General features: G+C 38.0%; 1 protein-coding gene across 1 annotated transcript; it reads left to right on the top strand.

Annotated features, from left to right (window-relative positions):
• The first annotated feature begins 62,549 nt into the window (after positions 1-62,549).
• Positions 62,550-115,113, top strand: LOC133775794 (tubulin alpha chain-like). The gene is given in 3 exon segments (XM_062214288.1): positions 62,550-62,637; positions 63,873-63,974; positions 114,590-115,113. Coding segments are annotated over 3 exon segments (714 nt in total).
• Positions 115,114-144,179: the final 29,066 nt, after the last annotated feature.

Genomic DNA, 144,179 nt, shown 5'->3' with positions numbered 1-144,179 from the left:
TATTCAAGTGGATTCCTTGCTGATATCAGGAGGTGTTATAACATATTAGAGTTATATCTTCTTGGCATATGCTAAAGAAGAGTATTGACTAGAATGTGTATTACAAACTTGATGCAAAGGACTGATCAAAATGATTTGAGTATTATCTTAAATTTGAGGACATAATCTTCTTAGTAAATGCAATGTAATAAAAAGCAAAAAAAAAACTAAAAGAAAAAAAAGTGTCTATTTTTGCTTTCATGCTGATGCTGACAGTTGACTTGTGTGTCTTTGGTGGTACATTTGATGGCTCAGATTCTGGGTGTGTTGTCTTTTATTAGTTCTATGACTTCAATCAAGTTCATTAAAGCTGTATGCCTCAGTTTCTTTATGGTATGGGCTATATATGGGTCACATAACATGAGGCATAAAAATAACTTTTTATATGATAGTAGTGAGGGTTAATTAATACATTCAAATCTTTGGGACCTTTGCCTATCACATATTAAGTAATAATAGTTATGATGAAGAATATGTCAAATTATCAATATTTCAAGTTGTCAAAAACTGTTGTTGTATATTAGATGAACATCACCTTGTATCAGTAGAATATTGATGATGATGATGACGATAACAAAGCCTTTTACTTTGTGATTTCTACTACCAAACATTGTTGAAACATGTGTGACATTGAATTTTCTCATAATTATACCCCAAGACAGGGACTTGGTGCAACTGTCTTATTTCAGAGTTGATCAGGAAACACAGTGTTAGTTAAGAGAAAATAATGCAGGATCTAGAAAAAGGGGAATAATGTGTTAATGTGCAGTTACCTCTCTAAGATCAATCATGCTTGGAATCCTCTGAGAAGTTGACATATATCAAAATTGTTCCTTATACGCACCCATAATTGGAAGACTGGGGCATTTGTGCAGTGACATTTATTCAGTCGTGGTTTTCAGGTTACCTCTGAAAGCTTCATATTTCTCTGAATTTCTTCAATGCAAGAGATCAAAATATGAGATTATCTTTAAAAGGGATAAAAATAGCTCATGTAACATTGAGAAAATGAAATATCGTATCGAAGATTAGTTATATAAACAGCTTCTTGAAACTACAGCAATTCCAAATGAGCACTTTGACAATCACTTTGCCCCTGAAGCAGCACCACATAGACGTTCTCTGGAGTGTATACTCAGAAAATGTTAAGTACTACTATTGATGGAGAAGAGAACAAATAAAAGATGGTCCTTCAATAACAACATCATACTTTTTTCTTGAACTGAGAAAGGGCCACATAATCTTTGATCTCCAATAGATATTTGTCTGAAATTCTTTGAAAGGACTGTAGAATCTGGTGTTTCCTGGCATCTCAGATGGGTGCCAGTTCTAGTCCATGCTGCTCAGCATCCCATCCAGCACCCTAGTAATGTTCCTGGAAAAGCAGTGGAAATTGATCTATGAGCTTGAGCTCCTGCTACCCATGTGGGAGACCTGGATGGAATTCCAGACTTCTGGCATCGGTCTGGCCTAGCCCCAGTTATGGCAGCCATTTGGGTTGTGAACCAGCAGATGGAAGAGCTTTTTCTGTGTCATTCCCTCTCTCTGTACTCCATTTTTCAAATGAATAAAATGAGCAAACAAATATTAAAAAAAAAAAAAAAAGATTGGCCACTTTTATTTGGCCTCATCCATGCTTGTGTTTTCTTTTTCTTATCTTGGCTAATAGATGATTTCTCCACAATGTTGCAGTGGGTTCGTTTCTGAGAAGAGCAGCGTGGTGGGGGCAAGAGGCGCGGAGTCAACACACAGACCCCGGGAGTCCGGTGAGAACAGGCTTGAGGCGAGCAGCCTGCAGACTCGTTTATTACAGTTGGTACAACAGCTTATATAGCCAAGACCAGCCAATCTGGTCAAGGGGCGGTCCATACCCCAACCAATCACAGCCTGTTGCCGGCAGTTTCTACAGCCATCCAATCACAGCCTGTCGCCAGGCAGTTTCAAATCCATCCAATCACAGCCTGTCGCCAGGCAGTTTCCAGAGCCATCCAATCACAGCCTGTTGCTAGGCAGTTTCAAAGCCATTCTTGACTAACTGACGCTCGCTTGCCAGTGGCCACCTTGGCATGGCCTTCTCATTCCACTACAGATGATTAGTTATTTTGAATGGACAAATGAAGTTTCTGTAAAGCTGTCACAAAACACACCAAACACTGGAGTAAGGGAAAGGGTTTATTGGGGGAAAACCAACAGACTGGAGGGAAGGGGTGAAGAAGGAAAAGAGCGAGATGGAGAATGTAAGAGAGATCAATAGAGTGAATGAGAGAGAGAGAGAGAGAGCGAGCGCGCGTGCAAGCAGAAGAGGGCCACCTGGCTTCCAGCAATGAAGTTGGGGTCTAGAGCCTACGATGGTGTTGGCTTGCGGATCAATCCTGCAATAGATAAGACTGTGCCATCTTACTAACACTTCCACTGTGTTACTGCAGATCTTAGCCAGTACCCAGAATGTTAAATTTAAATCGGAGAGAAAACAAAAATGGGCCCATCCTAAAACTACACGAAGGCATAAGTACATAGAAACAGTATATCACATTCATTAGGTGCTTTATATAGATCAAGATACTTTACATTTATTTTCTAATTTTATCATGTCAGTCTGTGGTAAGTTTTTCTGGTTTGTAGATTCAATATTTGAGAATTAAATAGGATAAGTAATGTGCTCAATTTTTCACAACTAGAACATGTCAAAACTGGATTTGAAATTTTATCTATTACCTTTCAGAAATCTAAGCATTTTATGTAATATTTTATGTTGCCCTTTAGGAAAGAAAGGGAAAAGGAGAGCAAGAAAGAAAACAAGGAAGGAGGAAAACGAAGGAAGGGAGGGAGGGAGGAAGGAAGGAGAGAAGGAAGAAAAGACAGAGGGAAGGGTAGATTAGAGAATTATACTGAACAAGCCTAGGAATCTAAATAATGTGTGAGTTATTTATGTGAGTTACCTTATGTGAGTTACCATTAGCCTCTGTATTGAAGTTTTTTTTTAGCATATGAACTAGAAAGATTGCAGAAGAAATCATGCAGAAATGAGAACAGTTTCTGAAACACTGTTTTGACATTATTTAGTTTAGAAAATTTGTGATTTGTGTATCTCTGGGATAGACTATTACTTCTACATTTCATCCAATTTAAATTGGAATTACATGGCCAGCTATTTAGGCAAGGATCATGGCAATGAAGACAAAAAATAAGCAATTCAACCAAGAAATTAAAAGAAGTCATTTCAGATTTTTATCCTTGAACAGTTCAGCTTTATGATTATTTGGATAAAAATCTGGACAAAAAAGAGAAAAAGTTCCAAGTGTCCAGTTCTTTACTGGCATCTAAAAGTGCTTGTTCCATACTGCTTCTTGGCATATAGTGATTTATTGTTTTAATTTTCAACACAAATTTTAGGGCTATAGGAGACTCTTCAGCACAACCTGCATTTGCCATTTGTTTCCTCCAAACCTCATTATAGCTTGAGGATATTTACTTTATCAGAGAGACAAAGCAAGGCCAATGTTTTTCAGAGTAGATAACAGCTTTAAATGTCTTTGTATCTTCAGTACTCCATGACAAGTGTACCTGTCCACTAAGTGAGATAATTTGAAGAACTTAAAATACTTACTTTTTAGAAAATTTTCAGAATTAGAAAACGGATCCTTGTAAGTTCTGCATATATTTTCACATAATCATGTGGTTATCAGGTTCCCTTCAGCATGAAGATCAGATATTAGGAAAAGTTTTCTACTCTCTTTTAGAATCATTTGTTCTTTAAAACTACTATATGAATTTTTAATTGAGGCACTTAGGGGTAAAAAAAGAGAGTGGCAGAGAAATAGACAAATATACAAGTAAAGATATTAAGATGGCTGTGTGAAGATAGCCTTGCTTCCTTCCTTAAAAAGCACAAATTGCTTTATAGAGATGAATTCATTCATTAAGAAGAAACATGATGAAAAATCTCTCGGGACCTGGTATTTACCTGGAATGCCAGCGTGCCACATCAGAGTGCCAAGGCTTATGTCCTGGATCCATTTCTGATTCTCATTTACTGATGGTGCACACTCTGAGGGGCAGCAGGTAATGCTCCAGTGGTTGGATCCTTGCCACTCACATGGAGACCTGGATTGATTGAGTTTCTAGTTTCCAGCTTTGGCTTGGCCTAGCCCTGGCCACTGTAGGAATTTGGTGACTGAACCAGCAAGTGGGATTTCCCTTCCTATCTTTCAGTCTCTCAAGTTAATAAGCATTAAGTTATTAAAAATTTCCCCAAATTTTAGCATTCTCTCCCTCAATATTACTCAAAATGATTGCTTTGGATAGAGTATCTGAATTGCTAAGTTCTTAGTAATTAAGTAATCCATTTATATTTATTCATTTCATAAACATCTGGTTAGGTGCCTATGAGAGACCAGAGAATGACTGCAAAATACAATCATAGTCCTGTAAGGCAGAAAAAATGAACTATTCTGTTATGTATAAAATGGATTTAGAAAAGTCATGAAACTTTCTTAAAAGCATATATTGAGGGAACAAGAGAGCAAGTTCAGATGTTTCCTTTTTATGTTTACTTCTCTAACTCATTTTATCTGTATGACAACAGAAGCTAAGGAGGTCACCTGTGGTGATAACGATGCCTTGAGTGAATCTGTTGGGTTCTGCTGATAGATCTTAGGCACTTTGTTTTTCCTGGTCTCAATACTATTCATAAAAGAACTTGATAGCAGTGGAATTCTTAGACAATGATTAACAGTTACTACCTGTACAGTATTGTGGAAATCTTACTGTGGTGGGTTAAGGGCACAAACGTAGAAAAAGCAATAAGTATTAAAAAGTGAATATATCTTAAATGAATTATTCAATATTTGTTCTACTGTTAGAACACATGACTAAAAATGACAGTAAAAACCAAGTGTTTGGTGGTATTGAAGAGAAGGGCTATGGTTACCATTTAACACGTGCTAAGGTATTAGAGTGTTCTCAAGAATTAACTATACCTGAAATGACTTCTTAAGGGATTTTTTCAAAAGGTGTACATGGAGACTAAAGGGAATAAAAAACATTCTAAATATCTTCTTATGTGCCTCTGGAGAAAATTCAAAGCAGTGTAAAACAATGACAACAATTAGCCGATGAACCAGGTCTCCTTGTGAGCTTAATGCTTTAATCACTTTCTTAGGTGAAATTTTTAATGTTCTTTGAAAACACATTACCAAGATAGGTAATAGGAAAAGTTCAATCATATAAAGCATTAAGTACAGTGCATTTGCATTACCCTGTTTTCATCCAAGAATAGTAGCATATTAAAAAAAATCATGCCAGTATTTAAAAAGAATGCATATTAATTTCAGAAATGAAATGCTTTGAAAACAAAATCACAATTAATTAAAACTTGTACTTCACACATTAATTTATTTGAGGAAAAGCTTTTCAGAGAGAATGTACTTTGGAGTAGAAAGACATAAAATGTTAATAATAATAACATGGACTAAGCAAATAACTGCTGGATCAATAACTAAAATGAATGATGTATTGTTTGCCTCGTGGAGAAAATTTTTATTTCATGTACTCCCATTGGACTATTTTTTCTTTTGTTGACTGTGCTTCTAGGGTCTAATATAAAAATTCCTTGCCCATGTTGTATTATGTAGTTTTCTGCTTGTTGTATTCCAGTAGTTTTATAGCTTTAGGTTTTGTGTTTAAGCATTTAATCCCTTTTGAGTTAGATTTTATATATAGTGTGAGATAAGGATCCAATTTTATTTCATTGCATATGTATATTCAGGTTTCCTGAAACCATTTATTTAAGATTTTGTCCCTTTCCCATTATACATTGTTGGCACTGTTATCAAAAGCCAACTGAACATATTGGTCAGTGGTTACTACCTCTTTTTATGCCAGTCTCTGTTTTAATTATTATCATCCTGTAGTGTAGTATGAAATCAGGTAGTATGATGCCTCCAGCTTTGTTCTTTTTGGTCATGATTCCCTTGGCTTTTCAGGTTTTTTGTGATTCCATGTAAATTTGTTTTTCATGTCTATAATGATTTTGGAATTTTGATAGGAATTGCATTGAATCTGTAGGTCATTCTGAATAGCATACACTTTTTTTTTTTTCAAATTTATTTGGCAGATAGTTAGATAGTGAGAAAGAGAGACAGAAAGAAAGGTCTTCCTTCCATTGGTTCACCCCCCAAATGGCTGCTACGGCCGGTGCTGCGCGGATCCAAAGCCAGGAGCCACGTGTCTCTTCCTGGTCTCCCACACGGGTGCAGGCGCCTAAGCACTTGGGCCATCTTCTGCTGCCTTCCCAGGCCACATCAGAGAGCTGGACTGGAAGAGGAGCAACCAGGACTAGAACCCAGTGCCCATAGGGGATGTCGGCGCCACAGGCAGCGGATTAACCAAGTGAGCCACGGCACCAGCCCTGAGAGGCATACACTTTTTAACAATATTAATTTGTCTAATCCATGAACACAGAAGGTCTTTCCATTTGTTTATATCTATCTCAGTTTATTTTATTAATATTTTAAAGCATTTGAAATACTGGTTTTTCACCTCCTTAGAGACAACCTATATATTGGGATAAAATATTTATGAACCATGTATCTGGCAGTGGATAGTGTCTAAACACCACCAACTCTATAGAAGGAATAGATAGTCTGAGAAATAAGCAAAAGTTGTGGATAGACATTTCTCAAAACAAGACATATTAATGGCTAATGGTGCCATGAAAAACTGACCAACATTAGCAATGATCCCATAATACTGTTTATGTGATTTATTAAAAAAAATGGAAAATTGGTTTGCTAAATAGATGTCTCTACACGTCCATATTTATTGCAGCACTATTCACAATATCCAAATAGGGAAATCAGCCTAAGTGTCCATCAACAGGTGATGGATAAAGAAAGTGTGGTAAATAAACACAAAGAAATACTATGCAGTCTTTTAAAAGTGTAGAAACTTGCAACAAAGTGTATGGAATTGGAGAACATTATGTAATAAGCCAAACACAGAAAGACAAACCTCATGTTCTCAATTATATGTGGAACCTAAAACAATTGAACTTGAAGAAGCAAAAAGTAGAAGGTTGATATACAGAGAACAGAAAATGATAAGGAATACAAAATCTGAGTGAATAGGAATACATTTGATTTTTTCAGATCTAGTAAACACGGTGATTATGGTTAGTAACTGAGTACTGAATATTTCAATATCACTGAGAGTAAATCTCAAATATTCTCATCACAAAAATGTCAAGTATATGAAGTTATGGCTAGGTTAATTAGCTTGATTTAATCATCACATGTTATAATAAAAGATCATAGCATCATTTTATGCCCCAGTAATACATACAATTCTGATTTGTAAACATCCAATAAAAGAGAAATGATTTCAAACAGGAAAAAAATAAAGACTAAGTTGCAGGGTGTTTATAGAAGTGATCAAACCTGGGCTCTGGAGACAGAGTGTCTTGATTTAGCCAGATATAAGGTGTATAACTTTAAGCAAGTTACTAAATCTTTATGCCTTATTGCATCATCTGCAAAATAAGAAATGAAAGCATGGGATTCATACAGTGCCACTTTGATGCTTAGAAAACTGAGCCTAAAACGAGTCTTTATTTTTTATTTTTTGACAGGCAGAGTGGACAGTGAGAGAGACAGGGAGAAAGGTCTTCCTTTTCCGTTGGGTCACCCTCCAATGGCCTCCGCAGCCAGCGCGCTTTGGCCAGTGCATCGCGCTGATCGCCAGGTGCTTCTCCAGGTCTTCCATGCGGGTGCAGGGCCCAAGGACCTGGGCCATCCTCCACTGCCTTCCCAGGCCACAGCAGAGAGCTGGACTGGAAGAGGGGCAACCAGGACAGAATCTGGCGTCCCGACTGGGACTAGAACCGATGTGCCGGCACCGCAGGCGGAGGATTAGCCTACTGAGCTGCGATGCTGGCCCTAAAACAAGTCTTATATAAGAGACTGGTTGCTGCTGTTATTATTATTATTATTATTTTTAATTTGACAGAGTTAGTGAGAGAGAGAGACAGAGAAAAAGGTCTTCCTTCTGTTAGTTCATCCCCCAAATGGCTGCCACGACCTGCGCTTCGCCAGTCTGAAGCCAGGTGCTTCCTCCTGGTCTCCCACACGGGTGCAGGCGCTCAAGCACTTGAGCCATTCTCCACTGCCTTCCCGGGCCACAGCAGAGAGCTGGACTGGACAAGGAGCAGCTGGTACTAGAACCCGGCACCCATATGGCATGCTGGCGCCGCAGGTGGGGGGTTAGCCAAGTGAGCCACGGTGCCGGCCGCGCTGTTATTTTTTAAGACATTTGTTGTTGGTGGGCAGCCAAGACAGATGCTGGAAGAGCATTAGGGAATGGGAAAGCAAATGTGATAACCAGAGCTAAAATCAGTAGTAATTTTAATGAGTCAGATTAAATTTTCCTGAAAAAAAGATTTTGAAAGAAAGCTAAAAGCTTCTAACAAGGCAAAAATATATTTATAATATAGAGATGGGCATGAAAGTTTAACTCCCTATTGACTTTAATGAAATGTTATGTTTATGATACAAAAATAATTGTTGGCATTTTATTTTCAAGTCCATTTTTATATTTCTAAAAATAGAAGGTTTCTCAGACAATTGTTTTCAGAACCTCACTCCAAATAATTCAAAAGAGTGTTGTTTCCTCCTTCCTAAATAAAAATATCTGATACAAAATTTTTACTTTTTAAAAAGTGTTCACCAGGTATGGAAAGAAAGAGAAATGAAAGGGGAATGAAAGAGTGACTTCATACCAAATGACTGAATTTGCACACAATAGAAACATTTTCCCAAAACTCTGCGAAGAGATTGAAAGTGGATCCAGAATAGCAGACTGCAAATAGTTTCATTTAACAAGGAACTGGGTAAAATAAACACTCAGGTTATCAATCAAAGAGGCACAGAAGTATTGGTTAGGAAAGCTAACGAAATTTTGCTCATAATGAAACTTAACAAGGTAATTAACATGAAATTAAAAATAACTATCTGAACAAGAACGGTGGCCTTTACCATTTCTGAAAGTTAAATAAAGAGGTGTTTAAGCACTTGATTTGAAATTTCATTTTGGTTTTTGCATGACCTTTGTTGGAGATGTTTGAAATAGCATCCATTGAAAAGGGCATCTTAAATGAGAACAGCATTGAAGTATAAGAGAGGAGGAAAGCATAGGAAATATGTAAATTCACAGCTAAAAATACAATGTTGTAGTACCTTTTGGTGCGAATCAGCAAGCGCAACTGGTACCCACAGTTCTGGGTAAGTTTTGGCTTCTTCTTTTTTTTTTTTTTTTTTCTTTTCCCACCTCTGCATTCATCTTTTTATGAGTCTTCAAAAGCTTCATGAATAAGGTGTGTTACACACAGTTTTAAAAATATTTGCACCCAAACAAGTGCATACTATCTCGTTACAACATGTCTGGACAAAGTTTTAGGCACTAAAGACACATCAGTTTGAAAAGAGTTCCTTTTGAAGCAACATAAATTGTACCAAAATTGAGGCAAGAACAAACATCAAATTGATGGTGAAGCTTGGTGGAAGAATGCTGAAATTGTTGAAGCATTATGAACTGTTCCTGGGAACAGTGATCCCAAGGAGTCCGATTTACAAATGGATAACTTATTCTAAGAAGGGATGAAATGCTGTGGAAAATGAAGCCCTTAGTGGTACACCATCCACATCAGTTTTTGAGGAAAAAATTATTCTATTTATGTCCTTATTGAAGAGAACCAACAATTAACAGCAGAAACAAGTACACCATAGACATCTCAACTTACACAATCGTGACTGCAAAATAAAAGTTGAGGAAACTTTGCTCTGAGGATGCCAAAACTGTTGTGCCTAGATCAGCTGCAGACAAGAACAGAATTTTAATGGAAATTTTCAAGTGGGATAAAGACCCTAGGGCATTTATTTAAACAAATTGAACAAGAAATGAAACATGTACAATCCTCAAGACAAAGCACAATGAAAGCACTGGTAGAAGTTGGTGAAAGTAGTCCTGTCAAAACGTAAGCAGATCAATCAACAGCAAAGTCATGACAATGTTTTTAGGGATGCATGAGGAATTTTGCCTGTGGAGTATAGAGGGCCAGAGTGATAACAATTGCTTATTAGGAGAGTATGTGAGAAAGTTAGTCAAAGTTAGCAGAAAGCTCAAGAGACGTGACCAGAGTCTCTCCCCATAAAATAATGCTGTTGCTCATTTTTCTCATCAAAACAGGCAGTTTGGTGAGAATTTGAGTGGGAAATCATGAAGCACCCACTTCCTAGCCTTATTTAGCTACTTCTGACTTTTGTTTTATAATCTTAAACTCTTTAAAAGGTACTCATTTTTTCAGTTACCACAAGTAATGTAAAAGATTACTCTGATGAGGTTAAATTCCCAGGACCCTAATTTCTCTGGGAGTAGACTAAATAGCTGATATCAGCACTTACCGAAGAGTTTTGAATATGACCAAATGTATGTTGAGAAATAAAGTTTTATCTTTTAATTTCATTTTTTTTTTAAAACATTGTGAATTCTCCACACAAGGGTGTGGACTGTCTGGCCCATAAGTCATGTAAGACCCTCAAGAGCATTTGGTCTGGCCCTGGCAAGGGAACCACAGGTGAGACTCGAAATTCAATAAATCGTTGGTAGGCTATTTTTTAAGTTGATCATTTTGTATGGCCCATAAGTGATGTTAAAAATATTCAGATATGGCCTTTGGTAGGAAATAAGTTTCCTATCCCTGGTAGGGAGTTATATATTAATACTGCTTCTGGAAATTTTTTTGTGTAGTTTCAAGTGAGTATAGTAGAAACTTGTTTACTATTTGTTTCAAAAACAATTTTGGAAAACATATTTAAAAATTTATGGCCAGTATTCTTAAAAAAGTCACCTGCTGTATTATAGATGAGATATATTAATATCTCCAAGGTAAAAGAGGGGTTAATTAAAGTTCCTGGGAAATAGTGGGAAAAGTGTTTTTTGATAAAATAACAACAAAAATTTTTAAATTATCATATACATACACCTTAACCAGATCCATGAAGTATATACATAGGAGAGTACTTCAAAAAGATTATGGAAAGTTAAATTTAAAGATAAGTTTATTTTACTACAAATATATTTTGACATTCTTGGATATATGGCCTCTTAAAAATGTCCGTGGGAAAATACGTATTATGAAAAAAGTATATGTAGATTACAAATTTTTTTGACAAAAATACATCTTTTAATTCAGTTTTCATGAAGATGCTAAAGAAAAAGATATTCAAATTTATTTACTGAAAAGATATCTTGTGGACATCTCAATCTTCAAGTATTTGACATTCTGGACATTTCATGTTGGTGTTACGGAATAAGATATACATGATAGTGTATATTGAATTGGTTCAAATGTTTATAAGAGTTAATATTGATTCAGTACTTATTATGTACTAAGTGCCATTCTAAGAACTTTATTGACTAACAATTTATTGATTAAAACTAAAACATCTATCAGTTAGCTTGTGAAATAAATGCTAATGCCATCTTCACCTTGTAGAACTTGAAGTCCAGAGAATTTTAGGTTATAACCCTATGAGAAGCCAGGGAATATTGAGGCATTGATCATAACTACCAAGCTTCTGTAACTCTGCAAGTATATTATGGGCTGAAATATTTTTCTCAAACATGGCAACCACATAATAAAAATGAAAATACAATGCAGTACTTCTTGTCACTAAACTAGACAATAACTATCTATTGAGTAACTATAATTCATACAGAAAAAATATTGAGATATGTGAGGGATTATCTTCTAATTATTATTAAAAGGATGCTATGCAATGTTGCTATTATGAAATATGGGTGTTTTGAACAATTCTTAGAAAGACATTTTATTTCTGCTTTAGCCAATGCAAAAAGTATTTATATTAAGTGTATATTTTTTATATTCTGTTTTATTGCCCCAGGATTATAGTCTAATCCAGAGAAATTTTGGCAAAAATTTTGGCAAAAATTTTGTCATTTTAATGATAAACCTCAGACAGTTTTCTTAGGGACCTACATAAACTTTAATTGAGTAAGGTAATAACTAGTTCTTTGTAATTTTTCAGTTCTGCCTTCTTTTTGCTTTGTTTTTGTTGTGATTCCAAGTCAGTATATGCAGTGATTGAACGTGTGTGCTGGGAACATATGTGAGCTTGGGCATTTTCCTAACTGTGTTATGGCTCAATTTCCTTTTCTCTGAAATGAGCACATGAGCATGTTCTCATGAAGTCATAGGAAGGATTTAATGACCTAGTATTTATAAAGCACAGTTACTGGCCTATAGGAGTCTTTAATAAACCACCATTACAAATTACTTCCATCATTTTCTCATTCTTTGCCTTCATTTTGTAATAGACACATGTGATATCTCAGATATCTCTCTTTGGAGACTATCTGTAGCCTTGGAATTCTCCAGGCTTTGCCTTTTTCAGTCCTTATACTGACACATTTAATATCCAGCACTTAATGAGCACCAGCACTAGGCTGGTGCTCAAAGTGTCCTCTCATCTTTACTGTGTTTAACTTACTAGTTAAAATATGATTTAGAATAGAAAAATATATCAAGATTCTTGTAATATAAATAAGATGCCCCCTGTTTCTCCATATGTTTGTTTTTCTGGGAGACAGTGGCAAGCTAAACAAAACATTGTTGTGTAAAGGATAAATTTACTAAACCGTCTTTCTGGTCTGTTGATAAAATATGTAAATTTTATATTAATGTGTTAATATGTAAATTATAGACTTCCCTGTTTTGTCTGTATTGATAGTTTGTTAAATAATATTTATTTATTTGAAAGTGAGAGTTAAATAGAAGGAGAAGACAGAGAGCTTCCATGTTGCAGATGGCTGCAGCAGCCAAGACTGACCAATCTCAAGCCAGGAGCTTCCTCCAAGTCACTTCCTCAAATGGGTAGTGGGGGTAACAGAAAACAAACAAACAAAGCAATTGGGCCATCTTCTGCTGCTTGTTCCAGACTATTAGCAGGGAGCTGAATCAGAAGTGGAACATCTGGAACTCAAAGTGGCACCCGTATGGGATGCAGGAGTTACAGGCAGTGGCTACACAATAACATTGGCTCTGTATTGACAATTTTATGGACTTCTAAATTTCCTCGCATTAAATCTTTGTTTCCTCAATCGCACTTAACAAAACATAGGTACGAAGTATTTGAAAACTCAGATTTTTGATTGATTTAATTGAAGGCAACCACAGCAATTATTAAATATGGGAGATTTTGGCACATGTATTTGGCACATAGATGAGCCGCATCACTTATGCTACACTTTATTTCAGATAAACACATACAGGCAGGGTGGTTTGAGAGAAGGCTCTGTATGTTGGACAAGCTTTTTTTTTAAAATTAAGGAAATATAAATTAAATTACTGGAACATGGAATTTAAACCGGTGTTCTTGATTGCACATCAAGCTGGATATAAACCCATGTTGGAATTGTAGAATTGAGACCAATTACTGAACATTTCTACTTTCTTAAACTCAAGCATAAAATTAGAATCTATAAAAGAAAAAGTTTCTTTTCTTTTCATCCAGAAACCTTTTACTTTAGGTATACAAACTTCAAGCATATCATAAATAGAACTTTAGGAACATGGTGATTCTTCCCACTCTTTATGTTTTACTTTTGACAACTATATTATTTCCTCAATTAATATGTGATGTTCCACTTGTAATCAGCTGACAGTTTCAACTTGTGTTCCAGACACCATTATCAAAGATTTCTCATTTCCATATCAAATATTTGAATTTGAGATTAATACCTGACTCTTTTCTTTCCTGTTTGTGAAGAAGGATGGGCATGGAAGAATGCAGGTGACCAGGGACAGGACAAAGGAATCAAAACAAATTCTCATTTCCAAAATAAATTAATTTCCAACTTGTGAATAATACAGAGAACAATACAATGTAAGAACTAAACATTACTAATTATCACAGAATCCCAGATAGCTACCAGGTCCCTTCCTGTCCCTTGTGATTGTGAAAGTTGATGACACCAAGATGAAATTGTTCTGTACTCCTACAAAAGTAAAGTTAGGAAAAAGGAAGGAGGAGGGCTCAGGCATGTCTGCCTGAGATGAGTACTTTCTCACAGACTTTCTAAAGGCCCAGAAGAAATTTCTTCTTGTTCCACACACACCCCGTGCTTTGTGTGTCTTGCATATGTGCACAGAATTCTGTAACAAGTTTGACTCTAATAATCTTTTAGGTGTTCACAATTCAGACTATCACACTTCCATCAATGAACTGATGCCAACACCTACTGTGAGTCTCCAAGATGTATAAATTGCTGTTTACCTCAGCCTCTGCAATTCCCAAATGTAGATCGTTATTCTTTCGATCATGTCTCTTGTTGTTATTTAGGTTGTCAAGAAATGAATATTGATGCCTGAAGTTTCCCACAATTTGTTGCTTTTGGGTGTCCAAAGGTCTTAAAATATTTCAATTTGCACATGTGAATATGCCAAACATTCACAATGACTGCAGGTATCTGAAGTCAAAGACTATGCTTGATCCTTCTGTATTCTCTGTCCTCTCCCATTTCAAAGAAAGTAGCAAGTATTTAAGTTGCTCTAATGATAATATCCAAGTTAAAGGCCTATTGTCCTGTGCGCAGTAATTTAATCAACATTCTTTAAATCAAATTGAGTTAATTTTTAGAGAAACTTTATTATTTGAAGAAACAATTTAATAAATTTAATTATAAATTGTCAATATATTAAGTCAGATTTATAAGATAAATACATTCTGGAGCTCTTCTGTACAGCATAGAGTTTGTCATTGACAGTACTGTGTTTTACATTTGAAAATTTGCCAAGAGGCTAGATCTTATGTTAAGTATCCACATAATAAAATAAAAACAAGGTAAACAAGCAAAACCAAAGAGGATAGGAAGGGACTTTCAGACATTATGGATAAGTCTGTATTGGTGACTGTGGTGTTTTCAAAGGTGTATACTTATCTCTAAACACATACAGTTGAACTGATTAAATAACTGCATCTTTTTGTCTGCTGATCATACCTTAATAAAGCATTTTAAAAATCATCCATGTTTTTGTAATGTCATCAGTGACAAAGGAGTGATATAGGAGAGGCAAACTCGAATTTGAATTCAGTATTTGTATTTAACAAGTATTTTGAATTATTTACAGAAACAGCATGTTTCTAAAATTTTGATTTTTTTTTTTTTGACAGGCAGAGTTAGTGAGTGAGAGAGGGACAGAGAGAAAGGTCTTCTTCCATTGGTTCACCCCCCAAATGGCCGTCACAGCTGGCACACTGCGCAGATCCAAAGCCAGGAGCCAGGTGCTTCCTCCTGGTCTCTCATTCAGGTGCAGGGCCCAAGCATTTGGGCCATCCTCCACTGCCTTCCCGGGCCACAACAGAAAGCTGGCCTGGAAGAGGGGCAACCAGGACAGAACCGGCACCCCGACCGGGACTAGAATCCGGTGTGCTGGTGCAGCAGGCAGAGGATTAGCCTAGTGAGCCGAAGCACCGTCCTTAAATTTTGATTTAATCATCTCATTAGGTAATTAGAATTAAGTTCTCATGAGTTTTAGTGTATAAGGAGATAAGAAAGAGAAGAAAAAAAAAATAGTAACTGAAACTTAAGGTACCTGGAAAGCTCTGAAACTTTCATAGCTTGGAAGGCAGCTAAACCTGCTTCTGATCTAACACTAAAGATAAACAGCCAATCTTGTTACACTGCATGTCTGCTACTTTGAATTATCTTCTGACATCAACAGATTGTATATCTTTGTTTTTATGCAGGGCAGTATGAGCAGAAAACTGAGAGGCAGGTGGTCTTGTGATCAGGATGTTAGTGACAACATAGGTCATGTTCTCTGCTCCCATCCTGACTTGTTTATTTTAGAAAATAATCATTTTAGTTAAAAGGGAGAAAAATATATATAATATGACACCTATTAACTTCATTTATATAAGAGTTAAAGTACAGTAACCACTGGACTGCAGATTATCTTGTGTTGGCCAGGATGCAAAGGGGAAAGGTGCCTGCTGAGGCTGTCTGCCTCAATACAGTGATGTACTTTGAGTTTACTTTTACATTTTTAAACTCTGTTCTTGTCACTTTAGATAAGAATGTCTTGAACCCACCATCTGCATGTTGTCGGCAATAACTGCTTCAATAAATTCAATAAAATGTCACACTGGTATATTTCTGACTCTGCCAGTAACCAAAATAAGTTATTTTTCCCCTTGAATATGTTTCTGTTTCTCCAATGGTGAAATATATGAGCTTGCTTCTTGCTAGCTGAGAATGATTTTTTGAGTGTGGAACATTCTGCAAAAGGTCAGAGGGAGGATTTAAGTAAAAAATGTATCTAGTTTGAATTTCAGAAGTTTAGACAGGAGCATATTTTAATTGGATCAGATAGGTTACTGTACAAGTAAATCCACTTCATGCCCTTCATTGACATGCTGATATAGTGACTTGTGTAGTTTAACAGTGAGAGAGTATCATGAACAGGTGAACTTTAAAATTATCCCAGAATAAAGCTGAAAGTTTTTTATGTGGTTGCTGATTTTATAGCCAATGTCTATATTTCTTCTTTTTCATCTTCTTCTGCTTCTTCATCTCAAAATTGAGAATATTTGTTAAAGTGAAAGCACTTAACAAAAAAGAAACCCTAATTTGGGAGAATTTGTCATATAGTGACATGCATAGGATCTATTGCATTTATGATTTCATGTTTTCTTCTTGTCTTCCATTGTGGGAATTTATTGATTTGAGTTTTACCGGTGCTATATGTATATGTTACCTTACATGGCGATAGGGATTTTTGTAGATGTGAAAAGTTAAAGACCTTGAAAGAGGGCATGGGTGGTTATCCTGTATTATCTGACTGAACCCAACAAAAGGATCATCTGGATCCTTACAGGGGAAAAAGGGAGGAAGATGACTCAAAGAAGGGTATAACAACAAATCCGGAGCTCAGTTGGGGTAATATGATCCCTGGAGGAGAGCCAGGAGCATGTGGGCAGCTTCTGGAAGCTCAGAAGGAACAGGAATGGTTTCTTCCCCAGAGGCTCCAGAAGGAAAGCAGTCCTGCAGCATCCCAGTTTGAGTCCTGCAGTACTCACTTTGCACTTCTCATTTCCAGAACAGTAAGAAAATCAATGTGTGATGTTTAAGTTATGTAATTTGTGGAAATATTTTACAGTAGCAGTAAGAATCTAATGCAATCAATGATTCATTTTGAGACCGAAGAGCACGCAACCTGTTATTCTTAATGAAAACTTATGAAGCTCACATGAGACTGTCTGAATGACATAAACAGTACAGCTGAGGTATGCTTTTCCTCTCATAAGGAAAATCAAGTGCCATCCACGTTCTGCCCAGGGGGATATCTCTGTACCCTCTGCTCTGACACAATCTAATCTGCCACTAGTCTCCATTCTTTAAATACTTTTTTAAAGCATGCAGCAGAAGGTCAGGCTGAGCTCAAAGATTGCAGTAGTTGTGAGAGAGATGGCAGTTAGCAAAAATCCTATTAACATGGACCAAAGAACCCTGCTAAGATACACACTTGGTAGCAGACATTTCAGAGACACTACTGGGGGGTAAGGACCCTGAGAGTAACATCGTGATTCATGAGAAGGTACTGAGTATATGGGCAGCCAATAAAGATGCTTATTCATTGGTAAATTGCATTCATAAAGAAATTTCTTTTTGACAGGCAGAGTGGATAGTGAGAGAGAGATAGAGAGAAAGGTCTTCCTTTTTGCCGTTGATTCACCCTCCAATGGCCGCTGCAGCCGGCGCACTGCGCTGGTCCGAAGCCAGGAGCCAGGTGCTTCTCCTGGTCTCCCATGGGGTGCAGGGCCCAAGCACTTGGGCCATCCTCCACTGCCTTCCTGGGCCATAGCAGAGAGCTGGCCTGGAAGAGGGGCAACTGGGACTAGAACCCGGTGTGCCGGCGCCGCAAGGTGGAGGATTAGCCTGTTAAGCCACGGCGCCGGCCAAGAAATTTCTTTACACTACAGGTTGTGGGCCAGAGAGGGTGAGATTCGAAAGCAATCAGAAAACCTTGGACAAGCAGAGACATTGCATCAGATGGAAGAGGGATAATATTATTTGCTTCATGGGTTTGACATTTTGAGCAGTTTCTTCATTGTAAAGGATTAGAGTTTAAAATCAGAACCCTTATTGATTTATCATCTAACTCAGTGTGGACTCTTAGATCATTATTTTATTCCTTGGATGTTAATCCTTTGCTATATTTACTTGGATATTCATATATTCCAAATTTGGTACAGACAAGATCTGCTATAGCAAATATTTCTACAAAGCCTGTCATTTCCACAAAGTAGCTATCTTGGATCCTTGATTCATTCTAGATAAAAAAGAAATATGACATGTGAACAAAATGCATGGCCAAGGTGTTATTTTGCTATAAAGGACATTACTGGGACAAATAGTGAAATTTGAATAGAATTGGTGAATAAATAGTATTTCATTATTTAATTATCTCTCATGATTTTAATTTGGTTATGTGAGATACCATTATTCTTTTTAGGAAATGCATACTAAGGTATTAAGATAATAATATATAAGACATAAGTCTGAAACTTAAACTTTTTCACACTCTAATGTGGTAAAATTTTGTAATTATTAAAGAATATTCTGTAGTTATTTATACTATTCTTGTAACTTTAAGTCTGAAATTTTGTTACAATAACAAGTTAAAATAAAGGGAAAAGAATACTTAACATTTTAGTTTGGTATATACAATGAATTTTAGGAAACCATGGTATTTATCCATCAAGGTCAGGGTTTAGTCATAAAAAGCTACTTCTATGTGTATACTTTGGTGTGTGTGTGTGTCTGTGTGTGCATGTATGTGTTTTTGTGGTTACACATTTTATCTTTTATATCAGAAAAGATTATGTTCAACTATAACTAATTGAGAACCCAAATTATAATAGCTAAATAAGATAAAAGAATCTCTTTTCTTGACAAACGGTCTGGAGTAAGCAGTCCAAGATTATATGGAAGCACCATGAACATTAAGAACAAATTGCTCCTTATGTCTTCCTTCATAATTTTTACCTCATGACCCAAGATGACTGTTCAAATTCTAGCCACAATAGTTTATCTGAGAACAAACAATGAAGGAGTTCCTATATCCTATTGAAGGGCAAATCCTATAAGGCAAATATGATATCTCTGCTAGCATCACTTTGACCAGAATTTAATCACTATGTCACCATTTTTGAACAGAAGCCCATAGAATATAGTTTTTGATGATTTGGATGAAAACTGGATGTTCTTTAAGGAAGAATGAGTGGAGAATCAGATGTCTAAGAACAGATTAGGTGTCTGATACTACCTTATAAAGAATGCAATAAAGAGACTTCCAGTTTTTGATAGTCATCTTTGGAGCCTTAGAATGTTTTAAAAAATGCAGAGATGGGGCCAGAGCTGTGGCACAGTGGGTTAAAGCCCCAGTACCGGCTGCTCCACTTCCAATCCAGCTCTCTGTGATGGCCTGGGAAAGCAATGGAAGATGGCCCAAGTCTTGGGCCCCTGCACTTACGTGGGAGACCCTAAAGAAGCTCCTGGTTCCTGGCTTCAGATAGGTACAGCTCTGGCTGTTGTGGCCATCTGGGGAATGAACCAGTGGGTAGTAGACTTCTCTCTGTCTGCCTCTGCCTTTCTGTAACTCTGCCTTTTAAATAAATAAATCTTTTCAAAAAGGACCACAATATTCCATTTAAAAAAAGAAATGGTGTTCTGATTCATGATACCAAATGGATGAAATTTGATAAATTATACTAAGTTAAAAATGCTATCCAAAAAGGCCATTATTTCATGGCCCTTTTTACACTAAATGTCCAAAATAGGCATATCTATGAAGACTGGGAGTAAATTATTCACTGCTGAAAATGGAGGCTTGGGTCATGACTACTAACTAGTACAGAGTTTTGTTGAGGGTCATAAAATGTTCTGGAATTAGATGTTGCAGATGATTTCACAGTTTGGTGCCTGTTATTAAAAACCACTAAGGGACAGGTGTTGTGGCACAATGATTTAAACTGGTTCTTGTCCTGCCCACATCCCATATCACAGTGCATTTGCATCTCAACTCCTCTATTTCCCATCCAGTTTCATGCTAATGTGCCTGGGAGGCAATAAATGATGGCCCAAGTACTTGGGGCCCTGTCACCCATAAGCAATACCCAAGTAGAGTTTCTGGCTCCTGGCTGCAGCCTGACTCAGCCATGGGGGAGAAGTATTGGATGGAAGATTTCTCATTTTCTGTCTGTGTGTCTCTCTCTCTTTATGCCTTTCAAATAAAGTTTCAAAATTAAAAAATTAAAATCCACTAAATCAGACACTTGCAGAATGAATTTTATGGCATGTAAATTATTCAAAAATAGAATTATAATAAAAATTCTAAAAATATAAAACATACAAATAAACACTAAAGTAACCAAATTTTATCTTAAAGGCCTAGCTTGACAATACTGTCCTATCATATTTGTTACAATGCACATTAAATTCAACTGCACATCTGGGTAAGCTTTAACACTGCTGATGCTGTGCCCTGCCCCCACAATACTGATTCCATTGGTCTAGGATTGTGCTTCCTTGGTACTTCTGGTGTACAGACATGGTTGAGGGAAACTAATGGTTAAGCAGTATTTTTGTAGCTCTAGGATTAGCCCAGATCTTTTTTAAAGCCTTCTGGGAGGCAGGATTATGGTCCTCCAAAGATCTTCTCCTATGAATCCCTGGAACCTATAAATATGGTAGCATAAATCACAAAGGGGAATTTGTATTGCTTTTATTATAGACTAGGAATGGAGACTTACCCTTCCTTATGTGGGAGGAGGCATAAACTAATTGCATTGATACTTAAAATCAGAGAAATTGTGTTTATGCTCGAAGAAAGAGGTGAATACAGGAGAAAGGTAGAACAAGTTGAAGGTGGAAGAAGCAAAAAATAATTGTGGTAAGGGAAAAAATATCTCCTTCTCCAGAGCCTCACATCCCATCATGATAATTTCATTCTAGATCCCAAGACTGAGCTGGCAAATGTTTTTCTGTGAAGCATAAGTTAATAAATAGTTTTGGGTTTATGGGTCATAAAGTCTTGGTTTTAATTATTGTCTTGATAGCCCCAAAGAAGCTGTAGAGGAATATGTAAATACTGAAAAGGTATAGCTGATTTGAGTAAACTTTATTTACAAATACAGTCAGTGGGCCAGATTTTGAACTGTGAGTTACACTGTCTGCTTCAGTGTCAAGCATTTATTTAGAAAGCCTTGATAAATTTAAAACCTGCTGAAAAAGAGCCATATTAAGCCATGACCTGTCTTAGAGAATTTAGTGCAAATTGCCTTATCAAAGTTGTCTGGGAACTGAGGAAATATGGTCTGTTTTTGATAGTGCAAGTGTAAGTTCAAAGGCAAGGTAATATTTTTTAAAAAAATATTAAAAATAATTTCTATAGAAAATAAATTGTAGGAAATGTATAGAAAAGAATTTTAGAAGTAAATTATGATTGTGAAACTCGTACATTTTAAAAAGTTTTTGGGGCCAGCCCTGTGGCACAGTAGGTTAATCCTCCCACTCAGGGACTGGTATCCCATATGGGCTCTGGTTCAAGTTCGGCTGCTCCTCTTCAAATCTAGCTCTCTGCTATGGTCTGGGAAAGCAGTAGAAGATGGCCTAAGTGCTTGGGCCCCTGCACCTGTGTGGGACACTCAGCAGAAACTCCTGGCTCCTGGATTTCATTAGGCCCAGCTCTAGCTGTTGAGGCCATTTGGGGAGTGAATCAGCAGATGGAAGACCTTTCCATCACTCCTTCTCCCGAAACTATACCTCTCAAATAATAAATAAAAATATTTTTAAAAAGTTAGTTTTTGTTTTAGGATTTCCCAAAATCTTTAATATGTTATGTATACTGTGTATATTATAAAGCTTCATGATTGGGTTATAATATGAATTAATTTCTGAAAGTATACCATTGTTTTATAGTGCACATGTTACACTTAGAACCACTAATCTTTACCAAAGAACATAGTCCACCTAGGTAATTATATTTAGAATACTGATGAAAAATGCTGATGAAACCAGGGAGTATAAAATGATCTTGGGGCACAGTGGATAAGACACAGCTTGAGATACCCGAATCTTATATTAGAAGGCCTGATTTGAGTTCCAGTTTCTCTGCTTTCCATGCAGGTTCCTGCTAATGTATACCCTGGGAAGAAGCAGCTGGTTGCTTAAGTATTTGAGTCCATGTCACCCACGTGAGAGATGGGATTGAGTTCTTGACTTCTGGCTTTGACCCATCACTGGTTGCTCTGGGCATTTAAGGGAGTGAAACAGCAGATGGAAGATTCTCTCTCTCTCTCTCTCTCTCAAGGGCCTCTATTCTACTCTACATTTTAGGCTTTTGATAATATAGTATTATATATATTATAATATATAATATATATTACATGTAATATACAGTGTATACACTATATTATATATAGTATATATCATATACTATATAATACATACTGTATTTAATATAATATATAATATTATATATTATATAGTCTATATCATAATATATAATATAAAATATATATAATATACCACATAATATATAGTATTATATATTATAGTCCAACATGCTTGATAAAGGCTAATTCTTCTTAACTATTAGGGCATAAGCTCCAAAATGACTTTTCTCATCCTCCTTTCTTTGTAGTCTTAGGTAGTTACTCATCCTCGTCTTTACAGATGCAGAAAATGGTAAATAATATAATTCCTATCAAAGTATACTAACTTTTCATGGATATGTTTTTATGAAAATATATTTTCATTTTAAAATTATGCAGTAAATTAGCTACCTATGTTCTTAATTCCATTTTAATTTTAATAGGATTATTACTCACGTACCCTATTTCATGGACTTTATGTGTTTGTCTTTTTTCCTTCACTTATCTATGATCACTTTATTGTTTTCTCTTTCCTGCTTTTTATATTCATTTTCACCTATATCTTGCTGGTGTCTTCAATCTTTTGTATAAATCTCAATGGCCTTAGGAATTCCTGTCATTTTTTGAAGTGCATATTGAACACACTTAATCATAGAATTAGAGTTTGGATATAATTATTACAGCTATAGGGATGCTACTTATATAAAAATGAAGAATTGAGTACCAGAGAGAAGGTCACACAAATTCTTGGAGAACTCAGATCTCAAGCCTCCATATTAATAATCCTTTTCAATACTGAATACTAGATGTATAGTTGTACAATTGTACAATTTTTGCAGCTAGAAATAGTACCAACCTGGACCCCCGCTATGGCCCAACTGGTAAAGCTGCCTATGATGCTGGCAACTGATACGGGCCCTGGTTTGAGTCTGAGGTGCTCCATTTCCAATCCAGCTCCCTGCTAATGCTCCTCGGGAAGCAGCAGAAGTTGGCCCAAGAGCTTGGGCACCTGCAACCATGTGCGATACTTGGAAGAAGCTCCTGGCTCCTGACTTTGGCCTGGCACAGCCCCAACCATTGAGGGCCTTTGGCAGTTGAACCAATGCATGGCAGACCTCTCTCTGTGTTTCTCTACCACTCTTGCTCACTCTCTAATGCTGCCTTTCAAATAAATAAAATAAATATTAAAAAAAGAAAACCTATTATCCAGCTACATGTGTGCAATCACTGATGTGTGTCATATATGGCACTTCTGCTAGTACTAAGCCTTACATATATATATCAGAAGATTAAAATTTATTTTTTTTTAATTTTTGTTTATTGGAGAGGCAGAGTTACAGACAGAGGGAGAGACAGCGAGAGAGGTCTGTTGGTTCACTCCTCCAGTGGACGCAATGGCGGGAGCTGGGCTGATTTGAAGCCAGGAGCTACTTCTGGGTACAGGGGCCCAAGGACTTGGGCCATCTTCCAGTGCTTTCCCAGGCCATTAGCATGGAGCTGGATGGGAAGTGGAGCAGCCAGGTTCAAACCAGTGCCCATATGGGATGCCAGCACCACACCACCAGCCCCTGAAATTTCTAAACTTATTTACTATGAAAAACTGAGAATCAGAGAAGATAAGAATTATCCATGTAGAGAGTTGTACTTTTTTTTTTTTTTTTTTTTTTTTTTTTGGGCAGGCACAGTGAGAGAGAGAGAGACAAAGAGAAAGGTCTTCCTTCCATTGGTTCACCCCCAAATGGCCACTGCGGCCAGCGTGCTGCGGGAGGCGGGTCGCGCCGATCTGAAGCCAGGAGCCAGGCACTTCCTCCTGGTCTCCCATACAGGTGCAGGGTCCAAGCACTTGGGCCATCCTCCACTGCCTTCTCGGGCCACAGTAGAGAGCTGGACTGGAAGAGGAGCAACCGGGACAGAACTGGCGCCCTAACCGGGACTAGAACCCAGACTGCTGGCACTGCAGGCAGAGGATTAGCCTGGTGAGCTGCGGTGCTGGTGAGAGTTGTACTTTACACTAGTATATATATAACTCAATAACCTAAATTTTGTTTTGCAATATTTTATGCCTCAATGAGTACTTTTACAAGGACTAGATCCTATGACTAAATCAGGTATCATGTACGTTTAGTTATTTAAGTTTTGTTTTGGCTTGTTTTCTGAGGCATCATTTATTTTTCTCTTGTACATAGTATGCTCTGTCAAAAATATTACAGATATCCTGACCTGCAACTGGAAGGATCCCGAGTATACATAGAATAAACATAGTACACTTGATCAGCTTATAGTCTATACTATGGATTGTTCACAAGGTCTTGACTTTTGACTTTTGACCACAGGGTCAACTGTTGAAAAATTTTTTTTCTTTTTTTTCTTTTTCTTTTTTTTTATTTGACAGAATTAGACAGAGAGAGAGACAGAGAGAAAGGTCTTCCTTCCTTTGGTTCACCCCCCAAATGGCCGCTACAGCCGGAGCTATGCCGATCCGAAGCCAGGAGCCACGTGCTTCCTCCTGGTCTCCCATGCGGGTACAGGGGCCCAAGCACTTGAGCCATCCTCCACTGCCTTCCTGGGCCACAACAGAGAGCTGGACTGGAAGAGGAACAACCAGGACTAGAACCCGGTGCCCATATGGGATTCTGGCACCGCAGGTGGAGGATTAGCCAAATGAGCCACGGCGCCGGCCTGAAAAATTTTCTTTCTGAAATTAGTGTCTGAAATCTATTTCATGTTGCCAAATTTAGATTATGTAATTTTCCTGTGATTGTATAGAAGGTGAGGAATTAAGTTGTCACTACATTACCCCCATTAATTGGTAACCAGTTATCATTTACCCTGAAGAGACTAGCTGGGTCAGCTTATTCTATATGCTGGCTCATTATCCAAGTTGTAAATAGTATCCTCTAAATCTAAAAGTATGCTTTTTTGGAACCTCATGTGTGTCTGCTTATCTTTAATCAAAAGCATAGATCTCACATGTTTGCAGAATTATAGAGCTCCAGATAACGATGATTTGAAGAAAACAACTATCCGTTCTGTCTCTCTGCTGAACTATTCCAATACTGGAGACAATAACAAAATGTTAAGAGTCTGGCTGCTATAATAAATCCCAGAACTGCTTGTTATTGTTAATGATGACACTTGCTTTTTTACTAGAATCAAGTTTCCTGACTGCTCTCAGACTGCTGAAGTCTTTAATGATCTTGTTATCATAGCAGAGTTAGAAACAATCTAAATTCACCCAAATACATCGGATGCTCAAAACTGGAGAGGTGTGTTAGTTTTCTTCTGGTACTTGACTCTTTAGTCCCAATTTGGAGTCTGATGGACTGTGGAGAGGCTCAAGCAGTGGTTTTGCAGCTGTATCAGGCAAGATTTTTATACCCTTGCTTCCCTTGGATGGTCCTGTAGCTTGAAACCATGCTGGCCCTGAAGACTAGAGAGTAGAAATACTCATAGGAAATTAACTCTGAGGTTTTCTACAATTCTGGAAAATATTCTGGAGTCTTTAAGCGTTCTATCAAGAAATATACATTTAAATGTCCTTAAAATCTTACACAGTAATGGCTGACGCCACGGCTCACTAGGCTAATCCTCCTCCTGCGGCAGCAGCACCCCAGGTTCTAGTCCCGGTTAGGGCGCCAGTTCTGTCCCGGTTGCTCCTCTTCCAGTCCAGCTCTCTGTTATGGCCTGGGAGTGCAGGGGAGGATGGCCCAAGTGCTTGGACCCTGCACCCGCATGGGAGACCAGGAGGAAGCACCTGCCTCCTGGCTTCGAATCGGTGCAGTGCGCTGGCCATAGCGGCCATTTGCGGGGTGAACCAATGGGAAGGAAGACCTTTCTCTCTGTCTCTCTCTCTCTCTCTCTCTCTCTCACTAACTCTGTCCAAAAAAAAAAAAATTACACAATACTGATTGCAGGCAAAATGCCTGAATGTGCTGGAATGAAAAATGCCCAGCATCTGGAATAAGCCAACCATGTACTATAACTATTCCAAGTATCTTTCATAGGCGTGAATTTGTGATGATATAAATGTTTACTCACATTTTTAAGGAAATTATAAGGTCTAACAAAATAAAACTTGTGAGTCTGCCTTGCATTTTGGAAGGGACTATCTGAGACTTTGGCACCTAGTGCCTCTTAGCAAGAGATTTTTAGTAAATAAAGCATCTATTCCAGTTGTCAGCCATGGTATTTTATTGTGCATAATACCCCCGGAGTAATTTTTTTTAAAGACCCATCTATTTATTTTGAAAGTTAGAGAGGGAGAGACAGCGAGATATCTGCCATCCACTGGTTCACTCCCCAGATGGCTACTGAAAACAGGAGCCAGGAGCTTCATCCAGGTTTCCCATATGGGTAGCAGGAGCCCAAACACTTGAACCATCCTCTGCTGCTTTTCCCAGTCCATTAGCAGAGAGCTGTATTGTAAATGAAGCAGCAGGGACATAAACTGGAACCCCTATAGGATGCTCATGTCTCAGGTGGCAACATTTCCCACTATACAACAATGCGGGCCCCCACAGAATAATTTTTATAAGGGCCAGTAACAACAAACAGCAGATGTTTTCAATAGCAAGAGATCTAGAAGACAGCAGCATTGGGTACCAGTTAGAGAAATATGACTATGTATATCAATTTTATTTTCTGTTACTGTTCCAATGTTTAGATATAATTGGAAGCTATAGGTTAGCAAGCATTTCTTTCGCTGTTCTCACTGCAATGAGATGAAACTATTGAAAATTTTAAGGGATGAGAATCTGTACGTTAATGTGAAGTGGTAGGAAAATAATAGCTCACATTATATATTTTCTCTATCAATTCAATTTCTTTTTGTTTATCACTAGAATCATCCCTGAAACTACTGTATTATTATGGCTATATCTAGTCAGGGACATAAACATTGTAAGGGAGTAGTTCAGACAGTTCATGGAGGGACAGGCATTTGGCACTGTGGTTAATTCACTATCTGAGATACTGGCAACCCTTATCAGAATGCCTAATTTGAGACTGCTTTTGATCCAGTGTCCTGCTATTCTGCTTCCTGAGAGGCAGAAGTAATGGCTCTCCAACCATGCAGGAGACACATTTGGTTCTAGGCTTTTGGCTTTGGCCTCACCCAGCTCTGATGGTTGCAGACCTCTGGGGAGTAAATCTGCAGTTAGAAGACATATGTCAGTCTGTCTCTGTCTTGTCTCTGTTTCCATTTCTCTCAGACTATTTGCCTTTCAAATAAGAAATGAAAAAGAAAACTTTATGAAAGATGTCCTAAAATATGTTTATTTTGGGGGCCGTCACTGTGGCATAGTGGGTAAAGCCGCTGCCTACAGTGCCAGCATCCCATATGGGTGCCAGTTCGTGTCATGGCTGCTCCACTTCTGATCCAGCTCTCTGCTACGGCCTGAGAAAGCAGTAGAAGATGGCCCAAGTACTTGCGCCCCTGCACCCACATGGGAGACCCAGAGGAAACTCATGGCTCCTGACTTCGGATCAGCACAGCTCCAGCCTTTGTGGCCAATTGGAGAATGAACCAGCGGATGGAAGACTTTCTCTCTCACTCACTCTTTCTCGATCTCTCTCTCTCTCTCTGGCTATCTTTGGCTCTCCTTTTCTCTCTGTGTAACTCTGACTTTCAAATGAAATAAATAAAGATTTTTAAAAATGTTTATTTTGGTACATAAATGTTGAAATTCATACATATGACTGGTCTTGAAAGAGTTCCTGAAAAATGTATATTATGAAAAACCTATGTATAGTTTTCAAAAATTTTTTTACACCAAGCGAGCATATCCTTTAATTCCATTTTCCATGAACTTTAAAACTCCTATCATATGTAAAAAAATGGTATTTATGGTACATGTAACATTCATTACAGAGATCTTGAGGTAATGAGATGCATTGTTGTATGGTTGTTGTTTGTATGAAGCACGGTGCACTGGTGCTAACTTATGCCATCTGTGTAGAAACACATCTGATACCTGTTTAGTTGAGACATGCCATGCATTTCTTAATGTGCTGAACTGCTGATTGGACAAGTCCTGAAAAGTGTTTAATTTTTTTCCCAGTAAGACTGACTTGGAGGGGTCTAGCTCTGTGGTTCAGTAGGTTAATCCTCTGCCTGCGGTATCAGCTTCCCATATGGGTGCCAGTTCTAGTCCCAGCTGCTTTTCTTCAGATCCAACTCTCTGCTGTGGCTTGGGAAAGCAGTAGAAGATGGTCCAAGTGCTTGTGCCCCTGCACCTGCATGGGAGACCTGAAAGAAGCTTCTGGCTCCTGACTGTGGATCGGCTCAGCTCTGGCATTGCAGCCATCTGGGGAGTCAACCAGTGGACGTAAGACCTTTGTCTCTCCCTCTCAACTGTCTATAACTCTGCCTCTCAAATATATAAATAAATCTTTAAAAAAAAGACTTGGAGTCAACTTCTAAATTCTTCATAAAACAGGAAAACACATACATTGAAATATTGAGACCTGGTATTTAGAAAATATGAGCATATTTCAGCTGAATGAAATAAAAGGGGATACGTTTTACACTCTCCCCATTTAAAAAAAAAAATTGTAATGGCTATTAGTTCATTGAATTGAATAATGATTACTAGATCTACATAAATCCCTGGGACTGAATCTAAGTTCCACACTCTCAACCACCGACTCTGCCCTTTTTTATGGCTGACTAATATTCCACCATGTATATATAATACCATGATTTCTTATATTAAAAATACGATAATTTTTTTACCCAATCGTTAGTTGATGGATATCTGGATTGATTCTGTATCTTAGCTACTGTGAGCTGAACTGCTGCAAATATAGTGGTACAGATAACTCTTTCATATGCTGGTTTCATTAGCCTTGGATAAATTCCCAGTAGTGGAATGGCTGGGTCATATGATAGATATACTCTCAGATTTCTGAGGAATCTCCATGCTATTTTCAAAAATGGTTATACCAGTTTATATTATCACCAATAGTGCATTTGAGTACCTTTTTCCCCCATCCTCACCAGAATTTGTTATTTTTTGATTTTTGAATGATAGCCATTCTAACTGGGGTGAGTTGATACCTCATTGTAGTTTTTATTTTCATTTACCTGATGGTTAGTGATCCTGATCATCTGTTCATGTGTGTATTGTCCATTTGTACTTCATCCTTTGAAAAATGTCTGTTCATATCCTTTGCCCATTTCTTAACTGGATTGCTTGTTTTGCTGTTGAGTTTCTTGAGGTCTGGATATTAATCCTTTATCAGATATATGATTTGCAAATATTTTCTCCCATTCTATCAGTTACCTTTTTACTTCAAGTGAGTGTTTCCTTTACTGTGCAGAAGCATGTTAGCTTGATGTAATCCCATTTGCTACATTTCTTTTTATTGCTTGTGTTGCTGAGGTATTATGCAAGTACTCTTCACCTAAGCCAATGTATTGCAAAGTTTCCCATATGTTTTCCTCCAGCAATTTGATGGTTTCATGAATTAGATTTAGATCCCTTTTTCATTGTGATTTTATTTTGGTATGGTATGTAAGCTAGATGTCTCATTTCATTCTACTGCATGTACAGGTCCAATTGATGCAGCATCATTTGTTGAAGAGAATGGACTTTCTACAGGGAGTGATTTTAGCATGTTTGTCAAAGATTACTTGGTTGCAATTGTGGATTAATTTCTGGGGTTTCTGGTCTGTTCCATTGGTTGACACATCTGTTCTTATGGCAGTACCAAGCTGTTTTGTTTATAAATACCCTGTAATATGTCTTGAAATCAGGTATTTGATACCTTCAGCTTTATTTTTATTATTTTCAATTGCTGTAGCTATTTAGAATCTCTTGTGATTCCATATGAATTTTAGGGTCATTTTTTTCCAGATCTGAGAGGAATGTCTTTGGTATTTTGATTGGGATTGCATTGAATCTATAAATTGCCTTGGGTAATATGGACATTTTTATGATATATTTTCTTCCAATCCATAAAAATGATTTTTCCATTTTTTGGTATCTCCTTCTGTTTCTTTCCTTAATATTTTATAGTATTCATTGTAGAGATCATTCACATCTTTGATTAATTTATTCCAAATTATTTAAGTTTTTTTTTTGTGGGGCAAGGGCCATAGTATGGTAGGTTAAGCCTCTACCTGTGGTCCCATCATCCCATACATGTGCCTGTTTGGGTGTTGGCTGATCCACTTCCATTCCATATCCCTGATAATGGCCTGGGAAAACAGTAGAAGGTGGCCCAACTGCTTGGGCCCCTCCACCCATGTGGGAGACCTGGAACATGCTTGTATTGGCAAAGCTTCAGCCATTTTGATCATTTCTGGAATGAACCAGTGGATGGAAGATCTCTCTCTCAGTCTTTCCCTCTCTCTGTAACTTTCCTTCTCAAATAAACAAATCTCAAACAATCCAGTTAAAAAAATGAGAAAGGACTTGAACATTTTTCAAGAGAGGAAATTTAAATGGCCAACAGACAATTGAGAAAATGCTCATTATCACTAGCCATCAGGTAAATACAAATCAAAACCACAATGAAGTTTCACCTCACTCCAGTTAGAATGGCTCACATAGAGAAATCAACAAATGACAAATGCTGGCAAATATGTGGGGGAAAGGTACCCTGCTCCACTGTTTGTAAGGATGTAAACTGTCACAGCCACTGTGGAATACAATATGGAAATACTTCAGAAATCTGAATATAGACCTACCATATGACCCAGCCATCCCACTCCTGGGAATTTACTCAAACCAGAAGAAATCAGCATATGAAACAGTTATCTGTACCCCATGTTCATTGCAGCACAGTTCACAATAACAGAAATATGTAATCAACCCAGATGTCCATCAACTTGACTTGATAAAGAAATTATGGTATATATACACTATGGAATACTAATAAGCTATAAATAAATGAAATCCTGTCTTTTGTAACAAAATGGATACAACTGGAAATCATTATACTTAGTGAAATAAACCAGCCCCAAAAAGGCAGGTAGCATGTATTTTCCCTGAGCCAAGATAACTAATAGAGTACCTGAAATGCAGTGTATTAGAGTAATATAGACATTTTTAGAATTGATGATTATTTACAGCCCTTTTGTGTTGAAGAAAAGTGGTTTTTTTTCTTTTTTTCTGTTTTTTTCTTTATACTATTTGTTGAACTTTTTTAGTGTACAGTTAACTATGTGATCATTAAGTAAACTTCAAATAGATCTTTGTGAAAATGAAGAGTGGGAATGTGAGAGAGATGACGAAGAAAAGTTGGAGTGTGGGCAGGAGGGTGGGTAGGGGGGATATGTCACTATGTTCCTAAATCTGTATATATAGAATACATGAAACTTGTAAAACTTAAATAACATTTTAAAAAAGAGATTTTTTTTTTCTAGTTATTGTGAATGGTACTGATCTTAGAAGTCCTTTGTCAGCTGTGGCATTGTTTGAATACAAAGGCTGTTGAACTTTGTGTATTGATTTTATATCCTGGAACTTCACCAAACTCTCTTAAGAGTTCCAATAATTTCCTAATGGAGTCTTTTGGTTCCCCCATTTATAGTATGTCATCTGCAAACAGGCAGAATTTGACTTTCTCCTTTCTAATTTGTATCCCTTTGATTTCTTTTTCTTGCCTAATAGCTCTGGCTAAAACTTCCAGAATTATACTGAATAGAATGGTGAACATGGGATCCTTGTCTGGTTCTGGATCTTGGTGGAAATGCTTTTCCCCATTCAATACATTGTTGACGGGGGGTTTGTCATATATTGCCTTGACTGTGTTTGGGTACGTTCCTTCTGTACTCAAATTGCTTAAGTTTTTTTTTTTTTTTTTTTTTTTCATGAAAAGAGGTTCTATTTTATCAAATGCTTTCTCTTCATCTATTAAGATAATATGGTTTTTAATCAGTTGTTAATGTGGTATATCACATTTATTGATTTGCATATATTGAACCATCCTTGCTTCCCTGGGATAAATGCCTCTTGGTCTAGGTAAATGATCTTTCTGCTTTGTTTTTGGATTCAATTAGTTAGTATCTTGTTGAAGATTTTTGCATGTATGTTCATTGAGGAATATTGGTTTATAATTCTCTTTCTCTGTTGTATCTATTTCTGTTGTATCTTTTTCTTGGTTGGAATCAAGGTGATGTTGTCCTCATAGAAGGAGTTTGGGAGGCTTCTGTACATTTCAATTATTTTGAAATTTTCAATAGCTTGAGAAGAATTTGAATGTTGTTTGTAAAAGTCTGGTAGAATTCAGCAGTGAAGCCATCTGGTCCTGGGCTTTTCTTCATTGGGAGGGTCTTTATTTTGAATTCAATTTCCATCTTGTTTATTGGTCTGTTTAGGTTTTCTGTGTCTTCTTGACTCAATTTTGATAGACTTTATGTGTCGAGAAATCTATCCCTTTCCTCTAGAATAAAACTGAGTGTAGTAATTCTTGATAATTCTTTTTGTGTTTTTGTTGTATCATCTCCTTTTTCATGTCTGACATTATTAAGTTGGGTCTTCTCCCTTTTTTTGTTTGGTTAGTTGGGCCAATGGTGTATCAGTTTTGTTTATTTCTTAAAAAAACTACTTATTCATTTCACTGATCTTTTTTTGTTAAAATTTCAATTTGTTTACTTCTTCTCTAATTTTAATTATTTATTTCTTCCTACTAAATTTGGGTTTCAGTTGTTTTTCTAGGTCTTTAAGATGCATTGTTAGATAATTTTTTAATTTCTTTCCAATTTTTCAATGTAGGCACTAATTGCTATAAACTTTGCTCTTAACACTGATTTTCCCATATCCCATAAGCTTTTTTTTAGAATTTATTTATTTATTTGAAAGGCAGAGTTACAGGGAGGCAGAGGCAGAGAAAGAGAGAGAGGGAGGTCATTCTTCCATCTACTGGTTCACTTCCAAGTGGCCACAATGGCCAGAGCTGCACAGATCTGAAGCCAGGAGCCAGGAGCTTATTCCAGGTATTGCACATAGGTGCAGGTGCCCAAGGACGTGGGCCATCCTCCACTGCTTTCCCAGGCCATAGCAGAGAGCTGGGTTGGAAGTGGAGCAGGTGGGACTTGAACTGGATCCCATAAGGGATGCTGACACTATAGGTGGTGGCTTCACCCACTATGCCACAGTGCCAGCCCCTCCAATAAGTTTTGATATGTTGTATTGTCATCTTAATTCTTTTCTAAGAATTTTTTATTTCCTCTGTGACCCACTGTTCTTTTAGTTGTTCAGTTTTCATGTTTGCATATTTTCTAGAGTTTCTTTTGTTGTTAATTTCCAGCTTCATTCCATTTTTGTCTTAAAAGATACATGGCATGATTCAAATGTTTTGCATTTGTTGAGATTTGCTTTATGGCCTAGCATATGGTAAATCCTAGAAAGAAATTCCATGAACTGATGGAAATAACATTTATTCTGTAGCTGTGGAATGAAATACTTTGTTTAAATGAATTAGGTCCGTTTGGTCCATAAGTTAGCTCTGTAGTTTCTTTGTAGAATTTTTTCTAGTTGATATGTCTATTGATGAAAGTGGGGTATTCAGGTCTCCCATTATTATTGTATTGGAGTACATGTCTCCATTTAAATCCATTAGCATTTGTTTTAAATAGCCAGGTGCTCGGGCATTGGGTGCATATACATTTACTATAGTCACATCTTCCTGTTGAATTGATCCCTTAATCATTACATAATGCCCCTCTTTGTCTCTTTAGAAGTTTTTGTGTTAAAGTCTGTTTTTGCCGATATTAGGAAGACTATACCTGCTCTTTTTTGCTTTCTATTAGCATGAGATATCTTTATCCCCCCTTCATTTCCAGTCTGTGTGTATCTTTTTTGGTGAGCTGTATTTCTTGTAGGCAGCAAATAGATAGATCTTGTTGTTTAATCTATTCAGCCAACTTTATCTTTTAATTGGAGAATTTAGGCCATTTACATGCAAGGTTATTATTAATAACTTATGACTTCATTCTGTCATTTTTCCATAAATATTCCTATTTTTTGTGCTGTGCTTTGCATTTGCTGTGTACTTTACTAGGAGATTTTCTGCCTTCTCATTATTTATGATGCTTACTGTCTTTCTCTGTTTCTTATGCAACACATCCTTAAGCATCAATTTGTAAGGCTGGATGAGTAGTGAGAAATTCTTTGAATTTCTGTTTGTTTTTGGAGCTCTTTATTTCAACTTCACTTATAAATGAGAACTTCTCTGGGTAAAGCATTTGGGATTGAAAGTTTTTGTTTGTTTGTTTAGGATTTGGACTATATCTTTCCACTCGTTCCTAGCCTGTGGGGAGAAAACTGCTGTTAGTCTAATTGGGGATCCTCTGAAGGTAATCTTGTATTACTCTTGTGCACGTTTTAGGATCTTTATGTTTTACTGTTGAAAGTTTGATTATACTGTGTCATAGTGAACATCTTTTCTGATCATGTCTCTTAGGAGTTGTATATGCTTCCTATACTTGGATGTTCATTTCTTTTCCAAATTAGGGCAGATTTCATTGAAGAGGTTTTCTAATCCATTCTGTCTGTCCACACCTTCAGGAACTCTAAAGAAATGTTTGCTTATTTGATAGTATCCCACAAATCTCAAACACCATTTTCGATTTTTCTAATTTGTACTTTTTTTTTTGCCTGAATGAGATATTTCCAAGGATTTGTTTCCTAACTCATATATTCTTTCATCTGTTTCACTGAGTCTATTATTAAGACATTCAACTGTATTTTTTTTAAAGAATTTATTTTATTTATTTTAGAGGTACAGTTTACAGATAGAGAGCGAGAGTGAGAGAGAGAGAGAAAGTTTTTTTGTTTTTGTTTTTGTTTTTTTTTTTATCTGCTGGTTCACTTCCCAAATGGCTGCAGTAGCTGGAATTGGGCTGATCCGAAGCCAGGAGCCAGGAGCCTCCTTTGGGTCTTGTGGGTGCAGGGTCTCAAGCACTTGGACCATCTTCTGCTGCTTTCCCAGGCCATAGAAGAGAGCTGGATTGGAAGAGGAGTAGTTGGTACATGAAATGGCGCCATTTGGGATGCTGGTGCCTCCACTGTACTTAGTATTTGACATATTGACTTCTTCATTTTGAATATTTCAGTATAATTTCTCTTTAATATCTCTATCTTCTAGCATAATTTCTCATCCATGTCATATATAGATTTGTTTAACACATATTTGCTTCTAGTGTTTTTGAGTAATTTATTATCATTCTTTTGAATCCATTCTCAAGCATTTCATAATCTCTTTGGCTTCGTATTCTAATATTGAAGTGCTGTTGTGTTTCTTTTGAAGAATCATTATCTTCCTTGCTTATGTTTCTTTTATTTATGTATTTTTTTTTGGCATTTGTGGAAATTCTTGGTTTTGACATCTGAGAAATATACCTCTGTGGCTTAGTGGAGTATCTGCTCCTTAGGTGTATATCTGGAGGTGTGTGCTGGGTCGAGCCAGGGAGCTTAAGCCAGTGGTTGAGAATGAGGCAAGAGTCCAGAGTGACATCCTTATTGGGCATGGTAGATATCTTCTATTGTCAGCAAAAGGGAGGGTATGATTGTGTTGGCTGGCATGATCTCAGCCTCACCCCACTCTCTGCCAGGGTTAACCCACTTCCTAGGTGAGCCGACAGTGGCTTCACACCCCACTCATGCAGGCGCATGAACCACAAAAGGATTTGTGCACTCTCCAGCATGAGCATAGAACCCTCTGTGATGACCCACCCCATGCACTCAGGGAACTCTGCGCCTCTGAAGCCAGACAGGGTGGTTGCCCAAAGACCCAACCATACCCCTCTCCTCTAATTGCAGTCACAGAATTCCCACAGTCATAGCAAGCCGTGCTCCCACAATTACTGCGAACAGGGCATCTACTCTTAAATAATTGTGAACCTCCATCAACTATGGAGAGCTGAGGCATTCCCAGAGCCAGTTGCCTGCCCCATTGAAGTTGGTCAGTGCTTTACCTTGGCGGGGTGAGTTCAGGAGCCATGATGTAGTGAGAGGGAGGGGGGTGCTTCATTGGCCTAAGTGGGCATCCTAGTTCCCACCCATACTTCAGGCCAGACTCAAGGTCAGTGGGGACTGCAGATTTATCTCTCTGATGAAAATCCCCTAGTCATATGTGGGCCGCAACAATCTCCATTCACCTTGTAAGACAGAGCTTCCTCCATGCTAGTTCCTGGGCACCCTTGAGGAGGGATGGGTAAAAAGCAAAGTACTCTCCTCTCATGGGGTTATGGGGGCACCCTGTCACCTGGTAGCACTCCAAGTCGGATTCCAAGTCAGTGGGGTGCGCTTGGTTCTCCCTTAGGAATGTCACCAGTGACACAGGCTGCTGCACGATTCTCTCACCTTGCTCTAAGCCGATGCTGTCTCCTCCAGCCACCAGCTACAGGAGTCACAAGTGGTGTTTTGCTCACTACTGTGTGATTTTGTCATCCCTGCTGCTCCTTTCTGGTCTCTTCTTTCTGTAAAATTTCTACTGCAAAGTTTTCTCGAACAGTCCTCTGGGAGTGCAGTTCCTCTCCCTGTCTTCTGTTATCTTCCAGTGGTCAAAATCAGCATGTTTTTTCCCTGTGCAGACATCTTGAAAGAAAAAGGATGGGTACTCTCCATATGCTTGTCTGTCTCTCTCTTTGTGAAGTTATATTCTGGAGCGTGCACTGTCTCCAGCCTGCAGGCCTGCCATGTGGTTCTGTCAGTGTCTTCAGTTCCATGAAGACCTCTAGGAGTATGCATCTGTGAGCTGCATAGACTTGCTTCTGTCTTCAGGCACAGCATAAGGAAGGTGCAACAGCTTGCAGATGTGAGGTTCCTGGACCATATTTTGGTTAACATTTTAAATGAGTTCAGGATGAATATATTTTGAGAAGAGTGTATGCCATTTAAATGCTTATTTCACAACTCTCATATACCTTATCCCCATTGAATCTTACCCAAAAACAAGGACAGAAGTATGCTATTTTTGGCAATTTAAAATTATGTAATATAAAATAAATAAATTACAGCTTATGCAATAGGGATATGGAGCATGCAAAAAGCATTGTACCAATTGTGGAAAAATATGGAGATTTAAAAATGATAATTTGTCAGTAGAAAATATTAGTACTTTTCCTTTTCTTGGAAAGTCGTTGCCCCAAAGTTTCTACTCATGCAATTGATAGGTAATAGTCAAAATCTGATAAATTCTCAACTCCTGAAGTTTATAAATTCATTTAACCCATCCTACATTAAGATATTTTCGTTATTTGTGGCCAGTGTTGTGGCTTAGTGAGTTAAGCCTCTGACTAAAAGATCATCATCCCCTATGGGCACTTGTTCATGTCCCAGCTGCTCCACATCTCATCTAGGTCCCAGCTAATGCGTTGCAGAAAGCAGTGAAAGATGATCCAAGTGCTTAGATCTTGTCACCCATGTGGGAGACTCCGAAGAATCCCCTGGCTCCTAGATTCAGCCTGGCCCAGGCCCAGCCACTGTAGCTGTTTGAGGAGTAAACCAGCAGATGGAAGATTTCTCTCTTTCTCTCTCCCTCCCTCTCTCTCTCTCTCCCTCTCCCTCTCTCTCTCCCTCCCTCTCTCTCTCTCCCTCTCCCTCTCTCCCTCTCTCCCTCCCTCTCTCTCTCTCTCTCTCTCTCTCTCTGTGTGTGTGTGTAAGTCTGCCTTTCAAATAAATAAATAAATACTAGAAATTAAAAAAAGATGCTTTCATTCTAAATTCTTGTTATCACAACACAATATCCCCTGTTTCACAGTCTTCTAATAACTGCATTGTATTATTTTGTCTCCTGAAAGAATCCTTGAACTGATCCAGGGACCAGATTTACCTTACTTGGCTCCCCAATCTCATGTGGTATTTAAACCTCAAAATGTTATGTTATTGATTAATGGATTAATGCTAATGGAATACACTAGGGGTTTAATGTAATGAGGGCACCTGAGAGGTGGAGCCACTCAGAGGTTTTTAGGTTACTGGGGACTTGACCTTGTAAGGTAGTTCTTGTGAAAGTGTTGTTTACTAAGATTGAGTTTGACCTGGCTTTTCTTTGCTAGCTCACCATGCAATCCTTCATCTGCACATCATCCACCATTGCCAACATCCCCTGGACAACAGACAAACAGGGTGCCTGATCCTGAACAGTGAGTCTCTAAACTGTAAGTCAAAATAAATCTTTTTCTTTATAAGAAGTTCCTCTCAGGTGAAAGCAATGAAAATATGACTAATATATGGGGGAAATGTATAAAGTAGAGGGATCTCTTCCTTGCATCTTTTTACATAAAGAGGTTGTAGTCTTTTTTAAGTTGCTGTATATTTTTCCCATATCACCAAGTCATAGTCTTCTGTGCACAATGGCAATAAAGAAATGATTTGAATTTATACCTCTTATGGATATAATATTCACACAAAACATTATTTTATTCCTTGTTATCAAATGAAACAACATGATTTAATTAATTATATTTCTCCAGGCTTGATGCTCATTCAGTGTTTGTAGTTTTTCTTCATCTTTTCTATGTGGATATATGAGTATTTGTGATGTTCAGGACATCCACATTGCTGTGCATGGGAAAAATTAAGTCCTTACTCTCCACAGTCAAATGCTTGTAAAGTTAAACAACTCTAGGGTTTTCTTTTTGTGTTATTTTGTTATTACATGATTCTGACATTATTCTTTCTTCTTATGAATGAATTAGTTAATTCATTCAACCTGTGTTTATTGAGTGCCACCTGTACCATGCAATGTTTCACATTATGACAGTGTAACAGAAAGCAAGACAGAAAGAATTTTCCCTAATGTAGATTATATTTTAGTCATGGTATACAAAGAATAAACAAACAGATGCATGATATAATTCTGAATTTCCTCATCTAAATCTTTGAAGTAAAATATCTCAGAAAGATGAAAGCCATTAGCCATTTCCTAATTCATTATGGTGCAAAACTAAATCTGAACAGAAAAACTTCTTTGTAATATTTACTTATTATATGTGCTGTGTCTATTCATATGTGCCACTATGTAAATGCCAACATGTCTGATTACTGCTTGTGTTTTAAGCCTTTTTGAACACCCCAAATATAAAGTATGTATCCTGTAAGAATTTCAGGTGAGGATTGTATCCAGTATTAAATACTGGAGAAGTCTGTGAAGGCAAATACAGTGTAAGGGAATGGGAAGGATGAAGGCTGTAATTGTTGATCAATTTGTCACATTGCCTGATCTGTTGATGTGGAATTTGAGCACAGACCTGAAAAAAGTGAGGAGATCAAAGGATAAAATTCTAGGTAAGGTTAATGCAAAAGAGGCAAAGAGAGATCTGGCACAGAAAGGAGGTTGTAGTATGACCACTAAAGTTAAGTGTTAGGGAGAAAGCTTAAGCCAAGGAATGTGAAAAGGAATGCAGTCTTAGAAGCTGAGAAAAATAAAGAAATAAAATCCACTAGAGTCTCTTGGAAGAATTTGGCTTGATGACACCTTTATTTGGGCCCAGATAATAAACATGTATTGTTTAAAACCACCACATTTAGAACAGGAGTTTGTTGTAGCAGTTTAAGTGTCCTACACTGACTGCCTAGGTCCTAGTCCTTGCTCTGCTTCCTACCCAGCTTCCTTCAGATGCACATCCTGGAAGGCAGCCAGATGGAGTTCTAGGCTCTCGGTTTCTATCTGGCCTAGCCCTTCCTCTTAGGAGCATTTGGGGAGTGAACTAGTAGACAGAGATAACTCTCTGTCCCTGTCCCCCAAGTTCACCCCAAGTGTGTGATTTTCTCTTCCTTTCAAATAAAAAATAATTCAAAAAGACTTAGGAAGATACTGAATTTGCAATAATTTTGTTTAAAAAGCTAGAGAAAGATAATACCATATTTTAATGAGCCATACAGGTCTCTCTATTGAGAAAATATGCAAAAGGGAAGAACAGGAGCACAGAAATCATTTAGAAATTTACTATTGAAACCTAGCAGAGGAACAGGATGTTTGCAATAGATTTGTTCTGCAATATTTTGATAGATGTGTCCATATGCATTATTATCTTAAACTTCAATTTTCTGGTTTTCTAATGATAGGGAAACATGTTTTTAAAATGTTGACCCTGTACCCAGCCATGCTGCTGCATTGACTTACTAATTTGTTGTACTTACAGAATGATGTAATCTGCCAATAATGGCAGATTTCGTTTAAATCTTAATAGATTTTATTTACTTTTTTTGTCTTGTGTGTCTATTACTTCTATGACAATGTTGAAGAAAAAGAGATTTTGAACAATATTGATTTGTAACTTAAGAGAAAATGATCAGTATCTCACCATTATGAATTATTTTTGCTGGCTTCTTATTGTGAATATACAAAAAGTGATATCTATAAACACTGCTGAAAGTCCTGGTATTCATTCACTCTACTATGCATTCATGATTTGTATTTCATAATATCATCTGCCATCTTAGCCCAAACTTCCCATAGTAAAGAGTTGATCTCTGGAATTCATTGGCTATTGGTTTTGTTTTGTTTTTTTCATATTGTAAAAATGTTTGCATCTGTTTGTTTTTAACCAGTCAAGATCTGTGATATCTAAAATTATCTTTTGTAAACTGCATATCCCTGTTTCATGGTATTTGTACCAACCTTTATAAATTTTTTCTTTCATATATAGTAAATTATGGGCAGAGAAGTTTGAAATAGTCTCCAAACCCACAAATTGATGTGTTGTTTCATAACAGACAAGCTTTAGGAGCACTGCCAAAATTAGAAAGACATAAAGTTCAAAGAAAAAACAAAAAGCAGAACTCAAAGGATATTTTGCAATTTCCATGTCTATGCTTTTGTAACAAAGAAGACAAAATTGCAACAAAAATTGGAAGAAAAAAATGGCTTTTGTTCCCTCTTGCCTGAAGCCATTGGTTTGAAAATTGAGCTTTGAAGTAGATGCTTTAATAAGCATATATTGAAATTAAAGAAAAAATGTATTACACAATTTCTTTCTAATTGAAGTATATTTCATAAAAAGTGACATACTTTACAATAAGCTTAAAAGTCAGATGAACTCTACATTAATTTGAATAATTTTCCCTCCTGGTTTTAATACATAATAAACAGGTTAACAATAAAATCTTCAAAGGTGATTTCTAAAGGAATGATTTGCTTTAAGTTGTAAAAATAAGAAAAGTGGCTTTTCCTTGGCTCCTATAAACGCAGAGGCAAGAGATATTCCTAACACATAGCAATTTTTTAATTTTCCTTGGAGGTAAGAATGACTTATCATGGTGCTCACCTGTCAAGCACACATGAAACCCGTAACTGATAGTTAATAGTGAGAGAGAGAGAAAGAAATTCAACCAGAAAAGCTGCAAAGCAGGACAAATGATCCTACTTCTGGATCTTCTATTCATTATTTGTACAAATATTTCTGAGTCACTGAACCTCTCCTGGCTAAATATCAAGGTTAAATGAAACAACTTCTATGATCCCTTCTGGTAACAACAAAGTTAATGAGTAATTTAATTACAGAATTCAAGCATGCACGAAATGTAACTTCTGATTTTGCTGTATTGAACTTCATATTTTTTAATTTAATTTAATTTTATTTTATTTTATGCCCATTCTTCCTGTTGTGACTTAAGGCAATTCCAGGTAAAATAGTTTAGGTTAAGTTTAAATGCATTTCCTAAAATAGTTTTCCTTCCTCTTCTTCCTTGTTCCTTGGGTGACATCTGCTTGTCAGAGGTTTAGCTGCTTATCTGATCAAATCTTGGTGTCCACAAGTGGCATTATCTGCTCAATGTATACATCCACTGGTACATTCTTTTCCTTTGACACCCTCTCCATTGACACCCTCTGAAATATCTGAGTCCTGATCTACAGAGCTCCCTGTCGTCACAACTTTATAGTATGTATGGATCCTCCAGTTTTCTTCTCTTCTGACATAAGCAAACATCTTGGGAACACGAGAAGATTTAGCAGCTACCTCACTCACTCCATTCTGGGAACAGGAGGACTGTTGTTGGCTGTCGCATCTTAGCTACAACTAATTTTCATGTATCTCACTAGTGAATGCCCATACAGCTGCTTGGAAAGCAGTAGAAATATCTGTTTGTATCTCAGATTCTGTCACCCATCTGACTGTTGTATTGTTTCTCCTCACCAGCGTGAGAATACAATTGGAGCACTGAGAAGGCTGAAAATTCCCTTCAGAGAAACATATCAGCATCTTAATTCAATATTCTGCTTCCTTTTCACTCTCCCTGACTTATACAATATTTTTTAATTTCACTTCTCTGTGTGTTTGAGAAGGAAGAAGGCCATAGGATCAGAGTAGATATTCTTCTCCACTTAAATACTAAAACAGAACCTTAGCCCATGATGTTCAAACTTCATATACATTTTTCCTTGTAACTATCACCATATTCCAACAGCTATTGTCATTTTGTATCTCCACAAATTTTTTCACTTTGTCCTGAGGTTATTTACATTGAGTGGTTGGGTTTTGCTTCTTGGACTCCAGGAAGTCTAAATGCAGAAAGAACGAGCACACTGAAGCATACCAGCTAATAAGTAAAACTATTTTCCTTCAGATAATTTGCAGTTATTTCCTTTGACTCAGTTTTTCAAGGTATAATGCTTCTAGTTAAGGAACATTATTTAGCCTGAAGTGATGAAACAACAATTTGGTGTGTGTATGTGTTGGGAAATTCTGTGGGTATTTAGCTCTCTCCACATAATATCAATTTTTCATTTACATGGCCTTGTAAGTATGCAAAGGAAGACAGAAATTACATGGATTACTTTATATTAAACTTCTGCTGAAGTAGTCTGGTTCACAAACTGAGGAAAACACTCAGGAAAATGTAACATTTGGGTGCTAAAATTTTGCCTTTCAATACATAATGTCAGAAATAACTCCTAACAATCCTTTATAGCTCAGCTGGTTATCAAGGACTTTATTCATGATTCTACAAATGTGATCATTACAGAAAATCTATACCCAATGCAGCATCAGAGATGGAAAACATTGTAAAATGCTGTTCCTAAATATTCAAGTAAGCTGTAAATTATTCATAAACCATCAGATATTCAAAGTCTCTCACATTATACGGTAGTTACAAATACTTTAATATAGGGAAAACTTTTTTTCTGCTTTGTAATTGAGTTTTTGTTTCATGTTTCATTGTATTGGTTTGTTGTTAGTGGTAAGAGATGGTGATTTCCTAAAGGAATAGCCTTTCACCAAGTACTAAGAATTAGAAACAATTGAAAGAACATGATAATAAGTTCATTATAAGAGGAATGAAAAAGATTTTGAGAGGAATGAAAAGGGCTTTGGTTTTGCATAAATAAACCTTGATTTCTTGTCACTTAATATTAGAAATTCCAGTAACATTTCTCAAACATTTCAGAAGACACATAGTCATTACTACTAGGATACTTGATTGGCAGATTATGATGTTATAACTAATGAGTTAGATGAGTTATACATAAATGCTAATAAAAGAGTTAATTTTGTTATTATTTGGTACAGAAGAAATAAAAGAATATGAACATATTCCTGTCACAAACAAGAATCATACACTTTAAGTGATAACCTTAGTCCATTTTCTGTTGCTATAGGGTGAATTATGTAGATTGCATAATTTATAAAGAATAAAAACTTATTTGGCTCATGGTTATGATGGCTAGGGTGTCAAGACCAGGAAGGCACACCTGGTGAATTCCTTCTTGCTAGTGGGGGCCCTCTGCAGAGTCCTGTGGCAGTTGAGGGCATCACATAGTGAGACAGAGCAAGCTTGGTAACTTGGGTGTCTCTTTCTCTTACAAAACCTCTAATATATTCCTGCGACTTTACCCTCATGGTTGCATTTCATTATCATTAGCTTTCAGAGGCCCTATTGTGAAATTCCAGTACCATCTGAATTTGGGAATTAAATTTCAAAATGAGTTTTGGAGGAGACAAAATGATGACTATAGAATAGTTTGGATATTATTAATTAAATATTTTAATTTAGTTTTATTAAATGGTAATTTTTCATTCCTGAAATAATGAAAAATACAATAGTTTCTAGATGCTCAGTTAATATTTTAAATTAAAAAATAGTTGAATTGAAAAGAAAACAGATCGCAAATATTCTTCTGGCTTCAGCCTGGCCCTACTCTAATTGCTCTAGCAATTTAGGGATTTCAGTTCAACTTCTCTTTCTCTCTCCCTCTCCTTGTGTGTGTGTCTCACCCTTTCTGTGTTCTTATGCCTTTCAAACAAATAAATCTCTTAACAATTAATATTCCTGTATTTGTGAAGGTTGCTGACTGGTATCTTTTGTTTTTGTTGATGTAGTAGTTGTGCTTGTTTTGTTATTAGCAATAAGGCTATAGGATAGGCGTTCGGCCTGAAGGGTAAGATGCCACTTGGGATACCCAAATTCTGTGCAGAAATAACTGGGTTGATTCCTGGCTCCAGCTCCAAATCTAGCTTCCTTCCAGTGTGCAGCAGGTGGATGGCTCAAGTACTTAGGTCTCTACCACTCATGTGAAATACCTGAATTGAGTTCTCAGTTCCCAGCTCCACCTGACACAGATATGGCTTTTGTGGTATTTGGAGAATGAACTAGTGGATGAAGATCTCTCTTTGGGGCTGGCACCGTGGTGCAGTAGGTTAATTCTCCGCCTGCGGTGCTGGCATCCCATTTGGGTGCTGGTTCTAGTCCTGGCTGCTCCTCTTCCAGTCAAGCTCTCTGCTATGGCCTGGGAAGGCAGTAGAAGATAGCTCAAATGCTTGGGCCCCTGCACCAGCATGGGAGACCAGGAAGAAGCACCTGGCTCCTGGCTTTAGATTGGCATAGCTCTGGCTGTTGCAGCCATCTGGGGGGTGAACCAACGGAAGGAAGACCTTTCTCTCTGTCTCTCTTTCTCTCACTGTCTATAACTCTACCTCTCAAATAAATAAGTAAAATCTTAAAAAAAAATCTCTCTTTTTCTGTATTTGTCTGCCTCTGTCTCTATCTTCCTCGCAAAAAAATTAATATTTATTTATTTGAGAGGTAGAGTGACCCAGAGAGAGAGAGAGAGAGAAAGGTCTTCCTTCTGTTGATTCAACTTCCCAAATGGCTGCAATGGCTGGAACTGAGTTGATCAGAAACCAGTAGCCAGGAGCTTCTTCTCAGTCCCACTCATGGGTGCAGGGGACGAAGTACTTGGGCCATCTGCCACTGCTTTCCCAGGTCATAAGCAGAGCTGGATCAGGAGAGGAGTGGCTGGGACATGAACAGGCGCTCATAAGGAATGCTGCTGTTGCAGGCAGAGGCTTAGCCTACTACACCACGGTGCTGGCCCCAAAAAGTTTTTAAAATTAAAAAGAAAAGAAATCATATAATGAATCATATATAATGTTTCTGACATTTTGTTTTAGATTTGTTTATATGCTCACTTTTTAAACTACAAAAGTCTAGAAAAGTACAACTCTGGGTAATTGAGAAAGATTTCCTTAATCCTCTAAAGTCAGGATATATTTATTTTAAAAAGATTAATAGACACATAAAATTATACATATTTATAGGATACTATGTTAAGTTTTGTTATGTGTATACCTTGTATAATATGAAATCACAATAAGTATATTTAGCCTTTTAAGTATTTGACACTTAATAGTGCAAGCATATAGAATCCTATCTTCTAGTTTTTGTATTTATAGAGAAATATATAATATATTAACATTATATATAGTAACTTTACTGTGCAATAGAATCCCAGACAACCTGCTTCTACCTAGCTATTACCTAGTACCTATCTGTCAACCTTTTGGCATCCTTCCCTCCTTACTTTTATCCCCAGTCTCTGGTAGCCACTATTTTGTTTGGTGAGATCACCTATATATATATATTTTTTTTTGCATAAATAAGATCAGGTGCTATTTGTCCTTCTGTGCAGAGCATGAGGGTGGCAAAAACAGCGCACTCTGCTTCCAGGGTGCGGGTGATGTGAAGGCTGCGACCCTTTGAGATGACAGCGCTGTGGTGGGTTTGGCTCGGAGTCTCAGGCTGCGGCTTCATGTCTTCTCCTCGCCGCCATGAACAAGAAGAAGAAGCCGTTCCTGGACATGCCCGCCCCACTTGACTACGTGCCGGGGCTGGGCCAGAGGGCTACCAGCTTCACCACCTGGTCGGCCATTGAACCTGCCTGGGATGCCAACAACCCCATGGACAATCGCCATGCACCCCCTGGCAAGAGGACCGTTGGGGACCAGATGAAGAAGAACCATGCTGCCGACGATGACAACGAGGACCTGAACGACACCAACTATGATGAGTTCAATGGCTATGCCAGCAGCCTCTTCTCCAGCAGGCCCTACGAGAAGGACGATGAGGAGGCAGACACCATCTACGCAGCGCTGGACAAGAAGATGGCGCTGAGAGGAAGTTAGATGGGTGGAGTCAGAGTTGTTTGCAAGAACACAGGCATCAGGGGAGATGACATCAGCGCATGGACCCTATGGAAACCAAGCACCTGATAGGGTAACCTTTAAAACGATTGGCTGGCTTCTCTTCCCCTCCCCTATAGTTTTGCGGTTTTTTGCTTTAAAAGAAGCTGACTGCGCAATAATAAAGGAGTTCCTGCTTGACTCAACTCCCCGCGGTGTCTGATTGTCCCTGGGATCAAGGGAGGCTGGGGAACGGGCCAGCAGCGCACTTACCTTTCCTCGGACCCAGTCTATCCTCGTTTGGGTGGACTAAGACCCAGCACTTTCGTGCTTGGCTTATTTCTCTTAACATAGTCACCTCCATTTCCATCCATGTTGTTGCAAATGACAAGATTTCATCCTTTTTATGGAAAATAAGTGTATTTCATTGTATACATGCACCACATTTTCTTTATTGATCAGTTTGATGGACATTGAGATTGTTATCATTTCCTGGCTATTGTTAATAGTGCTGCAATTTTGACAGATTTCATTTCCCTAGGAGTGGGATGTTGGCTCATATCATAATTCTGCTTTTAGATTTTTGGGGAACCTCTGTACTCATTTCCACAATGAATATATTAATTAACATTGCCATCAACGGTTTGCAAGTAATTTCTTTTTCTCCACATTCTCACCAACACTTGTTATCTTTTGTCTTTTTGATAATAGCCAGTCTTACTGGAGTGAAGACATATCTCCTTGTGGTTTTCATTTGCATTTCCCTGATGATTAGTGATGTTGAATGCTTTTTCATGCATCTTGCCATTTTTACAGCTTCCTTAGAGAAATGTCTATTTAAGTCTACTGCCCATTTTTAAATTGATTTTTTTGTTTGTTTTTTTTGTTTGTTTTTTTGCTTTGTGTTTGTTATTGAGTTGTCAATTCTTTATATATTCTGAATATTGATCTCTTGTCAGGTCTATAGCTTGGGAGTGTTTTGTTTCACTCAAAAATTGTTTCTTTACTTCATTGGCTGCTTTTTTCTGTGTAAAACCTCTTTATTTTAATGAATCCCTATTTATTTCTATTTTATTTCCTGTGTTTTGGGAGTCTGATCTAGGAAATCTTTGCCCACTTCATAGAGTTTAAGTTTTTTAAAGTATTTTGAAGAGTTTTCTCCTAATGGATTTCAAATATTCACATCTCACATTTAGGTCTTTAATCAATTTTGAGTTGATTTTTGCACATGGCAAGAGATGGGGTCTAGTTGCATTATTCTGCATGTTCGTATCTAATTTTCTCAGTGCAGTTTATTTAAAAAGGTTATACTTTTCAAATGCTTGTTCTTACAATTTTATGAAAGACCAATTGGCTATAGAGTTGTAGGTTTACTTCACCAAATAGCAGTTAGAATTGATAAACCAATTCAGTAAATTTTCAGGTAACAAAATAAATATACCACAAAAACCAGTAGGTTTTTTAATATGCCAATAATGGACTCACTGAAAGAGAAATCAAGAAAGACATCTCAGGGCTAGTGTTGAGGCACAGTAGATTAAGTGTGGCCTGTATCCCATATGGACGTCAGTTCATGGCCTTATCCAGATCCTTGCTAATGTACCAGGGAAGGCAGCCAAAATTGCCCAAGTGCTTAGGCCCTGGCACCCACATGGGAGACTAGAAAGAAGCTCCAGACTCTTGGCTTTGGCCTACCACAACTCTAGGCATTGTGGCCATTTGGGGAGTAAACCAGTGGATGGAAGATCAATCAATTGATATCTCTCTCCCTTTCTCTATCTCTGTCACTCCCTCCCTTTTTGTACCTTTAAGTTTCAAATAAATAAAAGAGAAATCTGAAAAAAAAAAAAAGAAATCCCATTCACAATAGCCACAAAAATCAAATATTTATGAATAAACTTAACCAAAGAAGTGAAAGATCTCTATAATTAAAGTATAAAGCATTGATGAAAGAAATCAAGGACACAAAAAATTAGAAGATATTATTTGGTCATGTATTGAAAACAATCTACAGATTAATTGTAAAGCCTGTCAAAATATCAATGACATTCTTTACAGAATTGGGAAAAAAAATCCTAAAATTCATGTGGAATCACAAAAGAGCCAGAACAGCCAAAGTCATGAACAAAAACAAACGAACAAACAAAAAAAGCTGGAGGCGTCACAATACATGGATTCAAAGCATACTACAAAGCTAGAGTAATTTAAAAAATGTGATACTGGCATAAAAACCTACATATAGGTCAATGGAACAGAACAGAGAGCCTAAGAAGTAATCTGCTTACATATAGCCAATTGATCTTTTGACAAAAGTGCCCAGACCATACATTTGAGAAACATTAATATCTTGAATGGCTCCTTCTTCAACACTGCCTGAGGATAGAGACTTTTAGGTTGTCTCTGGGGATAGGGTTCACTATGGCAGGCCCAGCTCTGAGCTTCAAGGTTAAGTCCTCTGCCTACTTGCCCTGACTCCCCATACCACAGCTGCTAGAATTTTTCTCTGTTGTCTACTAGTGGTTGAGCAAGATGGAGTGTAGATAGTCTTTTTGGCCTTCTGGCAAGGACGAATCCAGAAACTCAGGAGCCAGGAACATAATCTAAGTCTCCCACCTGGGTATCAGGGAACCTACTAATTGAACCATCAACACTGTCTCTCAGGGTCTGCATGTTGGAAGTTGGAATTGAAAGTGGTACCAGGACATAAATCAGGTATCCCAATTTGTGATTTGGGCAACCCAATCAGTAACTTAACTGCTAGGCTAAAAGCCCACTGTAGGATCATTATTCTTAATTATATTAGATAATTACTATCTAGAAATTATGAAAATTACTATATAAAGAGAATATGAAGTGATCTTACCCTATTGATTGCCCCAAAACAAATGAGGTTCTCTAAAATTTTTTGTGGAAATGCGAAAATAATTATTCAATTAAAGAACATTTTGGAATCTTTATAGCCATTTACAGATCCCACAGTTTATAAATGACTTACATGAATATTTTAAGTTGAATTTTTTATCAATCACAGAATTTTATAGTATACATGTGTGTGGGTGTGTTAGATTCTAATTTTCAGATGAGAAAATTCAGTCTTTTTTTGGAAATTGATTTTTTTTTTTTTTTTTTTTGGACAGGCAGAGTTAGACAGTGAGAGAGAGAGACAGAGAGAAAGGTCTTCCTTCCGTTGGTTCACCCCCCAAATGGCTGCTATGGCCGGTGTGCTACAACAAGCGCTGCGCTGATCCAAAGCCAGGAGCCAGGCACTTCCTCCTGGTCTCCCATGCGGGTGCAGGGCCTAAGCACTTGGGCCATCCTCCACTGCCCTCCTGGGCCACAGCAGAGAGCTGGACTGGAGGAGGAGCAACCGGAACTAGAACCCGGGGTGCTGGCACCGCAGGCGGAGGATTAGCCTAGTGAGCCGCGGCATCTGCCTGGAAATTGAATCTTAAAGTCATTAAATAAATTGCACGTCTTACACAGCTAAAAAAGTATAGTGCTATTATTTATACCTTGGATATCTGATATTAACTGAGTCTTTCCATTTTTTTAAACCAATAATTTAGTAGCATATTCTTTTAGTAATTAGATGTCTATACCTCAGTTGGATCATTTGGGCACTGAAAATTTTGAGTTCAAAATTATGTTTCCTTAAGTTTTTAATGAAATAGAATGTTCTAATCAGTTTAGAGAATTACTGATGATAGCATTTAATATCTCCATGGAATCAAACAATTATGTCTATGGAAATATGAAATGTTAGAAAGTCCTATTTTAAATGTGAGGACAAAACAAGCCTGGTGCATGAAAAGTATCTTTGACAGTCCCAGATAATTTATTCTTTTACCTCTGTAGGAGGAATCATTATCGGTTAGTGTACTAAATGGATCTCAGACAGAAAGAGTAAAAAAAAACTGTGCTAATCAATATTTGAGAAAGTATTAAAAAGACACTTCAGAATAAATCATCATTAAATGTAGGCAACGTCCTAATAAGAAGTAATGAAAAAGTCTATTTTAGATTGGAAACTAAATCACAAGAGAATACAAGTTATGAACTCTCTCTTCCTAAAGGCAGGCTAAGACAGAAACCATTTATTTATAGCATCAATTATTAGGATACAAAAATCAGTCCTTTGAGAGCGCAATAGCAGTAAGACAATTAAGTGTTTTCCAGCAGACTCAATTATGGATAGTTTGCCTGCAAATACAGACACACACACACACACACACGGAGAGTTTTGGATTCTAAATATGGACAATAAAGAAGTTTAGATGTTTGAGGAGATAGATATGTTTCTCCTGATTGGACATTGCCCAATATAAATATGTATCAAAGCATCACATAGTGCTTCATAAATATGTACAATTTTGTATGCATATTAAATTTTAATTTAAAATATGGAATAAACTAAATAAACAGTTGAAAATAATTGAAACAATTCTTAGGCATAATTTTAAATCAATATAAAAATGGAATGGATTCCAGAATCAAAAGGATAAGTAGAAATATAAGAAAAACATATAAGACTACTGGAACAAAATGAGCAGAGAGCACAGACAGAAGAATGCATTTGCTTCATTTTGATTACAAGAAGAAGGAAAAATTTGGGACAAAATTTCCTCTCTTGCTGAGATGCTGTCATTGTTTTTAAAGCAACAAAGTTCTGGGTCACTTTTATTTGTCTTCAGAAAAGCAAATTAATGCTTCAGTTGACAAGTCCTCAATCTTATAAAAATGTATGTTTTATTGAAAAGTTTGGCAGGAGTCAGTCTCAATAGTTTCTATACTTAGGGATACCAGAGGTGAACTTCTTTCTCAGTAGATATAGTCAGTGATGCAGAGAAGTTACAAGAAAGTGTCAACTACCACAAGGATACTGCAATTAATTTGAGCTCATGACAATATGACATTTCCTACGGTGAGAAGGAATTCAATCTAATGGGAATAGAAAGGTTTTGGAATAAAACTAAGAAGAGAATGTGAGTTCTGCTTTTACCATGTGTTTTGTAATGTTACTTTCCTCTCAGTTGTACTAGGGGGATACTGACACCTCATTTAACTATAGTGAGTGTGAATTGAAATAATCTGTATAAGAAATTGAACATGGTGGCTTGTATACAGTAGAACTTCAAGAAGTGGTAGCCATTATTCTGGCAAATTATTGGTGCACCACAGAGACTACTGATGCTATCTATATAGTAAATTGTTTATATGTTTTAAAATAGGTTTCTAAATGGAAAATTAATTTTATTGCAGTTTTAAGGTCATTTTCTCCTAGATACTGAATATTTGTTTGATGCGGTTTTTGTTTCTTGTATAGCAAGTGAAAAAAAAGAAAAAAAAAAAACATGGTTTCTGGGATTTTGTCTAGAAGGGCTACTGTTTGTTTTCCATCGTCACAGAGCAGATCATCACTTGCCTGAAAGTCCTAAACTTCTGAGGCTAGAAGTGTCCCAGTAAGTTGAAATCCCAGTTAGATGACATTAGGTTCAGCTTCCAATAGTTTATTGTTTCTCCTTCTAGTTAATATCATTTAATGTTCCTAACATATGCAGTAGCGTCTGTGTGTGCCTGTGTAGATGCTTAGTTAACCAGTTAAATAACTTTGACTTATGTAGTTTGGATCTTGCTCCAAATGACAAACAAGATTCATATCACACTCTTTCTTTATGGAGCCTTACACAAGCATAGAGTGCCTCAGCAGTAGGCTTACCTCTCAGTGATCCACAGAAAACTAGGAAGCACAGGATGTATGAGGTCAACACTTCACTATCAGTAGATTATAATAACCTTTCTGGTATTTGGTTGGTCATGTTTGAATTGGTCATCTAGTGCCATTATTATGTTAACTAAAATACTATTTACTCTTTCAAAAGTGTGCTGCTACAGTTTTATTTTTAAATTCAGAAACCCTAAGCATCACTGTTTTATAATGTGTTCTGTGAGTACCCATCTTAATTATTTAAAATGTCAGACAAGTCTTTTCCCATTTGATATTTAGTTAATATAATAGATATTCAGTTTATATCCAGTTCAGAAGACAAAGATATATTACCAAAATGAAATAAGAATTTTTATGGTAGAAAGGTATCAACACCTATCTCCCTCTTACCCCTTCTCTCTAATGGATCAAGTTTGGCAGATTTTCTCATTGGCAAGAAAATATCAGGAGTTTGGGGATATTAAATTTTCATAAAGCATGTGAAGAAAAGAAGAAATTTCATTATGCCTCCGATATTAATTTCTCTGGGTTATATCAAAATTCTCAGATTATTTTTTACATTATGTTTAGGTTACATAGGTCCCCACAGTATCTGAATGTACTTTGAATGCATCAGTTCATGTTTCTGATAAGAGACACAGCAACCACTGGGTAGACTATTTCTTCTTTCACCAAGTTTATCGCTCTAACAAGCTGATAGTAAATTCTGGAGATATATTTGTTTTACCTTTTTAGATATAGTACCACTATATATAGTACTCAAATTTATTTGTGAGTGCTTTCTCAGAATGTAGTTGTGTGTCCCTTTGTCAATCATTGTTTGAGGTTCTGCCCTTAAAATATCTTTGCATGGCTGCTTTTGTGGCATAACAGGTGAAGCCACTGCAATGCCATGTGGGTGCCAGTTTGAGTCCTTGCTGCTCCACTTCTGATCCAGGTCCCTGCTGATGCACCTGAGAAAGCAGGAGCTGATGGCCTAAGTGCTTGGTCCCCAGCCACCCATATGGGAGACTCACATGGAATTCTTAGCTCCTGGCTTCAGCCTTGGCTACCCTCAACTGTTGGCAGCCATTTAAGAGGAGAAACAGCAGATGGAAGATCTCTCTGCCTCTGTTTTTGCCTGTCTTTAACTCTGCCTTTCAAATAAATAAGTACATCCTTAAAAATCTTTTTGCAGTATAAGACTCATTTTTTTCAGTAATAGTCCTCTAAATATTGTGATGAGTGAAATTTATTATGCTCAAAATATTTTTATGTCCCCAAATTTCAGTATGCTGAAATTATTAATCCCAAGGTGATTTGATCCTTCATGTATCACAAATGTTTCAAGATAAATTAAAACATGTTTACATTTCTTAGAAGAATCCTGATAGACCGCATAAAATCAGTAGCTGTTTTGTATTTTTCAGTTATTGGTTTAGAATGATCAATACAAGTAGGTCTCTTACTTCTTTAGCTTGACATGTTGAGCCAGACTTGATTTTTTTAAATTTTTTTTCTTTGATAGGCAGAGTGGACAATGAGAGAGAGAGAGAAAGGTCTTCCTTCTGCCGTTGGTTCACCCTCCAATGGCCGCTGTGGCCAGCGCATTGTGCTGATCCGAAGCCAGGAGCCAGGTGCTTCTCCTGGTCTCCCATGCGGTTGCAGGGCCCAAGGACTTGGGCCATCCTCCGCTGCACTCCCGGGCCACAGCAGAGAGCTGGCCTGGAAGAGGGGCAACCGGGACAGGTTTTTTTTTTTTTTTTTTTTTTTTTTTTGACCCTATATATCTTAACCTGAGTCAATTAATTTTTTAATTGCTGGGAAGTGAAGAACAAGGTAAAAAGTAGACTGGAATCTTTGATAGTTCTGTCAAGCCATCTTATCAATCAACCTATACATCTTTCTTAGCTTCTTAATTCAAAATTTGTTTTTAAATGCTATGTAAAAATTCTACATACTTGTGAGTATCATGTGTTGCTTTACTGCATGTATGCATTGAATAATGTTAAATCAGTGTATACATTGTATAATGTCAAATCAGGATAAACATATCTTCTTGAACATTTATCATTTTTATCTGGTAAAAACATGCAACCTCATTTCTTCTAGGTTTTTGAAACATGTATTACATTGTCTTTGGTCACCTTACTATGCAAAAGTATCCCAGAACTTCCCACTCATACCTAACCATCACCTAGTATCTGTACTGTCATTTCATATCACTAGTGGCACTTAGTACCCAACCTTTTCTCATGTCCCTAACTTCCCTACTTTCCCATCTCTGGTATCCACCATTCTACTTTAATCTTTGAGGACCATGTTTTAGATTCTACCTGTGAGATCATGGCCTATTTGTCTTTCTGTGTTTGGCTTATGTCACTTAATGTAATGATCCCTAGCTCCATCCATGTTATTACAAATGACAGTATTTCACATACACACACACACATACATAAATATATATATACAGATGTGTATTTCACAGTTTGTTTATTCATCAGTTGATGAGCATTCAGTTGTTTCTTAGATAGTATGAATGGTGCTACAATAAACAAGGGTGTTTACATGTATCTTTTGACAGAGTGATATCATTTTCTTTGAATATATGCCTAGAAGTGGGATTGCTGTATTTTATGGGATTGCTGTGTTAATTTTTTGTAGAAGTTCCACAAAGTTTTCCGTAATGGTTGTATTAATTTGTATTGTCACCAAAAGTGTGTAAGGGTTTTTTTCTTTGCAGCCTTGAAAACACCTATTACTTATAACTTTAGTGAGATTCTACATAATTGGGCTTTTTTCATATGCTTGTTGGCCATTTGTATGTCTTCTTTTAATAAATGTATATTTTAGATCAGTTTCCTATATTGTTGATTGAATTACTTTTTCTGCTATTAAGTGTATCTTTTTAGCTTCCTTATATATCTTAGAAGTTAATCATTTGTCAAACGTATAGTTTGCAAATATTTTTCTCCCTTTCTGTAGGTTGTCTCTTCACCATGTGGATTCTTTTTTTTTTTTTTTACTATGCAGAAACTTCTAGGTTTGATGTAATTTGCTTTGCCTATGTTTGCTTTTCTTGATCCTTTTTACCGATTGTCTCAGTCTGACATTGGCTTTTCTGTTCTTTCGCCTGAGAACTTTGTAACATGCCTGTGCTTCATTTAACCTGCTTTAATTGTTGAGACCACCATTTATTTAATTTAAACACATCTGGTTATAAATGGCACTAGTTAGGTTGCCGATGACTTAATAAACACAACCTTTATGATAATACATTCTCACTAATTGAGTAACTGATCCTTCAAAGGTGAAGAAGGAAAGAACTATTCAGTTATGAATATTTATATGCTGTGAGTCATACTGTGTGTTTAATTATGTGAAGACAGAGATAAATACCAATGGTCCCCTTTGAGGGAGCTTGTATGATAGTGGCAAAGAAGACTCAGATGTAGTGCGTTAAGGCCCAAGATAGAGTGACTCTTTTATGATTCTTAGAAAGTATAAAGGAAAGTAAAGAAGAAAGGCAGACAAATGTTCTGCAATTATCATTTATTTATTTATTTATTTGAATGAGAATGAAAAGTGGGAGGGATGCAGGGGGGATGAGAGAGAAAGAGAGGAAAAGAGTTGGGTGGATATATCTCCCACCAATTGGTTCACTCCTCAAATTTCTGCAACAGCTAGGGCTGGACCAAATCAAACCAAAAAGCCAAGAACTCAATTTGGGCCTCCAACATGGATAACCAGAATGCAACTCTTTGAATCACCGCTTGCTGCCTCCTAGGGTAGACATCAGCAGAAAAATGGAATCAAGAGTGGAGCAGAGACTCAAAAAGGCAGTCTGGTATGAGATGTGGGCATCCCAAGTGATACCTTAACCACTGTGCAAAATGCTCACCATTACAAAATGGTTAATTTTGTTCAAAGTTGAACTTTGGGAGGAAAGATAATGTAAGATAATGTAAGTTTATTGAGAAATTAAGGCCATAAGTCATTAATGTTATTATACAGGAAAATAATCCATTCACAAAGTAAGATAAAGGCACATATAAATATAATTTGCAGCACACTATATTAATGACTCAAAAAGAATTATAATTTAGGTATTTTGGCATTTAAAAGAACACAGAATTGGCCGGCGCCGCGGCTCAATAGGCTAATCCTCCGCCTAGCGGCGCCGGCACACCAGGTTCTAGTCCCGGTCGGGGCACCGATCCTGTCCCGGTTGCCCCTCTTCCAGGCCAGCTCTCTGCTGTGGCCAGGGAGTGCAGTGGAGGATGGCCCAAGTGCTTGGGCCCTGCACCCCATGGGAGACCAGGAGAAGCACCTGGCTCCTGCCATCGGATCAGCGCAGTGTGCCGGCAGCAGCACGCCTACCGCGGCGGCCATTGGAGGGTGAACCAACGGCAAAAAGGAAGACCTTTCTCTCTGTCTCTCTCTCTCACTGTCCACTCTGCCTGTCAAAAAAAAAAAAAAAAAGAACACAGAATCAAATTCAATCTGGCAAACTCACCGAATGAGCTGTATGGCAGGGGAATAGATTTGAGTGTATCCCTGAAGAATGGTTGGGATGTGCATACCCAGAGGTAACATGAAGGCATGGTTTCATTAACTCGTGTACACATTTGAATTAGAAGATGTTATTTCTCCCCAAATACCACTTTATAAAGTCCTTTAATGATGAATTTAAGGTATTTGAGAGTTTTTGAAAACAATTTTTATAGACTATTTTTTTGTGTTTGAAAGAGTTGCACTATTTTATTAATATTTTGTTATCAATGATATAAAGCAGTTTTGTTTCTATTTCCATGTGTGTTTTTGTATATGTTCATGTGCTGGAATATGTCAGTAGAAGCTGGAGCTACATCAGTTAATGAAATATTTGGATTTTGCATCTGTTTAGGAGCAAGAAAAGAACATTTAAGACTAAAGGCAATGCCCACTTAATCTAATTACATTAAAATTATACTTATTGTGTGTTTATCCCTACGTAGGTATTAGCAAAGGCTTATACTCATTACAAATGCAATCATAAATTCATAAAGAATATTTTGTTTTCTCCTATTTATCTTCCTATGAAAAGTAAATGCCTGTCTACTTTACTTGAGTCCTATCTTTTTTTTTTTTAAGATTTATTTATTTATTTGAAAGTCAGAGTTACACAGACAGAGAGGGAGAGACAGAGAGGTCATCTGCTGTTTCATTCCCCAAATGGCTGCAATGGCCAGAGCGGTGCCAATCCAAAGCCAGGAGCCAGGAGCTTCCTCTGAGTCTCTCATGCCAGTGCAGGGGCCCAAAGACCTGGGCCATCTGCTACTACTTTCCCAAGCCATAGTAGAGAGCTGAACTGGAAGTGGAGCAGCTGGGACTTTAACCAGCACCCATATGAGATGCTGGCATGCAGGCAGAGACTTTACCTGCCTTGCCACAGTGCTGCCCCGTGCCCTATCTTTTGATTCAGTTGTGAAAGAGAATCTCATTCAGAGCAACACAATTATATTTCTTTCTATAACACTGTAGAAATTTTTCTAAAATTTCTAGAAAAATGTGAAACATTTCGTTTAAGTGGAGAGGCAAATTAGACTAATTCCTGTCATTGACGCAGTATTATAAAAACAGGGCATATGTGACCTATTTTATATCCTGAATGATTAAAATATATGAATAAAACCTAAGTCCAAAGTTAAATTTAAGATTGGGTTCCAGCTCTTTTTTAAATTTTTTTTTTAATTTTCTCTACTTTCCTCAATGTTATTTACATTTGTCTCTTGGAGTATTAGGAAAAAATGACATATCATATAATATAAAGGCAAATGACAGAGACCTGAGGTCATTTGCTGGCTTACTTTGTGACAAGTAAACAGTTATTTCTCCTGGTAGATTATCTGAACCAGTATAAAACTCAGACTGTGTGCCTGATATTCAAATAAATTTTCCAAAATTTAAACATTGAAAGTGGTTAAAAAACAGGCTCATCAGTATTCAGTGCCTCTGCCATAAGATGAAAGCAAGGAAGAAACCTTCTTCAGTGTGGAGGTAATAGAAGAAAACTTATCAGAGACCAAAGGCTTCTATCGGTTGCTCATACCCAACTCTGGTGGACTTCAATCAACTTCAACCTCTCAGCAGGAAGAATTTAGCTGCAGGATAGAAATTTGAATTTCATTAATAGTATTACAAGGGGATCAAGGCTTTTATAATGAGTTTAATATCATGGATATAGGATGAATTACTGATCTTAGGAGAGCTTTAAAAGCTACTTTTGCCTTAGAGAGTTTGATATTTTCTGAAGAAAGTTTTAAAGTAAGTGCATATACAACTACATATAGAGAGATGCAGTTACTGGTTTCCAAGAGCATGACATTGAAATGTTGCATAAAGGGTTTCTTTCCATTCATACGTAGAAGTAGGATATACATAGATCCAATGGCGAGAACTATGATGAGCTTAATTGTAAGAATTCACCAATTTCTTAAATTTGGCCCTCATCACCATTTATGTTTCCTCTCACTCCCATTTTCCATTTCAACCTCTAAAGAGAATGAATAATGACAAAAGCAATAACTAATTTAGAGTGCTCAAAGAAGTTAATCAACTTTTTCAGGTCACACGATTAACAAGAGGAACAGAGGAATTCAAACCATATCTACTTAAAATAAAAACCCAAGAAAGTTATGCGTTAGCCACCTCACAGAGGAGTGATGGAAATGCCGTGTTTTCTTTTGTAAGGAGTCATTTAAAACAGCCCCAGAGTGCAGTGTTGTTGGACAATGGGTTAAGCCCCTGTTTGGGTGCCTACATCCCATATGGGAGTGCTGGTTAGAACCCATACTACTCAGCTTGCAATATAACATCCTGTTAATGCATCCTTGGAGGTAGCAGATCCTTAAGTGCTTGTGTCCCTAATACCCATGTGGGAAACCTAAATGGAATTCTGGGCTCTTGGTTTAGGCCTTGTCCAGTGCTGGTTGTTTTGGGTATTTGAGATGTAAACTAGCAAACTGAATATCTCTGTCTGTGTTGCTCTTCCTAGAAACTTACTGGCTCTTCCATCCCAGCAATGTGCAAAATATTTTTTAAAAAGTCTCTTGCCTGGGGCCAACTTAAATATCAAAGGATCATCAGGAATAAAGGTATAGCTCTGTAGAAGGAATCCACATAATCACAGTAAGTGACTTGGAAAGACCTAGTTTGATGAAATCATAGACATGCCATCAAGGAAGTTTAGTTGTTTGGATAGGAAAACTGACTTGGGAGTTCCTAGCATTGAAGCTTTACAGAAATACTCTTGTTCCCTTCTTTTGAAGTTGCATTCTTACTTCATTCAGATAATCCAGTAAGACAATCTATCTTCCTACCCCATAATGCAAAGGAAACACAATTTGAATCATCCAATACATGAGATTCTCCTGAATGTATTCCTTTCAAGAGTATCTGAGTGACCATTCTGAAGGTTTTTTTTTTTTTTTTTGATGGGAGGGGCAGAGGAGGCTGCAGGACATTCTCAAATGTTCAAATCATCATAGCACAGATCTAATATAGGAATATGCAATATAATAAAAAGTCTGAACAGGAAATCTTAAGTCAGCCTACAGAACACAGATGGAGGCCAGACCTGACATATTTTTTTTTGACAGGCAGAGTTAGTGAGAGAGAGAGACAGAGATAAAGGTCTTCCTTTTTCTGTTGGTTCACCCCCCAAGTGGCCACTACGGCTGGCGTTTTGCGGCTGGCGCACTGTGCTGATCCGAAGCCAGGAGCCAGGTGTTTCTTCCTGGTCTCCCATGCAGGTGTAGGACCCAAGGACCTGGGCCATCCTCCACTGCCTTCCCGGGCCACAGCAGAGAGCTGGACTGGAAGAGGAGCAACCAGGAAAGAATCCGGTGCCCCGACCGGGACTAGAACCCAGGGTGCCGGTGCCGCAGGCGGAGGATTAGCCTAGTGAGCCACGGCACCGGCCCAGACCTGACATATTAAACAGATCTAGATGCCTTGATGAAAACATGATGAGAATAATGATACACCATGTTGGCTGTAATTGAATTTCATCTTCTGTTTATTTTATTTTTTATTTTCTGTTTTCTCAGCCAGTTCTTCTGAGTACTTTTAGATTCTATCCCAGTACCTGGTTCTCAAGAACTACTCAGAAAGGGTTACTGTAGCCTGTAAGCTTTAGCTCAGATGTGCTGAGCATTCCATGAAAACATCAAAGCAGTGAGTTCATAAAATATATGGATTGTCACTAGTTCAAACCCAGAGTTCCAGTTTCATTTCACAGACTGGCATTTTCTCTTGGGCACTGAGCCTGGCTTCATACCCTTGACTCTTCCATTGATTCCTCACAGCCCTTATCCCATCATGATCTATTGTATTCATCTGAAGTCTAGCCAGTGGCTGCTATTCTGTCAGAAACTTGACCTCCAAGCAGCAACCACCAAAGGCCAAAATGACAACTTATTAGTTACCAGATTCTCATTGGTTTTATCTTTGTTTCTACACTCAAGCAACACTTCCTTCCATAAAACAGAGTAAGTATTATATGAGCTGAGCAGAAAATGTCAATTTTGTAGACAGAGAAGGGCTCAATAAAACAGAAAAAAAAAGAAGAAAAAAGTGGTCAGGTGTTTCAGTTAACTTCCACATAAGAGATCCAGTGAGAATAATAGAAAAACAAACGATTGGTTAACATCAGATTACCTCTGGTAATGTTTTGTAAGAATTAAAGAATTACAGATGATAAAGATTAAAGTAGAAGGAACTTTTCATCGTCATGTTGCATAGCTTTGCCTTTTTGGGAATTTGGCTTTCTCATTCTCCTGATTTCTGAGATGGTCAGATAACAACTTAGTTTTGATTTGATAATGTAGAGCTTTAGCATGAGTAAGTCCTTTTTAATTTTCAGTGTGGTCTTTTGGGGCCACTGTAGGTGTGTCATCCAAAGCAACAACATCCTGTAATTTTTTAGCACAACTCTGGTATATATAAAAAAAGACTATTCATAGAAAGTAGACATATTCATAGAAAGTAGACATACTCAGTGAAAGAATACATGTGATTGCATGTATTATTTTACTCTTCTTCTTCCTTGATTTCACCCAACAGCTTTACCACCCTTTAGATATCTAATGTCTATCATTATTTAGGTCCTACATTATATTTCCCTTACTTCATGAGAGCTGTACTTAATGCCTCTTTCTTAATCAAACTGAATTGCAATCCAGTCTCTCAATCCCTTTGTCTGTCCCTGTCTGTTTCTGTGTCTCACACACCATGCACATACATACTAGATTAGGCTTATCTATTGTCTCAGGTTTCCAACTTCCTTTTCTATATAACATGATAAACAATGTTTTCAGGTAATCATTTGATAAATTCCATTTTCTTGATGAGGGTTGGAAAAAAGTCTCCATTGTTTTGCATTTTATTGTGAGTAATAGCAACAATCTAGAAGATAATTGATTTTAAATAAATATTGTTGTGGAATAAATTCAGTAAGTTTTCTCACCCAACCTCCCCTCCCCCCAATTTCCTTGACTATCTCTTGAGATATCTCTGCATCTGCATTTAACACTTCTTTGGATGATCATTGTTGAAGGCAAGACTGCATTTGGTTATCTTTCTGCTTTCTCTCCTCCTCAGTGGTAACTATCACCTAGCTCTGTTGTCTTTTGCTGCACCCCAGATGTGATTCCATGGAAAAGATACCTGCATTCCTGCTTTGATTTCTTTCATAGGTCTTTATAGTAATAAAATGCCTAGCCATGAGAACTTGTTCAGCTTCCGATGTCTTTACCAAGAGAGCTAGTTTTGTATAAGACTTTGTCTATCTTTCCCTTATTACCTTGATGCAATATCTTGACTTCTCCTGAGGGCATTGTATAAATCAGGATACATTTGATTAATGAAACAATATAGTTTAAAAATAAAGTCAAACAAGATGAGAGTCAAAGTCATCATTGGATTTGACATTTATGAGCTTATTGCTCTCCTTGAGACGAGCAGTTTCAGAGAAGTGGGAGCCAAAAGTAATTTGCATCATCTACCTGCAAAACTTTCAATTATGTGCCTATAGGCTAATAAATCCCAAATATATCTGTTTCATTCATTCTTTCTCTTGAGTATCAGAATAATATATCTGTCAAGTTGAACACTCAGAATAGCACACAAATATTTGAAGTTTAACCTTACTAAGATTAAATGTTAACCATGTCTTAAAACTCATCACCCTCATGATCAAGTGTGCACAGACATCACAGACACATACAAAAGCACACAGTCCCCCCCCCCCCATTATGTGTTACTTACCTGGATTAATGCCACCATTATTCACACAAGCCAGAAATTGGGGAGACTTTCTAGGCTTTTCTCAGTACTTATGTTTTCAATCCAATAAGCATTAACACTTCTTGATTTAAGTAATATCTAGGTTTGGTGTTAGGTTGGATTACCCAATCTAGTAAGTTGCTTAACCAACTTACTAGTTAACTAATGTTAGTAAACTTGCTTAAATATCCCCATGTTTCCTCATTCCCTTTTAGAAGTAACTAACAATATCATATCCCTTGTTGAGTTATTGTAATTAGATTACCCATGTAAAAAACACTTAGAATGTATTTTTCTTTCTATTACTATTATGTTCATTTTACCTTGACTGAAGTCTTCTTCAGACACAAATGCTCAAATCCTCCAACATTTCTGCCTCTAGTCTTATGCTATTTTAGCTCCATTCTCCAGACTGTTATTAAAACAGTCCTTCCAAACACCAAATCCTGACATACGCCAATATCCTGAGTCCCTGAATAACACCCACCTGGCCCTTGAATGAACCGTATACCCCTGAGAGGCACTTGCAAGACTGTCAGAAAGTTAGGTCTTGTTCACCTCTCCAAGGTTTGTCTCTTGCTCCTTCCTTTCTCACAGTGTCACAGTCTTCATCCCATTCAAAATGCTTAAATATCTCTATTTTTGTGGTGAAGCTTCATGACTCTTTGAAATAGCATGACTCCTGCTCTTCTTTTTTGGAAATATTTTCCGTATTTCCTTCACCAGGTGAACTCCCATGAATACTTCCATACATCTGCAAAGCCCAGATCCACTGAAGAACTGATTTTGACTTTCCCACAAATAGTGGGAAGAATAATTCTTCCTTTTTGCACTACTAGATCTTGTATATGCCTGAATTGTAGTACTTATGCATTGTATAGTGTTGACTTACACATATACCTCTTCTATAAGAATGTACATGAATATTTTGCGGCAGGAATTACGAACGTTGCTGTAGTAAATAGCACATTGTCGCAGATCCTGAACAGTTTACAGTCTGAAGGAGATAGACATGCAAACAACAAGTTTGAACTAACTGGTATATTTCAAGTGCAAGTATACAAAATCTGCTTTGACATGCTTCCTCTGGGAAAATGGAAAAGAACCTCAGAAATAGAGTGACTTTTTTGTGCAAAATGAATTAAAATTAACCAGGTTAAAAGAAGAGAAGATAGGGGCCGGCACTGTGGATCACTTGGTTAATCCTCCGCCTGTGGTGCCGGCATCCCATATGGGCGCCAGTTCTAGTCCCAACTGCTCCTCTTCCAGTCCAGCTCTCTGCTGTGGCCCAGGAAGGCAGTGGAGGATGGCCCAAGTACTGGGCCCCTGAACCCGCATGGGAGACCAGGAAGAAACTCCTGGCTCCTGCCTTCAGATGGGTGCAGCTCTGGCCGTTGCGGGCTTTTGGAGAGTGAACCAATGGAAGGAAGACCTTTCTCTCTCTCTCTCTCTCTCTCTCTCTCTCTCTCTCTCTCTCTCTGTAACTCTACCTGTCAAATAAATAAATAATAAAAAAATTATAAAAAAAAGAGAGAGAGAGAAGGTCTTGCCAGTGGTGTGAAAGAAAAATCATCTTGGTAAATGCACAGGTGGAGAGCACTTACAAATGGGGAAATGTAAATGACTTTTGTGTTGCCATGGAATGGTGTCTTTCATGGAGACTGGTACAAGTTAAGAACAGAAAATAGTTAGATGTTGAATTATGAGGTGCTGTGTATGTCTAAGAGACTGAATTATTATTCTTTGACAATAACAGACCACTGAAGGATCTTAAGCAGAGAATATGTTAAGATTTTTGTCAAATATCCTTTCAAAATAAAAAAAAAATAAGAAGTTATCTGTCATGAGGACCCATACACACACTAAGGTACTGGGGATGGTAGTGTAATGGAATTCTCAGAACTGAAATGAGTAATAAATGGAAGATAAATAATTAAATGACTCATGTAAAGTATAAAAAAAATCTAGTAGGCTCTCAGATTTCTATGAATAGACAGGACAGGTAATATTTGAGAAGAAGTGGGTTTCTTGGTAAGGAATAGACAACAAGATAAGTTGGGCTTATGTTTGATGCCTGAGAATCTAGGAAGGAAGGTCTGGGCTGGAGAGAGTAACTGGGAAATCCTGGGATCCTGGGATTAACACAGCAATGTATAATGAGTAACTGAGGCTGTATAAATGTATTCAAACAATGACAAACTCACAAGTCAAGAAAAAAAATTTAAGACACTTAATAATTTAAGAAGTGAGTAGAGGAAAAGATATTCAGAAGAAACTATAAAGGAGCTATCACATAACCATAAGAGAGTATGATTGCTTAGGCAAATTCAAAGGAGAAGAGAGTTCTAAAGAGGAAGTACCACAGAATGTGAAACTATGGAGAACATGAAAAGATAATGGTAGAAGTTACCATTTGGATTGGGCAAATAAGAAAGAAAATTATAGCAGACATAATAGTAGAAGATGGTGATAAAGTGGGAACTTTAGTATAAATTCATATTTTCCAAGATGTTTAATAAGAAAGTTGCAATCGGAGAAGTACCAAGTTGAAAATGGCAATCAGTTTTGTTTATTTGATTTTTTATTTGACAGAGTTAGTGAGAGAGAGAGACAGAGAGAAAGGTCTTCCTTCCATTGGTTCTCCCCCCAGTGGCCGCTATGGCCGACACTGTGCCATTCCAAAGCCAGTAGCCAGGTGCTTCCTCCTGGTCCCCAATGCAGGTGTGGCGCCCAAGCAGTTGGACCATCCTCCACTGCCTTCCCGGGCCATAGCAGAGTGCTGGACCGGAAGAGGAGCAACTGGGACTAGAACGCGGTGGCCATATGGGATGCCAGCACCACAGGCAGAGGATTAACCTAGTGAGCCATGGCACCGGCCCCTGTTTATGTGATTTTTGAGAGGATTATTTAAGCAATTTTATCAGCTAAGATAGACAAGTGGTGGTACAGACCAATAAAGAGGGGGTTTAACTTAAACATTAATATGAAATTTAGTTTGCTATTTTAATTGTAAACTAGTTTTTTTTAAAACAAAACTGAAAGAAGGAAGCCCCCTCCTCAGAAGGCTGTGGCACATTGCTTTCACTGTGTTATGTGTAAAGACTCATTTTTTAAAAAAATTTTAAGTGAGGTTATTTATTCCCTCTCATCCAGAAGTTTTTTCCTCTCTTCTTTTTCTTTCTAAATTTCTACTCAGGGGCTTACTTTTGCACCTAACGATTAAGTTTCCCTTTATTCTGTAGGTCTTTTCTCACTTCCTTTCAGCAGAGGAATTACCAGTTTCATTCTTTGGTGTCATAAACATTTGCAAGTTGACCATGATTATGAGAAGTATATTCCTGCCGATGTTGTATTGTTGGAATGATTATGTTTGTGGTTGGTGAATGTTACTGATAGTCGTTTGCCACAGATGAATTTATAGGTTAGAAAGCATATACACTATTTGATTTCAAAGAATAAACTAAGACCATGCTGCTCAGGTTTTAACATGCATCAGGATTATCCTCAGAAAGCTTCCTTGTCTGGAGCCTACCCATGGAGATTCTAATTCAGTTGGTCTGGTGTAGACCGCAGCAATTTACCTCTTCTGGGTCATTCTGATGCTGTTGGTCTCCAACACATTGTGAGCACACTGATAAGGATTATCAGGTCCCTGGTTGAGTAAGCACAGATGGCCCCTGACTTACCTTGGTTCTGCTTCAAGTTTTTCTGATTGTAATGCTAAAAAGCAATAGACATTCAAACTATATTTTGAATTTTGATCTTCTCCCAGGCTAATGTGTGTTGTGAAACACTTTTTGTTTGTTTGTTTTTTGTTTGACAGAGTGGACAGTGAGAGGGAGACAGAGAGAAAGGTCTTCCTTTGCCGTGTGGCGCGCCGCGCTGATCTGAAGCCAGAAGCCAGGTGCTTCTCCTGGTCTCCCATGCGGGTGCAGGGCCCAAGCACTTGGGCCATCCTCCACTGCCCTCCTGGGCCACAGCAGAGAGCTGGACTGGAAGAGGGGCAACCGGGACAGAATCTGGCACCACGACCGGGACTAGAACCCGGTGTGCTGGCGCCGCAGGTGGAGGATTAGCCTATTGAGCCGCGGCACCGGCTGTGAAACACTTGAAAGATACTGACAGCTGTCAGAGAACACTGGAATCATGAGAGGAAACAATGTGCCATGTGGCAATGCTAGGAAGTTCTGTACTTTGAATGTATTTCTTATTTACAGTATTTTAAGTTACAAAGGATTTATCAGGATGCAATCCTATTCTAAATTGAAGAGAATCTATATAAATACAAGGGTACTTCAAAAAAATCATGGAAAATGGAATGAAAAGATGATTTAGTATAAAAAATTTTTTTGAAATCCATGCATAGGTGGAGTCATCAAGTAGACAATGGAAAGTATTGTGAAAAATTCTGTGTGTGGATTTTTACAATTTTACACTAAAATAAACTTATATTTTAGCTCCATTTTCCATGAACTTTTTAAAGTAAATCTCATAGATGTGGACAACATTTTGATACCTGTTAAATAACATGTATTGACTCTAGCCTTCATCATCACCATTTTAACAAGAAATAATTCAAGTCCTAGACTACTTACTTTCAAAAGCACAGATTACTGAAAAACCTGAATTCATTCCATAATAGCCTTAAACTAAAGCTTTAAGGTTCAAATGTATTTTCATGGCTCAAAACATATAACACCTCTATGACATTTCAGATTATTGTCTTGGAAAGTCTATGGCAATTTTGAAGCATGCGAACATTTAACAATTGGAGAAAAATGAGAGTTTTAATAGAAGCCCACTTTAGTAGTACCTGAAAAAATATCGGAAAATAATACACGTTTTAAATGTGCTTGTCTTGGAGTCTGCCAATTTTTTGACATGGATTTAACTCACTTGAGTGCTTTTTCTTTCTGCACCATTGTTCTCCACATTTAAAGTATTCTAGTGTTAGTCCTAAGTACCTTTTACTGTTTTGTTGCAACAGAGACGCTAAAGATGATTTTCTAGGTGTCAAAGCAGCTTGCCCATCAAAAGCAGAGCTGCAGTCATTAGGTAATAACATATGTTCCCTGAGAAATGTAAATGCTTGGACGCAACACATTGTAAGCTACAGGATGTGTCTCTTGGGAGCAGAACACATTGAACAAGACACTGGAGGGCAGACCTGTGCTGGGTGTAGAAGCCTATAAGGAAAAGTAAATACGAATCATATCTCTAAGATAGGTGTTTGGTACAGTGATTAAGATGCTTATCCTGAGATACCACTAGCCATATTGGGGTACCTGGGTTCAAGTCCCAGCTTGACATGAAGTTCCAGCTTCCAGCTGATGTACACCCTGGGAGGAAGCAGGTACTCAAATACTTACATTCCTGCCACTCAGGTGGGATACCCGGATTGAGATTCAGGCTCCTGGTTTGGCATGGTCCAGGCCTAGCTATTGTGGAAAACAGTAAACAAATGGATGAAAGATCTCTCTATGTCTTTCTCTCTGTGTGTCTCTCTGTGTTTCAAATAAATAAAAATATATGTATTATAATAAAAAAAAGAAATCATGGGGCCAGCTCTGTGGCATAGCTGGTTAAGCTGCTCCCTGCAGTTCTGTTATCCCATATGGATGGCAGTTTGAGTCCTGCCTGGCTGCACCACTTCTGGTCCATCTCTCTGCTATGGCCTGGGAAAGCAGTTCTATAGAAGTTCTTGCACCTGTGTGGGAGACATGGAGGAAGCTCCAGTCCAGGTTCCTTGCTTCGGATGGGCACAGCTCCTGCTGTTGCTGCCATTTGGGGAATGAACTAGCGGAAAGAAGATTCTCTCTCTCTCTCACTCTCTCTCCCTTTCTCTCTCTGCCTCTCCTTCTCTCTGTAACTCTGACATCAAATAAATAAATCTAAAAAAAAAATACCTCTAATTGGTACAAACTTTGGCAAATTTTCCTATCAAAAACTTTTTTTTTTTCGATTTTGAGGTAAATACTAAAGCAGCTTCACATTTAAGGCCTTAGGAGTCAAGGACCACATCAACTCTAGAATCTCCAGGCCCAGCTATTTCTGGTTTCTAACATAGACTGCCTCCTAATCAGTACATGAGTTGGAGTAAATAAACCAACTTTCCAATGAGTTAATTTCCTTCCTTGAAAATATAATAAGATACCCATCTCTAAGGTTGTAATGAAGAGTGCTAACTAGTATATGAACATTTTCCATTCTTATTCCTAACATTCTCGCATTTCTGTTAAGTTGTTCCAGAAGAATAAAGGCCAGGAAGGGGAAGGTGAACATTTAACAGAAAGCCTTAAGCTGCCACTTGAGAAGCCAGCATCACATGAAGAGTGCTGGTTCAAGTTCCAGGCCACTCCACTTCTGATCCAGATTCCTGCTAGTGCTTCCTAGAGGACAGCAGATATTGGCTCAGTTGCTTGAGACCCTGCCACCCTGTGGGGTACCTTAATTGAGTTTTGGGCTCCTGATTTCAGCCTCGCCCAGGCCTGGCTGTCACAGGCATTTTGGGGAGTGAAAGATTTGATGTAACATTCTCTGTGTCCTTTTCAAGAAAATGAAAATCAATACTTTTTAAGAGGCTAAGAAAGGGAGTAAAGAAGTTATCTATGGCCGGTGCCACGGCTCACTAGGCTAATCCTCTGCCTGCAGCGCTGGCACTCCGGGTTCTAGTCCCGGTTGGGGCACCAGTTCTGTCCCAGTTGCTCCTCTTCCAGTACAGCTCTGTGCTGTGGCCCAGGAAGGCAGTGGAAGATGGCCCAAGTGCTTGGGCCCTGCACCTGCATGGGAGACCAGGAGGAAGCACCTGGCTCCTGGCTTCGGATCAGTGCAGCGCCGGCCATAGCGACCATTTTGGGGGTGAACCAACGGAAGGAAGACCTTTCTCTCTGTCCCTCTCTCGCACTGTCTACCTCTGCCTGTCAAAAACAAAAACAAAACAAACAAACAAAAAAAAACAAAAAAAAAAGTTATCTAGCTAAGAAAGCAAAATTGTTCTAAAACAGCAAATATAAACTTATTTAATAAAGAATTTGTCTGATTTTGGTCTAGGATTCCTGCATTGGGGTTTTTAAAATCCTTGGGGTTTCCCAACTGTTAAGATTGTACTTGTTCTCTTAATGAAGTGACTCATGGTGGCCCTCAGATAATTTGAGGCTTAGGCCTGGTCAGCAGAAAGACCAGCCATGTGATTGAAGGGTTGGAATTTGTGCCAGCCCAGTGTCCAGCAAATGGAGGAAGCTGGAGATTATGATATTGGAGATGACCCCTTAAAATCTATATAGAAATTCCCCAGAAGTGCCACCTGGAATACCACATATGCTACTAGAATTTGAGGTGCCATATGGTATCACCATATGCTTTTTAATGAATCCCCAATATTAATTAATTAATAAGCTTGAGAGGGTTCTTGTCTAATATTTAGAGAAGCATTCTAAATACTGGCATAAGTAAACAAGGCAGCATGGTACCTTTTAGGCTTTTATTTAATGCAAAAGGTGCATAGGAAAGTGAGGGCTTTAGTTCAGTTTAAAGAGAAGGGGAAATCTGGAAACTAGGGTAGCATCCATACCAAGCAGAGGGCAGGCCAAAAGCCACGTGCAGCAAGCACTTTGAGCTGCTATCCACCACTTATCACCAAGAGCAAGGCAGAGGCAGAGAGCCATTTGGGACGCTCTTTGCCTTTGATAATCTTTACAGGGGAGTGGCTTGTGGATAGGTGGATGCTCAGGTATGGCCAGGTAGAGCATAATGTCACACGGTGGCGTGGTGAGGGTATCAGGTGGGGTGCGAGGTCACACAGGGGTGTGGCGAAGGTGTGCTCTTCAGCTCACAAACCTAATCGATTTTAACTTTATGCCTGCCTACTTTATTCCCCCCTCAGAGACTCCATCCACATAATCCTAAGAAGACTTGATGGATATCAAATCATCTCTTCTGTAAATGCTTCTTGCTTATAAGGGGGGTAGTGCAGGCCCTGCCTATCCAGGGTCTAGAAGTCTCTGCCTATCCTATCTAGCAAATTTGTTTTGTGAGCTTGGAGCAGTCCCAGTCATTGCCAACATCTGTGTCCCCTGCATAGTTGCTCCCAGAAGTCGAGTTCTGAAACATATGAATTTGTTAAGTAGTATAAGCAAAAACTGGAACAAAACCAGTCATAAGTGGGGTGCCCCTTTAGATGAAAACAACGTATCTTACAGACTTGCAGATAGATAGTGGGTAGTGATAGGCTACCCTTATGTAGATTCCCAGAGATAATCAAGGAGGGCAGGTACAGTATGTTTGCCTTAAGGAGCCAAAGGCAAAAGTTTTTCTTATCCTTTTTGCTTTGAAGTACTTAAGGTTTCTGATTGGCTTAAAGGAACAGTCAGGCATGTCTTTCGTATTCACCTGTGAAGACTTAAGAGGTAGAAGTTTAATCCTAATTTCACAGAGGTAGTCGTGCTCAATAGCACCTGGTAAGGTCCCTTTCATTTACGCTGAAGCTGATCTGAAGAGGATCTTTGAATGGCTTGCTCAGGAATTTCTAATGTTGGAGTTTTTGTTAAAAACTCCTTGATTCCTTGAAACACCTTTGCAGCTCCCAGTGTCTGTTTCAGAGGCTTTTAAGCAAACACAAGGCTTAAAAGGCAAACACAAGGCAAAAATAACAAACTGGAATGAGGGGTATCTGCTCTGAAGATGAAAATAAAAGATTAAAATAAAATATGATTTAATCCCACTCCAGAGGTGAAAATAACAAACTTGAATAAGTCGGATCTGCTCCGAAGGGAAAAACAATAAATTAAAATAAAAACATGAGTAATGTACATTGCTCTGTTAACCAGGCATGCAGCATGTGGTGGGCCATGGGGGCTGCCATATTGGGGTGGAAGTCCCACCCTCCACAACAGGAAGTAGAGCATCCTCCATGTTTGAAGCTCCTCCTCCCTGACACTAACATGTTTCTAAGCAACCAGATCAGTTCTCTAACTCGAAATTAGCGACTGAAAGCTTGTAAAATAAGGCCCAGGGACAAGGAGAAATGTTTTAGAACTTTCTTTAGCTGCTGATTCTAGTTAAAAACTTAACCTTAGAAAAGCATGTAAACTGTCTTTGAAACACACTACAACCAATCTAGAATCCTTAGGAGTTTTTCCTTCGTGTAAATCTGTTTTATCTTCTTATTACATTGCACTAGCAACAACACCAAAGTCTTTAAAGCCAGAAGCCACGAAAGAGAACCAACCCATGCCTCCCTTTTTGAAAGCTACCAGCAAAACAAAATAGAAAGAAAGAAAAAAATTTGCTTGTCTTCTGTGTGAGCGAGTTGCTCTTCTCCCCTCAGGGCACGGTGGCTCTGGCCTCACTCCATGTGGTTGACTACAGCACTAGGCTCCTCTCCCCACACCCATCTCAGCTTGCTTTGAGCATGTTCACTGGCTGCCAAGGTAGGCTGCCATGCGCTCCTGCAGGGCAGGGATAGCTCGAGATGCAGGTGGAAGTGCAGCTCCCTGTGGGTTGCCCTCCAGTGGACCCAAAACTGCGAGGCCAGATCCAGGGCAGCCGTGGCGCCCAGATCTGGGGCCACTTAGTACTGCAAGTCTGGCCATCCTATCCCTGCATTGCAACCAGCACCAGGACCAAAGAAAAGTCCCAGCAAAGTCTGTGAGCATAACCCACTAGGGCAGGCGTTTTGGAGCCCTGCGTTCCCATGGCTGGGCACATAGGGAATGCACCAACCCAGATGGAGGAGAGAGAGGGTGCAGGCAGAGAGATAGGGTTGGAAGCCATAAGAAGTCCACTCCCACTATGCTAGTTTTAAAATTTCTTAAAAGCCAGTCGCTTATTAAAAATTATAAATGCCTTCATAAAAATTTCACATTTTATGTCCCTTCGTGGTCACCAGGTGATATTGGAAGTGACCCCTAAAATCTATGCAGAAATGTGGCCCCATAAAGTTCCCCAGAAGCGTCATCTGGGATGCCACTGTGCTACCGGATTTGGGGTGCCATACGATATCACCATTTGCTTATTTTTTTAATTTATTTATTTGAAAGTCAGTTGCACAGAGAGGGGAGAGGCAGAGAGAGAGAGAGAGAGGTATTTCATCCGATGGTTCATTATTCCAATTGGCCACAATGGCCGGAGCTGTGTCAATCTGAAGCCAGGAGCCAGGAGCCAGGAGCTTCTTCCAGGTCTCCCACATGGGTGAAGGGGCCCAAAAACTTGGGCTATCTTCTACTGCTTTCCCAGGCCATAGCAGAGAGCTGGATCAGAAGTGGAGCAATCGGGTGTTGAAACACTGCCCAATTGGGATGCAGGTGCTTCAGGCCAGGGCATTCACCTGCTGAGCCACAACACCGGCCTCCACCATATGCTTATTAATAAATCCTCAATATTAATAAGCTTGAGAGTGTTCTTGTCTAATATTTAGAGAATTCTAAATATTGGCATAAATAAACAAGGCAGCATGGTACATTTTAGGCTTTTATTTAATGCGAAAGGTGTATAGGAAAGTGTCGGGGCTAGTGGCCCTGGCCCGGCATGAGATGCAGCAGGCTGAGGCTGTCCCTTATCTAATTCTGTTTCCTGTGCTTTTGTTCTGTACAACCTAAGACAGAGGCCATTCTCAAATAAAAAAGGGGGAGATGTAGGCAGCCCATAAACAAGTCATAGACAAGTCAAGGTCAGTCTTGGCTTGTAAAATTCCTAAAAGAAAAAAAAAAGGTCACCTATTCGCATGCTCCAGAAAAATGATCAAACAAGAACACTCCGAGTGGCAGTGGATCAACATATCTATTCAGGAATCTTATTATTAACCAACGGGTCGACGTTCCCCAGAAAGAACTGAATCTTAGACGGGGATGTGGGGAACCCCCTGCTTGGTTCAATCTGTCGCACTTTGCGCTACTCCGTTTCCCTGGCATAACTATACTCGTCTTGCTAATTTGTCTCGCTCTTTAAATGCTGCCTTAAACCATACCTGGGATAGTGATTTCACTCATTTGCTGCGTGAACTACGACAAGAGATTTGGGTTCTTAACACAACTGGACACAGATATTTGGTCCCCATTCAAAGTCATCGCTGCAGAACCCCCCTCCCCTGCAATACAGCAGGTGTTGCTTGGTTTCTTGGACCAGTAGCCAGAGACGGGTAAGTGCCTTGAGGGATGGCATGCAACCTAAGACAGCGGAGGGCTGAGACTGCTCATGCAAGTCGACCCTCTGGCAAAGACGGGTAAGCTGCCACTCCGCTCAGGGGCGCCTAAGACAGGCGCTGGTCCTAAAGTAATAAAAGGGGGAGCTGTGGGGAGCCGGCCCCCACAACCTCTGCCGTCTGCCTGCCTGCCTAGCCCTGCCTGTAGACTGATGTGAAGTAAAACAACCAAACGTTCCCACCATTCCAATGTGCGCAGAGAGGCTATCAAAAGGACAGTACATACCCTGAAGGACACTCTCTAAAACAGGGAGCTGCGGTATGTGATATGCCGTGGAAGCCTTGGTCTCTCTCTCCCTAACTGCCTCATTGACCGCTTGCTCCTACACTGTTCTTAGGGTGGACCGGTAGTCAACGACGGGTAAACACTTGCAGGCTTCTCTGGCAACCTAAGACAGAGGGCAGGACATGCTTCCTGTATCCTTGATGACGGGTAAGCAGAGTAAGCGCTGCGAGGCACCTAAGACAGGCACGAGTCCATGCCGTTCAGCGTTTAACGCGAGGGACTTGTGGGGGATGGATCCTCCCCCGCGGCCCTCTGGACAGTGTAAACACCGGTTACCATAAACACCAGGCCATTCTTGTACAAACAAGAAGGGGGAGATGTCGGGGCTAGTGGCCCTGGCCCGACATGAGATACAGCAGGCTGAGGCTGTCCCTTATCTAATCCTGTTTCCTGTGCTTTTGTTCTGTAGGCACAAGATTTTTCATCTCACATTCCTACAGGCAGGATGTGACTTCTGATAAAGGTGTATGATGTTCTTTGCTCTATCAGCAGAGCTTGTACCCTGATCTTTGCTACCTTGTAAACTTGTTTCCTTCCTGTGCTATGCATGATTGCACACAATGAATGTTATCTGTATGGGGCCTGGGGTATATATCCTTGTGTTTCTTGGTGCTCGCGGCTGGATGCTGAACAGTTTCCCCAGGGAGACGGCCGCCGGGCCCCCTACTTTGGCCTGGAACGCGACAAGGCAATAAACGTTCCTGAGGGCTTTAGTTCAGTTTAAAGAGAAGGGGAAATCTGGAAACTAGGGTAGTGTCCATACCAAGCAGAGAGCAGGCCAAAAGCCACGTGCAGCAAGCGCCTTGAGCTGCTATCCACCGCTTATCACCGGCAGCAAAGCAGAGGCAGAGAGCTTTATGGGACGCTCCTTGCCTTTTATATATTTCTCAGAGGGGAGTGGCTTGTGGGTAGGTGGGTGCTCAGGTATGGCCAGGTAGGGCATGATGTCACATCATGATACACACATGGCGAAGGTTTCAGGTGGGGTGCGAATTCACACAAGGGCATGGTGAAGGTGTGCTCTTCCAGCTCACAAACCTAATTGATTTTAACCTGTATGCCTGCCTACTTCAACTGGGCTGAATCACATGGTGAAATATGTAAAGAGTTAATCATGCCTACATATGAAACACCTGCAAAACTCCACATGATGACGTTTAGTAGAGCTTCCAGGTTGTTGAACTACTACTGGGTAGGAGGAGAGTAAGAAACTTTGATTCCAGTAGGAGAGGGCACAGAAAATTTTCACTCTCTTTGAGACTTTGCCATATGTGTTTCTTTATTTGGCTGGTCTTCCTCATTTGTATCTTTTGCGAAGCCATAGTATAGTGCTTTCTTGAGTTGTATGAGTCATTCTAAAAATTTCCAAAATCTGGGGGAGTCATGAAATATCCTATATTTATAGCCCATTTAGCAGAAATGCTTGGGAACTCTGAAGTGCACCTGATGTCTTAAGTAATTTTAAAACCCTGTGTTAACTCTGGATAGTTAGTGCCAAAACTGAATTTCAGTACCTCAGTTGGGAGTTGAAAGACAATAGAAGCCTCACTAAAATATTTGCTTCTGCATATGCACCAGGTAGCCTTGATTTTGACAGTAAATCTGAACTGACAGCAGCATTCTTCTGATGTCAAAAGGCTTAATAGTCTCCACTTGCTTGAGATTGCACTCAAGACTTTTGTCTTTGACCTTTCAGAGAAACATTACAGCTTACATCCTAAGTTTATTAACAAGAAAATATACCTTTGGCTGGCACCACGGCTCACTTGGCTAATCCTCTGCATGTGGCGCCGGCACCCCGGGTTCTAGTTCTGGTTGGAGCGCCGGTTCTGTCCCAGTTGCCCCTCTTCCAGGCTCTCTGCTGTGGCCCAGGAGGGCAGTGGAGGATGGCCCAAGTGCTTGGGCCCTGCACCCGCATGGGAGACCAGGAGAAGCACCTGGCTCCTGGCTTCGGATTGGCGCAACACGCCAGCCACAGCGGCCATTTAGGGGGTGAACTAACGGAAGGAAAACCTTTCTCTCTGTCTCTCTCTCTTACTAACTCTGTCAAAAAAAAAAAAGAAAGTTAAAAAAAAAAATATACCTTTCCCAGGAGTAGTTGGAAAGCTGAGAGAAAGTTGGGTATTATGGTGAAATTCTAACTAATTTAACTCCATCTCTGGTTTTTGCTACCTCTGAAACTTTCAAATTCACCAACTACTGCCTCCTTGTCCAGTTCATGGTCTTTTTCTCATTAATCCTTGCCACTTGGGCTAATTTTATGTGTTGAATCCAATTCACTTACTGTCCAATTTCAATGAAGACCAGTTAGCTAAATGTGCTTATTCTTTAGTCATTTATATTTATAGTAATTCGAATTGGATTGTATGCTTTTAACAGTTATTGGGGTTTCCATAATTTTTTTTTTTTAATTTATTTGACAGGTAGACTTAGTGAGAGAGAGAGACAGAGAGAAAGGTCTTCCTTCCATTGGTTCACTCCCCAAATGACTGCTACAGCCAGCGCTGTGCCGATCCGAAGCCAGGAGCCAGGTGCTTCTCCCTGGTCTCCCACGTGGGTGCAAGGGCCCAAGCACTTGGGCCACCTCCACTGCCCTCCTGGGCCACAGCAGAGAGCTAAACTGGAGAGGAGCAACCAGGACTAGAATCCAGCACCCATATGGGATGCCGGCACCACAGGCGGAGGATTAATCAATTGAGCCATGGGGCTGGCCCCTCCATAATATTTTCGTTGTCTAATTTTTATTTTATGTTATAAATAGTTTTAAAGATTTTTTTTAAAGTTTGCCTCCACCTTGTCCTTAAAACTAAATCTAGTAGAAGCTGGAGGGGAAGCTCAGGAAGATTTCATTGGGGGGAAAAACAAAAAAGAGGATTCATTCAGCAAATTGTCCATTAGGATAATTGTCTTTTAGCACATTAACTTAAGGGGAATTTGGCTGGCTTTTTGAAACTTTAGGCATAAAACTATGAATTTCCTACCAACTTTCACAGGAAAGAAAGTTTGATTGAATGTCACATTCCTAGAAAATACAGAAAAAAATCTTCCTGCAGAAAAGAACTAAACATAATAGCAGTCATTATACATTTTACGTGCTTAGTTACATATATTTATCGTATATGCTCATTTATATAGGTTAAATATAGACTAGATATGCAGTAGCATCAAAATTGATCGCTGAAATAAAATGAAATATGCTTAAGGAAACTGTAGCAGAAATCTAATATATGAATTTTGTTTCTGCTGTACAATAATACGGATTCTTTGAATGCAATTCTGCACACCCCAGTATGGACAAGGATGGTTTTAGAAAATCCTGATGAAAAAGTGACAATGCTGATATCCAGCAGCACTGAGCCTTTCAGGAAATAACAGCTGTTGGTTAGAGCAAGATAAATCTACAATCATAATTTAATCAGGACTTGGACTCTGATGACAACTGTAGATGAAAATCCTACTTCTGAAATGGTTCACTAGCTCTTATGAAGTGAAAGTATTCAAATTTCAAGAAGTTGAACATCTGCCTCATTTTCTTCTTTTCTTGAAGTCTACTATTGGAATATGAATTAATTTCTTAGAGTTTATTTCTCTATTTGAAAGATAGACACAAAGAGATGGAAAGACAGAGACAGAAATTTTCCATCCACTATTTCACTCCCCAGATGGCTGCAATGGCTGGGACTGGGGCAGGCCGAAGCCATGATCCAGGAGCTCTGGGTCTCCTACTTGGATGGCAGGGGGTCATCTCCCTCTGCTTTCTCAGGTGTGTTAGCAGAGAGCTGGATCAACAGTGGATTAAAAGGGACTCAAGCCAGTGCCCATATAGGATGCTGTCATCACAAGTGGCAGATTAACCTGCTGTGCCACAATGCTGGCACCTGAATTAACTTTTTATATTCCTGAAATTTAGACTTGACTTCTGTTAACTTGAATGCTTATCCCAAAGTAAAATCAATATTTAAAAATTAAAGCAAAAATTATTGATATCTTGCCAATGTAATGAAGTGACCATTGCAATTTAAAATATTACCTATTTTTTAAAGATTTATTTTATTTATTTGAAAGACCGTTACAGAGAGAGGTCGAGACAGAGAGAGAGGTCTTCCATCTGCTGGTTCACTCCCCAGATGGCTGCAATGGCTGGAGCTGTGCCGATCTGAAGCCAGGAGCCAGGAGCTTCTTCAGGTTTCCTACATGGGTGCAGGGGCCCAAGGACTTGGATCATCTTCTAATCCTTTCCCAGGCCATAGCAGAGAGCTGGATCGGAAGACAGCAGCCGGGACTACAACTGGTGTCCATTTGAGATGCCAGCACTTAAGGCCAGGGCTTTAACCCACTGCACCACAGCTCCAGCCTGAAAATATTACCTATTTTTTATTGAATGTAATTGGAAAATACAGTATCAAATCTAAGAATAAAAACATTCATTTTCCACAAGTATTCAAGTAATTATTAAATTTACCTACTATGTCTTTCCATGTGGGATCCAAATCTGAGAAATAAAAAAAAAAAAAAATTCAGCAGTCGTATTCTCTTGAACAGTTGTTGCCAGTGATGCTACAACTGCAGTAAGAAAGATGAGTTGGATCAACAGAGTCACACAGGAATCAAAGTGAACACACTCAAGGATCACATTAAATATCAAATCATGGGGACTGTTAGGCAGATATGATTTCAGTGTAAACAGTGTCTAGGTAGGAAGCTGAAGATTGGTGTTAAATCAGAAAAATAACAGGTATTCAGAGAGTCTAAGACCATCTTTTGAGCATTGTCCAAATTGAGCTGGAATCACTTCCAAATCATTTAGGAGTAACAAAAGGGTTATTTTCAGAAACTACATTGGTATTTTTGCAAAATGCTCTGTTCAAAAAGTGACTCAATTACTATACTCAGAAGAACCCTTAATAAACAAATATTCTCTCTCCCATGGCCAGTGGCTTGGAGTGAATAGTCATGATTACTGACTAGATGATATGTACAAACAACCAAAACTGTTTTCCAAGTGGAAAATGTAAACTACAATGCTCCTATTACTAGAGGATATTTACAGAAGAGACAGTTCTGAATGAATTTCAAGAATGATCATTTTGTATGAGTTATGTCGTTCCATTTTACGTATCTTTTGATTTTCCTCTCATTTGTAGCCCACCTTCAAACTATTGATTAAAACTCTGCCTGCTTCTGGTATGGTTGGTTGCTTTTCCCCCATGGCAGTAAAGTTGTGGGGTGGGCATTGTGGCACAGAAGGTTTAGTGGCTGCTTGGGAAACCAAGCTAGTCTTTCTGATCCAGCCTCCTGCCAATGCACCTGGAAAGAGAGCATATGATGGCTGAAGCTCTCAAGTCTCTGCAACCCACATGGAGGTCCTGGATACAGTTCCTGGCTCCAGTGTTTGGCCTAGGCAAGCCACAGCTGTTACTGGCATTGAAATATGAATCAACAAGTGGAAGATCTGTCTCTCTCTCTCTCTCTTTCTCGCTGCTGCTCTTTCAAATAAACAAATAAATAAATTTGTAGTGTTTGTCTTTCTGGATCTGGCTTATTTTACTAATCATAATATCTTCCAGTTATGTCCATTTTGCTGCAAATGATAGAATTTCATTCTTTTTTATAGCTGAATAATGTTCCATTGTGTTACATATAACACATTTTCTTTATCCATTGATCTAATGATGGACACCTTGGTTGGAGAAATGTTTGATTTTTATAAAACAAGTATTAGTTGCAAGTCTTTATTTTTAAGAAGTATCAATTCCTGGGGCCAACATGATGGCTCACTAGGTTAATCCTCCACCTGCGACGCCAGCATCCCATATGGACACTTGTTCTAGTCCCAGTTGCTTCTCTTCCAGTCCAGCTCTCTGCTGTGGTTTGTGAGGGCAGTGGAGGTGGCCCAAGTGCTTGGGCCCCTGCACCTGAATGGGAGTCCAGGAAGAAGCACCTGGCTCCTGGCTTCAGATTGGCACAGTGCCGGCCATGGTGGCCGTTTGGGAAGTGAACCAATGGAAGGAAGACCTTTCTCTCTGTTTCTCTCTCTCACTGTCTAACTCTGCCAGTCAAATAAATAAAAAAAAAATCAGTTCCTAGAAACTTTTATTCATATGAGCTATTATTTTACTATGAACTTTATTCAGCTCTTCCTTTAGATAAATAGGCTATAACCAATTCCATCTATGTGAAATGATAAGTAGAAAATAATTTGTAATATTTTATAGTGTATAGTGATGAATAGGTATAAGTGAAATTGTGGAAAACTAAAATATTAAGACTTTATTCCCCAAAAGGTTATTATTTTTAGATCACCTTAAGTTCAGTGAAGTCAGCTAATGACTAGAGTTAGCGAAACAGCCCAGGAGGAAAATGTGTAATGGGGATAGTTCATTAGAAATAAGATGAATCTCAGTGCTTCACTACACACTACTTCTAATATAGAAAATATTTTTAAAGTTATTTTCTTCAATAATGTACATATTTATACTTTGATAGAATGACCCAAGTCATACTTACTTATTAAAATATTTCAAAGCTACTTTCTCCTAAGATGTCCCCAATTTCTAGCCTTATTTATTATGAGATGATTTATATCCTATCATGTAATATTTATGTTCTGGGTTGGTGTCAGTCTTTCATGGAAAAGGGTTATAATATTATCCAATTCCATAGACACATGATTCCAATCAGTGATATATATTTGTCTCAGTATACACTACAAATTGAGTGTTTTCAGTGACCCCATATATGTTATAAATATTTAATTATCTGCATTTTAAACTGATATTGGCCAACAGAAATATGAACAGTAAAATTCATACTAATAACTGAAAAAAATTTAATTCTTATTATTTGAACAATATTAATAGCAAATAAACACAAATGAGAGGTTAGCAGACATTTTTAAATATTTTAGTTAATTACTTATAAAGTAGAGATAAAGGGAGATTGGCATAGAGAGAGATCATCCATCTCCTGCATTATTCCACAAATGCCTGCAATAGCTAACACTTGATTGGGGCTCAAACTGGAGCCAGGAACTCCATTCATGTCTCCACTTGGCACGGATTTAAGTACTTGAGTTATCATTTGCTGCCTCCCGGGTGTGCATTAGGTGGAAGCTGGAACCAGGACACAAACCTAGTCACTCTTCTATGGGATGTGGGTATTCCAATCAGAAACTTAACTGCAGCACCAAAGCTCACCCCCTACAAATGTTTTATTTTCATATACTGAAGCATGATTTTTTTCTCTGTGTTTTGAACAAAGGACTACCATTTCTGATTATATTATTCTGTGATGATCTGGCCATTTGGGATGAATATGGGGGTGAGAAGAGCCAGGCTATCTTTCTGTTTTCACTGTGAAGCAGAAAAGGTGCAACTGTGGTACAACTTTTAATAGCAAGAAAGACATTCTGAGTTCAAGATCTACCAAAAGGAAATAATAATTGACGCACAAACCCAGACTTCTGCTGAAAGTTGCAGGTAAAGGCTGAAAAATGAAAGACTGACATCAGGACATTGTTGATGCAGGTGTCTGGACTGGCTTGGCTTTCAGATCTTTGATTCGTATTTGGTCAGGAGAAAGTACAGCCGTGGGAATGTAAGAAGAGAAGTTGGTGCTTCAGGGCCAGCCAACCCATCTATGGATTGAGGTAATGACATGACAGGAGATGACACAACTAGTGAAATCTGGATGACATGTTATCCACTGGGGAACTGCACAAGTATGTGATCAAGGAGAAATGTTTAGATACAGTGGCTAAACATGGTAGTTTTGAGTCTATATTGTCCACCATAATGAAACTGAAAGTGCTTGAGAGGGAAGTAGAAAAACTAAAGCAGCAACATGCCCAGGGTTTGACACAAACATTTGTATTCAGAATACATCACACCTTCTTGGGTATCGAGATTTTAATCTCTGGGGCTGGCGCCATGGCTCACTAGCTTAATTCTCTGCCTGTGGCACCGGCATCCCATATGGGCACCGGGTTCTAGTCCCTGTTGCTCCTCTTCCAGTCCAGCTCTCTCCTGTGGCCTGGGAAGGCAGTAGAGGATGGCTCATGTGCTGGGGCCCCTGCACCCGCATGGGAGACCAGGAGGAGGCACCTGGCTTCGGATCGGCGCAGCACCAGCCGTAGCAGCCATTGGGGAGTGAACCAACGGAAGGAAGACCTTTCTCTCTGTCTCTCTCACTGTCTATAACTCTACCTGTCAAATAAAAAAAAAAAAGATTTTAATCTCTATAGTACAGCTTCAATACTGATAATCATGAGTGTGATCTGGTACCAAATAGTTATGGCACCAGAGGCTATAGTATAAAAGTTATTTCATGGGGAAGAACCTTCAGATGCTAGATTTCTTCTGCTTCTTCTTGAATTTTCAATTAAACTTTCCAAGGAATAATGTTTATTTATGGGCAAAGCAGAACAAAAAGGAATATGTGATCTAAGTAATAATTCACAACTCTTGCTGTGATTAATATTCAGGAATTACAATCAGTGATAAGAGCAATGCCATTTTTAGGTGGAGTCAGTGAAAGACTAGATGAAGTTAATCTTTGACAGAGGAAAAAAATGCCCACTTTCTTCTTGGTTGTGAAGTAGTTTAAATCACAAAGTGAGAAAAATGAAGATAGCACTTATACACAATAATCATTGAATTTTCATGTCATTTTGTTATCTAATTCAGTATTAAAGGTCTAGTATTCACTAATATATCTGTTTCCCTGCACAAAATCCAGTATTCTTAATATAGCTGACGCTTTTGCAGATGAATCTCAAAGTTTGATTGTAATCATGTTTTTTAGTGGTTTTACCCACGCTTTTAGGAAGCAACATGCTCATAGGAATGAAGATGTTGGGATGCCATGTGTTTCTTTTCCTCTTTTTTACTTGGCTGCAAATAGTTTCCTGAAATAGTGGAACAAGAGAGCTAGAGAGAACAACCATCATGATAAGACCCTATAAAGAACTGTAAAATTCTCCATCAAATGACAAGTTCCATCCTGTAAAAATATAGTTTGTTGTTTTAAGGCAATGAGAACTAGAGTACTTTTTATATTTTGTACATTTTAGTCAATTGGAGGACCATTGTATTAGTGACAGGAAATACTTCTTAAAGGACTGACAAAGTGTAGAATAAATTGAGTCCTTTATAAGGTATTTTAGGGGAGAAGGCCTTTAAATGGAGCAACTTTTCCATCTAACTTTTAGGCAGCACCATAGAGCAATTTTTGGATCCCACAACAGTGTTCATGGTAGAATGTGCAGGCACTGTACTGTGTTCTTTAACTTCAAGGTTTAAATTTCGGTAGTGATTAAGCATTTGGAGTTTGATGTTAAAAGCCATGACATTGAATCTGGATTTTGGTATTTTCCATCTTTATTCTCTCAGACAATTTAGTTTCTAAGACTTAATTTCTTTATCTATAGATGTTGATGGATTACCCTTATTTGACTAAGACAGCACGACTAGATTAACTGGCACAATGCTTGAAAAAAAATATGAGAATGTTGACCTAGTAGAAGGTATTGCTGTTATTAGTATAGTTTTAATTTCTCTTGTAGTTTATTCCATATTTTAAGTATAATTTAAGGAGATGGATACAAATGAAGAGAAAATGAAATTAATATCCCCCATTATTAGCATCTTTTGTATGATAAGAGAGTAAAACTTTTAAATACATTGAACTTGTTCTTTCAGATTCTCATCAGAAGGTAGCCTTCTTTCATTACCTATAACATAAATAATGTATCAGATACTTACCTGTGGTCTTCACTTGTAATATAAAATATGTACACATTTTATTTTTAATTACTGACCAAATAAGAGAAGATTAATGAAAGCACATAAAGCTAAAACTGTGTCTTCTGCCTCATTAGTCTCTGGAACTTACATGTCATCCTTTTTTTGGTGCACATGAGTAAAGATATGAACATGAACTACACCTGACAATAGAGTGAATAATTCTCACTGAATGTTTATAATATTATAGACATTCCTTGCATTGAGATTTATGCATCATTGTACTGGATTTTTCACCACAAATCTGGTGAAATAGTTAACGATCCTCAGTTCACAGAGGAAAAATCTGAAGCAAAAAAATTAAAATACCAAATGTCACAAAGTTAATGCACAGTAATTTCAGACTATGAACACAAACAGACTTACTCTAAGATAGGAATTGCCCTGAAGAAACATTACATTTTATTATAAATACTGTGTGAGAATACAGATGTGTGTGCATGTGTGTGTTTATGTGTGTAAATGAGAAGAAAAAAATCCTAGTCAATTATGTATCCATGGAAGAGTTGCATTTTGATTGGAATAGTTGGATTCTGAGAGTTCAAAATAATATTCACATACAAGTGAGATCTTGTGTTATTGCTGTGGTTGGCTTATTTCACTTATCTTAATAACAACCAGTGCCATCAATGTTGTTGCAAAATGAAGACATTTCATCCTCTTTGTAACCAAGGAGTATTCCATTGTGTCTGTGTTTTCTTTATTCATCAGTTGATGGACATTTAGGTTGTTTACACTTCTTGGCTATTGTGAATAGTGCTGCAATGTAAGTGGGAGTACATTATCTTTTAAACAGGTTGGTTTCAAATTTCCTTTGGATCTATAAACCCCGCCTTGGGATTATTAGATCCCATAATACTTCTATGTTAAGTTTTATGAGGAACCTCTGTGCTTTTGCCCACAATGGCTTTAGTAATTGTTTGAAAAAAAGTTATCTCATATAGGTTAAAAATACAATGGTAGCTACCAGAGTCTGGGGGGTAAAGATGGGACTTACAGGATTAAATATTTTGTTCTACAAATATTCTGTTACAAGGATAAAAATACAAGCTCCAGAGTCAAGAAATAATATTTCAGAAAATGCATGTCTTAAAAAAGACATTTCACAAATTATTATAAAGAACTCTTAAAATTCAGTAGTGGTTTTTAAAGATTTGTTTATTTATTTGAAAATCAGAAGAGAGGTAGAGAGAGAAATAGAAGTCTTCCATCCGCTGATTCACTTCCCACATGGCCACAATGGCTGGAGCTGCATTGATCCAAAGCCAGGAGCCAGGAGCTTCTTCTTCGTCTCCCATGCAGGTGCAGGGGCCTAAGGATTTGGCCATCTCAGTAGTGTTTTTTAAACAAATAATCTACTTAGAAATTAAGTAAAAAGAAAATAAAGCAAAACTTGAAAATGAATCTTACTAAAAAGAATATGGAAATGAATAATAAGGCGGGGCCGGCACTGTGGCACAACAGGTTAACACCTGGCCTGAAGCACCGGCATCCCATATGGACACTGGTTCTAGTCCTGACTGCTCCATTTCCCATCCAGCTCTCAGCTATGGCCTGGGAAAGCAGTAGAAGATGACCCAAGTCCTTGGGCCCCTGCATCCACATGGGAGACCCAGAAGCTCCTGGCTCCTAGCTTTGCATTGGCACAGCTCCAGCCGTTGCAACCAATTGGGGATTGAACCATCGGATGGAAGACCTCTCTCTCTCTACCTCTCCTCTCTTTGTGTAACTGTGACTTTCAAATAAATAACTAAACCTTAAAAAAAAAAAAGGCACAAAAAGATGGTGAACACCATTAACCAAAGAGAATTGCAAATGAAAACCACAATGAAACATTGGTACACACCTCTCTGAATACATTAGATGTCAGCAAAGATAGAGATTTTTAAACACTAAGTGTGTGGCTGCCATACATTTCAAGTCACTCTTAAAAATACTTTGGCAGTTTCTTTAAAAAACTAAACCTTCAAGTACTATATGACCCAGAATTACACTTATTGGTATTTATCTTAGAACAATAAAAATATATCCAAGAGATATGTGTTCTTGAATATTAATAACATAATTCTTCATAATATCTCATAAATGGAACCCCCGCAAGTGTCCTTCATGGGTAAATGGTTAAACAATCTATGGTACATCTCTGATGTGGAATACTTTGAGAAATAAAAAGAACACACAAAAACCTACATGAATCTTCACATAATATTTATAATTATAATATAGTAATATGGTGACAAAATATCCATTTTCAAAGGCTCTACACTAAATGATTTAATTTATATAATATTGAAATGACAGAGTAATATAAAAGACAACACTTTAGTGGTTGCTAGAGTTTAGTGAGGTAAATGTAATTAAATATAAAGTATAAATAAGAGAGTTTCTTTTGGTAAAGGAAATATTTGTATGTTGACTGTAAAAATGTCAAAATCTTGGTGATAATACTGTCATATAACTTTGAAATACAATACCTTTCAGATAATCGGGAATTATCTTACAGATAATATCACGCCACTATTTTTCATTATTTATTTACTTATATATTTATTTGAAAGGCAGAGGTCCAAGGAAAGGAGAGACAGAGAAAGATCTTCGATTCGTTTATTCACTCCCCCAGGTGACTGCAACAGCTGGGCCAGGCTGAAGCTCCAAGCCAGGAGCTGCTTCTGTGTCTCCCAAGTGGGTGCAGGGACCCAAGGACCTGGCCATCTCCTTTGCTGTTTTCCCCAGCCCATTAACAGGTAGCTGGATTGAAAGTGGAGCAGCTGGGACTCGAATTGGTACCTACATGTGATGCTGTCCTTGTAGGTTGGGGGCTTAACCTGCTATACCACAACACAGGACCAACTCCACTATTTCTTTCTTTCTTTCTTTTTTTTTTTTTTTTAATAGCCGAATTAAATTCTTTTAATAGATTGCATGTATAGATGTTTAGCCATACTCTAAAAGATCAACTCTTTAAGAGTAGAACTTTATATCCAATTTACATGCTTCAGATATCACCTTTCTTATTTGTTACAGTAAGGTCTCATATCCAAATATCCTCTTAAACACTGAGAGCTTTAAAAAAAAAACAGGACACAGAGGGAGTTGCCATTTTTAGCAGCAATGAAATATCATGAAGGCAGCTTTTCTTTTTCTGAGGAAAAAATAAGCATGGGCTACAGGACTATTTAAAATGTCTCATTTACAGTATAAAACTCAAAGGTAGATGTAATTTTTACACCTATGAGTATTTGTCCGATTTATCTATTCCTCACCATTGAGTATACTTTATATGTAAATAAGATAAGGTAATCTGATAGCCTTATTCAATCTTTATCATTTTCATTCATCAAAGATTGTTCCTATGTAGATTATTGGACATTTATTGTAGCACTACATGACTGATTTAAAAAATCTGTAAATGAATTAGCACTTTCATATTGAAACAAGCCTGCTAGCCTATGTATAAAAACTCCACTATTTCTTAAAACTGCCTGTGAATATACAATTATCTCAAGATGAAAAGTTTAATTTGAAAACAAACTCAAACAATATATAGAATATTTCAGATGCTTCTCCTATTGTTTTATTTTCCTAAATACTTTACACTATACTCTGCTAAGCACTTTTGGAAATACTAAAAAGATTATCTTTCCATTGTCTGGAAATTTCCAAACTATTAGATCAATGCTGTAACAAAATATAATAATAAAAACTTGAATATTGCATTATAATAGTTAACATTTTTCACAGAATAACCTTATGACATAATGAAAGCAAATTATAGCTAGCTTTATATTACATGTGAATAATTTGATAGAGATAAGAAGCAATCAAGTTCTCAAACTTAAATTACAGTACAACTTAGTCATATACCATTTTATCTTGTGCATGTGCAAAATTTCTAAAATATTAACATATTTTCATTAGCTATCAAAAGGAAAATTTCTTGCCCTTGTTTAAAGTAATATGTATAAAGGCTGAGTTAGATTTATCTTTCAATCTTATTTTTAATATGTATTTCCACTTTATTAACAATGTGTTAAGCAGGTATACCACAGTTCACGCAATCATTTTTTTTGTGGGGAAAGTTCATTCCTTTCCAATTCCTTTTCTCAAAGAAATGGAATCACAATGAATATTTAATAAACATCATATTCATGTTATTTTTATTATCCTTTTTTTAAACTTGAGGCTCAGTTTCTTTTTTTTTTTTCTTTTTTCTTTTTTTTTTTTTTTTTTTTTTTTGACAGGCAGAGTGAGACAGTAAGAGAGAGAGACAGAGAGAATGGTCTTCCTTCCATTGGTTCACCCCCCATATGGCTGCTACAGCCGGCACGCTGCGCTGATCTGATGCCAGAAGCCAGGGGCTTTCTCCTGGTCTCCCATGCGGGTGCAGGGACCCAAGCACTTGGGCCATCCTCCACTGCCCTCCTGCGCCACAGCAGAGAGCTTGACTGGAAGAGGAGCAACCGGGACAGAATCCCGCGCCCTGACCAGGACTAGAACTCCTCCGGGGTGCCGGCACCGCAGGCGGAGGATTAGCCAAATGAGCCGTAGCGCCAGTCTCGGTTTCATTTTTAAAAGTTGTCTTTTCTCTTCCTTACTGAAATTCCTCAGTTTGCAATAAGCATGTTTTGTTTATTTTTTCTACTCACTGACCTTGCCAGTTCTACCTTTTTCCTTATTACAGATTGATTTTCACTTAATTTGCATATCTCTAGTTTCCAATAACAGATAAGGGACATATGACTGTCAAGTTTAAAGGATAGCTATTCATATGTCTCAAACCAGAGCTGTCTTTAGGTATGCAGTCTTTAACAGCTACCTTTTCATGCCTCACCACATTCTTGTAGAGAAATAAAAATGCTCTTTTTAGTTTGTTTTGATAATAGTTTGAATTGTATCTTTATCAAGGGATTAAGTAATATATGAGAAATATTAAGAAACATTGGATTGAATTGATATTGTCAGTATCCCATATAATATGAAATAAGAACAACTTAGTTCCATTCATAATTTACTTTTTGGGTCACTGTTTTATTTGGTCTGTGTTGTATTCAAGAACAGAGAGCTGCTCATGATAGCTCTGATAATAGTGATTTACTATAATAAAAGACATATGATAGTGAAGGAAATTTCACAAAATTTTGGAAGAAAGTTGACATTACATTCTAACATTTTGGCCATAGTGAACTATTGTAAATAAATTTTCTGAACTTTGATTTGATACCTTCTGTGATCACACTAACTTAACAGTTTGGGCTCACCTGTCACCTTTCTAGTGATGTTCTTCCATTGACTTCTGCTTATTATTTCAGATGAAAAGTTGACTCTTACTTGCATTGTTACACCTATAATGTATCATGCCTTTTTCCTTTGATTGCTTCTAAGAATTTCTCTTTGTTTCTGGCAGTTTGGTGGTAATTTTTCTCAATGATTGTGTGTATATATTTTATATTTATCCTGCTTAGAGAACTTTGAATTTGTTGAATTGTGGGTTAATTTTTAATCAAAACTTGATGTATTCGGGGAATATTTTTAAGACATTTTCAATCCACTATTCTCCCTATTCTTTTCTTCTTAGACTGTATTTACATGTATATTTAGCCACAGAAAATATAAAACTTAAAATTAGTTACAGCATTTCTGTTTGTTTCAATTATTTTATTTTCTATGTGTGTTTCAGTTTGAATGGTTTCTGAATTTTCTCCGTATTTTCTGATCCTATTTTTATCCAAATTGATGTTTTGTAATCCAAATTGTTTTAAGCCATCTAAAATGTGTGAATATTGAAGGCAGAGTTACAGAGAGGCAAAGAGAGGAGAGAGGTTTTCCATCTACTGGTTTACTCCCCAAATGCCTGCAATGGCTAGAACTGGGCCTATCCAAAGCTAGGAGCCAGGAGCTTCTTTTGGGTACCCTGTGCAGGTGCAGGGGCCCAAGCACTTGGGCCATCTTCTACTGCTTTCTCAAGCCCTAGCAGATAGCTGGATTGGAAGAGGAGCAGCTGGGACTTGAACCGACGCCCATATGGAATCACAGCACTGCAGGCAACAACTGGCCCCTTTTAGTTCTATTTTTCAAATGTAGTATCCAAGTATCTCACAAACATTGTCATATTTCCCCAATATATACATTGTTATCCATTAGTTTTTAAATTATTTAACAGAAACATTTTAAAGGCTTGATCTATTAATTTTGACATTTTTTCTGTAGGTTTTTCACTATTGACTGCTTTTCTTATTCACTTCATTCATATTTCCCTGAGTTGTTGGGATATTGTATATAATAAAGTTTGTACATTCTGAGTGATTTTATTCCTCTTCAAACACTGAATATTTTTCTCTGTCACATTATTAGGATCATATTTATATTGAAAAATTAGATTTTAGGGGAGGTGAATTCCAGTTTTGTTGCTAGTTCTATGTGAATTTCTTAGTCCATGAAGTTGGGATTAGTTCCCAGTGGGTAGTCCATCTAGGTTAGTGTTAGAAAGCTCTAAGATATTAACTATCTCTAGCATTACAGGACTCAAATTGCAAATTTTGTTCTCTAAGATTAGCTATTTGCAAAAAAAATCTTAACTCTATTTTTTCAGCTGGAAAGTTGAACACCTGCATGTACTGTTTGAGGTCTCACTTCTTGCATATGGAAATTAGCAGCTAGCCAAGATTTTGATCTATAGAAGCTTTGTGTGTAGTTTTTTAAAGTTTTATTGGCATTAGAGTTATAATTTAGTCTGCCTTTATAACAGATATCTAGAAAAACTACCCTACCATTGAAATCTTCACTTTATGTTCTAGCTTCTTTTTGTTTGAGGATATTCAGTCATCTTTATCCTTCCATTTACAATATTATAGATTTTAAACTAGCACAATGATCCAAATGTAAGTATATCCCTAAAAAGAGAAAAGTTAAAATCTAGGATTATTCGCAAATTAATAATTTGCCATGGATAATTGAATGGTGATAACATTAAGTGGCTTTTCTTGAAACCCAGGGACTTTTCTTTTTCTTTTTTTAAGACTTATTTATTTGAGAGGCAGAGTTACAGACAGAAAGCGAAATCTTTCATCTGCTGGTTCACTCCCCAGATAGCCTCAATGTCTGGGACTGGGCTGATCCAGAGCCAGGAGACAGGAGCTTCCTCTGGGTCTCCCATGTGGGTGCAGGGGCTCAAGTACTTGGCCCATTTTCCACTGCTTTCCCAGGTCATCAGCCGTGAGTTGAATAGGAAGTGGAGCAGCCAGGACTCGAACCAGCACTCAATAAGAGATGCCGTTGCCACAGGTAGAGGCTTAACTGGCTAAGCCATAGCGTCAGCCCTGGAACTTATTTTTCCTTGTTCTTACTGAAGTCTTGTTGTACCATTAGCTTAGAAGACCCACTATAGTAAGGAGTTTGAGTCTAAGAAAAAAAAAAAAAAAGAAGGAGAAGTGTTTGATACATTCATGCACTTGAGTATAATGATCTGAACTGGAAAGCCACATTCAGAAGAGGAAACAGAAGTGCAGGGAAGAGAGAAAAGATGGTTTTAAATCAGAAAAAGCAAGGTAAAAGCTATGGTTTGTTGCCCTTGCAATATGTTAGCTTTTGAGGGGAAAGGAAATTCCTGCTGGTGGCTTGAGAGACTCTTTTCTAATAATCAAAAATTTTTGCTCATAAGATTTCTTCCATCTTTAAATGCTGTCACTGAGAAGGAACTTCCTAGTCAGCTACCCCTGCACTGGATCTGATCTTTCATACACACCACTCTGGTTCTATAATACAAATGCCTCTTACAAGAGAAAAAATAACATTTTGTGTCAGGAAAAAAATTAATTAAATTCTAATTTAATTGATTCATAGCTGGAAAGAAAAAAAAAATAAGAGGAAAATTCTGAGGGAATCTGTATAATCCAGTACCCTGAAATATATTCATTCATAAGTTTAATTATTTTCAAGACATAAAATTTTTCTTAGTAAAAAGTACTTTGTCGGGGCCAGCACTGTGGCATAGTAGGCTAAGTCTGCTTGCAGTATCAGCATCCCATGTGAGCACTGGTTCTAGTCCCGGCTGCTCCTCTTCCAATCAGTTCTCAGCTTATGGCCTGGAAAAGCAGTGGAAGGTGGGCCAAGTGCTTGGGCTCCTGCACCCACATGGGATACTGGGAAGGAACTCCTGGCTCCTGCCTTCAAAAAGGACCAGCTCTGGCAATTGTGGCCATTTGGGGACTGAACCAGCAGGTGTAAGATCTTTCTCTCTGTCTCTCCCTCTCTCTCTCTCTAATTCTACCTCTAGAATAAATAAATAAGTAAATAAATGGATCTTCTTTTAAAAAAAAAATCACTCTGGCTTAATCAAAGGCAAGGAAGTGTGTGAATTCTCCCCCCTCCCCACAAAGGGGGTGATACTGAAGACACTGATTATCAAGGAATAGTTGTGGTAAATTGTTTAAATCCAGTAATATGAATGTTCTATATATTGACATTCAGAGTCCTGTCAGATTTGTAGTTTTAAAAACCAGACTAATTTTTATAGAGCCAAAAAGCAGATACTCTGTTCTTGATGGTCTTTTTAAATGTAAATCAGGGAAAGTTTAAGTTCATTTTATCATCAATAGCATAGTAGTATATATGCAAAAATAAGCAGTAACTCAAACTTAGTTATAAAATATAATATTTGCCTTCCTAAAAGCTGTTTCATTCACCTTTGACTTTTCCTAGCCTAATTCAGAAGTAAATGCTCTAATATTTAAGTTTTGTTGACTAATGTGAATATAGTGGAATTAAAGAAGCTAAAAAACCTGAAAACAAGTAATACGACAGTATTTTCCAGAACCTCAATGATGTGGCTGAGACAGTGTTGCCAAGAGAACGTGTTAACTTTTTTAAAAAAAAAATAGGTCCCTGAGTCTTCATAGTTCCTAACACAGATGTTTACTTGTTGCATTACGTTGTAAATGTCTCAAGAGGCTTTTGAAATAAACCTAAGGATAACACAATATTTTCTATTCAAGCTGTTCTGCCTTTCAGAGCAAATGTAGTATAATACTTATTGTTGGGATGATACTTATTTCTGCCATACACTTGTGTGAAAGTTTCAGAAAGTTCATGGAAAAGTTGTATTGTCTTTTAATTTCAAGTTCTATGAATACTTTTAAATTTTGTTATTTATATAAGGGGAACAAATTGCATGTTTTTTCATGTATACAGCTTTAAGAGCATTATGATACTTCCTGCCCTGCCCTCCCTCCCATACACTGGTACCCTCTCCAAAGGTCTGCAACAGCCAGGACTGGACCATGCTGAAGTCAAGAGCCAGGAGCTTAATTCAGATCTTCTACATGGGTGGCGCTTGAATCTGGTGCCTCCAAGGATGCACATTAGCAGGAAACTGAATCTGAAGCCAAGTGGAGCCAGGACTCCAAGACAGGCACTTACATGTGGGATTTGCATGCCTCGTGTAATGACTTCTCTGCTGTGTGTGTGATGTGGCTCCAAGAGTTAAAGCCTTGGCCTGCAGCACCAACATCACGTTTGTGTGCAGGTTCCAGTCCAGGCTGCTCCACTCCCAATCCAGTTCCCTGTTAACGTACCTGGAAAAGCATTGGAGGATGACCCACATGGAAGACCTGGAAGAAGCTCCTCGCTACCTCCTGGCTCAGTACTGGCTATTGTAGCCATTTGTGAGAGAGAACCAGCAAACGGAATATATCTCTCTCTGTCTCTCTCTGTCTCTCTGTAACTCAGTCTTTCAAATAAATAAATCTAAAAAAATTGACTATATGTTCACAGTGCAGGAGTCAACTACCTGAATGATAGAGGAATCACAATTAAGAAAGTAGATGTATAGAAAAAAATCAACAGTTATTTAAGTCATCCCATAGATAAATATAAAAAGACATATATGTACAACATTGTTTACATTTGTTAGAATAGGTGTTTTAAGAAAACTGTTGAAATTGGAATTAAAATCTTAGATATTTCAACCCCCAAAAAGAATAAGTTTAGAGAAATTTTAGAATATGAAGTATTGTAGAAATGTATACATTTTAAAAATAATGGATAAATTATAATTCTCTTGGATGTACTGTATATTGCTAAAAATAATATATATATATATGTATGTTTAAGAATGGATAGCGTTTATTGACTACTATAAAATATCTGGTATTATATGGTTTTCCCTAGGTTTTTCATATGCATGCATTATCCTTTGTAATATTTGCAAAATATTCCCTCTCTTCACATAAGGAGATTGTGATAAAGATAACTTAAGTGACTCATTTATGTATATAGAGCTAGTAAATTAGGAATATTAATTTGAATTCAGGCAAAATGACTCACAGCTTATTTGAATAGTAGGTATGTGGGCTTTGTGTTTACTACATCAATTTATTCTTCCTCAGTAGAACTTGATCAGTTATCAAGCATAAAAACATTTTTAAATAAATATATAAATTTAATTACACTAAAATATAAAATTAAAAGACTGGAAGAGTAGATTATATCTAACATTTTTATAACATTTAATCAGAAGAGAATTTTTTATCCTTGTTTTATTATATTTTTAAACATTTGTTTTTGTATAATTATAATAAGAAACTAACTCATCTATGGAATTCATTCATAGCATTAATCTTTACATTTACATTTACATTTGCTGTAAAGCAATTTACTATGTACAAACTGTTTTGATTTTTGAGACAAATTGAGGCTATAGTAAAATCCTCAGTATCTAGCAATTTGCATCTGTTACTAAATCTTAAGTAGGGGGATAAAAATTAAATCACTGAGAAATAATGTGTTTCCTGCAAATCTAATCTATTTTCAAGGTATACTCCCAGGTTATTTTAGCCCCTTTTTCTTATACAGACATTTTTTGTTCCTTTTGTGTGAATCTCCTCACTCAAACATTTTGGAATTCTCCTCTTATAGATGAATATTAGGCAGGGGGGGCCCTCACAGGCACCACATTAAATGATGGACTTAGATTCAGGTGTCCTTGGTGTGATCCACATGTGATGTTGTGGCTGTGAATATCAGCTGTCACAACCTGGATGGGTAAGGCAAGAGCAGAAGTAGGTGAGGGAACAGGAAGTGTTGGTAAATTATATACTCTTTTTGTATTTATGATTCTTCTCTGTAACTTTGGGTGGGGAGATTAGTGTAGATGAGGTGATTTCTAAATTTACATTTAGAATGAATTGTAATCATTGTTACATGATTAAAGCTTATAGAATTATTTCTCCTAAAAGAATACCTGTCTGTCTCTCTAAGATAAGGCAATGGAAGCCCAGCAAACTCAAACTACTTACAGAGCAGAGCAGAGGAGAGCAAGTCAGCAACAGTACTGTACTAGCCACTGGTCTCCCGATTCCCATCCCAAATCCCTGATGAAATTCAGCAGCATTACACTCAAATCACTTATTTTAATTTTAGTAGTTTGAAAGGATTTCATAGTGAGATCTTAGTTTTGCTCAAGATGACAGGGATACAAGGTGAGTGAATCAGAACTCAAAGCCAGGCAGACTGCCTCCTAATTCCATGCTTGACCAAAATGGAAGCAAGATCATAGCAATATTTTATTTAAAATTTCAAGTGCTAAGGGTTCATTTAAAAATAACATGTTTCTATGCCATTGGGATAGAATATTATATTCCCTATTCATATAGGAATATAAGAGTAATTTTCATATTATTCATGACAAATATTACACTTATATCAAAAATAGCATATACATAGATTTTTAAAAATTCCAGTAATATTATTGTATTTGTTACTCAGTTTCTTTTTTTTTCATTTATTAAACTTTTATTTAATGAATATAAATTTCCAAAGTACAGCTTATGGGTTACAATGGCTTCCACCCTCCCATACCTTCCCTCCCACCCGCAACCCTCCCCTTTCCCACTCCCTCTCCCCTTCCATTCACATCAAGATTCATTTTCAATTCTCTTTATATACAGAAGATCAGTTTAGTATATATTAGGTAAAGATTTCGACAGTTTGCCCCCATATAGCAACAGGAAGTGAAAAAAATACTGTTGGAGTATTAGTTATAGCCTTAAATAACAGTGTACAGCACATTAAAGACAGAGATCCTACATAATATTTTTTTTAAAAATTAATTAATTTTCTATGCCATTTCCAATTTAACACCAGGTTGTTTTTTCATTTCCAATTATCTTTATATACAGAAGATCGATTCAGTACAAAATTAATAAAGATCTCATCAGTTTGTACCCACACAGAAACACCAAGTGTAAAAATACTGTTTCAGTACTAGTTATAGCATCACTTGGCTTTAGACGACACATTAAGGACAGATCCCACATGGGATGTAAGTACACAGTGTCTCCTGTTGCTGACTTAACAATTTGACACTCCTGTTCATGGCGTCAGTAATCTCCCTAGGCTCCTATCATGAGTTGCCAGGGCTATGGAAGCCTTTAGAGTTCGCTGACTTTGATCTTATTCCGATAGGGTCATAGTCAAAGTGGAAGTTCTCTCCTCCCTTCAGAGAAAGGTACCTCATTCTTTGATGGCCCCATTCTTTCCACTGGGATCTCACTCACAGAGATCTTTCATTTATGTCTTCTTCTTTTTTTTCTTTTCCATGGTATCTTGGCTTTCCATGCCTACAATACTCTCATGGGCTCTTCAGCCAGATCCGAATGCCTTAAGGGCTGATTCTGAGGCCAGAGTGTTTAGGACATCTGCCATTCTATGAGTCTGCTGTGTATCCAGCTTCCCATGTTGGAACCTTCTCTCCCTTTTTGATTCTATCAGTTAGTATTAGCAGACACTTGTCTTGTTTGTGTGATCCCTTTGACTGTTAGACCTATCACAGCCATCAATTGTGAACTGAAAATGATCACTTGGACTAGTGAGATGGCATTGGTACATGCCACCTTGATGGGATTGTGTTGGAATCCCCTGGCACATTTCTAACTCCACCATATGGGGCAAGTCCGATTGAGCATGTTCCAAATTGTACATCTCCTCCCTCTCTTTTTCCACTCTGAAATTTAACAGGGATCACTTTTCAGTTAAAATTTAAACACCTAAGAATAATTGTGTGTTAATTACAGAGTTCAACCACTAGTACTAGAACAACAACAACAACAACAAATACTAAAAAGGATAAAGTATTACATTGTACATCTAGAGTCAGGACAAAAGCTGATCAGGTCATTGTTTCTTATGGTGTCCATTTCACTTCAACAGGTTTCCACTTTGGTGCTCAGTTGTTTCCGATCAGAGAAAACAAATGAAATTTGTCTCGTTGGGACTGGCTTAATTCACTGAGCATGATGTTTTCCAGATTCCTCCATCTTGTTGCAAATGACTGGATTTCATTGTTTCTTACTGCTGTATAGTATTCTATGGAGTACATGTCCCATAATTTCTTTATCCAGTCTACTGTTGATGGGAGTTTGGGTTGGTTCCAGGTCTTAGCTATTGTGAATTGAGCTGCAATAAACATTAATGTGCAGATGGCTTTTTTATTAGCCAAATTAATTTCCTTTAGGTAAATTCCAAGGAGTGGGATGGCTGGGTTGTATGGTAGGGTTATGTTCAGGTTTCTGAGGAATCTCCAGACTGACTTCCATAGCGGCTTAACCAGTTTGCATTCCCACCAACAGTGGGTTAGTGTCCCTTTTTCCCCACATCCTCTCCAGCATATGTTGTTGGTTGATTTCTGAATGTGAGCCTTTCTCACCGGGGTGAGGTAAAACCTCATTGTGGTTTTGATTTGCATTTCTCTGCTTGCTAGTGACCTTGAACATTTTTTCATGTGTCTGTTGGCCATTTGGATTTCCTCTTTCGAAAAATGTCTATGGAGGTCCTTGGCCCATCTCTTAAGTGGGTTGTTTATTTTGTTGTTGTGGATTTTCTTGATTTCTTTGTAGATTCTGGTTATCAACCCTTTATCTGTAGTATAGTTTGCAAATATTTTTTCCCATTCTGTGGGTTGTCTTTTCACTTTCCTGACTGTTTCTTTTGAAGTACAGAAACTTCTCAATTTGATGCAATCCGAAATGTTAATTTTGGTTTTGACTGCCTGTGCTCCTGGGGTCTTTTCCAAAAAGTTTTTGCCTGTGCCTATATCTTGCAGGGTTTCTCCAATGCTCTCTAATAATTTGATGGTTTCAGGATGTTGGACGTGGGTTTTTCATATATTGCTTTGATTGTATTGAGGAATTCCATATCCAGTTTGCTTAGAGTTTTCATCATGAAAGGGTGTTGTATTTTATCAAATGCTTTCTCTGCGTCTATTGAGAGAATCATATGGTTTTTCTTCTGCAGTCTGTTAATGTAGTGTATTACGTTGATTGTTTTGCGAACGTTGAACCATCCCTGCATACCAGGGATAAATCCCACTTGGTCTGGGTGGATGATCTTTCTGATGTGTTGCTGCATTCTATTGGCCAGAATTTTATTGAGTATTTTCGCATCTATGTTCATCAGGGATATTGGTCTGTAATTCTCTTTCAATGCTGCATCTTTTTCCGGCTTAGGAATTAAGGTGATGCTGGCTTCATAGAAAGAATTTGGGAGGATTCCCTCTTTTTCGATTGTTCTGAATAGTTTGAGAAGAATTGGAGTTAGTTCTTCTCTAAATGTCTGGTAGAACTCAGCAGTGAATCCATCTGGTCCTGGGCTTTTCTTTGTTGGGAGGGCCTTTATTACTGTTTCAATTTCTGTGTCAGTTATTGGTCTGTTTAGGTTTTCTATGTCTTCCTGGCTCAGTTTAGGTAGGTTGTATGTGTCCAAGAATCTGTCCATTTCTGATAGATTTCCCTGTTTGCTGGCATACAAGTCCTTGTAGTAATTTCTGACGATTCTTTTTATTTCTGTGGCGTCTGTTGTTACATTTCCCTTTTCATCTCTGATCCTATTGATTTGGGTCTTTTCTCTTCTTTTTTTAGTTAGTTGGGCCAATGGGGTGTCAATTTTGTTTATTTTTTCAAAAAACCAGCTCCTTGTTTGGCTGATTTTTTATAATGTTTTTTTGGATTCAATCCTGTTGATTTCTTCTCTGATTTTAATTATCTCTCTTCTCCTACTGGGTTTGGGTTTGGTTTGCTGCAGATTTTCTAGATCCTTGAGATGACTTGAAAGCTAATCTATTTGGTGCCTTTCCAATTTCTTGATGTAGGCACCTATTGATACAAATTTTCCTCTTAACACTGCTTTTGCTGTATCCCATAGGTTTTGGTATGTTGTGCTGTTATCCTCATTTACTTCCAGAAAATTTTTGATTTCTCTTTTAATTTCTTCTATGACCCATTGTTCATTCAGGAGCATGTTGTTCAATCTCCATGTGTTTGCACGTGCTCTAGGGATTCCTGAGTTGCTAATTTCCAATTTCATTCCTTTGTGGTCTGAGAAGCTGCATGGTATGATTCTAATGCTTTTGAATTTGCTGAGACTTGCTTTATGGCCTAGTATGTGGTCAATCCTAGAGAAGGTTCCATGTACTGCTGAGAAGAATGTAAATGCTTTAAATGTAGGATGAAATGTTCTGTAGATATCTGTTAGATCCATTTGGGCTATAGTGTCATTTAAATCTACTGTCTCCTTGTTGATCTTCTGTCCCGTTGATCTGTCTATCTCTGAGAGTGGAGTATTGAAGTCCCCCAGAACTATTGTATTGGGGTCTAAGTCTCCCTTTAACTCCCTTAAGTCTTTTAAATAAACCGGTGCCCTGTAATTAGGTGCATATACATTGATAATTGTTATATCTTCCTGTTAAATGGATCCCTTAATCATTAAATAGTGCCCCTCTTTGTCTCTCCTAACAGTTTTTGTGGTAAAGTTTATGTTGTCCGATATTAAGATGGCTACGCCTGCTCTTTTTTCATTTCTGTTGGCATGGTATATATTTTTCCAGCCTTTTACTTTCAGTCTGTATGGATCATTGTTGGAAAGATGAGTTTCTTGTAAGCAGCAAAAAGATGGGTTTTGTTCCTTAACCCAATCAGCCAATCGGTGTCTTTTAATTGGACAGTTCAAGCCATTAACATTCAATGTGACTATTGAGAAGGAGTAACTTTGCCCTGTCATTTGCCAAAGATTTTTTTCTAATATATGGTTTGAGATTCCTGTGATCTTTTGCTGTGAGGTTTCCTACCTTTACCTTCTTTCATATTGCTGACCATGTTTCTGTGTTTCTGTATGTAACACATCTTTAAGCATCTTTTGCAGGGCTGGACGAGTGGCAACAAATTCTTTCAATTTCTGTTTGCTGTGAAAAGTCTTTATTTCACCTTCATTCACAAATGAGAGCTTTGCAGGATATAATATTCTGGGCTGGCAGTTTTTCTCTCTTAGTACCTGGGCTATATCTTGCCATTCTCTCCTAGCTTGTAGGGTTTCTGAAGAGAAGTCAGCTGTGAGTCTAATTGAAGATCCTCTGAGAGTAATCTGGCGTTTCTCTCTTGCACATTTTAGGATCTTTTCTTTATGTTTCACTGTGGTGAGTTTGATTACAACATGTCATGGTGAGGATCTCTTTTGGTCATGTTTATTAGGGGTTCTATGAGCTTCCTGTACTAGGATGTCTCTGTCCTTCTCCAAACCTGGGACATTTTCTGCTAGGATCTCACTAAAAAGGCCTTCTAATCCTTTCTCCCTCTCCATGCCTTCAGGAACTCCTAGAACCCGAATGTTGGGTTTTTTAATAGTATCCTGTAGATTCCTGACAGTATTTTTTAGATTTCTGATTTCTTCTTCTTTTCTTTGGTTTGCTTGTTTCCTTTCCTGTTCTCTGTCTTCTAATTCCGATGTTCTCTCTTCTGCTTCACCCATTCTGTTTTTAAGGCTGTCTAATGTGTTTGTCATTTGATCTATTGAGTTCTTCATTTCATTATGGTTTCCTGTCACTATCACAGTTTCATGTTCTACTAGTTGTTTCATTTCATTTTGATTCCTCCTTAATATTTCATTTTCATGAGAGAGATTTTCTATCTTGTCCATTAAGGATTTCTGTAGTTCAAGAATTTGTTTTTGAGAACTTCTTAATGTTCTTATCAATTTTTTGAGATCCGCTTCTTGCATTTCTTCTATCTCATCATCTTCATAATCTTGCATTGGGGTGTCTTGTTCATTTGGGGGCATCATAGTGTCTTCCTTGCTCTTGTTACCTCAGTTTCTACATTTGTTGTTTGTCATGTTGAAGATAATTTATGTTTTTTTTGTTTGTTTGTTTTTGGCTGTGGTTTTTTTTTTTTCCATTATACTATGCCTCTAAGTGAGCTGTCTGCTTTGATGGATCCTTAGAGACTGTGATGGGTGTGGCCAGAGAGCTCTGCTTGATTCTTCAGGTTTTAAGGCTGTGCAAATAGTGACTCACCCAGATTGTTCTCTCCCTTTCCCCTTGCTGGATGTCTGTCTGTCTGTCTGTCTCTCTCTCTTTTTTTTTTTTTTTTTTTAATCAGTTGGGAAGTAATTCCGCACAGCTGAGTGGAATTGAGGGTATTTGAAGTCTGGCCTCTGTGAGTATTCGTTTGATCTACCCCTGGGACCACACAAAGAGTTTATGCAGCCCTCAATGTTTTCTCAATTTTCACCATAGTCCCAAAGTTACTGAGTTTGTGTACTCGTTGCCACTTTACATATGTAAAATGGTGTCTGCTCTTTGTTTTGCTGGCTTTGTTAGGTGAGTGGAGAGAGAGGCCTCTGCCTTTCCCCACCAATGTCTCGGGTTTCTGAGGTTTTTGTCTTACCTCCAGTTTCCACGCTGGCGAGAGTCTGTGGCTCGGCTCCCGCGGCTGGGCTTCCATGCAGTGGGTTCCCTATAGGTCCTCTGTGTCACATCCACTAGATCCGGAAGCGTTTCCACTGCAGTTTTTTTTCTTGAGTCTTTTCCTGAGGCTACAGTAATTCCACTTTTATGAAACTATATTTTCCCAGACTATCGGTGCACGTCCTCACTATCCACCATCTTGGCTCCCAGTGTTATTCAGTTTCTAACATTTTTTTTTTTTTTTTTTTTTGACAGGCAGAGTGGACAGTGAGGGAGAGACAGAGAGAAAGGTCTTCCTTTTGCCGTTGATTCACCCTCCAATGGCCGCCGCGGTAGCGCGCTGCGGCCGGCGCACCGCGCTGTTCCGATGGCAGGAGCCAGGTACTTATCCTGGTCTCCCATTGGGTGCAGAGCCCAAACACTTGGGCCATCCTCCACTGCACTTCCCTGGCCACAGCAGAGAGCTGGCCTGGAAGAGGGGCAACCGGGACAGGATCGGTGCCCCGACCGGGACTAGAACCCGGTATGCCGGCGCCGCAAGGCGGAGGATTAGCCTGTTGAGCCACGGCGCCGGCCAGTTTCTAACATATTGATGTGAACATCTTTTCTAGATGGACTTACCCCATAAAATTGGAGAGATTTAAAAATATGGTCTTTAAGATCATCAGAGAGTATATAAGATAACCAAGAAGGAAAAAAAATCCCAACATTCAGGAGATAGACACTTTACTCCCGTTTTGCTAATTTCTATTTTCTTTCTAAGCTAGGCACTCAGGTCACTTTTCCACACCTTTAGAATATAAGCTCTAAAATATTCTAAAATAAACAGATTTTTCCCATAATCCTTTTATTTAAGGTATACAAACTTCATGCATTTCATGAATACAACTTTGGGAACATAGTGATTATTCCCACCCTAGCCACACTTCCACCTGCACTCCCACCCTTCTTCCCTCTCTCTCTCCTATTGCCATTCTTACATTTTACTAAGATCTATTTTCAATTAAGTTTGTACACATAAGATTAACTCTATACTGAGTAAAGAGTTCAACAAATAGTATGAAAAGGAAAACAAAAACAACTGTTCCTCAACAGTTGAGACAAGGACCGTTCAAAGTTATCACATCTCCAATTGTCAGTTTCATTTCTATAGATTACCTTTTAGATGGTCTATTATTTACCAAGGATCAGGGAGAACTTATGGTATTTGCCCTTTTGGGACTGGCCTATTTCATTAAGTATGATGTTTTCTGGTTCAATCCATTTTGTTGCAAATGATATGATTTCTTTTTTTTTTTTTAACACTGTAGTATTCCATGGTGTTTATACCATAATTTCTTTATCCAGTCAACAGTTGATGAACATCTGGATTGATTCCATATCTTAGCTATAGTGAGTTAAACTGCAGTAAACATGGGGATATAGATAACTCTTTTATATGCTGATTACATTCTCCTTGGGTAAATTCCCAGGAGTGGGATGGCTGGGTAATATGGTAGGTCTATATTCAGATTTCTGGGGTGTGTCCTTACTGTCTTCCATTATGTCTGTACCAGTTTACATTCCCACTGATGGTGGATTAGGGTGCCTTTTCCCCATATCTTGTTCAGCATTTTTTGTTTGTTAATTTCTGTATGAAAGCCATTATGGAAGTGAGGTAAAACCTCATTGTGGTTTTTATTTGCATTTCTCTGAAACGTGTTGATCCTGAGCATTTTTTCATGTGTCTGCTGGCCATTTGGATTTCTTCTTTTGAAATATGCCTGTTTAAGTCCTTTGCCCATTTCTTCACTGGGTTATTTTTTGTTGTTGAGTTGCTTGAGCTCTTCATATATTCTGAATATTAATCCTTTATCACTTGTATAATTTACAAATAATTTTTCCCATTCTGTCAGTTGCCTCTACACTTTCCTGAGTGTTTCTTTTGCAGTGTAGAAAGCATCTCAATTTGATGTAATCCAATTTGTCAATTTTGACTTTGATTACCTGGGCCTCTGGGTCTTTTCCAAGAATTCTTTCCTTATACCAATGTCTTGCAGAGTTTCCCCAATGTTCACTAGTACGTTGATGGTATCAGGTCATAGATTTAGGTCTTTGAACCATTTTGAGTGAGTTTTTGTGTAAGGTATAAAGTAGAGATCTCGCTTCATACTTCTGCATGCAGAGATCTAGTTTCCTTAGCACCATTTGTTGAAGAGACTGTCCTTGATCCAAGGATTGATTTTAGCTCCTTTGTTAAAAATAAGTTGGTTATAGATGTGTGGGTTGATTTCTGGAGTTTCTGTTCTATTTCATTGGTCTACAAGTTTGTTTTTATGCCAGTATCAGGCTGTTTTGATTATAACTGTCTTGGAGTATGTCTTGAAATTTGATATTGTGATGCCTCTTGGTTTATTTTTGCTGTATAAGATTGCTTTATCTATTCTGAGTCTCTTGTTTTCCATATGAATTTCAGCATCATTTTTTCTATATCTGAGAAGAATGTCCTTGGTGTTTGGATTGGGATTGCATTGAATCTGTAAATTGCTTTTGATACTGTGGACATTTTGGTGATATTGATTCTTGTAATCCACGAACGTGGAAAATTTTTTCCTTTTCTATGTGTCATCTTCTATTTCTTTCTTTAATGTTTTGTAATTCTCATTGTGGAGATCTTTTTTTAACACACAAAAGCAGTGGAGCACTAATTACAAAAGAGGCACTGATCCTTGCTTTGCTCATGCAATAGTACCCAACATTGGGAATCTTGTAGGCATTAGACACAAAAAAAGGAAAATAGAGTCACAAACATTTCAGTTCTTCATGGCAGTGGTGGCAGCTCAGCCAGTATGCGGTCCTTGTGGGAGGCCCCATTGGGTTGAAGGGAAGCTCCCTCTATCAGTTGATGGCCAAAGTATTTGACAACACTTGGCCTATACTTTAATAAAATTGTGGTTGACTTAAATTGTGTAATAAAAGTATAATTCCTTTCTCCAAAGGTTCATTCTGCAATCTCGACCTGGAGGGAATTTTATTCCAGCGATGAGACTTGAAAATACAGGTCTCAAAGGAAAAGGGGAATTCTTGCACTTTATTCACCAACAGATATTTACATTCCTCCTTTGATCAAAGGTATTCTTCCTAAAAGTTTGGTTCTATTCCTGGATTCTTTATAAGTTGTGAGGATGAGATTTGAGAAGTTTTCCCACCCTACAAAGAATTAAATAACCCTATCATGTACTTGGTCATCTTCATCATTCTTATGCGGTCAAATATTTTTAACAATCCACTAATATGCATCTATTAATTTTTCTAGAATTTCAGCTCATAAGTAGTTAAGATACTCAAAATTGAATCTTCTTTCTTCTTGACTCATTCGGGATACAGAATATTTGGTCAGTCTTCAAAAATAATAGTACTCCTAAAGGTTTATGGAAAATGAAATTTAAAAATGAAGTTTTTTGTGATGCAAAAAGTTTGGAAATTCATTCCTAGCTTTGCATTAATAAACAGTTTGCATGAATCTTTTGATGATCTGTCTACATAGCTGTTAAAAAGTCACTATGCTTTCTTTATTAGCATGTCCTTAATAATTGAAAATTCATAGCAATTTTCAACTATCACACTTCTCCACTCTAATAAGTGTGAACGTTAAAAGAAGCTGTTATAATTCTGAATATCTTGCTGCATCTAGACTTATTTCAGCAATCTACAAAGTATTTTGATGCAATGCTCACAAGAGAAACATTAAATCAATGGTAATATGATTCTATTAGTGTAGCTAATGCTTTCATTAAAGGCAATATATCCTGCCCTAAGACTTTGGTGTACTTTGTATTTTTTTCCAAACTGCTATTACTTTTTTAATGATCTTGTGAAGAAGACATTAAAATAAAAAATATGTGTTCTTAGTAGAAAATTGAAGGTAATAAATGCTAAGAAGATGTAAATATCTCTTTTAAATGATTTATCTAATTTCAAATTTTTAAATTATTCTGTAACATGGGAGCTTTTTAAAGGAGTCCAAATATTCAACTGCAATGACTAGAATGTTGTTACCCTATATCTTATAATGTAAATAGATTATAGAGCTGTTGCTTCCAGTGGATGCAAAGCTGGACATATAAGAAAACAAATGCTATATATTAGGCAGTGTTTACACATTTGTTGCTCATGCTCATTCATTCATGTTTGAAGGAGTCAAATTTTTGTGAAATCAAAAATTTAAATATTGGCATAAACAAAAGTAAAACTTGAGTATTCTTTTAGTGTTATTGGAACTTATGGAACTTCATTGAGTGCGTTTCACAATCCCATTTAAAGAAGCATTGAATTCTCCAGGAGTATGCAGTGTTTTCTGATTCATTATTTACTGCTGGATAGAGTATTTTATAGCTGTTTAAGGGTTGATATTAATTTGCACAAAATGATGGTTTTACAAATGATGTTTGTATAGTAACAACTCAAATGGATTTTTTCCTACAGAGACACAAATGATTTATGCCCATGGGAAAGATAATTCTGAAGATTACAATTTTATTGCTATGGAGGATATTAATGAGTATTGAATCTCTGAGTATTTTAGTAATTTCATTCCAGTTTTCTTTCTTTCGTTACCTATAAATAACTTTGTGTCTTCTATATTTCTTTGAGCCAACACTTCCTTCTAACTGGTTTAACTAAATCTTTGAAACACGTTCATCCTATATTTGTAGGAGAGTTATGTTACTTTATCTTTTGTAATCCATATTTTAGCAGGATTTATTCCATCTATTCTTTTCTCTTTAGTTGAGATATACTCATATGCAGCATAAATTATACAAAAATATGCTGTACCTTTCTGTATTATAACCTCAAGACTTACTCCTTGTTATTACTTATATGATTACTAGCTCTCATTATTACTTACCTTTAGCTGTCTTCACTCTTTTCAATTTCCTCAAAAATGTTATTGTCCAAACTTTTGTCCTCTTAGGTTTAACCCTGTCCTTTGATTGTCACCACCTGTATTTAGGATTGACTAACAAAATTGGTTTTATCAAAATTGTGCATTTTCCTCTCATATCTTTAGTTTAGACATATTTGTATTTCAAAGCTCTTAGTTTATATAAGCCATTTTTCTACTTTGTGGAGGTTTCATTTTACTCTACTGCTGTTGTACTTTTGTCATGAATCTGTAAATGTATTTTATACCTGTTCTAATTAATGCTGAGAAAAACATGGGTTCACTGATGTCATTTGCTTGTGTTTATTCAGTTATCTCAACACCAAATGACAGTTCATCCTCTTCCCCTGGATTTGAGAGGTTTGCTGGTCTATTAAAACACCAATTTTAGATGGAATGTTTCTGAATTTTCTGCTCTTTTTTATTGTTTGCTAATACATAGAGAGACTATAGAAAGTATATTAAAGTTATGATAAAATTTTGAGTGTTAATTTGGTGACTTAAAGAGTTGGCAACTATTTCTTCTAGACATTCAACGAGGAAAATGCTGGGCATACTATAAGTTCATGACTTTTCTTGAAATGACCTGAATGCTAAGGTGAAAATGCAAACTTTCCCAAAGTATGGAAACAGATACCTACAGGGAGAAAAAGGACTCAAGTGTTTGTTTGTCTAGGATAGATCCTGTTATGGTTTAAACAGGACTTGGCTCCAAAACTCACGCAGACATTCCAACTGTAATGTCCTTTTAATTGTAGTAAGAGTGAAAATTTAATCCAATTATGGTTTTTAGGAGGTAGGCCTCATCAAAATTACTTTGGTCATGGCAGCATGCCTTTGGAAGGTAGTTCTCATGATGGGCTAGTTACAAAATCTGAGTTGGGCATAGTTAGTCTTTTGGCTTTCTAGTTCACCATGTGGTTATTCCCACAGAACATGCACAATCATTGCATTCTCATCAAAGGTCAAACCAATGAGACTGTCCATTCTTGGACTTAACTCTCCAAAACTGTGAACTAAATAAAACTTTTATCTTTATAAAAAGAATTTTGTCAGTTTTTTTAAGTGTTTTCGAAGCTGAAATTATAAAACCAAATGGGTGTCAAACAATCCAGTAGGAAAATTCCCAGGATGTGTTTCTCAGATCAGGGGGAAAGAAAGTTGGAAAAGTAAAAATTAATGAAAATTTATGGAACCTCTCCCACATATTCTTGAGGAATAGTAAAAGGATGTTATAGATACATTACTATAATGGGATGATAGATTTTTTTAAAAAAATCAATAAAGACAGTCATCTTCATTCTCAAGGAGTAAAGGTTAATCATTGATCTGGTTAGCACAATTATTCTTAACAGTCTTGATAGCCTCAAGTAGGGCAGTAGCACCAGGACTGAAGTATGTAAGCAGAGGCAATCACTTTTTGTTAAGCTGATGCTTTTTGTTCCCTCATGGCATATGGAGTACCTGAGTTTGAGTCCTGACTTTCTCTCAATTCCAGCTTCCTGCTAATGTACACTCTTGTATGCAGCATCACACCCATATTTAAGACCCAAATGGAGTTCCAGGCTCCTGGCTTCTGACTAAGGTCTGACCCAGCCCATTTTTGAGAGCATTTGTGGAGTGAACCAGCAGATGGGAAATATCACTCTTTCTCTCTCCCTCTCTCTCTATTACTCTGCATTTTAAATAAATAAATAAAAATTAAGAAAATGAAACCTCAAAACAAAAAAAAATTCTTGATTTGTAAAATAGGTGTTAATATGGGAAGTGGATTCCTTGGGAAATAATAGGTGGGATATTTTATGTACATAATGTCACTGCTGAATGTCAGAGGCAGGCCAAAGGTGTGATATGTAGGAGTCATGTAAGAGAGGAAATGAATTAGAATAAAACTGTTGCTTAATTGAAGAACCCACTCTCTAGCAATTTCCCTATGTATGCATTTCCTTACATCATAGCATCATTCTTTCAAATATGACCCTGTTATTAGAGAATAATCATAATTGTCATGAAACACAGTAATAACTAGCATTGATTGAATACTTACTACACAAAGTACTGTTTGTGTCCCATCCACTATCTTGCCTAACTTCAAATTATTCTGTGAGATAATATTTTTATCTTCATTTATCTTATAAGAAAACTGAAAATGAGAGTGGGAAAATACCATACCAGAGGTCATTCCTTGTCTTAAATATTGTATTCCATTGTCAATTTAAAAGAATGACATTTTGATTGACAGTTGGGGGCTCAATATAAATAAAGAATATTGTGTAACTGAAGACTGTATAAAGAACTTATGGGATATATGCACTATGGAATACTAAACAAAGTAAAAAAATGAAATCATGATTTTTGCAATAAAATGGGTGAAACTAGAAAACACATACTTAGTGAAATAAGCCAGTCTAACTAAAAGAGCACATCTTTTTAAATAAAATGCTTTAAATGCTGTATGAAAAAAAAGTTAAATTAACATTTGAAATGCAGTGACTTTATTTTTTTTAAACTTTTATTTAATAAATATAAATTTCCAAAGTACAGCTTTTGGAATATAGTGCCTTTTTCCTCCCATTAGTCTCCCTCCCACCCACAAACATCCCATCTCCCACTCCCTCTCTCACTGATTTACATCAAGATTCATTTTTTTTTTTTTGACAGGCAGAACTAGACAGTGAGAAAGAGACAGAGAAAGGTCTTCCTTCCATTGGTTCACCCCCCCCAAATGGCTGCTACGGCTGGCACACTGTGCCGATCTGAAGCCAGGAGCCAGGTGCTTCCTCCTGATCTCCCATGCGGGTGCAGGGCCCAAGCACTTGACCCATCCTCCACTGCCTTCCCAGGCCACAGCAGAGAGCTGACCTGGAAGAGGAGCAACTGGGAAAGAATCCAGCGCCCCAACCAGGACTAGAATCCAGGATGCCGGCACAACAGGTGGAGGATTAGCCAAGTGAGCTGCGGCACCAGCCAAGATTCATTTTCAATTTTCTTTATATTCAGAACATCAATTTAGTATATACCAAGTAAAGACTTCAACAGTTTACACCCACACAGGGTGCAGGCATAGTTAGACAGTGAGAAAGAGAGACAGAGAGGAGATCTTCCTTTCCATTAGTTCACCCCTCAAATGGCCACATCAGCCAGCATGCTGTGGTGATCCGAAGCTAGGAGCCAGGTGCTTCCTCCCATCTCCCATGTGGGTTCAGGGCCCAAGCACTTGGGCCATCCTCCACTTTCTTCCCGGGCCACAGCAGAGAGCTGGACTGGAAGAGGAGCAACCAGGACAGAATCCAGCGCCCCAAACCAGGACTAGAACCCAGGGTGCTGGCACTGCAGGCAGAGGATTAGCCAAGTGAGCTGCAGTGCCAGCCCATGCATTTGTTTTTGATATCTTCTAAATGTTCTTATCATAAATGTTTTGAGTTCAGTTTCTTGCATTTCTTCTATCTCATTATCTTCATAATCTTGTATTGGAGTGTCATGTTCATTTGGGATGGTCATGATATCTTCCTTGTTCTTGTCTCCTTGGTTTCTGCATTTGTTGTTTGGCATTGTTGAGATATTCTTTGGTTTCTTCTTTTATTTTTTTTATTTTTTAGCTGTGGTGGCTTTTCTCATTGTACTATGACTCTAGATTAAGTGGACTATCTGCTTTTGGTGAATCTCTAGAGGCTTGTGTTGGGTGTGGCCAGAGAGCTCTGCTCAGTTCTTCAGGGTTAAGGGTGTGCTAAAGGTGATAAAGGTGACACACCCAGTTTTGGGGCATGGTAAATATCTCTCTCTCTCTCTCTCTCTCTCTTTTAATTCAGAAGGGAAGTAATTCTGCTCAGCTGTGCTCTTCTCCTCGATGGCAATCAGTACCTGAGTGCTATCCCCAGTGGGGATAATATTTGTCTGCTCTGTCCCAGGGACCACACAAAGGATCTGTGCAGTCCTCAGTGTAAGCTCAGATTCCCCTGCAATGTCTCTCACTGGGTAGCCAAATATGCCTGAATTTGTTTCGTCTCCCACCAAGACTATTCACGTCTCAGCCATACCATGAGTTCTCCCACACACCCTCAGGTTTTTTATTCTTTCACAGTCCCAGTTTATAAGCTCTACACATTCACTATGTCTTAGTCTCCTACTACTTGTCCCCACTAGAGTCACGTTTTTCTGCTTGTTTGAGGGTGGGCACAGCCCCGAACTGGCACAGCTGTTACGTATGTCCAAAATGGTGCCTGCTCTATTGTCTTGCTCGCCTTTGTAAGGTGAGGTTAGAGAAAGAATCGTGTCCGTACTGGTCCCTTTTATTTTTTTTTTCTCTTCTCTAGTTAGGCTGGTGTACTTTCCCCTACTGGCCTTCTAGCCTCGTTCCCTCTGGGCTCTTCCTGCCACTTTTCTACCAATGTCTCGGGCTACTGCGGTTTCACCTCACCTCCCTTTCCAGCGCTGTTGCATAGACTCAGCAGCTGGGGTCCTGAGCTGTGGGTGCCCGTGCCCTCCACGTAGGTCCACCGTATCCCTCTAATTCTGGAAGAGTTTCCTCTGCAGTTTTTTCCCTATCTCTTTCTTGAGACTACAGTATCTCTGCTTTTATTAAACTATCTTTTCCTGGACTATTAGTAAACTTCCTCCCTATTCCACCATCTTGGAGCCCTCGCCATTGCAGTGACTTTAATGATCCCTTATCTCAACTAATGAGGCAAGTTTTGTTTTTTTTTCATACAATGTATTGAACTCTTTACATAGTATAGAGCTAATCATATGTGTATAAAGTTAATTAAAAATAGATCCTAGTAAAAAGAATGGGAATGGAAGAGGGAGGATAAAGAGGGATGGAAGTGTGGGTTGGGGGGCGGGGTATGGTGGGAAGAATCACCATATTCCAAAAACTGTGTTTATGAAATGTTAGAAAAAAACAATGTTGTGTAGCCCACAGTGTGGCAGGGAGGAAATATGACAGCTGGTTACTCTGGACTCCATAGGGTGGCATTTTCCATGGACTAAGACCAGATCCTCATTCCTTCATGTGCAAACCAGTTCACCTAGGGACAATCAGACTCTCATTTGTAGAGTCACTCTAGACTGAAGAATAATGCTGGTGTATAGTCATTCTGGTTCACTTGTTTCCAGGGAAATATATATGCTTTAAATGCGAAGAATGTCATACTGCATCTAATGGTACTTCCTACATCCAGTCAATAGTTTCATGGCATCCATTAGTAATCATTAAGCTACTTGATATGAATTAAACTGTGAGTTGACAGTAGATAGCCAGAAAGATACATAATTCAGGACATGGAAAAGACTAAAGAAATAACTATGTCTTGTATATCATACCATACTTTGTTTTTTTACCACATTTTCTATATTCAACAACCACCCCTCAGTATGATTGAGCCTCTTTGTGCTGTTGCTTCAGAACATGAGTTCATTGTTTACAGAAATTACAATCAAAGTTTGAGACATAAATGCTCCCATTTAGAGCTATTCTTTCACTGCTATCTGTATATTGGTTTGGTTACTTCAACTCATAGAAAACAGTATTTTTCCATGACAGTACTTCAAAATCTATGTCTTTCTAGCAGTGGAAATAAAGAGGGGAAAAGAAGCTGTTACAGTGGAAAGTATATTCTTAAAGGTGGCTATGGATCTCTCTAGTCTAGTAGATCAAAGCCAAGGTACATGTCTGCACTTTCAATAAGCATCATGCACAATCATGTATGTAAAAAATTCTTCTGGAGGCTGGGACTGTGTTGCAGTAGGTTTAAGTCCTGGCATACAGTGCTGATATCCCATATGGGCGCCGGTTCGAGTACTGCCTGCTAATGCACTTGGGAAACAGTAGAAGATAGTCCAAGTGCTTGGGTCCCTGTTCCCAACTAAAAGACCTAGAAGAATCTCCTGGCTTCAGATATGCCAGTTCCAGCCACTGTGGCCATTTGAGGAGTTACCAATGGATGGAAGACCTCTCTCTCTCTCTGTGTTTCTAGCTCTGTAATTCTGTCTTTCACATAAATAAACTAAATCTTTTTAAAAAGAAGTTCAACCCATCAGTTCCAAGCTACTGCTATCATTTATTGATTTCTCTGACCATTAATATAACTAAAGGAATAGTTGATGTATTTATTCCAAAACTGTTAGAATCAGGTAATGAATTTTTCTAAGTTAGGGATGAGGGATTTCATGTTAAAGATTATGAAGTTTTTTTGGACTATATTTTATAAGAGGGAAGATTTGCTCTCCAACCAGCAAACTGCTTTTTTTTTTCCCTTTGGCTTTAATTTTTTTAAACATTTATTTAATAACTATAAATTTCCAAAGTACAGTTTATGGATTACAATGGCTTCCCCAGCCCTGTAACTTCACTTCCACCCACAACCCTCCCATCTCCCACTCCCTTTCCCAATCCATTCGCATCAAGATTCATTTTCAATTATCTTTATATATAGAAGATCAATTTAGTATAAATTAAGTAAAGATTTCAACAGTTTGCACCCACACCGAAACTACTTTTTGTTTTCCTATATTCCTCTCACACTGGGCAGAAACCATGAATAGAGACATCATGACAATGCACAACCAATGTCCAGATGTCAGGCCATGTGGGAAGTGACAGTACTCAGTTATGAAGATGCAAGTCCAAGTAGTGTAGCAAGATTGAATGGGGGTAACATATTATACAGGACTTGGAAAGGTTTGTTGTTTTCACTCAGCACCAAAACTTGCTGTTGGCCCTTAATCCACAGCAAGGACTGCCCATCTTCTGATTTATGCAGTTTTAACACACAGGTAGATAAAAACTGCTTTATTCTCTCCTGTAAAGTGGGACTCTCTGGTTGAAGATCATCCTGGAAGTCTACTTTCTCAGGCATATTCTCAGAGTTAAGGCAGATCATTTTATAATTTCCCCTAATTCCTAGTTTCCACACTTGCCCACCCAGCAATACAACATATTTTGTTGAAAGACAGGGAATCCTCCAAAATTCTATGAAGCCAGCATCACCTTAATTCCTAAACCTGAAAAAGATGCATTAGAGAAAGAGAATTACAGACCAATTTCCATGATGAACATAGATGCAAAAATCCTCAACAAAATTCTAGCCAATAGAATGCAACAACACATCAGGAAGATCACCAGACCAAATGGGATTTATCCCTGGTATGCAGGGATGGTACAACATTCGCAAATCAATCAATGTGATACACCACATTAACAGACTGCAGAAGAAAAACCATATGATTATCTCAATAGATGCAGAGAAAGCATTTGATAAAATACAACACCCATTAGTGATGAAAACTCTAAGCAAATTGGGTATTGAAGGAACATTCCTCAACACAGTCAAGGCAAATTATGGCAACCCATGGCCAGCAATCTATTGAATGGGGAAAAGTTGGAAGCATTCCCACTGAGATCTGGTACCAGATAGGGATGCCCACTCTCCCCATTGCTATTCAATATAGCACTGGAAGTTTTAGCCAGGGCCATTAGGCAAGAGAAAGAAATCAAAGGGATACATATTGGAAAGGAAGAGGTCAAACTATCCCTATTTGCAGAAGACATGATTCGTTATATAGGGGATCCAAGGAACTCTACTAAGAGATTATTGGAACTCATAAAAGAGTTTGGTAAAGTAGCAGGATATAAAGTCAGTACACAAAACACAACATTTTGTATATACAGACAATGCCACAGTAGGAAAGAACTTCTAAGATCATTCTCATTCACAATAGCTACAAAAATAGCAGAGAAGGCCTACCATGAACAGCTGTCTGTGGCTGAGATCACCAACACCTGCTTCGAGCCGGCCAATCAGATGGTGAAGTGTGACCCTCGCCATGGCAAGTACATGGCCTGCTGCATGCTGTAAAGGGGCGACGTGGTCCCGAAGGACGTCAACGTGGCCATCGCCACCATCAAGACCAAGCGCACCATCCAGTTTGTGGGCTGGTGCCCGACCGACTTTAAGGTGGGCATCAACTACCAGCCCCCCACCGTGGTGCCCAGGGGCGACCTGGCCAAGGTGCAGCGGGCTGTGTGCATGCTGAGCAACACCACAGCCATCACTGAGGCCTGGGCCCGCCTGGACCATAAGTTCGACCTCATGTACGCCAAGTGGGCCTTCGTGCACTGGTACGTGGGTGAAGGCATGGAGGAAGGGGAGTTCTCCAAGGCCCCCGAGGACCTGGCTTCCCTGAAGAAGGATTACGAGGAGGTGGGCGTGGACTCTGTGGAGGCGGAGGCCGAGGAGGGGTAGGAGTACTGAGGTGCTTCCGCTATCTCAGCTTGGCTGCTCCCTGGTTTACAATTAAAGTTTCTGTATAAACTCCAAAGGAAAAGAAAATCAAATACCTTGGAATAAATGTCATCAAGATGTCAAAGATCTCTATGATGAGAATCACAAAAGATTATGTAAATAAATAGAAGATACAAAAAATGGAAAAATCTTCCATATTATTGAATTAGAAAAACCAAAATCATCAAAATGTCCATTCTTCCAAAATCACTTTACAGATTCAATGTAATACCAATCAAAATACCAAAGAGATTCTTCTCAGATCTAGAGAAAATGATGCTGAAATTCATATGGAGGCACAGGAGACCTCAAATAGCTACAGAAATCTTGTACAACAAGAACAAAGTTGGGAGGCATCAATACCAGATTTCAGGACATACTACAGGGCATTTATAATCAAAACAGCCTGGTACAGGAACAGAAACAGATGGATAGACTAATGGAACAGAATATAAATACCAGAAATCAATCCAAACATCTACAGCCAACTTATATTTGAACAAGCATCTAAAACCAATTCCTGGAGCAAGGTCAGTCTATTCAACAAATGGTGCTGGGAAAACTCATCTCCATATGCAGAAGCATGAAGCAAGACCCCTATCTTACACCTCACAAGAAATCCACTCAACGTGGATTAAAGATCTAAATCTATGACCCAACATCATCAAATATTATTAGAGAACACCGGTGAAACTCTGCAAAATATTGGCACAAGCAAAGACTTCTTAGAAAAGACCCCAGAAGCACAGGCATTCAAAGCCAAAATTAACAACTTGGATTACATCAAATTGAGAAGTTTTGTACTGTAAAAGAAACAGTCAGGAACGTGAAGAGGCAACCCACAGAATGGGAGAAATTATTTGCAAACTATGCAACAGATAAAGAATTAATAACCAGAATCTACAAAGAGATCAATAAACTCCGCAATAAAAACAACCCACGTGAAAGATGAGCCAAGGACTTAAACAGATTTTTCAAAAGAGGAAATCCGAATGGCCAACAGACACATGAAAAAATGTTTAGGATCGTTAGCCATCAGGGAATTGCAAATCAAAACCACTATAAGGTTTCACCTCACCCCAGTTAGAATGGCTTTCATACAGAATTCAACAAACAAAAATACTGGTGAGGATGTGGGGAAAAAGGTACCCTAATCCACTGTTGGTGGGTATGCAAACTAGTAAAGCCACTATGGAGACAGTTTGGAGATACCTCAGAAATCTGAATATAGTCCTACTATACAATCCAGCCATCCCACTTCTCGGAATTTACCAAGGAAACTAAATCGGAAAATAAAAGAGCTATCTGCAACTCCATGCTTATTGAAGCTCAATTCACAATAGCTAAGACATGGTATCAACCTAAATGCCCGTCAACAGTTGACTAGATAAAGAAATTATGGGATATGTACTCTATGGAATACTATACAGCAGGAAAAAAATGAAATCCAGTCATTTGCAGTAAAATGGAGGGATCTGGAAAACATCATACTGAGTGAAATAAGCCAGTCCAAAAGGGACAAATATCATATGTTCTCCCTGAAGTGACAGTTAACTGAGTACATGAAAGGAAACCTGAGAAGTAAAATTGACACACTGAGAAGCAATGGTTTGATCAGCTGTCAAGGAACAGCTTGCTATTTTATTCTTTTTACTATTTTCTTTTTGTACTTAATACCATTATTGAACTCTTTACTTAATACAAAATTATTCTTAAGTGTTTAAATCCAATTGAAAATTGATCCCTGTAAAAAATAAGAGTGGGGATAAGAAAAGAAGGAGACGTACAAGTGTTCCTATGGACTTACCCCAAAGGGCAAAGCTATAAACTTGCCATGGTGCTCCAAATCCTATTAACTTGGCAGGTACTAATGCCATCTTACTAGCTAAAGTGATCATTTTAAGTGCATAACTGATCATACAGATAGTGTCAAAGGGATCATAAAAATAACACCAAGTGTCTGCTAATAACAATAGATAGAATTACAAAGGAGAGATCTATCCAACATGGGAAGCAGGCCACACAGCAGATTCATAGGATTCAAATGCCTTAAACAGCATTCTGGCCTCAGAATCAGCCCTTAATGTGTTCGGATCTGGCTAAAAAGCCCATGAGAGCATTTCAGGCATGGAAAGCCAAGACACTGTGGCAAAAAATGACCTACATGAACGACCTCTATGAGTGAGATCCCATTCGAAAGAAGGGAACCCAAAGAAGGAGGTATCTTTCTCTGAAGAGAGTTGAGAACTTCCACTTTGCTAATGGCCCTGTCTAAATAATGACGGGGTTTGTGGACTCAGAAGGTTTCCATAGCCTTGGCAGCTCTTGACAAGAGCCTTGGGTGATCACTGAAGTCATTAAAAAGAGTGTTAATTGTTAGATCAAAAAAAGTCACTGTGTACTTGCTCCCTATGTAGGACCTCTATCCTTAATGAGTTGTACTATGCAAATTAGTGGTAAAACTTGTCTTCAAACAGTACTTTATACTTTGTATGTCTGTGTGGGTGCAAACTGCTCAGATCTTAACTTAGTATAGAGTTGATCATCTGTATATAAAGATAATTGAAAATGAATCCTGATGAAGAATGGGATGGGAGAGGGAGTAGGAGGTGGGATGGGAGTGGGGTTGGAAGGCAGGTATGGGGGGAAGAAATGCTATATTCCAAAAGCTGTACCTATGAAATTTATTAAATAAAAGTTTTCTAAAAAACATATTTTGAGCAGGCCCTCAGTTCACAAGAATTTATTTTACCTCATTTTTAAGGAGGGAAAGGGAAAAATACATTGCCTAGTCAGTATTATCTCCTATGAGCTTTTTTCTTTTTTGGATTGGAGTGTGGTTCTTTATAATTAGCCTCTTCTCTGAATAAACAAGACTAATTTTCATGAAAGAAGCAGAGTTGTTAGTACTTAGACCATAAAAAAAATTGTTCATTTGTAATACAGTCACTAGTAAGTGTGGAAATTTGAGAGAACATTAGACCTGGAGACTGAGAGCTTTCAAAAACACGATTTTTTAGTCCAATAATCTATTGGGGTGTTTTTTATTTTCAGTCGAATATTCTAAGATTTTAGATGTAGGGCTTTATTTTTTTCTTTATAAACTCATATATTGATAGTAAACTATAGTTTTTACTTTTGTGCATAGTTTATCAATGTAGGACCACATGGAATCTGGTCTTCCTATAGTTTTTTCCCACATCAGTTAATGAACAGGTTTTCCAATCAGTGAAAAATCATGTCTTTGTTTTCATGTGGACTATACTTTTTTATTACTTTGGTCCTGTAGACTTAAAGAAAATCTTCTCTGTTTCCTTCTGATTCTCTTGCTTTCTTTCTATTTGCTTCATTACATTCTGGAATTGATTTTTTTTTTTTCTTTTTTGGTCTCCTTGGTAGATTCTATTCTTATCTTTCATTCCTTGGAATTATTAAGTGGGTGACACTTTAAAAGGTAAAAGACAATGTATACCTTTTTCTAATGTGTTTGTGTATACAATCAGTTGTTCTCTCAATGCATCAAATAGTGAAATTATTCACTTTGGCTTAGAGGTTAATATTGACAGTATTCAGAAAAATTGTGATTTTGGAGCCTGGTGTTGTGGTATAAAATCTTAAGCCTCCACCTGCAGTGCCAGCATCCTATATTGCCACCAATTCAAGTCCCGGCTGCTCCACTCCCAATCCAGCACCCTGCTAATACTCCTGAGAAAGCAGCAGAGGATAACCCAAGAGCTTGGGCCCCTGCATCCAAGTGGGAGACTTGAAAGATGTTCCTGGCTCCTGTGTTTGGCCTGGTCTGGCCTCAGCCGTTGCAGCCATCTGGGGAATTAACCAGCAGTTCTCTCTCTCTCCCTCTCTCTCTCTCTCTCTCTCTCTCATTCTCTGTGACTCTGCCTTTAAAATAAATAAATTAATCTTTAAAAAAAAACTGATTTAACTGTAGGTCTCTTGTTTAGGTTAAACAGTAAAACATGATTTAGTTTTGATTGCTTGTTTTTCTCTTGTTGATCACATTATGAGGATAATGTGTTCTATTAAGATTTGTCAAATTCTAACAAAGACAATATACATACTGACTTTAGAGGATCAGTCCAATATTTGAGTTTTTACATTAAGTGTTCTGAAATGAAGGCCTCCACTTTCTTTTTATAAGAGATGCTCAGGAATTAAGCAAAATATCAGTGTTTTATTAGAGTTTCACTAGGACCAAAATATTAACTCATTGTGTTAATTCTGTAGTTGGCTATACACTATAGAGTTCAGTGGTTTTTATTGGATGAGATTATGGGGTCTCATGCCTAACTGCATGAATCTAAATACATGTGTGCTCCTTACTAGCTTTGCACTTTGAGTAGCATACTTCAATTCCCTCATGTTTTTAAGATTAGTTTTTCTTTTTTGACATTTTATCAAAATATAGTATACATATCAAGGAATGCACATAAGTGTAAATTAGCTTTTTTGTCGTCTGATCACACTCTTAACCATCATCCAGATTAAGAACAATGCATTCCTCATACTCCAAGAGAACTCAGTATTCCCCTCTCCATTTCTTTTTTTAATATGTGAAATAAGAGTATATTGTCATTTACATGTTATGATTCAGTGAAGCAATGTTTATAATTGTATACCAAATGATATGACATCAGCATAATTTTTATACTTTCAGAATATTAACTACCACAGATAAGTGAGAATATGATATTTTTCTTTTTTGCATGTCTTATTTCAATTAACATAATGATCTCCACTTGCATCCATTTTGTTGCAAAAGACAAGATTTCATTATCTTTATTTCTGAGTAATATTCCATCATATATACCACATTTTCTTTATTCAGTCATCAGTTGGTGGATATTTAGGTTGATTCCATATCTTCATTAATGTGAATTGAACTGCTATAAACATGGGAGTGCAGGTAACTCATTGTATGCTGATTTCATTTCTTTTGGTTAGATTCCTAGGAGTGCTTTTTTTTCTAAGATTTATTTATTTATTCACTTGTTTGAAAGATAAAGTGATAGGGGCAGGGGGAGGTGTGTTGAGACAGAGAGAGAGAGAGAGATGCTGGTTCACTCCCCAAATGAATGCAACAGCCAGGTCTGGAAAAGAGTGAACTCGGGCTAGTAACTCTACCCAGGTCTCCCACATTGGTGGCAAGAGCCTAAGAACATGATTTGTAGCAGGTGCTATGGCTAGTGGGTTAAACCACTGTCTGCTGTACTGGCATCTCATATAGGCACAGATTTATGCCCTTGCTGCTCCACTTCTGATCCAGCTCTATGCTAATGTGCCTAGGAAAGTAGTGGAAGATGGCCCAATTGCATGGGCCCCTGCACCCATGTGGGAGACTAGGATGAATCTCCTGATTCCTGGCTTTGCATTGGCCCTGCTCTGGCTGTTGCAGCCATTTGGGGAATGAACCCATGGTTGGAAGATCTCTCTCTCTCTCTCTCTCTCTCTCTCTCTCTGTTTCCTCTCTATATATAACTTTCAAATAAATATATAAATCTAAAAAATAGTAAATAAAAGAACTTGAGGCAACATATGCTGCTTTCCCAGACACATTAGCAAGAATCCTGCACCAGAAGTAAAGCATTCAGTACTTGGACCAGCACTTGGATAAGGGATGCCAGTGTTGCAAGTGGTGGCATAACCCTTTGAGCCTCAATGCCAACCCGTTTTTAATTATTTGAAAAGCTTATCTCATAGGAATCAATAAGATAATGTCTGTAAAATATTCAGAATTGTTTCTAGCATGTGTAAATATACACTAAAAGTTACCTATTTATTCATGTACCAAAAAAAAAAAAAAACCCATGCTAAGTATGTGAAGTATCAAAAGTTCCTTCAGATACAATGTCTATCCCCTAGAATTAAGAGTATATAGAGTAATGATCTTGTCACTTGAACTGTTATATGTAGTACCAACATGGTTGTCAGTCTTAGAATTTTGCTTTTATCCAACTTTACTCACAATGTTGCACAACCTCTTTTTCCTCCATCTCCAAGGAATCTTAATTTGTGGATTTTATTAAAATTTACACAGAAGGACCAAAAAAGTTTCCCAGTTAACCATTTGTCCTCTCTCATAGGATTCTCCTTTTAGTCACACACTGTCAAGTATTTAATATCAACTCCTACTCTATGAACATGTTTCTCATCATACAGCCCCTGATATTATAGGGGAAATATAATTCAAAATATAGGAACCTAATTTTGCATTTTCCTTAGAAGCAACAACTCAGTATTCACTAAATCAGTGTTTTTGGTGACTTTATAAGATACAACTGCTGTGGGGCTGGTATGTAGTGTAGTGGATTAAGCCATTGGCTGAAATGCTAGTATCCTGCAAGAGTACTGCTCCAGTCCTGTCTGCTCCACTTCTGCTACAGCTTCCTGCTAATTTACCTGGAAATGCAGCAGAGGGTGGTCCAGGTAGTGGGACCCTGCCACCTATGTGAGAGAACAAGATGGAGTTCCTGGCTCCTGGCTTCAGCCTGGCACAGACCTGGATTTTTTGGCCATTTGGAGAGTAAACTAGTAGATGGAAGACCTTTCTCTAGTTCTGTTTCCCACTGCCTTTCAAGTAAATAATTATTTATTTTTTTAAAAAAGGAATATAATTGCTGTGAGAATAATAATTGACTACAGTTAAAATACTGTTTTTAGCCAAAAGTGTAAAAATAACCATAGGGCCTGGGTTATACCTTCACTCATACTGATTGCTATCTTTCTTGTATACTCTACATTCAGTGATACAGAATGAATATTTCATCAATAAAGTAAAAGTTTTGCTTTACAGTGAACTAAAGTATACTCAACTTGAAGTTATACTTAAAGAAAATTTAGATTTAAGTTGAAAGCAACAAGGAAATCAGTAACTGTTCTGTTCAGGAAGAATTGTCTGAAATCCATGCCATTTATTTCTGGCAAATAAAATAAATAAATCACACGGTAATTCTGAACTGCAGGTACATCATTAAGCTGGAATTTTCTATCATGAATGGAAACTCACAGGATAGTTTTTTAATACTGTAGAAAAAAATAACTTCTTTATAGTCTTTCTGTTTTCATTAAAGTAAAAGATTCTGTGTCATTGTATGTATTTCTCCTTTTTGTATGGATGCTTTTCTCATGCTGTATAATATAACTTACACTTTGATAATGACTCACAAAGTTGAACACCTTATGCAGCAAGAACAGTAACCTAAGTGCTAAAGCTGACTTGCTGCCTTAGAGTACAGCAGGGGAGACTGCTAGACTGAAGTGCACTTAAGACACTAAAGGAAGCAGTGTGGCAGGGTGATTAAGAGGATGTGCCCTGCAGTGAGATAGCCTCAGGAAAACCCTAGCACTTACTAGCTATATAACCTTGGGTGAATGGCCAATACTCTCCATGCCCTTTGCTTTCTAATCATCAATAACATTTATTTATACATTTAAAATATTGCTAAATTTTAACACTATTTACAGTACTCAAAATTGTACTTGACTCATGGAATACTCAAAATATATTGGCAGTGATTCTCACTACACAGCTCCAGTTGACTAAAGGCTATCCCACTTCCTGAAGGAACTGAGAAATTTAACTTTTGATGACATTTCTAGAATGTTAGAACACTTTGTTTCCAAATACAATATATGGATCAATTGGGCAAAAGCCAGATAATTGGCAATCTCTTCACAGATAAGGAGATTTCTTCCCAGTGCTGTAGCACTATGAGTCTATTTAAATGTCTGAAAGTTTTCTTATAGGAAATGTTTAATTTAGTTCATTTTATTATATTAACTAGCCATAAGTAAGGAAATGGGTAGGAATTACTAGGAAAATCAGTATGGAATCCCACAGCTTTTTCTTATGAACCAAGTCTAAAGACATTCTATTTTATCCAAGTCATTTGACAGAAAAGTAGTAACAACCACTTTGTAATACTCCCTTCTTTCTCCTTGAGAGCATCTTCATGTTGTTGAACACTTTAAATGAATTATCATATGCTATAAACTTTTATCCTCAGATATAAGAGAAACTTAGAACATAGAAAACCAAAGAATTATCAAGCCATACTTTCTTTTTGAGGACATTTTTTTTTTTTATTACTTTGACAAGTTATATTTATGGAGCTCATAGAACTAACTTTTAAATGTAACTTTTCAAACGATAACTTTAAAATTTAAGTATCTGAAATTCAAATCAAGTGTTTGAATCAAGTGTTGAACTAGAACACTGTGTTATACAATTATTTTTACATTGTGATAAAATATGAAAAAGGATTGAAGTTAATTCACTCTAATTTTTTGAAAGTATCATCTGGATATGAAGAATGCTGCAAAAACGTTTTATCCACATGTTATAAGATTATCCCATCCAAAATTTCTAAATGTCTATCATTTCTTTTTACCTTGGAACTAAAGCTATTACCTAAGCTACAAATTAAATTACTCTTTCTTAGCTTTATGTGACAAGAGAAATATACACAAAGTAAAACAATTTAGTCTTTTTTTAAGCCTAGTTATTTATTTGATTTTTTTTTTTTGACAGGCAGAGTTAGACAGTGAGAGAGAGAGACAGAGAGGTCTTCCTTCAGTTGGTTCACTCCCCAGATGGTCACTAAGCCAGGAGCCAGGTGCTTCCTCCTGGTCTCCCATGTGGGTGCAGGGCCCAAGCACTTGGGCCATCCTCCTCTGCCTTCCGGGCCCACAACAGAGAGCTGGACTGGAAGAGGGATAACCGGGACAGAACCGGCGCCCCGACCAGGACTAAAACCTGGGGTGCCGGCACCACAGGCAGAGGATTAGCCTAGTGAGCCGCAGCACCAGCCACTTATTTATTTGAAAGGCAGAGTGACCGAGTGTGGAAGACGCACACTTCTTGTGTGTGTGTGTGTGTGTATGTGTAAGAGAGAGATAGAAGCACACACACACACACAGAGATTGATTTTCCAATAGCCAGGGTTGGGCCAGGCTGAAGCCAGGAACACAAACCTCCATCTCAGTCTCCCATATGGGTGGTAGGGTCCCAAGCACTTGGCTCATTATGCGTTGCCCCCTTACTGAGATGCATTAGGAGGAAGCAGAGGAGTCAGTACTTGATTCTAAGCTCACTGATATGGGATTCCAGCATTCCAAGCAACAGTTTAACCCACTGCACCACAACCTGCCCACTTTTTCTCTTTATTTTAGAAATTATTGACTATTTAACTGGACCAGAATACCTAAAATGGTCAGACAATTGCAAAACAATATCTCATAAACAATTTTCAAAATTTCCTAAGATACCAGAAAAATAATAAAGAGAAATAAAGGAACATGGGGGCTGGTGTTGTGGTGCAGTGGGTTAAGCTGCGGAATGGGGTGTGGGCAACCCTTATGAGCCCCAGTTAGAGTCCTGGCTGCTCCACTTCTGATCCAGCTCCCTGTTAATTCACCTGGGAGGGCAGCAGAAGATGGCCTAAGTGTCTGAACCTCTGGAATCCATAGGGAGTCTTAGATGGAGTTCTGGGCTCTTAGTTTTGACTTAGCTCAGCAGTGGTAATTGCAACCATTTTTGGGTAGAACCAATGTAATAAAGGTCTCTCTCTGTCTTTCTCTTTGTAACTCTGTCTTTCAAATAGTAAATAAATCTTTTAAAAACAGAAATATGAAACAAAACCTATTAAGACCTCATTTATCCTCTGTAATTAGAAAAAAACTTCAACTTAGAAAAATATTTTCATAAACAGAGAGAGATATGTAACCAATACACCTGGGCATATGAAAATTTCATCAAGCTACATGAACAAAAGTGTGACTTATTAATGTCCAAAATACAGAGACAGAGGTGCTCCACAGTTAAAAAGGATCAATTGCTAGACAAAAGGCAATCATCTTGAGAGTGTTTCTTTCATAAGTCTCAAATAACAAATGCCTCAAATCTCATACCTCAAATAAAAGACCTATTTTATGTCAAGAGGTTTTAAAGTGACTGTTCCAATCTCAAATTGCTGTAAAATTATGAGCTGTAGAAATGCAAACTAGTGTTGAAAAGGGCTTTGGCTCAGAGAATCAAAGAAACAGGAAATACTTTATACAAGAACCAGTCGGTAACTGCAACAGGTTTTCTTACTTGAAACTGCATTCTTCAAGAGCTGGCCTAAAATAAATTATCTCCAACTTGAGACCTAAGAAATCCTTCAGGTCTGAGCAGATGAAAGAGTTATTCCTGGAGATACAAAGATATAAGGAAAGATATTCCTTAATATCTTTAGAAAAAAAAAAGGAAGAAAAGACAAAGTTCACTGAAATATGCCATCTTTTCTTTAGATTTCTTCAAAATCGGACTCTTCTTTCCTATGACCTCCTGTCAGATCATGCAGTATTGAAGACAGTTATGTTAGTGAAAAAGCATTTTCCCACTGAGGACAGTTTTCAAATCTGATGAAAGAATTCCTAAAAATTTCTCTTTCCTAAGGAACAAGAGAAGTTGCAATCTAGAAACAAGGGGAGGATATTTCTAGTTCAGACTTAATGAGGGACTGTGTCGCTATCACACTTGAGTAGACATGCAGGGAAGAAAACCTAAGGACTAAAGGGAGGATCACATGCAAAATCAAGCAACTCCAGAGGACCATGTTTTTCTTGGTTGAGGTGCTCCTGCCACAGCAGTGTTGTGGTGTGGTTGAATCCAAGTTCTTGTTTTTGATGGAAGAAAAGAATTCAAGGCCAAGACACAGGTAGAGATCAGCAGAGAAGCAACATTTATCTACATGCAGAGTGAAAGCACACACCTTCAGGAAGAAGTGTGGGCGTGATCAAGAAAGAACTATACTCCAAAAGGTTCAGGGCCATCCATCCTTTTTGTATGATCTGAGAGCATAGTGTGTGGTGTCATGGTTGGGGCTTAATTAAGTGTTAAAAGGGTGCAGACTCTGGGTGAAGGGCTTCAGTACCAACCAGTTTTTTTCCCTTTCCTGGAAATCTCAGAGTTGTCATCATGTCCTATCATGATGGGGGTGGGAGTGTTAGCCATGGTAATTTTACAGTAATGACTTTGTAATGAGTTAAATATAATCATGGGATGCAGCTGGAAGCTTTGTTGGGTATTTTTAGTCAGTGCTTATTCTAAGCAGCAAAACTCTTGTGGCTGTGGTTTTTATGCTGCATAGAAGTGGGGAGAGTGAGAGTTTGGGGCAGTACAGGAGCAGATATTGTACAGGTGTGCCTCCAGGGACATGTTGGTGATTTCAGCTCCTCCTTGTTAGCCAGCTCTTTGACTGCATCAGCATCAAGGGATTCGTATTGGATGTAGTTGAAACTGGTGGTTTGTCAACTGCCAAAGTCTCAAAAAACCCTGCCAATCAACCAACCAAACTATAACATCACAAAATAGATAGTTATAAAACATCAGAACCTGGGCTTGGAGATTTTAAGGAAATGGTTGAGATTGCGTAATCTATCATAGTTTTGGGTGACTTGGTACAGAGACTATCTAGAAGCAGTTCTTAATAAGGAACCAATTTGTCCTGTTATAATAATGATTTTATTTAGGTCGTAGTCTTTTAGGAGCGATTCTTCCCTGGATCAAATAGCTAAGTTAGCATTGTTCATTCTCAGTATTAGTTTACTCAAATATAAGAAAAAATATGCCCCATATTGCCCAAGATAAAGGAATGAAATTACATTGGAAATTGGTTTTCAAGTTGTACTACTAGTGAGGGTAAATTGCAATTTTAAGCTTAGATTTTTTTTCTTCCAACTTCTGTGATTGAGTATTGTGCTGAAGGACTAAAATACCTTCATGAATATTAGGATAGTTTTTATTTTTGCTATTGCAGTGTTCAGTTATTTTAATGGTAAATCATGTGTTCAAAAGTAATTTTATTAAACTAGCTACTCAACATGAGCAAATTAACATTGTAATAAAGAACACGTGTATAATATCAGTATTTGGTCAAGAAACATATAGTCAGCCTTTTAAAAAATAAAATCATAAAATATAATGAACTGTGATATGAAAATGAAAAGAATTAGAATGAATTGCTGCAGTTGATATTCTAATGACTATTAGATGTTATTTCTTCTTGTTTTATAAGATTTATTTTATTTGAAAGGCAGAGGTAGAGAGAGGCAGAGGGAGGAGGGAGGGAGGGAGGGAGGGAGGGAGAGAGAGAGAGAGAGAGAGAGAGAGAGAGAGAAAGGGGTCTTTTACCCATTGGTTTACTGCCCAAATGACCACAATGGCTGGAGCTGGGGTGATCTGAAGCCAGGAGCAGGAGTTTCTTCCGGGTATCCCATGTGAGTGAAGGGGCCCAAGGACTTGGGCCATCTTCTACTGCTTTTCCAGGCCATAATGGAGAGTTGGATTGGAAATGGAGCAGGCAGGACTCGAACTGGTGCCCCTATGGGATGCTTGCATTGCAGGTTGCGGCTTTACCTACTAGACGACAGCACCGGTTCCCAGATGTTATTTCAATATCTATCCCTTTTTTTACTCTGGCCTACAAAGTGAAACTGAATTAGGTAATTAAATACTCATTCCTCAAAACATTTTTTTTGCAAGTCTTATCCTAGACTCTTGTGATTTTGACCAAGCTGTTCATGATTTTGTGTGTAATACTCACAGCCAAATGTCCTTACATTTGTACTACTTTATAAGAAAGCTTCTACTAACTGCTTGGGAAACACATCAAGTGTACAGAAGAGCAATTGATGGTCTTACTGTGCCTGCAAAGCTATAATTCAATTCAGTGTTTTCTGCTTGCTTTAAAAATTAGAAGAACATCTTTTCAGTGCTTTATACTATGTTCTAAATTTATGTAGCTAAATTTAGAGCCCTGGGATATTGGTTTCATATACATGTATTTTCCCCAAATGTGATGATTAAAATGCTGTATACATACATGAAAGTTGCCATCTAAGGATGTAAATAATTGTACTCAAAGGAAGAAGAAGTTTTTTTTTTTAAAAGATTTATTTATTCATTTGAAAGGCAGAGTTAAAGAGAGGCAGAGGCAGATAGAGAGAGGTCTTCTATCCACTGGTTCACTCCCTAAATGGCCGCAATGGCCGGAGCTGGGCAGATCCGAAGCCAAGAGCCAAGAGCGTCTTCCCAGTCTGCCATGCAGTTGCAGGGGCCCAAAGGCTTGGGCCAGCTTCCACTGCCTTCTCAGGCCATAGCAGAGAGCTGGATAGAAAGTGGAGCAGCTGGGACTCAAACCAGCACTCATGAGATGCTGGCACTGTAGGCAGTAGCCCCACCAGCTATGCCACAGCACTGGCCCCTGAAGAGGAGTTTTTGATGTATTTTAACTATCACATTTCTGTGATATGAAAAGAATTCCTATGAAGAGAATTACCTTTTAAATATTTTTTTAAAATTGTCATGTGTTTGTGATATCAAATTATGGAAACTTCATTCCAAAGTGAGGATTATCATCTCTGAGAAAGATGGCGATGTCAGTAGATCTTAGTGACCAATGAAAACACAGTAATTATACAACCTGGTCTCTCCTTCTCTCAGCTGTGTAACTATTCTGTATTAGCTTCACTCTGTTGCATTACAAGAAGTTTCCTCTAAAATTCTGGAAATACAGTCATCAAAAGCTCTTGAAATTCATACCTCACAGCTTCTGCTATGATTCTCGCCATTTTAAAATTTATGGTTGAGGGAAAATGACTCAGATGTATTGGCCTTGATTAGGGGCTCTTTCTAGAACCAGATGTAGAGAGAGAAATATAACAACCATAGAAAGCCCAAAGGGATATTTGGCGTGCTCTCACAACTTCGTAATGTTCCCAAAAGCTCAGTTATTTTGCATCCCTCTATTTTGACTCTCTAATATCGAAGGAGGACTTTGCTTGTGTTTGCAAGCCCTTGTACACAAGTATTTCTGTGTATATTCCCTCCCTAAGATCCAGCATTTACTTTTGTTGGTACAGTTTAGAATCATGTCTATCTTGGAAATTTGGACATCATACTTGGTTAGGGTAGTAGAATTCTTTGGTTTCTTATGTCCTGTACTTTTGGACTTGGAAAGGTAAACAAATGGATAAATGGCTAACTTGAGAGTTGTTAGGAAGCAGGAAGCAGAGAAAATGCTTTCTGGGGATGTAATCTAAATAATCTGACATCTGTCTGTCCATCCCTATATACCTTTTTATTTTTATTTTTGGATTATTATACTGCTAGAGATGGAAGGTAACATTTTTTTTTTTTTGACAGGCAGAGTTAGAGAGAGAGAGACAGAAAGAGACAGTGAGAGAGAGAGAAAGGCCTTCCTTTTTCTGTTGGTTCACCCCCCAAGTGGCCGCAACGGCGGGCATGTTGCAGCGGGCACGCTGCGCCAATCCAATGCCAGGAGCCAGGTGCTTCCTCCTGGTCTCCCATGCGGGTGCAGGGCCCAAGCACTTGGGCCATCCTCCACTGCACTGGAGTGCTGGGCCACAGCAGAGAGCTGAATTGAAAGTGGAGCAACTGGGACAGAACTGGCGCCCCAACCAGGACTAGAACCCAGAGTGCCGGCGATGTAGGCGGAGGATTAGCCTAGTGAGCTGCGGCGCGGGCCCAATAGGTAACAAAATTTAAAGTCAACATTGTTAGGACTGAAGTGTGTAACTCCCTCTTTCTTCTTTCCAGGGAAGCCCAAGAGTAATGCAATCCTAGTTTCTCATTGAGAGTCTAATATTTCAACAAAAACTCTTAAGGTTGAATTAGAAACCACAGGTTATATTTGATACTAAATTATTCCTTTTCCCGCTTTTCCATTCTATATTTTTGCAAAGATATACTTGGATCTGCCTGTGGGGAAAGAATGAGAAATAGGTCACTGGAGAATATCTAACTCATTTGCCCATTTTACTAGTGAGATTAGGATAGCCAGTCTGCCCCTGGGGGCTGCAGAAAATACAAGTGAGGCTAAAATAGAGAAAGCACTGTGAAGGAGTGCTGAGTTTTTGCATGGCAATATACATTCAGGCTGATTTGCTCCTCTCCCTTAGGGAAGACTTTAAAAGAGAGAGAATGGAGAAGCAGAATTGCTTTCCTTATTACATCCTCCATGAAATAGGGAAGAAAACTCATGTGTTTAAGTGCTTAGTGAGGAAACATACAATATTACCATAAGCTGTTTCTCTCTCTCACCCCCCTCACACATGTAAATACATAATTTGTATATTTCTCATATAGAAGATTTGCCCTTTTATCCCCTGAAAATACTGCATGTCTACATTTACCTTGAACTTGTGTCTATATATGTGGGTGAGGGAAAGAAATAAAGATCAATAATTGAGATCATTGAAATGGGACCCTTCCTAGAGTTAAAGTAGGAAGAAAGGAAATAGGCAGAAAGAGATTTGTCAACCAGTTTATTTACTGTATTGATTATGTGATGATGAACATGTGTACATTTTTATTAGGAACAGTTATTCCTAGGGCTTAGGAGTTTATTGATCCATTTCAGTAAAAACTTTGGCTAACAGACTTTTAGTTACTTTACTTGTGTTTGTTTTCAGCTTTTTGTTTGTCTCTCTTAGAAGTAATCCATCAATAAGACCCATTTATTTGTGTAGTGGGATTATGGTGCTTGGTAAAGAAATAAACAGAAAATAAAAAAGTTGACCAAAGTCCTGAAATACGACTCAACTCCCTTTCACCATTTCTGCTCACGTATAGATTTTATTTATTTGTTTATTATTTTATTAAAGTCATTGCTTATTGTCAAGGGCAAGGTAAAGCAAAGAATCTAATCTCTCTTAACTGACTAAACAGTTATATTAGCCAGGCATGAAGGGTGGAAATTTTATAAAAGACTTTTTAAATTAAAATAATGGAATTTCCTATTTTATGTACTTTATTATATATAATACCATATATTAAAGATCACTAATGAAAATGAGGAAGCAAGTTCCTAGGGCATGATGGGACTTCCTTATGTTTCTTGATTAAGTGCTAGAGCCAAATATATTGAGAACAAAAAACACTAACTACTTTGGACTCTTCAGTTGTAGAAGGCTTGGTCAAGCCTCGAGAGACCAAGTAGTAGGTGGACTGAGTTGCATCATATCAAGCTTAAAATAACAGAAGGTCTTCATTTATTGTTAGAAAAACTATTGTAGGCCGGCACCATGGCTCAACAGGCTAATCCTCCGCCTTGCGGCGCCGGCACACCGGGTTCTAGTCCCGGTTGGGGTGCCAGATTCTATCCCAGTTGCCCCTCTTCCAGGCCAGGCCAGCTCTCTGCTATGGCCCGGAAAGGCAGTGGAGGATGGCCCATGTGCTTGGGCCCTGCACCCGCATGGGAGACCAGGAGAAGCACCTGGCTCCTGGCTTTGGATCAGCGCGATGCTCTGGCCGCAGCGGCCATTGGAGGGTGAACCAAGGGCAAAAAGGAAGACCTTTCTCTCTCTCGCTCTCTCTCACTATCCACTCTGCCTGTCCAAAAAAAAAAAAAAAAAAGAAAAAAAAAGAAAAACTATTGTCAACATCATTTCTCAGAAACACTATTATTCTCTTTTATCTCCTCATCTCACCATGCTGTTTTCTGGATTCTAGATGATACTCCTGACTAGAAATAGTACTACTCTTGCCCTTACTAATAAATGAAGAAATACATTGCTGTCCTGTGCAGTCATTCTCTAATGTTTTTCTTAGGGGAAAACCTCCCAGGTCTGTCATGAAAGCTGATGTCCTCAACACCCAGATGCTTCGTTCTAAGGGAATTGATTGAAGAGCATAACTGGACATAGGCTTCAAATATTGCAGCGTAGAGTCCACCAGATCTAAATCTAGTTGACATCAACAACTTAATGAGAAAAAATACAATTTATAATTTAGGGAAATTAATATTAATGATCTGTCAGATGTAGTCCATAATGCCAGTCTCCCAGGGCACAGGGGATTATGAAAAAGGTTGTAGACTAGATCTGGAAAAAATGAAAATAAGGGTAACTTAGAATTTTGGAGAACAATTTTTTAAATTTTTTGTTCATATAAAATAAATTATATGTCATTAATGTTGTATATATTTTACTGAATGTGTATGGTATAGTTGACCTCATTGTAAAATTTAAACATTCTCATTTCTGAAAACTGGGGAGGAGGGAGTATCTTGAATGCTTTCTGACTAAAAGCTATATTTTAGCTTCCCAATGTTTTTAAGGATTCATTTCTTCAGTGTCACTTTATATTGATTTTTTTCAAGGGCTTAAAAACCCTATATACTTCAGAATTAAATAGAAGTTTTCCAAGGGACATTGCTGTTCCCTTGTTGATTCAAAGCAAAAGAAATAACATTTTAAAAATTGCATCTTAGTGCCAACATTGTGGCATAGTGGGTTAGGCCGCTAACTAGGACATCAGCAACCCGTATGGGTGCCAGTTCACATCTCAGCTGCTCCACCTCCAACCCAGCACTCTTCTAATGTGCCTGGGAAAGCAACAAAAGATTGTTCAAGTGTTTGGCCCTCACCAACCACGTGGGAGACCCTCATGAAGTTCCTGGACCAGCCCTGGTCATTGTGGCTATTTGGGAAGTGATTGGAAAATCAATCTTCCTTTCCCTCTCCCTCTCCCTTTTCCTCCCTCCCTTCCTCTTTCCCCTTCCCCTTCCATCTCTGTAACTCTCAAATAAATAAATAATCTTATTTTTAAAAAATCATATCTGTCTGAACTTACAGTAGGTGTTAAGGATACTGTGGCAGCACACATGTGATAAAACTGAAAAATAAAACCGTAAGTCCATTTACATACTGTGTCAATTTGCAAAAATGAAGAGAAAAGCAATGAGTTTCCCAGAAGATAAGATCTAATTCTTCATGGGTCACATTTTTTGTTCTTTATTTGAACAAAAGTAGTAGTCCTAATCATAGTGACATCTGAACTTAAATCAAGTCCATAAAGAACAATTTTACAAAGAGTTTTAGGAGGGAAAGGAATGAAACAAATGGGAACTTTGAGTTTTAACTAGGTGGAGGAAAACTGCATCCAATAATGAGAATCTTAGCATTACGCAGTAGAGTCAGGAAAAATCGTAAAGGGTATATAAGACATTTTATGATCAAGTCAATACTAGATTAACAGAAAAAACCTGAAGTTTTATTTCTTTGTGTAGTCAAGTGAGCTCATCAAATAAGACATACCGTCATTTTTTACCTTTAAGTTATGTGAAAAATTCCCTTTCAGTTTCAAAATACCTTATTTAAAAGCTTAAAATAGTTACATAATCATTCCATATTAGCTTCATGTGTCTTTGTTGGAAAATTATAATTTCTTCATATTCCACAAAAGCATGAATCTTCCTAGAACAGTTATTGAAATAAATAATGAATTCCAGTAGCTTTTAGCTGAACTCAAATCCAGTTTATTTGCCAGGGAAGATATAGCTTCTTTCCTTCCAGCCATGTTTTCCATTCCATGGATTACTTGTGCTCTTTCTCACTTTTCTTCTTTAAACATAAATATTGCTAGTTCACTGATGCATTATTTTCAGTTCAACCATGGTTTTTCTAAATTTTTTCCATTAAACTCATAGTGTTCTCCCAAAAGCACATTAGGATGCTCCTAGCATTTGTTAGAAATGTAAATCCACATGCCCCTACCCAGAAAAACTGAATTAGACAATCTGGATACAACACACATGCTGCTGCTTTTTTTCTATTCCCTTTAGGGATGATCTTTTCCCTACTTAGCAAAAGTTTACCTGTTCTTGTGATGTGTTTCAGATATCATCCATTCATACAAAGATGTAGCTTCTCCATATGGAGCAGAATTTTTATCTTGACAGCATTCTTTTTGTCCAAAGTACAAGCACAATTGTCCAAACATAGAACAGTTAATTAATAATTAGTCATTCCACAATGGTAGTAACTACTTGAATTGATTGCAAAAATAAAAAAATAAAATAAAGAATGTAATCATTTAGGTGATTACATAGTGAATAATGATTCAACCCAAGAACATAACTTCATCCATGAAAATAAACAAGAAGTAGATTATGAGTCATTCACTGATAAGCCATATGCAGATTTGGATTTGTTCTGAAAGCTTGTTTTGGGTGGAGTATTGACAGGTAACCTATCCTGGGGTCAGGAATGCAGGGAGTACAGAGGATAGTGTTGAGAATGGTTAAACCACACTTGAAGAATAGGTTTTTACATGCAAATGTGAAGGAAAGGAATCTTCTAGGCAAAGACAAGGGTCGATTGGTGTCTTCCATTATCTTCTGTATTCAAAGGGGAAGGAACTGACCAGCAGGGGCCTGTGATTTAGATTTTAATACATATATTCAGGAAAGGGAAGTTTACCAATGCAATACAGAGATTTAAAAAAAAAATGAAAAAACAAGGTCATTTGACAAAACAAAAACATGAGGAAGACAAAAATATTATGGATGGCTGCAAGAACCATAGAAAATACAAATCAGGGATAAGGAAAAGCTTGAACAGGAGAGCAGGTTGGGTGTAAACTGACGCAGTCCTATTGAAATCACTCTATTATTGTAACCTACAAACTGGGTGGATGGTCATGGCTGGCATAATGCATAGGATCAAGACTGAGGAAATATACGGAGACTCTGAATTAGAAAAGGCATGCTTGGAGAAGAGTAAGTCAAATTTTAAAGCTCAGCACATTTATGATGAGCATAATTGACAGACACAGGTGGGGCACTTATTCTTTTTATAAAACAGAGAAAACAGTGCAATGACCATTTCTTTAGATAAAATATACCACAACAGTGATGTCAAAATAATGACCAGTAGTTCAATTGTCTTGCTTATAAGAGAAATTTAAAATACAAGGACAAAACAGTTTCTGTGACATTGGTCACATGTTTAAAGAAGGATTTAGATTTATCTGGTGATGAAAAGTTGACTTAGTTAAAAGGTGAAAACTTTACAGTTGATAAAGAACCATGATACATATTTATTATTCATTTGGCATCAGAAATTAAAAATATTTTTGGCACTGCAACTATCAATAATCAGACCACAGAGTCCAATGTGAAAACAAAATAATATTTTGGATTTTCAGAGTATCTCTCAAGTGCATTTTCTATTGCAGCATCATTATCCCCAATTTAGAGATTGGAAGGGCATTTAGAACTGTCAGAAGGAACAGATGGATATTTTGACTGGGCCTGAATAGCAATTACTTTTTTTAATGCCTAAATTGAAAGTCTATAACTTGTTCCCAAGTTTGTCCTACATTCCTATTCATGCTCCTGGTATGTTTCCTATTATTTACATAATAGATGGAGACATGGAGTCCTTTGGATCTCTTAGCATCTGCATTGGATTAACTGTCCTAAAAAACAAAAAAAAGAGTTTTTCTCTGTATTTTATTTTATCAGCACCTGATGTAATCACATTACCTTAGAAATTACTTTTAATCATTTGAGATCCTAGAAGATAGAAATTGAATAGATATCTAAGAAAAATGTAGATGAATAATAATACATATGATGATAGAACTATCAATAGTTTATAGTGGATTAGAAACATTAAAAATTAGTTTGAGCATGATAGTAACCCTACTTGATTGTATAATTTGAGGTTACTCAAAATTATTAAATAGCTTATCTAAGGTTACACAGTTAGCAGCAGAATCAAGATTTGAATCAAGTATTGTCAAACACTAAAATTCATTTTCTTGGTATATCAAAGAATTGATTCACATTGCACACTATATGATTCGCTTCAAAGAATTTGTATGAAAACATTGTCAGTGTAATAACTTCATCTTTCATAGTAACCATGTCTTATTCAGTCAATCTGCTAGTATTTGAATAATCACATCTCTGCTGAAATCTACTTCATGCTATCAGGAATATTTCACTTTATTTAGATTAATTTCCAAAGAATTTTCTTCAGAGAGCAGAATTACTAGCAAAAAAAAAAAAAAAAACCATAAGCAGATGTGAAGGGTCACTTCTACTGAAGTTGTACAGGTTTAGATAGAGAGTTGTGAGTTATGGAAAGTACGCTTTATTGGGGTCAGCGCTGTGGCGCAGTGGGTTAAAACCCTAGCCTGAAGCATCGGCATCCAATATGGGCGCCTGTCCTAGTCCTGGCTATTCCTCTTCCCATCCAGCTCTCTGCTATGGCCTGGGAAAGCAGCAGAAGATGGCCCAAGTAACTGGGCCTCTGCACCACATGGAAGACATGGAAGAAGCTCCTGGCTCCTGGCTTCTGATTGGCACAGCTCTGGCCATTGCAGCCATCTGGGAAGTGAACCAGTGGATGGAAGACCACTCTCTCTGTCTCTACCTCTCTCTGTAATACTGTCTTTCAAATAAAACAAAATCTTAAAAAAAATAAAGAAGTAGGCTTTGTCTCCCTAATAAATCTTAAAATGTCCTACGTACAGGAAAGGTGTATGTTGCTATCTAGCACCATAATATTGTCATGTGTTACCATAACACCCCCATGGGAGATCAATAATGACTTCCCATCATGCCTTTAAAAATGTGTATATTATAATATGTTCTTTAGTATTATCACTTTGATGTCTTTAAGATACTTATTTGCATTAATCTACATCATTTCTTCTCTCTGACACTTTTTCATTGACAGTTTTCCCCACTCCAGCCCCTTCCCAATTATAGCTTTTTCTGTGCAAAACTTTTCTATTTTCTTTCTGTTTAATACATCTCTCTTCCTCTCTGTTTCCCTCCCTTACCCTAACCCCCATTTTATTGTTAGGGATAAGTACAAACAGGTCAAAATGTAGCCATTTCTGCAAAGTAGAATCATACCAAATGGTGTGTACAGAGAGCATATTTAGTTCAAGAATAATATAAAAGGGAGGCCATTGGGGGACAGAGGATTGATGAGCCACTACTTGAGATGCCCACATCCCATATCAGAGTGTCAGTTTGATTTCTGGCTACTCTGATTTTTATCCATCTCCCTACTAATGCACCTGGGATTCAGCAGATGACAACCTAAATTCTTGAGTGTCTGTCATCCACTTTATAGACTTGGATGAAGTTCCTGGCTCTTGGCTTCGTGTGATTCAGCTCCAGCTGGTGCAGCCATTTAGGGAGTGAATCAAGGAATGGAAGATCTCTATGTGTGTGTGTGTATATTTGTGACTCTGCCTTTCAACTAGGTAAATTAACAAATTTTTAATAATAAAATAACATCTTTATTAATTTTATTTTTGAGCCATTGTGTTTGTGTAACTTTGTATCTAAATTATATTAAAATATGAAGTAAGTTTTTTTTCTCTGTTTATCAAGTAAAAGTTAGGTTTAAAGTGATTGAGATACCAGAGATGCTCTGTGCAGAGTGTAAAACTGAGAGATGAGTGATATTTCAGCACTTTTTTCCCTTGGTGTGTTTCATTGACTAATTTCATTTTTCTTAAAATCTTTTTGTTGATGAGATATGGTTATCATCCTAGTGACACTAAATGAGGAAGATTGAATTTTCAGTTTTTCATCAAATATGTCAGCATTTGCTCTTTAATGTAATTATGGAAAGAGCAAGAGAAAGAGAGAGAATGGATGTTAATTTCCCCCAATAGAATATAACAGTATCCTTTTTTTTTTTTTAAGATATATTTATTTATTTGAAAGTCCGAGTTACACAGAGAGAGGAGAGGCAGAGAGAGAGTGGCCTTCCATCCGCTGGTTCACTCCCCAATTGGCCACAACAGCTGAAACTGCGCCAATCCAAAGCCTGGAGCTAGGAGCTTCTTCTGGGTCTCCCATGCGGGTGCAGGGGCCCAAGTACTTGGTCCATTTTCTACTGTTTCCCAGGCCATAGCAGAGAACTGGATCAGAACAGGAGCAGCCAGGTCTCGAACTGACGCCCATATTGGATGCCAGCGCTTCAGGCCACGTTGTTAACCCACTGCGCCACAGTGCCAGCCCCATAATGGTATTCTGAGTGAGTTACATTCTCATATTCTTATTTATTTATTTATTCATTTATTTGACAGGTAGAGTTACAGACAGTGAGAGAGAGAGACAGAGAAAGGTCTTCCTTCCGTTGGTTCACTCCCCAAATGGCTGCTATAGCCAGAGCTACGCCCATCTGAAGCCAGGAGCCAGGTGCTTCTCCCTGGTCTCCCACCAGGTGCAGGGGCCCAAGCACTTGGGCCATCCTCCACTGCCCTCTCGGGCCACAGCAGAGAGCTGGACTGGAAGAGGAGCAACTAGGACTAGAACCCGCACCCGCAAGGCGTAGGATTAACCAAGTGAGCCACGGCTGACGAGAATGATTAGTAGAGAAAAGCCAAAGGGTACAACCTAGTATACAAATGCAGGGATTAGAGCTTGAGTATTGTACACAACAGGAAACAACATGAGCTGACTGTATTAAATGGTTCAGGACCTTTTCCATGAACCAGGAAAGCTAAAGACATCGTGGAGACCAGGGAGAATGGGAAGTGCTGAACTAGTGGCTAAGTACTACAATGCAAGCAAGCAGCACTGCATATAGACATGTCAAGTTTCTTAGGACACTAAGTCTGATACTCTCTCCCACACTTTCCTCAACAACAATTTAACCTCAGTCTATTGTGTTTTTGCACTCATTTCATATTCTCTGTGTATATTTCCTCCAGAAGCTGAATTTTAAAAACGAAGAAACACTTGGAACTTTCTAATTTCTTATTAATTGTATTAAGAACACTTTTCAGAGAGTAAATAAGCAACACTTTTGTTAGGTTTTCTCTGATTTTTTTTTAAAGATCTATTCATTCATTTGAAAATCAGAGTTACACAGAAAGAAGAGAGGCAGAGACAGAGAGAGGTCTTCCATCTGCTGGTTCACTCCCCAATTGGCTGCGATGGCCAAAGGTGTGCCAGGAGCCAGGAGTTTCTGCCAGGTCTCTCACGCAGGTGCAGGGGCCCAAGGGCCTGGGCCATCCTCCACTGCTTTCCCAGGCCACAGCAGAGAGCTGGATCAGGAGTGGAGCAGCGAGGTTTCAAACTGGCGCCCATATGGCATGCCAGCACTTCAAGCCAGGGCATTAACCCACTGTGCCACAGCCCCGGGCCCCTCTCTGATTTTTTTTTTTTTTTAATATCTGTTTCCATCCCTACCATGGTAGCTTCTCAATAAAGCCAACTGACCCATCAGAATACTTTGTCTTCTTATCTCATGTTGACATGAGATTGCACAATTATGAAGATGACTTACCTTGTTTCAAATTGAAATGTGCTCAAGAAATGGTATGAACAACTCCAATTCCCTCCCCTTCTTCCTTGGCAGAATTGGGTAAAATAAGAGCCACTTTCAACTCCTCTCTTTGCAAAGTTCAGAAGGCACAAATTTCTGTATAGTTTTTGCATATATGAGTAATTTTCTTTTGGCTCGGCTCATCTTTCAGCCTTGAGAAAACCATCTAAAAAACCCCAATTCTATGGATTTTCTCATTATGATCATTTGAATCCAAAATATTTTCTTTCCTCATTCTGTTTCCAACTTCATTCAAATACCATTCTGTAAGGTTGCAAACATTGGATTCATACTTTGGGTTTCTTTGCTGTGTGGAGCTCTTACTGAACAACTTTATACCAATATGTAGTATTAGAATCCCAACCAAGTGAATAATTAAGTCTTTATTTAAAAAAACCAGGGGTTTGCCACAGTGGTTAAGCTACTTCTTGGACACCATATCCCATTTCAGAAAGCTTGGAAAGCTCGTATTCAAGCTCCAATGCTGCTTTCCATTTGAATTTTCTGCTAAAGTTCACCTGGGAATCAGAAGATAATAGTTAAATCCCTGACATCCATGTGGGATACCCAACTTAAGTTCTTAGCTCCCAACTTTTGACTGACCCAACCCTGGTGTTGCAGGCATTTGAAAAGTGAACCAGATGTGGGAGATCTCACTCTGTATCTCTGACTTTTTAAATAAATAATAATTATAAAAAGAAAAGGATATGGGACACTGATCATGCTTCATCTCTGCTTTATAAATTCACTAACAGTTTTTGAGGACTTACTCTTACATTTTATTATAAGCCTTATATATGGTTCCTTCTGCTGATACCAGCTCATGTCACCTTGAAGTATAAAAAAATTGCATCCTTATTTTTAATCATAGCATAATTTGGAAAAGAAATTGAATGCTTAATGGGAAGGGACTCATTTTAGTCTTATTTAAACACTCAGTCTTATGAGATTTGAGTAGGCTGTACTTAGCATCAGGTCCATTTAGAAAACCACATGACAAGACATAGAACACAACAGCAGGGCAACAAAGGAATTTCGTCTTAGTAGAAGTACTCCGAATAGACCATACAGCAGCCCTGGGGTTATGTTATAGCACCTTATGCTGTGGTTCAACATGAGTGAATGAGACTGAGCTGGGTGGAAAGTGAAGTCACCTTGGCCTAGAAGTTCATATTCCAAATAAGAATCAAAATTTATAATAGCATTGCCATAGCCATAGCTACTAAGGGATCATTTTAAGGAATTTTCTCACTTGTGAACATACAGCTTTTGATTAGAAATTTGGTTTCTTTTATAGTACTGCTAATCCAGATGAAATCTACTGATCTTTAAAAGATAACTGATGGGTTTGGTGCTGTAGCATGATAGGCTAAGCCTCCACATGCGGTGCCAGGATCACATATGGGAGCCAATTATGACCCAGCTGCTCCTCTTCCAGTCAAGCTCTTTGCTGATGGCCTGGGAAGGCAGTGGAAAATGGCCCATATGTTTAGGCCCTTGCATCTGTGTAGGAGACCTGGAAGAAGCTCTTGACTCCTGATCTGCCCAGCTCTGGCCAGTTCCAGCAATTTGGGTAGTGATCCAGTGGATGGAAGCTCTCTTTCTCTTCTCTCTTCTCTCTCTCTCTCTCTCTCTCTCTGTAACTCTACCTCTCAGATCAATAAATAATTTTTTTTTTTGACAGGCAGAGTTAGTGAGAGAGAGAGAGAGAGAGAGAGAGAGAGACAGAAAGAAAGAAAGGTCTTCCTTTACCGTTGGTTCACCTCCCAAATGGCCACTACGGCCAGCGCACTGCGGCTGGTGTGCTGCACCGATCCGAAGCGAGGAGCCAGGTACCAGGTGCTTCCTCTTGGTTTCCCATGCGGGTGCAGGGCCCAAGCACTTGGACCATCCTCCACTGCCTTCCCGGGCCACAGCAGAGAGCTGGACTGGAAGAGGAGCAACCGGGACACAATCCGGCGCCCCAACCTGGACTAGAACCTGGGGTGCTGGTGCCGCAGGCAGAGGATTAGCCAAGTGAGCTGTGGCACCGGCCAATAAATACATATTTTAAAAAGGATAAACGATGTCTAATAACAAAAATAGCATTCCATTTACATCAAGATCTGGAAGAACAGAATTATAAAATTATTACAGGATTGAATTTTTAAAAATACCAGGAAAAAGGATTTGTTAAAACTTCCCCCAGGATAAAAGGACTAATGTACATTATGGATGTCTCATTTAACCTTCATAAACACATTTTCTTTTTTTTTCCCAAACCATTTCTTCGGGTATGGTTGACATGCAAAAGTGATATGGATTTAAAATTTGTGACTTCTTGAGTTTGGAGAGAAATAAACACCCATGAAAGCAAAACCACCATCAAGACCATAAATACATCTACCACTTCTTCCTGAAATGATCTGCTACTCGTTTATCATTATTATTTTTATGTAAGAACATTTACCATAAATCTACTCACTTAGAAAGTTTTAATTATATAAAACAATATTGGAAGGTAACTGCTTTGCAGTATATCTGCAGAATTTATCTTGCATAACTAATACCTCATCTCCTTTCCCTATGGTTTCTGCATTTCTCCCTCTCTCCACCCATGGCAATGACCATTCTACTTTTTGTTTTTATTAGTTTAACCTATATTAGATTGCATACAGTATTTATCTGTAGGTGACTGTTTTCACAGGGTATAATGCCTTCCAGCTTCATCCATATTGTAGCAAATGACAGAGTTCCCTTATTTTTAAGGATAAATACCACATTTTATATATATGTGTGTGTGTGTGTGTGTGTATGTATATATACACACACACACACACACCACCTATGTTTTATTTGTCCATCTGTTGATGGACCTTTAGGTTGTTTTCATACCTAAGCTATTGTTAGCTGTACAGCAATGAACATGGGGGTGCAAGTATCTCTTTAAGATCCTGATTTTATTTCCTTTGATTAAATACCCAAAAGTGGGATTGCTGGATCTCATGGTAGTTCTGTTTTTGACTTTTTGATCGAACTTCATGCTGGTTTTCATAAAGACTATACCAATTTATATTCCTATGATTAGTGTGCCAGATTTCCCCTTTCTCCACATCCTCACAAACATTGGTAGCTTGTACTGGTTCACTCCCAAAAGTCTGCAATAGCCAGGATTGAGTCAGGCTAAGACCAGAAGCTGGGAACTCAAGCCAGGTCACCCAAAGATGATAGGGACCCTACTAAGCCATCACCCGTTGCCTCCCAAGGTTTGTATTAGCAGGAATATGAAACTAGGAGCTGGAGCCAAGAATCAAACCCAAGTCCTCTGATGTGAGATGCAGGCATCTTAACTGGTCTCTTGACTGCTAGGCCAAATCCCTGCCTCTATTTTTAAAAATTTTAGTAATTGTAGCAGGTGTGCGGTGGTATCTCACTGTGTCCTTTTGATTTGTGTTTCCTTCATGATTAGTGTTGTTAACATTTTTTAATATACATGTTAGCTATTTTTATGTCTTTCTTGGGCAAATGCCCTTTGCCCAAGGGATTTGTTTATTTATTTTACTATTTTGTAGGAATTACTTACATGTTTAGTTACTAACCACTTATTATATGTATTATTTATAAATACTTTCTCCTATTCAGTATGTTTCCTCTTAATTTTACTGAGTGTTTTCTTTGTTATGGTTTTAAGTTGACATAATCTCAATTATTTTGCTTTTGCTATGTGCATTTTTATGTCAAATAGAAAAAAAAGGCATTGCCCAGACTAACATTAAAGAACTTTGTTTCTCTTTGTTTTTAGGAGTTTTATAGTTACAAATCTTACAAAAGCTTTTCCAGATGGTTATTGACATTAGCATTTTACCCCAGCGCCGTGGCTCAATAAGCTAATCCTCCACCTTGCAGCGCCGGCACATGGGGTTCTAGTCTCAGTCGGGGCACCGTATTCTGTCCCAGTTGCCCCTCTTCCAGGCCAGCTCTCTGCTGTGGCCCGGGTGTGCAGTGGAGGATGGCCCAAGTGCTTGGGCCCTGCACCCGCATGGGAGACCAGGAGAAGCACCTGGCTCCCGGCTTCGGATCAGCACAGTGCGCCGGCCGCAGCACACTGGCCACAGTGGCCATTGGAGGGTGAACCAATGGTAAAGGAAGACCTTTCTCTCTGTCTCTCTCTCTCACTGTCCACTCTGCTTGTTAAATAAAAATAAATAAATAAATAAATAAAAACATTAGCATTTTACTGATTAAGAATATGACATAAAATAAAAAATATTTTTCTGACTTCTACAAAATGGAAAAACTCTTCTGGCCTTATTGTCCCAAATTATGTAGTCTTCCAGAAATGTTAATGATAACTATATAATTGACTTCAGTGGATTTCAGCATATTGCCCATGAAAGATTGCATGTCAGATAGCTTTATCATAATGCTAAGTGAGTTCAGAAATACATTATTTTCAGTTTTCTCTGCACAAGATCCTGAAAAGTATACTCACAGTCATTTTAATATTAGTGATGATGCTAAATCATTAAACTGTGTGAATACCTTATCATAACAAGCCCAACCTATCTGGCATAGTAGCCCCCTGCAGCATCCTTGGATGTATTCTCAAATCCTGGATGTATATCCCTACCCATTGCAAAAAATGCAGTTAAGTCTGTCATGTAATTAGTTGCTTCAGAATAACCACTAACTTTCGTTTTACTGAGGCCTACAGGTGACATGTGAATTGTGAGTAAAAGATTCCTTCCATTTTCTCCCAATTCATTTGTCAAAACAAACACAATTCATTCATGAAATCTAGTTTGTATTAAATGTTCTTCGTAATGCCAGCCATGCAGAAAAAGAACTGGAAAATTACTGTTGCCTCCAGGTGGAATTGCTTT

Source organism: Lepus europaeus, chromosome 17 (assembly GCF_033115175.1).
Source record: "Lepus europaeus isolate LE1 chromosome 17, mLepTim1.pri, whole genome shotgun sequence".
Taxonomy (NCBI): domain Eukaryota; kingdom Metazoa; phylum Chordata; class Mammalia; order Lagomorpha; family Leporidae; genus Lepus; species Lepus europaeus.
Note: the sequence above shows the minus strand (reverse complement) of the source record. Positions and strands in the feature narration are given on the sequence as shown.